Below are 136,752 nucleotides of genomic sequence, written 5' to 3'. Positions count from 1 at the left end.
CCGGTGCTGGCACGGATGTGGCGAGAAAGGGACCCTCCACTGCTGGTGGGAATGCCGACTGGTTCAGCCCTTTTGGAAAACAGTATGGACAATTCTCAAAAACTTAGAAATTGAGCTCCCATTTGACCCAGCAATACCACTCCTGGGAATATATCCCAGAGAGGCAAAAAAGTACAGTTGAAATGACATCTGCACTTCTATGTTCATTGCTGCACTGTTCACAATAGTCAAAATTTGAAAATAAAACCCTAGTGCCTGAGAACAGATGACTGGTTGAAGAAACTTTGATACATCTACACAATGGAATACTATGCAGCTGTTAGAAAAGATGAAGTCATGAAATGTACATACAAGTGGTTCTACATGGAAAGTATCATGCTAAGTGAAATGAGCCAGAAAGAAAGGGACAGACATAGAAAGATTGTACTCATCTGGGGAATATAAAGTAACAGAATGGGAGTCGAACACCCAAGAATAGTTGAGATAAGTACCAGGAGGTCTGCTACAGGGCTTGGAAGCCGGCAGCACTTGCTCGGGGGGAAAAGGCAGCTCAAGATAGAGAAGGAAACACCAAGTAAAGGATGTTTGGAGGACTCGCTCGGGATGCGAGATGTGTGCTGAAAGTAGACTATAGACTGAACACATGGCCACTCAATACGTCTATTGCAAACTACAAGACCCTGAAGGAAAGAGTGAGCAAAAGGAAATGCCCTGCCACAGAGGCAGGGTGAGGGTGGGGGACAGGGTGTGGGGGTGGGAGGGCTACAAGGATCATTGGTGGTAGAGAATGGGCACTGGTGGAGGGATGGGTACTTGATCATTGTATAACTGAAACCCAAGCACGAAAGTTTGTAAGTCTACAACTGTACCTCATGGTGTCTCATTAATTAAAAAAAAAGGGGGGGGGAATAATCCTTTCAGGGGCTGGAGTGATAGCACAGCTGGTAGGGCATTTGCCTTGCATGCGGCAAACCTGGGTTTGATTCCCAACATCCCACAGAGTCCCCCGGGCACCACCAAGAGTTATTGCTGAATGCAGAGCCAGGAGTAACCCCTGTGCACTGCCGGGTGTAACCCAAAAAGCAAAAAAAAAAAAAAGAAACTTTCATTACAAAAGCATTACAATTTCAATATAGAAAAAAAAAAGTAAAAATAAAAGCACCAGAGATACAGTATAGAAGTTAGGGGCTTGCCCTTGTATACAGCAGATCTTGGTTTAATCCTGGCACTGCACATTGGTCCCCTGAGCCAGAAGTGACCCCCGAGCACAGAGCAAGGAGTATGCCCTGAGTACACTGGGTATGGCCAAAAACCAAAAACCAAAATGAACAAAAGGAATTTAAAGGAAAAAGAAAAAGAGAAGAATTCCCAGTAAAGCGGCTATAGTCTGCAAGAGACTGCTACTGCTCCCTTTCATTTCACACTGTCACCAGAGTTATGACTGCCACTTCCTAACACACGTCCTGCTTCCTCTCTGTGCTTCTAAAAGTCTGTTCTAATGCAAGTCCTTTAAACTTCCATCAGCTCACATTATTCCCCTACTACAAACCATCCCAGCTTATTTCAGACTTTCAAATATTATCTGAAGGTGCTACGTACCCTGCCTCTGCCATTCTAGTCTCACTCACATAGACCCACACAAGCTGACTTTCTTGCTTGAGTAGATCCAGATGCCTGGTCCTCAGACCCCTCCATCTGCTGACCCCTCTGCCAGTGAGGTGACTATTCTTGCTTAAGGGCCATACCCAGCAGCGCTCAGGGGCCATGCCCTGGTGCCAGGAATGGAGCCCATGCCTCCAGCATGCCAGGAGCCAGAGCACTACAGCCCTATGAGTGACTGCACCAGTGTTCCACCGGAAGCCTTTGGTTCTTTTAAGACAGCCTGTGCAAATGTCTACTTAGAAAGGCCTCTGGACACTCTTTCTGAAATAGGAAGTATTGCTTCCTATCCCTTTAGTCCATTCTTTTAAGCACTTGCCCCTGTCCTGCAGCTTGTAGTGTGGTGTCTTGTCTGTTTTGTTCTGTCGGAGCTGTGATTTCAGGGCTGAGGAGAGGGCCTGATTCACAGCAGAAGTTAAACAAACATTTGCCAAAGGAATAAATGAAAGCACACAATTCTTATTTATCTAGTAACTAAACGGATCCAAAGAGCACACATATTTTAAAGCATTATTACTTAAGCTATACTCCTCAACCTAGAATGCCTGCCAGACCACAAATATTTTGTATCAACTAAAAAGCTTAGTCCAGATAACAGAATACAACCTGGCGTCTAGACAGCAAATAGTCATGACATAGAAAAATACCAGTCATTAAGAGTCATGGGGCTGTGGAGGGGGGCAGGTGAGTCCCCCCACCCACCCTAACAGAGCCCTGGCAGCCAAAAACCTCCAGAACTCAATCACCACCACACTCGGAGCCAACTTCCACAGGTTCTGATGAGCCTCATCCTTGAGTGAATCTGCTGAAACACCCAGGTATGTGGGACTTGTGAACAAAATCTCCAGGCTCGCATAGAGTCAGAAATGGGCAACCTCCCCGCTTCTCCCTGGGCTTCTGATAGCCTGACAGTCATGCCCACAAACTGCCTCTGGCGCCATATAAGCTCATTAACGGTCATGATCCAGACTCACAAATAAATCTCTCAGAAAAGAGCAACATGAGAGCAACGTGCTGTTGAGATGACTCTGGACCCCAAAATCCTACCATCCAGCTAAAACAATAATCAACCTCGGCTGTATCATATTTAAAATTTCAGAATTCCTAGAGCACACAGCCACATTTGCGGCAACACAACATCGCATACTCCACACCACTGATGTACCAAGACAAGGGCTTAGTGGCTCCAGTGTGAAATACAACAATCTTCACACACTTTCCTCTAAGGAAACTTTTTGGATCATTTTTAGCAGATTACTCATAACAAGCAATACAAAATAAATTATTTAGGTCCTGCTTTGGGGGCAGGCTTTGTGGATGGGGTGGAAACATTCTAAATATGGTGGTGGAAAGGTGTAATGGTGGTGAAATTGGCGTTGGAATATAAAATGGAATAAATTATTGTGAACAACTTTATAAAAATAAAATTTTTAAAAAATCCTGGGGCTGAATCAACAGATGGTAGGAACAGTGGGTAAGTTGTCTGCCTTGCACCAGTCAACCCAGGTTCAATCCCTGGCACCACATATGGTCTCCAAAGTCCCACCAGGAGTGATCTCTGACCACAGAGCCACAGGGTCAGAGTAGCCCCTGACCACTGCCAGGTGTGGCCCAAAATCAAACCAAAAAATTTTAATCATTACAATTATATGTGGGCTGGAGCAATAGCACATCAGCGATAGGGCATCTGCCTTGTGCGCAGCCAGCCCAGCCGAGCCGGGTTCAATTCCTCTGCCCCTCTCGGACAGCCTGGCAAGCTACTGAGAGTATCTTGCCTGCACGGCAAAGCCTGGCAAACTACCCGTGACGTATTCAATATGCCAAACACAGTAACAACAAGTCTCAAAATGGAGATGTTACTGGGCCCACTCGAGCAATTCGATGAACAACGGGAGGACAGAGTTTGTTGAGTTGGAGTGATAGCACAGTGGTAGGGCATTTGCCTTGCACAAGGTCAGCCAGGCCAAGCCGGGTTCAATTCCTCCGCCCCTCTCGGAGAGCCCGGCAAGCTACCAAGAGTATCTCGCCCGCACAGCAAAGCTTGGCAAGCTCCCCGTGACGTATTCGATATGCCAAACACAGTAACAACAAGTCTCACAATGTTACTGGGTCCGCTTGAGCAAATCGATGAACAACGGCAGGACAGTGCTACAGTGCAGTGCTACGATTATATGCGAAAATTGCTCTAAGAGTAGAAATTGAATGTTTGCACCATAAGAATAAGAAAATGAGGTCAGAACAACAGTACAATAGGAAGGTAGAGGCTGACCTGGGTTTGATCCCTGGCACCCCATATGGTCCCCCCAGCATCACCAGAAGTAAGTTTCTGAGCTCAGCCAGGCATACTGTCACTCCAACCTTATTTAAAGCCACTATATTTAAAAAAACAGATTTAACAATTTTTAATTATTTGATTTTAGAAATTCAAAAAGAACATTCTTAGGACGGGAGGATAGTACATCAGGTAGGGCGCGTGCCTTGCATGCAGCCAACCTCGGCTCTATCCCAGCACCACAGACATAAGGTCTCCTAAGCCCTGCCAGGAGTGATCCCTGAGTGCAGAGCCAGGAATAAGCTCAGAGCCCTGCCAGGTGTGACCGCAAAACCAAAAAAAAAAAATTAAAATGATGTCTACTTTACCAAGATGAGTCACTGAGTCACTATTAGGTCAGTAAGAAAAGCATTGTGTACTTCTGAAAAATGGTGACGCGTGCGCGCACACATTGAACAGCTAGTTAGCACTAGGACACTTCTCATATCTTCCTGTGAGACCTATAACGTCCTCCAGGGGGCTCTCTGCCCACATAATCTTAGAACAAAACCACAGTGCAAAGGGCTTTCATTATGAGGAGATAATTAATGAAAATAGGACTGCAAATAAATCTTTAAAATGCAAGGCACAGCCTCAAGCACCCCATGGGACAAGGCCAAAAACCAAATGATCAATAGTCTGTAAGGCTCATTAATGAGTTCTGTGGCCTGGGTACATAATGCATATTCTCTGAATCTCAGGTTTGTTTTCATTCATAAAATGTGGGTACAACATCTACATTTATTTTGTGCCTGGTACAAGAAATATATTGACTACTAGAAAAGAAAAAGGGGTAAAGCCCAGTGTTTATTCTCAAGGAATCTCACCTAGTGGAATGAGACAGATATGCAAGCCCATGACAAGCCCAGAAATGTTACTAGAATTATGCTTGAAGATTCTCTAAGATACAGCAGCAGCCCCAAAAAAGATTGGCTGAAGAGTTAGATGCCTGTACCACATCTGAAAAGACACGAATGGGGGCAGCATTAAAGAGGATGGTGGATGAGGGCAGGATTCCTGAGAGAGGCCACGCTAGAGGCCCTGATTTGACCAACCCCGGGCACCGCACAGTCTCCCCGAGTACTGACAGGGAGCAGTCCTTGGGCACTGCCAGGTGTGGGCCAACAGCAAGAACAAGTCCAGAGACAAAGTCAGTCAAGTAAATGCAAAGAGACAGAAGCATCAAGTATAGAGAATGACACATGTCTGGCTATAGTTAAGGTCACACATGCTTGCATGTTTAAGAACTACACTGGGGGGGGGGAGGGTGAATGGATTATGAGATAAGGCTACAGAGCAGAAAGGGATTAAGAAGCCAAAGTTAAGAGCCATGGACTTTGCTGAGCAGGTGACAGGAAGAGCTTTAAACTAACAGGACTAAATTTATATTTGAAAACATAAACTGGTCATTTGACAGGGCGGGGCATGCTGGGCAGAGTTTTCAGGGGGCTGGAATGCACGCTCTGCATACAGTCCTGGGCTGGATCCCCAGCATGGCGCTGCACGGTCCCCCAAGTAAGCCCAGAAGTGACCCCCCGCAAGCATGGAGCCAAGAGCAGTCCCTGAGCACCAACAAGTGTGCATGTCACTTCGCCCACCAGTGAGGATGAGGAAAGGCTGGGATCAGATGAAGGGACAAAGAAATTGTTGATAAGTAAGAATTATTGCAGAGGAAATGGAAAGAACAGGACAAATCAGCGGCATGTCAAGAGAAAGAAAAATACTTTAGAAGTTTCGACTAGAGCCAGAGAAGTCACACGACTGCTGAGCGACGCTCAGGTCCAGTCTGCTGGTTTCTGGCACTGCTGGCCAGAGCAGCACATCAACAGGGTCGAGCACAGCTGCCAGGACTTCAGGAGAGGCCCTGCTCCCCAGAGCACTGCTGGCGGGGTCTCCCCTTGACATCTATGTGTGTAGAAGGTGGGGTAGATGTTTCTGACTCTGATGATAAGGGTGGGGCAGATATCACAATTGAGAATCACATGAGAAAACATTAGTGGAAATTGCGCCTCTCCTGGTTCCAAGGAGTAGTTAACACCCTTAATATCATAATAGCCCTTTGAGATAGGGAGTTGCATCTCAGAAAGGGAGTCTCAGAGATACTCCATGCCCAAGGCACACAGGTGAGAAGACAATGTTAGAAGCAGTACACTGTGTCATTACCCAGATCTTCTGCAAGAGTGACTCAGAGATCCTTTCATTTAACTCTGACCCATCATTGAGAACCACTCCTTCCCTTTCAGTTACCACGCAACCACATGCTCTGGGTAGCCTTCCATCTCTAACCGTAATTTCTTTTAAAAATAATGTTAAAAGGGGCTGGAGCAGAGTACAACAGGTAGGGCACTTGCCAGATTCGATCATTGGCACCCCAGAAAGTCCACCACGCCATGCCAGAAGTAATCCCTGAACACCACCACCAGGTATGGCCCAAAAACAAAACCAAAATTACAAAAATAAATAAATACTGAAAATTCTCCTCCAATCCCATCTTTTAAACCCCTTCTGCTACTATCCCGCTGTCTTCTTTCTACTGATAGTTCTGCTACAATAGAACAGGGTGATCACTGTTTATCATCCGAGGCCCTTCTCCATTGTGCTGGCTTATCTGATAGGTACTCCGTCCTGCAGACAACATCACCACCTCCATACGCCTACATCACTAAAATCATGTCACTGCTCTGCTTAAGATGTCTTCAGTGGTTTCCTACTCCTTCCAAGAAAAGCTATTTTGGTTTATAGCATTTATGACCATCTAAAATTCAACCCTAAACTATCTTTTCAGACTATTTCCACAACTCACTTACACAGTTCCACACTATCCCAGCACAAACGTTTCTTCAACTACTGGTGATGACACTGTGCCCCTCCCCTTCTGCAAAGTCCATCTGACACCTGCACATGGCCGCAGTGTGCCCACTCTCACACTGCCCTGGACTAGTAGGTATTTCATCTGCACTTCATGCATACATCTCCCAGTCTCTCTCATCATTTAAAGGGAGTACTTGGAAATCACTATAATTTAGAGAAAAAAATTAAACTTTAATTTTAAAAAAATTAAAGTTTAAAATTTATGGTAAGTGAATTCTATCTTAACAAGAGTACATTTAAAATTTATTCCTCTGGGGGCTGAGGGGTTATACAGCAGGTGAAGCCTTGCCCTGCATGAGGCTGACCCAGCTTCAATCCCAGGTGCCCCAGATAAGCATCACCAGGAGTGACCTCTGAGTGAAGAGCCAGAATAAACCCTGGGTACCGTTGGGTGTGGCCCTAAACAAAAAACCACCAAATAAATTGTATTCTCTATTTCAATGCACATGCAAGCAGGTTTCACTCACCAAAATCAACATGCATACAAACATTTCAATTTCACTAATATAGTGATTTCCAAGTACACCCTTTAAAAAAAATTTCAGAGTATGGTAAAGTTCCTTAAAAAATAAAACCCACCAAGGGTCTGAAGGTGGTCACAGGCTGAAGATCCTGACTTGGAAGCAGGAGGCTTGAATTCAATCCCAAACACCGCTAGCATATGCCAAGATGGATCCTGGAAGTTCTCCTGTCTGGGACCACTGGGGCCCCTGGTGCTACTTTCCCCTGTCGGGAGTATGCACAACAGGTGATGTGACCATGGTCAGTACAAGTAAAAGCTATACAAGCACCAGGGCCAGGAATGGGGCCCCAGCGAGTACCTGTGTGAGTGTCCCAGTCATAGTGCAATCACCATACCCCACCCCACCCCTTGCAAGCACACCAGAATATTCTGGGCCCTGACTTCCATTCCTGGACTATGACTCTGTGATGCTGGTGGTCGTTGAGCACTTCTGGATGTGGTCCCTAGAACAATGCAAAAATCTCAGAATCCCAGCTCTGAACGCCTCTGTCAGCACTGTCGTGACTAACAGGCTCTGCCTGCAATCTCTCGCGCGCCTCCAACACAACACTCCAATCAGTGACCATCCAACAAGACTTTCAAGCCACTAATCCTACCATCCTCTCTACCCCGCCCCTCCGTCTTCCTTGCCTAGTATAATCACTACCAATCATTAGAATCACTTCCTCGAACATACTTGCAAAAAGTCACTCACTGAGCTAAGCCACAATCCCACTATTCTGCCTACTCTGCCTACACCCATAGCAGAGAAAGCAAACACACCCACCGTGCAGGGTCACGCCAGACTCAGACCACGGCCTGCACACTATCAACTCGCTCCGCCCACCTGTCCATCCTCCACTCCCAGACATCATCTTTCCTCCAATCCCCACCCCCATCCCACATCATTAGTTTCTTCTGCCTAGAAAATCTAAAGCAACCAGAAGATCTCTGCCACAGCTCATAGACAAGAGATGGATAGATGGTTGCAGAGACAGATAAACAGGTAGACCTACATTTGAGGCCTAGCTTTTATCGTTAAATTAACTGCCTTTCACCTGGCTAAAGCCAATCTTCACTTAATTACTAATTCCTCCCTCAATCTATCAATAACATCCATACTCCAATAGCTCCCCTTGGGATCATTCCCAGTATGCAAAAATGCTTATGCTTTCATCTTTAAACATATGTATTCATCTTCTGTTCCAATCTTTCTCCTTCCCTTTATAAGAAAACTCTTTGGAAGAAAAGTTCCTAAACCCACAGTGCCCACCCCAGCATTAAAGCAAACCTGCCAGTCTCAGGGCCCAGGAACGTGACTCGGCATTGAGCAGGCCGGAGGCCCCCTACACCGAGTGTGACTCCTGTCATCACAACGCAAAACTGCACTCACCCACGGGACTGGGTACATGCTTTGCCAGCGGGAGAACCAGTGTACATGCCAGCACCATAGTACCCAACTATGCGACCCCTAGGCATTGCAACCGTGAAAGGGTGGGGTGGGGAGCTGCAGGTCTTCCAGTCACCAGAACTAGCAGGGCGCATCCAATGCTGGACGCTCACTCCTCTTCATCCAGCCGCGGGTCGCCACTCCATTCCTTGAAGCAGCTCTGAGTTCTAGGACCCGTGTCCGCCCAGTCTGCCCCACTCAGGCTCAGGCTTCTTTGCAGTTTCCCCTCCTCTCCCTGCTTTCACACACTGGAGTACCCCACCCTTGATCAGTCTTGGATCTTTCTCCTTTCGCTCCCTGCTCAGTGCCGAGGCCATCTCACTCCATCTCACACCAAGAACCATCAGAGTGTAATGCCCAAACCAGCGCCTCCTGTCTGCCTCTCCCCAGAAAGCCGGAGTCCACAGGACCCCTGTCTGCTCACTGACTACTTAACATAGTCAAAGATTAATGCCTCCCTCTTCCCTGCCTGCACCCCACCTCCACCTCACAATAAAGCGGTTTATTCCCAGTCTAACCCATCCTATTTAGTGGCCATCAAGCTCTATAATAGCTCCGGCCAAACTGCTTCCCCTTCCAAATGTAAAGGCTGTGTTCAGTCTGCTGACTCTCTCTTGCCAGCCCTTGTATTTTTGGTATCGGGAGCTTTCTTTCCAGCGAGAAGCACAAGTCCCCTCCAAGGCTGAATGAATCTCTTAGGCCAGGGGCTGGAGCAATAGCACAGCGGGTAGAGCGTTTGCCTTGCATGCGGCCGACCCAGGTTCAATTCCCAGCGTCCCAGATGGTCCCCCTGAACACCGCCAGGAGTAATTCCTGAGTGCAGAGCCAGGAGTAACCCCTGACTATCGCCGGGTGTGACCATAAAGGAAAAAAAAAAAAGAATCTCTTAGGCCTCACACAGTCTAAAATATTACTATCTAGTCCTTAACAGAAAAAGGTTGCCACCTCCTGATAAGCAAGCAACCCGATAAGGTGAAATGTGCGAACTAGAAAAGACTTAGAAGTGCCAAGGAAGATGCACATATTACAACGTTAGCAACTGTTGCATGAATGAATGATAACTCACGAGGATTTGAAGGTAAGAAAACACTATTTCAACTATTTTACAGGAGAATTTTACATTTCAACCATTTGAAATATAACAGTACTTCAGCCCTTTTACAGACAGAGAATCACCAGTTCTTGCCTTGCTGTTCAAGTTTTCTATTTATAGGTGTCCCAAGTCAGACCAGGAAGTCCTCTCCCCAGCCCTAATTTTTCTGTCAATTTTAAACTGTCCTAAAAAAGAAAGGGGCCAGAGCGATAGAACAGCGGTTAGGGTGTTTGTCTTGCACGCAGCCGACCCAGGTTTGATCCCTGGTATCCCATATGGTCCCCCAAGCACTGCCAGGAGTAATTCCTGAGTGCAAAGCCAGGAGTAACCCCTGAGCATTGCTGGGTGTGACCCAAAAAGCAAAAAAAAAAAAAAATTTAAAAAATAAACTGTCCTAAAAAAAGAAAGAATAGGGGCTGGAGCAACAGCACAGCAGGTAGGGCATTTGCCTTGCACACGGCCAACCTGGGTTCGAGTCCCAGAATCCCATATGGTCCCCTAAGCACTGCCAGGGGTAATCCCTGAGTGCAGAGCCAGGAATAAGCCCTGTGCATTGCCAAGTGACACAAAAAGCGAAAAAAAAAAAAAAAGAATATTTAACATTTTCAATCACACACCCTAACTCCAACATCCAATCTAAAAACTTTTCCTCCTCTCCTCCCGCTGGTGACAGTCACTGTCCTGACGTATGGATCCCAACTTTGTGATGTGGAGTCCTGGCCTCATGTTTGCAAGGAGAGTACCATGCCCCCTGACCCTTAGCAATCTTTTGCAGTAAGTAAAAAACAGATACAAACTTGAAGAAAGCAAGTTTGTACACTGAAATGTATCACAAACCCTAAGGCTGCATCCAGGAAAAGGCCTGCCAGAGATTAGATAATGCTCAGGATCCCACAAGCATCTGGTAGAACACTGTTGAGTTTTAACCCATTAGAGGCGCAGGGAGATGGAGAGAACATCTGGAAGGCCGAGTTCAATCCCTAACACAAGCCAGTCCCCTGCACCCCCATCCATGGCCGAGTGGCTCCTGCGCCCCCAGCTGTCACTGAGTGGCCCCTGGCCCCCAGCCTAAGCGCCCCAGCACTGCCTCACAAGACCTGAGCACTGAAATGCTCAGCTTGTACAGCTGGGCCCAGGATCCAGCAACCCCATGTTCCCTTGCCCTGCTTGGGAGACTCCCACAAAACAGAAACAACAAAATTAACCATCACGGGGGCTGGAGCGATAGCACAGCGGGTTGGGCATTTGCCTTGCACACAGCTAACCTGGGTTCGATTCCCAGCATTCCATATGGTTCCCTGAGCACCGCCAGGAGTAATTCCTGAGTGCAGAGCCAGGAGGAACCCCTGTGCACTGCTGGGTGTGACCCAAAAAGCAAAAAAATAAAAATAAATAAATTAACCATCACACCACAAGAATTTTTTATTTTGGGGGGATGTGTTTTTTTTTTAAGTCACACCAAACAGTGTTCAGAGTTCAATCCTGGCTCTCTGCTCAGGGGTCACTCCTGGTGGGTTCAAGGGACCATATAAGGTACAGGGTATCAAAGCCAGGTTAACCATGGGCAACATCCTCCCCACTGTACTATCTTTCCAGCCCCTAAGAATATTTTTTTCCTTGGGGCAAGAGAGATAGTACAGTAAGATGTGTGTCTTACACATGGCCAACCTGGTTCAATCCCCGGCATCCCATATGGGTCCCCAAGCACCACCAGCAGTGATTTCTGAGTGCAGAGCCAGGAGTAATGGAGTAATCCTTCAGCATTACCAGGTGTGCCTCCATATATATATAATATACATATATATTACATTTACACATAAATACATAAAATATTTAAATATAATAAATGTATTCTATATAATATTTAAATATATTCTGTATAACATAAATGTGTGTATATAATTATTATATAGTATATAAAATATATTTATATATAAATGTGTATTTTTTACACACACACATCATGATCAGAGATCCAAATCCAGTTACCTCACAGGATCATAGCTCTGCTCTGCAGCACGCTGACCAACTAACCAGGGCAGGCAGATCCTCCCAGCAGGGAGGGGCAGCACAGCGGTGCCCGAGCCTGCCTCATGGGATATGGGCATGCATCCGAACACCCGCTGTCCCACCTGTCATGGGAATGATCCTGGCCACTATGCAGTCAGGAGCCGAAAGCTCTGCCATCTATGACTCCTGGCAGTGCAGGTGATTCCCAGCCGCACATGTGTGACACCAGAGCAACCCCGGGAGAGCACCACAGCTGTGATCTATGCACTCCGACTAAGGTCAGCCATGTAAGCACCACAATGAAGGGAGCTACTGGGGAGCCCCGAGAGGGGCGACACCGAGAGCCCTGCCAGCACCACCTCCAGCCTCCACGGGCACCCCCCCCCGGGGCTGAGGGGAGCAGCTCCCAGTCACACCCACTTCAGAAACGCCAGGCTCGGGAGGCCAATGCTGCTGCCCTACCAGCATCAAACCAAGAGTTCCTGGCACCACCCCACATGGCAAGTCCAGTCCTGATGGCATCGCAGCTGGGACCCAGTGCCACAACAGTGAGTGCGATCTCTGGCACGCTGCAGCCCAGTGTAAGTAAGCGCCCGCAACCCAATGTGAGTCTCAGCAAGCGCAACCAAGGCGTGTGCAGCAAGACACCAAGAATGGGAGATTCCTCTCCTCACAGGACGAAAGGAACGGGGAGGAGGAAATAAGCACGCAAATAAAGAGAAAAAGAAGGTCGGGGAAACAGAGCTCAAAGGGCAGGCGATCAAACTCTGCATGGGGGGCGGAGGGGGGCACCTCCAGCGCCACCTGGTCCCCCGGGCACTGCCGGGAGCAACTCCCAAGCACTGGAGACCCGAGCTGTAAGCCTGAGCACTGCCAGTGATGTGTCCCTGCCCTTCCCACCACCCAAAAGAAAGACAAGAAAAGATAGTTTTATGTAAATTTCCACCTACCAGCATAGGGGTCATGCTCATTAGAAAGAATGGTTGAGAGTGAGGGGAGAGCTCGGGGCATAACTCTAATCCCAATGCCACTCGCACATGCCAACTGTAATCCTGCGGCTCTGCTGCTGGGACCCCCTGTGGTCAAGGGTGTGAACCCTGAGCATGAAGGCTGTGCCCCTGCAAGCACCATGGCAAAGTGAGCTACACTGGCCTCCAGAACACTGCAGCATAATACGAGACTCCGGTGTGCCCAGCAGAGGAAAGGAAGAAGTTGGGGTTCTTTTAACGGTTGGATGGATTCGTGGGGCTGGAGAAATAGGACAATGGAGAAGGGGCACCTGCCTTGCATGCAGTTGAATGGGGATCAATCCCCAACATCCCATATGGCCCCCCCGAGCACTGCCAGGAGTAATTCCTGAGTGCAGAGGCAGGAGGAACCCCTGAGCACTGGCAGGTGTAGCCCCCAAACAAATAAACTGCTTATTTTCAAGAAACTCCAATCTGGTCTCTTTGGCCCTAGTCCCCTGTGAAGATCCCACCAACAAAGTGCATCCCTTCTTCCCTTATGACACTAATGACACTGAGTCAGTCATGGGAAAGGTGTTCTCTGATCTACATCATGGAGAAAATCTAAACAAGGTGCCAATTTGTCTTCAACACTTCCCTAACACTTGCAAATATCTTCTTTTATTAAAGGGCAGGAAACCTCAAATTCAGCACCTTCTGCAAACAGCAGCTAAGTTTTATAATTTTGTAAAACTATATATTTAAGTTGCCTTTAATTAAGAGATGTTAGCTTTCTAAGTTAGTACTATCTTAAGACTCTTTAAATACACACACACACACACACACACACACACACACACCTATATTTGGGGAATGCCAGGCAGTGTGTGGGGTCACTCCTGGTTCTGTGTTAGTCCATATGCATGCCTGCAGGTACTCAGGGGACCATATGTGGTGCCAAGATTTGAACCAGTGTCTAGCCAGCTAAGCCACCTTTGTACTATCTCTTTAAAACTCTGTGTGTGTGTGTGTGTGTGTGTGTGTGTGTGTGTGTGTGTGTGTGTTTGGGCCACACACAGCAGTGCTCAGGGCTTACTCCTGGTTCTGCTCTCAGGGATCACTTCCTGCAAGCTTTGGGGATCATATGGGGTGCCAGTGATCAAACCTGGGTTGACTATGTGCAAGGCAAGTACCTGACCCACTGCACCATCTCTCCAGTTCCTCTTTAGCCCTTTAAAAAAAATTTTTTTAAGTGCTGGAAAGTAAACCCAAAATATATATATCACTGTCACTCTCCTCCCATTGTTCATCGATTTGCTCAAGTGGGCCCAGTAACATTGTGAGACTTGTTACTGTGATTGGCATATCAAATATATCATGGGTAGCTTGCCAGGCTTTGCCATGAAGGCGAGATACTCTCGGTAGCTTACCGGGCTCTCCGAGAGGGGCGGAGGAATCAAACTCTGTTCAGCCATGTTGGCTGCATGCAAGGCAAACGCCCTACCCGCTGTGCTATTGCTCCAGCCCATTAATATAATACAGAAATATAATAAATATAACAATATATAGGATATATATATATGCATGGAGAGGGTCAGGGAGTTGCCCCAAAGGGTAGAGTATGTGTGCTGCATACAGAAGGTCTGGGTTCAACCCCCAGGATTGCACGGTCCCCAACATCACCAAGGAGTAGCCTCCAAGCACCTCCAGAAGTTCCTAAAATGGCAAAAAAATTAAAAAAAAAAAAAAAGATGTTCTCCGAGCAAACAACGCAAGATTGAAGCCCGGGCAGGCTTTCATCCCCTTTCTTCCCTTGCTGTAGCAGTGGTGCTGGGCTGAGCAGGGGCCCCACAGACCTGGCTGGGCTGCGTGCATCTGTGCTCACCAGGGACCTGCCCTGGCCGTGGTACTCACACATCTCTTAGCTGCAGTGCTCACCAGGGGTCACACTGTACTGCAGTGTTCAGGTGCTCGTGTGTCTTTCTGGTTTTGCACCACACCCAGTAATCCTCAGGGACCATTTCAGGCAGTGCTGGGGGCCCATGTGGTGCCAGGAATCAAGCTGGGCCATCTGTGTGCTGAGCCTGTGTTCCAGCCTTTCATGTCAACTCCCAGCCCTGCTCACACACTCTTGAGGTGCCCACACAAACTGAACTCACAGCCTCGGACCTGCAAGACAACTACAAATGGGTTTTTCAGTCACTGGGCTTCTCCTGGGCCTCAGAAACATGCTCGTTGCTTCCTGTCTGTTTTGGGGGGCCACTTCCAGAGTGTGGCTGGGGAGCTGGGTGTGGGCACCTACCCCAGTACTGCTGGACAGGGCCCCAAAACACAAAAACCTCCAGTGGTGTAAAAGTTTCACTCTGATTTTATTAAATTACAGCATCTGAAAAATCAAGTACTGAAAGCAACAAGCTCATCTCTTTCCAAACGCTGGAGATACAAGCACAGGAAGCTTCACTTAACTCACTGCTTTTACTCCATTCATTGCAGCATTTGGTAAACACCTCTCGGGTACACAGACTGACAAGGTCTGCTTTCAGAGGGGCTGTGTTCTCAGGGAAACACTGCATACTAATGACAAGTTCAAGTGGTTCTCATAGATCAGATTCTTACAGAGCCTTTCTTTAAAATCCTTTGCCCATTCCTCTCACTGGCCAGTTAAAATCTCACTTAGAGTGATAACACTGCGTGTACAGTGCTTGCCATGTACACAGCTGATGTAGGTTGATCCCTTGCATGACGTGTGATCCCCTGAGCCCTGCCAGGAGTGATTCCTAAGCGCAGAATTAGGAGTAAGCCCTGAGCACTGCCAGGTGCGGCCAAAAGACTTAAAAATCTCACTTGGGCGGGCCACAGAGATAACAGGCTAGAGTGCAGGCTTCGCATGAGGGGGCCCAGGTTCAATCCCCAGCACCACATGGTCCTCTGAGCACAGAGCCAGGAGTAGTCCCTGAGAACTGCCAGCTATGGCACCCTCCAAAAAAGTCCTCTTCGGTAGCAAACTCCAACTCAAATGTGGGTGTTCAACTAAGTATCTCATGAGTTATTCTCTATCTTTTCTTTGTCCTGGGGCCACACTAGGAGGAGCCTATTCCCGGCATAGTGCTCAGGAGTCACTTCTAGTGTTGCTCAGGAGATCGTACAGTTCTGGAGACCAAATCCAGGACTCAGACATGCAAAGCACATGATCCCGTCCTTTGAACCACCTCCCCCACCCTTTAGTTATTCTTCTGACAAACACTTCCTCATTTAAGCTCATCTCTCTAACAAGATTTACACTGGAAAAAACTAAAAATGTGAATTTCTCAAGAAAACTCTGAGTTCCTGAAGTAGGAACACAGTCATCCTGGTATAGACATTACTTAGCAGAGGTGCTAAATAGATGCTTACATTTATACATAACTAATAAACTACTCATGATGAAGAGTAACGCTGCAGTGTAAAAACAGCCAATCTGTTGCTAACTCGGTTCCAAAATGATCAAAGAGGGGGCTGTAGCGATAGAGAGACCTGCGTTCCTTCTCCAGCGTGCCATATGGGCCTCCGAGCACCGCCAGGAGTAATTTCTGAATACAGAGCCCGGAGGAACCACTCCTGATCATGGCTGTGTGGCCAAAACATAAACAAAAACAAAACAACTCTCCCTCCCCCCAAAGAATCACCAAAGAATAGTAATCAAATTTAAGCAGAAAATACCTATCTGTTTTCAAATTATCTGAAACTATTAATAGTCAAAAAGTATTTCCTCAAATTGATAAAAGTGTATCAATAAGGAAAAGGATACAAGTGTTTCTTTAAATCTTTCTCTGATCCAGTTCTGTTAAACTGTTACATGTATCTTGCTTAAGTTAAAAAATACTTTTAGTAGCACATTTGAAACAAAAGTAAAACATTGTAGAAAAGTAGAAAAATAACGGACTAGTAGAATTAAGCCTGAAATTCAAGAACTGAAAGGCACACTATTTTAAAAACACTAGTAATTTAAAGTCAGAGTATTGAGGATTCTAATCAATACTAAACTAGATTATAAAAATAAAAAATATGAAAAACCTAAATTGTAATGACACCAAATTTCTAGTCTCTACACAAAAACAAATACATAAAATCCAAACAAATGCTAATTTTATCCTCAGTATTACTAATTTTCCAGAGCTAACAAATATGTACTATTGGGGCTGGAGCGACAGAACAGTGGGTAGGGCTGCTGTTTTGCATGTGACCAGCATGGATTCAATCCCCAGCACCACATACAGTCCCCTGAGCACAGAGCCAAAGCTCACCTAAGAACAGCCACTTGTGCCCCTCCCCCAAAAATGACTATAGATTCTCCCCCTCCCCACAAATAATAAGACTAACCACAAAAAGAATGGAATCCAAGGCCTTAAGATATTGTACAATGGATTGGGGGCCAAAGCAATACTACCGCAGGTAAGACGTTTGCCTAACACTCAACACTCAGCCAACCTGGGTTCGATCCCTGGCATCCAATATGGACCCCAAGCACTGCCAGGAGTATTTCCTGAGTTCTGAGCCAGGAGTGACCCCTGAGCATTGTCAGGTGTGACCCAAAAAGTTGTGAGAGAGAGAGAGACAGAGACAGAGGGAGGGGGGGGGGCAGGGATGATGGGAGGGAGGGAGGGAAAAGGCATTTTTCTACCATGTGACTGACTGACACTGGTTCAATCCCCAACAATACAGAGTCCTCCAAGCACCAATAAGGGTTACTCCTAAGCAAAGAGTCAGGAATAGCTCTTGAGAAGCACCACCAAAACTCTCCAAAAAATAAAAACAATTTTCCCTGCTGGAAGATGTTAGATGAGAGACCTGTGTTCCTTCTCCAGCGTGCCTTCTCACCATACTGAGACCACTCTCCACACGCATGAAGGTACCGGCAGAGAAACAAAGGCATGCAGGTCCCGGGGCTGAGATCTCCAAGCCTGCTCGGATCAGGGCTGAGCATCCTCCACCCAGATCCTCCAAATTCCAGTAGGTGGGGGTCACACCCACCAACTGGCCCTCTGGCGCCGTGTAATCCCATCAACGGCCAAGACTCAGAGACTATAAAACCCAGCTCCCGGAAGAGAACAGTGCAGAGTCTCCTGCCCCCACGCCTGGCTGTCCCCGCCAGGGCCCCTTGGAGGGGAGCGGGTTGAGTTTCCCTCCCCACCCCAACCAGGGCTCCGGCAGCCGAAGACCTCCAGAACCAGCCACCACCATGCTGAGACCAATCTCCACAAGCATGAAGGTACTGGCAGAGGAACAAAGGCATGCGGGTCCCGGGGCTGAGATCTCCAAGCCTGCTCAGATCGGGGCTGAGCATCCTCCACCCAGACCCTCCAAATTCCCGTAGGCAGGGGTCACACCCACCAACTGGCCCCCTGGCACCATGTAATCCCATCAACGGCCAAGACCCAGAGACTATAAAACCCAGCTCCTGGAAGCAACATCTTATTATCTCATTCCTACTTTGGACAAACTGGCAGGCTACCAAATGTAACCTGCCCACCCGGCAGAGTCTGGCAAACTACCCATGGCGTACCCAATATGCCAAATACCAGTAACAATGATGGGTCTCATTCTCCTAACCCTGTAAGAGCCTTGATTATGGCACTTTTTAAAAAATCTCAGGGCTAGGACGGAGGAGACGTTACTGGGGCCTGCTCGAGGCAATCGACGAACAACAGGATGGTCGTGATCGTGAGTGTGATCGTGAAGATGTTAGTGCAGTTACTTAAACAATCAAGACTAGAAAATGTCTGTATGGCTGGAGAGATAGAAAGGTGATTAAGTTGCTTGCCTTGCACACAGCCAGCGGCCAGCCCAACTTGATCCCTGGCATCTCATATGACGCCGAGCAGTACCAGGAGTGATCCCTGAGTGCAGAGCAAGGACTAAACCCTGAGCACCACTGAATATGACGCACCCCACCCATGACCCCCCCCCCAAAAAAAAACTATGAACTAACAATGAGAAAATTTTCAACAGTAATTAAATGGACTTGGTACTTAATTTCTAGACACAGTTCAAGAATAACAAGAAAACCACAAAAAAGCAGAACCTCAATGACAGCAAAATTACATCCTGGGGTGTGGGGATGGCTCACTGGCTAAAAGCACCTACCCTGCAAGCACGTGGCCATGAGTTCAATCCTTGACGTCGCTCACATGAGCCAGGCACAGGCCCTGGAGCTCCACCCTGGGACCCCCTGCACCACAGCCAAATGTGTATGTGAGCCCCACAACTCAAGTGCACAGGTCATGGTGAGCACCGTGACTGAAAGATCTACAAGTTCATGGCTACAAGGGCAGCGCCAGCAGTGTGTGAGTCCCAGAAGGCACGAGACAGTAGCAAGATCCAAGAGTACAACGACCCCACCATCAGTGGGAGCACTGGAGCCCTGCATGCGCGACCACAGCCCGGCCTTCACAGCAAGAAAGAAGGGAAAGGGGGGAGAAAAAAAGGAGACCCCTGATTTCCCACAGACAATAAATGATAGAAAAACATAACCCTAGGGGCTACAGCAATAGCACAGCAGGTAGGTACCTGCCTCACACAAGGCCAACCTGGGTTTGATCCACAGCACCTCATGGGGTTGGTTCCCCAAACCCCGCCTGTGGCAGTGCCTGAGCACAGAGCCAGCAGTAAGCCCTGAGCACCAACGGGTATGGCCAAAAACAAATGAAACACACACACACACAGACAAACACATACATACACAATCAACAGTAAGTTAATCAGGAACTTTTATAATGGATGGAACCGGATCCAGGGAGATACCTCAAAGGAAGGAGCACATGCTTTTCATGCAAGAAGACAGGGTTTGAGCCCAGAAACCATATGGTCCCTTGAGCAAGGCTGATTTGTGAGTGATCCCTTAGCACCAAGCTGGGAGTAGCCCCTGGAAATTACCCGAATGCAGCCCCGAAACAAAAAATTAATGCCACTGATTTTCTCAAGTCTGAAATTAAATAACTCTGCCAAACCTAATCCCTCCATCAACAATCACTGATGACAATTCACTGAAACATGCATGTCTACTGAAAGATAAAATCAACTAAAGGAACCCAAAAGGAGAGAGAGAACAGAGGGGAATGTCCTGCCACAGAGGGAGGGTGGGATGGGGGGGATAGGGGTGGGAGGGATACTGGGATCCGTGGTGGTGGGAAATGGGCACTGGTGGAGGGATGGGTATTTGATCATTGTATAATTGAAACCCAAGCACAAAAATGTGCAAGTCTGCAACTGCACCTCATGATGTCTCACTATTAAAAAATTTTTTAAAAAAATCAACTAAAGGAGGTCCTCAAATCTCTTGACTCCTCTGCAGACTTTGAGGATGACTTCCCCACCCACATGCTTTGAGGAAGCTCAGTCCTCTGGATAAACTTAGCTTCAAGTACACGGACTACCACAACCACCAAACAGAAGGGCTGAAAGAGACTCTGGGTTTCAGCTGCAGTTCTGCTGAGCTGTAATACTGGTAAAGCCTGTTTCAGAATGCGAGAGTCCACCCTCAAAATTAAGGAAACTATCCCAACAGCAGGCTACAACGCCCGTTTCATCACATTTACCAGACTGTGGTGTTTCATCAAATTATAAGCATAATCAGACGTCAAACAGCACTGCTAGAACTGACTGTGCTCGATCTAAAAGGCACCTTCTGGGCCCAAAGGACAGACACAGCCCAGCTTGATCCCAGGCACTAATGACTAAGGCTGACCCCAAGGTAGAGCAGGGAATAGCTCCCAAACATCGCCGTGTGGCTCTTCCCATCCCCCAAGATTCAAAGGCACCAGGGCTGGAGCAATAGCACAGCGGGTAGGGCATTTGCCTTGCATGCAGCCGACCTAGGTTCGATTCCCAGCAACCCATATGGTCCCCTGAGCACCGCCAGGAGTAATTCCTGAGTGCATAAACCAGGAGTAACTCCTGTGCATCGCCAGGTGTGACCCAAAGAGCAAAAAAAAAAAAAAAAAGGCAAAGGCATCTCCTGAACCACACACACAAAATTAGCGGTTAACCTAGCTTTTAAAAAAGAAATCAATAACTTAGATGCCCCTATAGAATTAGGAATTTAATAAAATCAGTTTATGTAAGGCCTAGAAATTGTTCAATGTTCTTTTACTGTTGCATTAAGACAATGTTTTGTAATGAGAGGACAAAAAATTATACATGAGTAGGCTTAGTAAGTCATTTCCCATCAGAACCAAATACCCCAACATAAAGTAAATTTGTTATGTGCCCAAGGAGGCAGGTTGGGGGTGGGAGGGAAAATGGGGACGTTGGTGGAAGGACGGTAAAAACACTGATGTGTTGGAACACTAAATGCCTGAAATAATTTTACAATTAACAACTTTGTAAATCATAATGTTTTTAATCACTATCACTACCACCTGGTTATTCATCGATTTACTCAAGTGGGCGCCAATAATATCTCCACTCATCCCTCCCTGTCACATGCTAGCATAGCCTGATGACATATTGGGGGCTCTTTCACGGTCAGGGGAATGAGGACCATCATTGTTACTGTTTTTGGCATATTGAGTATGCCACGGGTAGCTTGCCAGGCTCTGCCATGGAGCAGGATACTCTTGGTAACTTGCTGGGCTCTCTGAGAGGGATGGAGGCTTTTAGGGCAGCCTCTAATTGCCTTTACAGTCAGGCATATATGCGGGCAGAATACTCTCAGTAGCCTGCCGGGTTCTCTGGGAGCAAGTTTCCGGGAGGTTGGTTTTATAGTTTTATGTTAAAATGTTTTTAATATGGCTGGAGCAATAGCACAGCGGGTAGGGCATTTGCATTGAACGCAGCCGGCCCCGCCAAGCCGGGTTCGATTCCTCCACCCCTCTCGGAGAGCCCGGCAAGCTTCTGAGAGTATCTCGCCCGCACGGCAAAGCCTGGCAAGCTCCCCGTGACGTATTCAATATGCCAAACACAGTAACAACAAGTCTCACCATGGAGACATTACTGGGCCTGCTCAAGCAAATCGATGAACAACGGAAGGTCAGTGCTACAGTTTTTAATAAAAATAATTTTTTTTTTGGCTTTTTTAGGTCACCCGGCAATGCACAGGGGTTAATCCTTGCTCAGGCACTCAGGAATTACTCCTGGCAGTGCTCGGGAGACCATATGAAACGCTGAGATCGAACCCGGGTTGGCTGCATGCAAGGCACACACCCTACCCACTGTGATATCACTCCAGCCCCCATTTTTTTTAATTTTTAAATAAAATTTTTTAAAAAGAAAGTATGAAAGATGAAATGCTACCTATCACAACCCTAATGCAATGAAGTGCTATGACTTTTAGACCTGATAAATTTTTGTCCAGTGCTCATGATTTATATATAATGGAAGTAAAATTAGGAGATGGGTCATAGTTCTGCATAGAAAGTGAAAGAGAGCTCAGAATGAGTCAAAAATAGAATGGCTTAGCCTAGGTCCCACAGATAAAGTCCAGTTACATATGGTCAAATCAGGTTCGATCCCCAGCACTGCATATGGTCCCCCACTCCCAGCACTGCCAAGAGTGACCACGACCACAGGACCAGAAACAGCCCTGAGCAATGAAGGGTGTAACCCTGCTCCTCCCCCCCCCAAAAAAAAGGAAAAAATGTATTTGGGTAAAATATTGAGCAGGTAATAAGATTCTGATCCTGCCCCCCCAAAAAGGGGGGGGGACAAAAAAAAACATAAAGGAGGGTGAGAAACGTGTTAATATTATTTAGCTAGTTTTCCTGCCTTTTACATTTCTCCACTAGTGAAACAGTTTAATCCTTTAACATTTACAGAAAGGCGAAGGACTGAACACGTTTGGCAACATGTTCACCACTGGTCTCAGCGTGGGCGTGCTGGCAAGCGACTGGGCAAGACCCAGCAAGCACCATGCAGACAGACAGACATCCTGAGCAAGGCGCAGACATGGAGCCTCTTGCCACCACTGCTGCAGGCACAAAGGACTGCCTGGCTGAGTGGCCTAAGAAAGGACACAGATGAGAGTACATTTACTGGACCAGGCGCCTGGCTCGTCTTCAAACTAGAGACAACGGACATCAAAGCAGGCTTTGGGTTTTTTTCTTCTGTTACTGAGGTCACATGAACCGAGCAGTGCCCAGGGCACGTGGGACCATGCAGTACCAGGGATCAAACCCAGGCTTCCCACACGCAAGGCACGCTCCAACCCTGGGGTGCTGTCTGGGAACACCTGAGTCAGGTGTTCCCCATAAGGACATCTGCAACAAGGGCCAGAGTTTTGTTTTAATTTTGTCACCATGAATTACAGCATTTTTCATGATTGGATTTCAGGCAACACTACTCAGGCACCAGTCGCTTCACTAGTGCCACCTCCCCCCATCAATGTCCTCGGTTTCCCTCCACCCCCAGTCTGCCTCTATGACAGGCACCTCTGGGGCTGTGGGGTGGCCCACACCAGCTCTGCTCAGGGCTTACTCCTGGCTCTGCACTTAGGGATTTACTGGTGGGCTTGGGGGAACATATGGGGGTGTCAGGAACTGAACCCAAGTCAGCTGCATGAAAGTGCCCAAACTGCTGTGCTATCGCTCTGGCCCCGACAGACATCTTTAAGGCGATTTTAGGCTTGACGGTTTCTAGTGCTGTTAGTGACAGGGTTTCATGCATAGCACTCTGGCACCTCTTGGTACCCACTGTGCCTCCCAAGCGACCACTTCCCTCCACCACTGTGACAGTGGTCTCTTCCCTGTCCTGTCCCTGCCCTATGTCTCCGCCGCTCAGTGGGAACTTTCCTACTAAAGTTCTCGTATTCTTCTGTTTCTACTGCCTTTGGGCAGTCATTATTCCCCTACTATGTTTCTTTATATCCCACGTACGAGAAAGATCATCTCTGTCGGTCTCTCCCTCTGACTAACTTCACTCATCATGATACTCTCCGGGTTCATCCATGTAGTTACAAACTGCATAACCTAATCTTTTCATACAGCCATGTAATATTCCACTGTAATATTCCATAGTGTCTTTACCCACTCATATGTTCTGGGACACTTGAACTATTTCCAGATTTTGGCTATTATGCTGGAGCGATAGCACAACAGGTAGGGAGTTTGCCTTGCACACGGCCATCACAGCCGACCCGAATTTGATTCCTCCACCCCTCTCAGAGAGCCCGGCAAGCAACCAAGAGTATCTCGCCCGCACGGCAAAGCCTGGCAAGTTACCCGTGATGTATTCAATATGCCAAACACAGTAACAAGTCTCACAATGTCACTGGGCCCGCTCGAGCAAATCAATGAACAATGGGAGGACAGTGACTCAGTGCAACAATGAACATAGGAGTACAGATGGCTTTTATGCATTTTGTTTTTGAAGGCCCAGATTTGATCTTTGCCATCACATGGACCCCAAAGCAAATCCAGGAGTGATCCACAGGGGCACATTCCCCAGCACAGAGTCAGGAGTAGTCCCAAGCACCACTAGGAGCTAGGCATGCTCCCAAAATAAACAAATCATTTGCTCATGCTCACCCACTTATTCATTCGGATTGCTATAAAAACTCAGAGTAACAACAGATGGTTACCACTTCTGACCCACTGCATCAAGTTCAAAAATGGACTTCAGGGGCTGGAGCGACAGTGTAACGACAGTACAACCCACGCAATCAGCCGACATGGGTTCAATCCCGACATTTCATATGGTCCCCTGAGTACCACCAGAAGTGATTCCAGAGTGTGAGTCAGGAGTAACCTCTCAATGTTAACCGGGGGTAACCCAAAAACCCAAAAAAAAAAAAAAAAAAGGAAAACCTGGACCTTGGTTTAGGATGAAGTTGTCCTTCTGAATATTTTTTTAAATTTGTTTTGTTTTTGTTTGTTTATTTGTTTGTATATTTGCTGAGGTCAGGGCTTACTCTGCACTCAGGAATCACTCCTGGCAGTGCCTGAGGGACCATATGGGATGCCAAGTATCTAACCTCATTCTGCTGCATGCAAGACAAGTGTCCTACCAGCTGTACTATCTCTCTGGCCCCAATTAAATTTTTTTCCACAAAATCATAGTAACACATCAAAACTTTTTTTTAAATCAGAAAATAGGGGTTGAGAGAGAGAACAGGGCTTAAGGCACCTGCCTTGCACCACAGCCAACCTGGTTCAATCCCTTGGAGTATATGTTCCCAGAACTTTATCAGAACTTATCAGAACTTTTCTTTATGACATCTTATTATCTCATTCCTACTTTGGACAAACTTGCAGGCTATCGTATGTAGCCTGCCCACAGGGCAGAGTCTGGCAAACTCCCCGTGGCACACCAAATATGCCAAATACCAGTAACAATGATGGGTCTCATTCTCCTAAAGAGCCGTGAATATAATCTCAGGGCTAGGATGAAAGAGACGTTACTGGGGCCTGCTCGAGGCAGTCGACGATTAACAGGATGATGAAATGAAATGAAATGAAATATGTTCCCAGAAGCATAGCCAAGAGTGATCCCTAAGCACAGAGCCAGGAGTAATCCCTGAGCTCAGAGCCAATAGTAAGCCCTAAGCACTTGCAGGTGTGACCCCATACCCCGTGCCCCAGAAAAAATATATAATAAATCAGAAAATACAGGTAAGCAAAAAGAAGGAAATTCTGTTTCCCTCTATTCCCCCCAGGGAGAGCACAGACAACAGTTCCTGCTACCACAAATTATGCAGCTGAGTTTCCCACATTTGGGGAAACAGCTGAGGCATCAGGACATCCAAAGTACAAGCCTCACCCTGGTAAAACCACAATCATAATCTTGGTCTCTCCCCTGTCACTGATTACCTATAACTTTAAACACCAGGAATCAAGGGGCTGGGACTGTGGCTGAAGTAGCAGCTCAAAAGCCCTGCACGGTATGTCCCCCACCCACAGCACTGCTGGGGTGTCCTGCTGTCCATGAACACCATAGGCGTTAAATTGTTAAATATATATATATATTTAATCAAATGCTCAACACTCAAAGTTTCATATAATATGTATATATTATAGAAGTCACTGACCCTAGTCTTATTACAAATGAAAATTTCTTAATGAGGACTATGAAGTTAGTGTTAAAACTGCAAATAATTCTATGCAGACACGAGTTTAGGCAAAACAATGTTAAAAAATACATAACGGGAGCCAGAGTGATAGTACAACTTGCATTGCACATTGGCCAACTCAGGTTCAATCCCCGGCACCCCACAGGGTTCCCTGAGCCCTACCGTGACCCCTTGAATAAAAATCAGGAGGAAGCCCTGAGCACTGGCTGGGTGTGATGCCAAAAAAAAAAAAATTAAAACAACAGGCTCTAGGAGATGGTTCAAAGAGCTGGAACATATGCCTCACATGGGGTCCAATCCCCAATATCAAACTTTCCCCTAAGAACAGTAGAGTGCAGCCCAAAAACAAAATAATATCAATAATAATCATGGTCACGGTCCTCCTGTTGTTCATCGACTTGCTCGAGCAGGCCCAATAATGTCTCCATCGTGAGACTTCTTGTTACTGTGTTTGGCATATCGAATATGTCACGGGGAGCTTGCCAGGCTTTGCCGTGCGGGCGGGATACTCTCAGTAGCTTGCTGGGATCTCCAAGAGGGGCGGAGGAATCAAACTCAGGTCAGCCATGTTGGCTGTGTGCAAGGAAAACGCCCTACCGCTATGGTATCGCTCTAGCCCAACAATAATAATAATAATAATAATTTAATGGGGAAAACCTTACTTCAAGAACTAGTTTTTCTTGGGCTGGAGTGATAGAACAGCGAGTAGGGCAATTTGCCTTGCACGCAGCCAACCCAGGTTCGATTCCCAGCATCCCATATGGTCCCCCGAGCACCACCAGGATTAATTCCTGAATGCATGAGCCAGGAGTAACACCTGTGCATCGCCAGGTGTGACCCAAAAAAGCAAAAAAAAAAAAAACCTGGTTTTTTTTGGCCAGAAAGACAGTATAAGGGAGAAAGCACTTGTCTTGGAGTCAGTCAACACAAATCCAATCCCTGGCCCTGCATTCAGGTCCCAGTACCGGGATCACTGCCAGGAGTGATCCCTGAGCCTAGTCAGGAGTAAGCCCTGAACACTGCTGGGTGTGACCTGAAAACAAAACAAACAAAAGAGAACTGGTTTTTCGAAGTAATTAAGAGAGTCTGTCCTAAGCCCAGGATGTGGCTCAGTGGTAAAGTGCCTGGCATTGTATATATGAGAACCTGGCTACAACACCCAGCACAACACATAACAAAACCACATATATTCCCCTTATATCTTTCACATACAAAAAATACATTGTATCTCATACTGCACCTTGGAGAATCCTACAGCAATGTGTAACCAACTCCTATACAGGGAGAGAGGGAGGGAGGAGGGGGTAGGGAGGGAAGGGAGGGAGGGAGGGAGGGAGGGAGGGAGGGAGGGAGGGAGGGAGGGAGGAAGGAAGGAAGAAAGGAAGGAAGGAAATTATCATTTTCATTTTACAACTGGGAATATATTCACTCTCTCATTTAAATTTTACACAAACATTAGGAGTAATTTTTCCATACTTGGAGCAATAGCATAGCAGGTAGGGCATTTGCCTTGCACGCAACCGACCGGGTTCAATTCCTCTGTCCCTCTCGGAGAGCCAGGCAAGCTACAGAGAGTATCCCGCCTGCAGGGCAGAGCCTGGCAAGCTCCCCATGGCATATTTTATATGCCAAAAACAGTAACAAGAAGTCTCACAATAGAGACATTACTGGTGCCCACTCGAGGAAATCAATGAACAATGGGAGGACAGTGCTACAGTGCATTCCTTCTTTGTTTGGGGGCCAAAAACAACAGTGCTCAGAGGTAAGAATATATGTGATACCCAGGACTGAGCCGGGCTATGCCACATGCAAAGCAAGAGCCTAAATCTCTATACTATCCTCTCCAGCCCCTGAAAAAAACTAACTTAAAGCATATCACTTTTTTTCTATCTTTTTGGGTCACACTCAGCAATGTTCAGGGGTTACTCCTGGCTCTGCACTCAGGAATCACTCCTGGTGGTGCTAAAGGGACCATATGGAATGCCAGGGATTGAACCCGGGTTGGCCACACGTAAGGCAAATACCCTACCCACTGTACTATCACTCTGACTCCGCATGTCACATTTTTAAATGGCAAGATTTGGGTTAGGACAGAGCACAAAGGTCTGAAGCACATGCTTGCCAGGGGGAGGGTCATGTTTGGTCCTTGGCACCACCAGAAGCAACCCCTGAGTACTGCCAAGTGTAACCCAAAAAACAAATATTTTTAAATGTCAAATTTTAAATATTATTCACGGATATCTCAAAAAAAAGTTAGAAAGCAGCTTCCAGAAAGCTTTGATCAGGTCATGTTACCTTGGAAGGAAGTAAGCGCTGGTCACTGGGAAAATGGCTCAAAAATCCCAGTCAAGGGGCTGGAGCAATAGCACAGCGGGTAGGGCGTTTGCTTTGTATGCGGCCAACCCGGGTTCGATTCCCAGCATCCCATATGGTCCACCGAGCACCACTAGGAGTGATTCCTGAGTGCAAAGCCAGAAGTAACCCCTGAGCATCACCGGGTGTGACCCAAAAAGCAAAAAAAAAAAAAAAAAAAACCCCAGTCAAGGGCTGGAGAGATAGCACAGCAGGTAGGTCATTTGCCTTGCACGCGGCTGACACGGGTTCGATTCCCAGCATCCCATATGGTCCCCTGAGCACCGCCAGGAGTAACTCCTGAGTGCAGAGCCAGGAGTAACCCCTGTGCATTGCCAGGTGTGACCCAAAAAGCAAAAAAAAAAAAAAAAATCCCAGTCAACTGGGGGAAAGACAATTAACAAAACTGTTACAGTGGCCGGTGGCCGAGAAAGTAACAGGAAAGTCGAGCCTGTTTTAAAGCCAGGGATATAATACCAAGGTGGGCAAGTGTGAAAGATATTTGAGCTCAGGAGCACCAAAAGCTAACTGGCAATTATTGAATGGAAGTCTCCATTTTACAAGAGAAAACAGGTTTAGCAAAGTCAAATAACTTACTGCCTCATCACTGAGCTAGCACACAGCCGAGGAGGAATTTACCTTTGGCTGGCTCCGCGTAACTTCCTTTCCCCACGCTGCCTCTCTGGTTCTTCTTTAGTAAATTGGCTCCGGGTTCCTGGGAGGAACTTAACAGGAATGAGCACCAGCCAGGAAGGACCCACCACCGGGAGGCAGATGATCACATACTATCACCACAGTGGTGCACATTTCTCAGTCTTCCTGCAATCCCAGCCACTTTTACAATCTTGTGCCCTCATTCTCCTGTTCACTGACCTAAAACCCACAGATGAAAGAGAAAGAAAAGGGCTGGTATACAGGGCACTTGCCTTGTATACAGCTCACCCAGATTTGATCCCCAGCATCTCAAGTGATCCCTTGAACCCCACCAGGAGTGAGCCCTGAACGAAGAGCCAGGAGTAAACCATGAGCAATGCCAGGAGTGGTGTGTCCTTCCTCCCTTCCTAAACAAAACAAACTTAACCTTACTCTGATCATGAAGAAATATTTAGAGAAACCCAAATTCAGGGTCTTTCCACAAAACACCTACAGTTATTAGACCCAAAAGGTCTGGAAAACAATTCTAGATTCAAGCAGGCAACTAAATGCAAAGCAGGATCCTTAACGAAAATAAACCCAAAACAGAGGTCCAGGGCTCTATGGCTTAGAGCCTCCAGTTCGACCCCTGGTAGAACCACACGTGCCAAGCAAGATCCTAGTAGGTCCACTCTGTGTGTCTGGATACAAAGCTACAAGTCCCAGCCGCCTGAGCTCCACAAAGGCAGAGTGCAACCCTCTGCAAGTGGGACTGAAAGATGCGCGAGCACTGTGGTCTGGCCACACAAGTGTGAGCACTACAGGCAGAAGCGCGTCAGCACCACCACCCAAGACTACAGCCCCCACCAGGGAAGTATGTGTACACAGACAACAAGCTGCACTGTTCCATCCTCAGGAGCACGCTGGCCAACCGTTTGGGTACCACACCTGATAAGCAATTCATGGCGGGAGCTGCAGCTAAGTGGACAAGCACGGCAGTCAGCTGAGAGCATGACCTCTGGTCCCCACAGCATCTCCACCATCAACAATGAAGAGACGGCCAGAGGAAAACCAAAATCTAAGAACAGCACTAGAACAACATAAGAAATTTAGATAGAGACTACACATCAACTATCATTAAATTCACAATTATTTGCCCAAAATACTCAATGTGAACTTCACTTGTGTTCTGGTCCATACTCAGGGCTGCTAGGTAAAGATGATCAAGTGACGCCGAGGACCACACCTGGAGCTCCTACATGCAGGGCGTGCTCTCCAGCCCACTGAGCCATCTAGTTTCCTGGACCCAGAAATCAACTTATTTTTTCTTCGCTCTTTTGCAGTGACAGATCTTGAGCTCAGGTCCTCACACATGCAAGGCCAGTACTCTACTGCTGAACTACATCCCCAGCCCCCATGTTAACATCCCTTCTCCGCTTGTCAAAACAGAACTGACAACTACCAGATGTGGGTAAACAGTATACAGATATTCACTGTACCATTCTTGCAACTCTCTGTAGCTTTTAATTTTTCAAAGACTTGGGAAACAGTATTTAAAAGTTACAGAGCAGGGGCTGGAGCGATAGCACAGCGGGTAGGGCGTTTGCCTTGCACGCAGCCAACATGGCCAACCCAGGTTCGATTCCCAGCATCCCATATGGTCACCCGAGCACCGCCAGGAGTAATTCCTGAGTGCATGAGCCAGGAGTAACCCCTGAGCATCGCCGGGTGTGACCCAAAAAGGAAAAAAAAAAAAAGAAAAAAAAAAGGTTACAGAGCAGCAGCCAGAGACATGATAAAGGGATTAAAAGTCACATGCCCTACATGCTGCCAAGGCAAATTTAATCCCCAGTACTAGATGATATCTCATGCATCATAGGGTGCAACCTGGAGGCCTCCCATAACTGCCAGTGTGGCCCTGGAGGCCCCCAGAAACCACCAGAGCCCACCTACACAGCACTGGAACAGCATCCTTGGGCTCAGCACTGAGTCAAGAATTGGCCAAGAATTCACTGGCCAAGAATCATTGGACTGGCCTCCGGGCACCCTGAGCAATACTTGGGAGGATCCCCCCAAAAAAATAAAAATTATGGATTTTAAAAAAATTGACAGGGCCAAGGATATGGGTCAAAGTCAAAGAGCCTTGCATGAGCAAAACCCTAGTTCTGATAACTGGCATCGCATGGCACCATCAGGTGTGGTTCCCACAACTAACAACAACAGGGCAACAACAACAAAAAATAGTAAAAGATGCAAATATGATCCAGCACTTGAATCATGCCTCCCAGAGCCAGCTTTGAGAGTTGCTTCTAATTTTACAAAGTCAGTAAGTATAGTTATCATCCCTTTGGAAACCATCTCCCATTCTTTTTAATTTTTTTTTATTAGTGAAACACCACCATCTCCCATTCTTGCTGCCTTCCAGAAGCTGTGAGATGATGGGGTAGCTTGTGCCCATTTCCAGCTTTACTCAGTACTAAAGAGTACAGAGTAAAGTCCAGTCTCTTAAAGTACCTATATAGGGTCAGAGCGACAATACAGAGGGCTTATAAGGCACTTGTGTAGAACGCGGCTAGCCCAGGTTCCATTCCCAGCATCCCATTTGGTCCCTGAACACTGCCAGGAATGATCCCTGAGCACAGAGCCAGAAGTAAGTTTTGAGCACTACAGGGTGTGCCCCCCAAAAAATATGTTTTTAAAATTTTTTAACAAAAATGGGCTGGAGTGATAGCACAGCGGGTAGGGCGTTTGCCTTGCATGCGGCCGACCCAGGTTTGATTCCCAGCATCCCATATGGTCCCCTGAGCACCGCCAGGAGTGATTCCTGAGTGCATGAGCCAGGAGGAACCCCTGTGCATCGCCAGGTGTGACCCAAAAAGCAAAAAAAAAAAAAAAAAAAGACTTAAATACTTATTACATTATACAATATGCAAATAATTTAACATATATTTATTAATGAATATATATCTAGGGGTCAGATGAATAGTCCAACAGGCTGAGCTATTTGCATGCAGGAGACTCAGGTTCAAATTCCAGCATCCCAGCATCTCATGATCCCCACAAACACTGCCAAGAGCAACCCCTGAGCACAGAATTGGGCACAGTCTGAGTACACACATACATATATGCATAACTACATATACACATACTTAACATGATGAAAAGGTTTAAATTCAATTTAGCATACATATATAGGGAATATTTGAAAGTGGATATGCTTATTCCTAAAAATAAAGTCCTAACCGCAGTAAACTGACCATTTACTAATTTAGCAAATATTTACTGAGTACCTGTTGCATGCCAGCCAGTGTTCCAGCAGAGCTCACAACCAAATCCCTATTCCATCAGAGCTGATGTTCTAATGAGACAAAAATTAAAGTACTCAGTAAGAGTTGGGCAGAGCTTAAAGGGCTGGAGCATCTGCTCTGCATGCAGGATGCCCAGCTCAATCGCAGGCCACAACGTGAGCACCTCCAGGAGAAACATCCTCCACCACCCAGCAACAGCTAGGACTAATCCCCAGCACCACTAGATGTGGCTCCAAAACAAAATCTAGACAATAAATAAAATGTGGAGCTTCTACACAGGGACCTGGAGAGCTAGCAGAGGAGGGAGGGCACTTGCCTTGAGCTCGGCTGACCCTACTTCAGTCAGAGCACTGGCAAGTGGGACCCCTACGCACAGAGCCCAAAGCAGTCACTGAGTACACTGGGTGTGTCCCCCAAACCCAAATAAATTAAAGAATGAAAATAAATATATACATAATTACTCTTGCAGATAGACACATAGATAGAAAAAAGGGAGGGGTCAAAGGGAGAGAGTAGCACTTTCTTCACACCCGGAAGCCCTGGTTAGATCCCCTCAGCACTGTCAGGAGTGATCCCTGAGCACAGGTGTGAGCACCCCCCCAAAAAGAAAAATAATGAAGAAAGAAAAAAAAGGGGGGACAAGTGAGGGGCCATGAAGAATGACAAAAGGTTGTGGCTCCATATCTCTAGGTTTAGAACTCTGATCTCCTAAGAATAACAAAAGGGTCTAGAAAGGACACAAAGTAACAGGCAAGGCCTCTCCAAGGTGAAAGTCTGTGAGATACACCTTCATCCCTCTTAAACCACTTCGGCACCAGTCACCCGGTCCATGAAACACCCCTCTCACCTTTCCCTTTACTTTTTCCAGAAAAAAAAGTGTGCTGCAGTGGTTTTTTGTTTTTTGCTAATAATGTAGAGAGGGCTAAAAAAAACTCACACAAGATGCTGACACATACTCACAGACAGGTGCAAATCTCAAGTCACACATCTCTGAAAAGATGTTCAGGGTGATATGTCAGTCTAAGTCTGACACCAGAAGGAAGCAAAACTAGAAGAACTGAAAATGGAAATTCCAGGAACATAACTTACCAATGACCCAACTCCACAATCCGCATGTTTACGTACATGAGAAGATTACAGCCACATCAAAAGCAGAGACTCAGGCTCCATTCTCAATACCACATGGTCCCCGGTAACTGCCAGCCTGGCCCCTGTGGCCCTGAGCACTGTCAAACCTGAGCAATATAGGCCAAGTGATGGTGGGAGTGGTCGTGTGCCCCCTGAGAACTGTCCCTCTGGAAGACATCCCCCTCCCCCAAAATAAGGACTTTAAAAAAAATTAAACAGCTCTCTCTCTCTCTCTCTCTCTCTCTCTCTCTCTCTCTCTCCCTTTACAAGCGAGACTAGGGCTGGGGAGAGAATGCAGGGGGCTGGAACAAATGCTCTGCATGGTCCCTGACCCCACAACCCACCTCAAATGAGAGAGGAGTAGCTCCTCTCCCAGTACCACCAAGTGTAGCCTAAAAGCAAAAGCAAAGTCAGACTAGCTACATGATTTAAAGAAAACCATCGAAGGGCCCAGGATAGGGCACAAAGGGCTAGAACACACACTCAGCATGCTCAGGGTCTGGGGTCAACGCCAGGAACCACCTGGTGAACCACCCCAAGCACCAGCGTAAAAAGCAAGCCAGCAAAGGGTTACCGGACATCAATGACTTGGAACTAGAAGGTTCCTAAACACAAAAATCCAAAGGCCAAAGTATGCACTTCCCTTTCTTCTTCAAACTATTTTGCTGATTGCGCAGTACCCTGAAGGGAATAGCTGTAGTTTTTCCATCTCTGAAAACCATTACTCTTGACCCAAACAAATCTATCATTTCCTTAATTACAAAATTCCGTCTTTTATCTACCCTGCCTTTTTTTGTTCTTGTTTTTGTTGCTTTGGTTTGATTTGGGGGCCAGATCTGGCAGTGGGTGGTAATAGCTCCCGGTAAGAGGTGCTCAGGAGGGGCTGGAGCAATAACACAGCGGGTAGGGCGTTTGCCTTGTACGCGGCCAACCCAGGTTCGATTCCCAGCATCCCATATGGTTCCCCAAGCAGGGCCAGGAGTAATTCCTGAGTGCATGAGCCAGGAGTAACCCCTGTGCATCGCCGGGTTTGACCCCAAAAAACCAAAAAAAAAAAAAGAGGTGCTCAGGAGACATGCAATGCCAGGGCTGGAACCCAGGGCTCCAGCATGCCAAGCCAGCACACTCCCCAGTCCCTGTCTATGTTTTTTGGTTTTGGGGCTTCTAGGGATTAAACCCGGGTCAGCTGCATGCAAGGCAAGTGCCTTCATCTCTATGCTATCTCTTTGCCCCAGTCTTCTTTCATATCTAATGATTCAAATATTCTTCAAGGCAGGTTTATCTCAAGAAATTGATTTTACTTCAAGAGAGTTTAACCTTTCTGTGCCATAGACCTCACTATTAGTCTGATGAAGCCTGTGGATCCCTACTCAGACCACTTTTAAACGCACAATTAAATACATTAGATTACAAAGAAAATCAATTAAACTGAACAAAAACAAAACCAAAATAAAGCCACCAGAGAGTTAGCTCAATGGGCCGAATGCGTACTTTGCATGCAGGAGGCCTGGGCTCAATCATGGGCACCACATGGTCCCCAGAGTCTCTGGGAATGGGAGTTGAGCCCCTGAGCCTGCCAGGTGAGGCTCCCCAAAACAAAACAAAACCCTGATACGGTAATTCGAGCGTAGATGTACTATCGCATTGAATAACAAGATTTAACAGAGCCAAATACCACCATCAATTAAAAAAAAAAACCCACATAAATAAAATGTTAAGCTATCCGCAACAACTGTAAACATGAATCAGAAATATCTAATTGCTACTAGGTGACAAAGTCACAGGGATCGCTAATTTTATTGTGGTTTTGCTGTCTACATTCATAATTAAAAGAATTGACAGATTACAGTTACCCAATAACAAAGGGGCTGTTATCCTCAGGGTAGTTCAAGAGCCCCTAAACTGCAAACACGGAACTGGTGAATCCCAGGTTTAAAAATCATAATAATAATGATAATTTTTTTTCTGTTGCCAGCCTTGCTCAAAGGGATTTCTACCACGATCTTAAATTAAAGCCACGGCCTCCCCACCGATGCCCAAAGCTCTAGTCTGAAGCAAGCACCACCAGGCCTGCCGGGTTTCTGTCAATTTCACACACTCACTCACACACACACACACACAATCTCATCAATGTCTGCCAATTTCACACACACACACACACAGAATCTTGTCAATGTCTCGGGCTCGCCCAGCGTCGCACGCGTGTGAATTCTGTCAGTAAGAGATCGAGTGGAGGGAAAGGAGAGGGAAGGAACCCACCGCCTCTCGCCTCCGGACCTCCGACAGCCGAGGGCAAGGGGCCAGGTACAGGCTGTGTGTGTGTGTCTGTGTGTGTGCGCGGCCGGTGGGCAGCCCCCAGACCCGAGACCCGCAGGGGCTTGAGCTTGTCAAAAGTCGCCGGGCGGCTCGCGCCACGCAGTTCCCCCCTCCCGCTGGCCTCCCGGACGCCGGTCCCCCCACCTGCCGGCGCGCGAGGCAGGCACCAGCCGCTGCCCCGTCCACGCCGCCCCGCGGACCCCGCGTCCACTCCCGCCCGGCCCCCTCCGCGCCCCTCCCCCACCCCCGCCGCGGGCGGCCGGGGCCCGTCGGCGTCCGCGCGCCCGGCGCTGGGCCGGTGGCGCCCCCCACCCCCACTTCCCCGACGCCGGAGGGAAGGGCCCAGGGGTCAAGCGGCCCCGGCGGCGCGGCCGTCAGGCGCGGCGGCGGCCCTAGGCCAGAGCAGCGCGGGGGCTCGGCGGGGCGCTGCGCGCTCGGGGCCGGACGGCCGTGGACGCGCACTCACCGACGGGATTCTGAAGCAGCGGCCACCGAGGTTTCCGCCGGACAGCCACTCGGCCTCGGAGCCGTCGCCCTCGCAGCGAACTGCCACTGCCACCGCCGCCGCCGCCGCCGCCGCCACTCGCTCGCTGACTTGCCTGCGTCCTGCGGCGGCGCTGCCGCCACTCCACTGCGCGTGCGCGGCGCCGCGGTGCCTTCTGGAACTTGTAGTTCGGAGCCCGCGGGGCAGCGCGCGGAGCCCACTCGGGGCTGGCCGAGGTCTCGCCTCCTGCGGAACCGAGCAGCGTCTTCCCGGAAACTGCTCTGCGCCACATACCTGCGCTTCCGCCTACGGTTACTCTCGGATGGGAAAAGTCCTCCTAAGCCAAGATAGGGAGAGGGAAAACGATTTGGAGAGTTTGTGTTTTTGAAAACAGGTGCCGCTTGACCAGCACACACCGTTCAAGTCTCACGCACTTTCTGTTCCAAGCGTTGCTAATTGTTTCAAGCGGCACCTGGATTTTCAGGGGGTTTAGGTGCTTGGGGTGGGGGATGTAATTCATTTGTGATTGTTTTGATATTTTGTTGTTGTTGTTCGTTTTGGGTTTGGGTAGTTATTTGGAGGGCTTCGGAGGACTACACCCTGCAGCTACTCATGGCTCTGTGCTGGGGGTATCATGAAGATGCTGTAGATTCAACCCGAGAAACTCGCATTCGAAGCATGTGATCAGCCCACTAAGCAATCTCTCCAGTTGGATCTTCCGTCTTAAACCTTATTTCCCACTCCTCTTATTTTAGGCTTTTTTTTGGGGGGGGGAGGGGTTGGTCACACCCGGTGATGCTCAGGGATCACTCCTGGCTCTGCACTCAGAAATCACTCCTGGCAGTGCTCAGGGGACCATATGGGATGCTGGGGATCGAACCTGGGTCAGCCACATGCAAGGCAAACGTCCTCCCCTCCAGCCCCTCCCATTCCTAGGTTCATCAAATTTTATTTATTGTAAACGTAATCATACAGCTTTTTGTTTGGTTGCTTTTGAGGTCATACCTGGGTGGGGGTGAAAGATAAGTTAGTTTACTCCTGGTATTGAGTTACATCTTGCTTGGTACTGGCATTGTGTGACCCCATGGGTGAAACCTGGGCCTTCCCCATGCTACACTCTTGCTACAGCCCTTTGAGCGTCCTCTTTGCCCCCATCCCCCTCTACAGCTTTTTACCACTAATTGACAATTTAAATTTTGGTTTTTCGCAACATTTCATTTTTGTTATTTATTTATTTTTGCTTTTTGGGTCACACCCAGCAATGCACAGAGGTTACTCCTGGCTCTGCACTTAGGAATTACTCCTGGTGGTGCTTGGAGGACTATATGGGATGCTGGGAATTAAACCCAGGTTGGCAGCGTGCAAGGCAAATGCCCTACCTGCTGTGCTATTGCTCAAGCCCCCATTTTTCATATTTCAGATATGTGGACTGAACCCAGCTGTGAGCATTCATAGAAACCTTAGAATTGGGAGGCTCCAAAGGGGTCACTAGTCCAACTGCTGCCCTGGAATGAAAGTTTTCTTGTATATTCCAAATAGATGCTCATCCAGCTAGTATTTCAAGAGTTCTCATTTTAAAGAGCTTCCTACCTGAAGACAGTCTGTTGCATTGATGCTCCAAATGCAAGGAACCAAACCTGCTGGATTCTCTTTTATGTCCTTGCACTGCTGAAAATGAAAAGATCCTGGAGCAATAACAAATGTTTTTCGTTTGACAGCCTTGCAAAAGCTTAAAAACAGTGATTATATCTACCCCAACACCAGGAGTCTCCAGGCAGAGAAGTAACAATAATCATTTCCCAACTATTTCAAGTATGTACGAGCTGCTTTCTAGTTAGTCATCCTCCCTGGTATACTACCTTTAATAATTATACAATTTGGGTGCTAGAGGGGCAGTACAGCAGGTAAAGTGCTTGCCTTGCATGCAGCTGGCATGGGTTTGGTCCCTGGCATCACATATGGTCTCCTGAGTCCCACCAGAGGAGTGATCCCTGAGCATAGTCAGGTGTGGCCCAACCTCTGACACACACGCAAATCATGAAATTTTTGAGCCAGAGAGATAGTACAATGGGTAAGGCACTTGCCTTGCATGTAGCTGACTCAGGTTTGATAAAACAACAACAAAAACAAAAAAAATTGTGAAATTTGTCTTCATATTTATGCCCTTACTTTCTGTTTTGTTTTGAGGCCATATCCAGGAATGCTCAGGGCTTACTTCAAGCTCTGCTCAGGGATTATTCCTGGCAGGGTTCAGGGGATCATATGGGATGCGAGATCAAACCTGGGTCTGCCGTGTACAGGGCAAGAGCCTTATCTGTTGTACTGTCTCTCCAGCCCCTTTTATATCTTTTATTACCACAAAAGCAATTCATGGTATGATTCAGGATTGTTCTCACATGGCCATTTAATTCATTCAAGAATTAGATTCCGTCAGTGACCCTCAAGGCCAAGGAAATAGTTCAAAGGACTGAAGTCCATGTTATGCATGCAGGCTAAACTCTATCCCTGGCACGGTCCCCCAAGCACCAGTGAGGGAAACACCCATCAGTGAGCTGGGAGTGACCCCTGAGCACCATTGGGTGTGGCTCCTAAACGGGAACAGATGATTTGTCAGTGCTAAGCAGAAAGGGAACGGGAAAAAATAAAAAGCAACAAGATACAGTTTTCAATCTACAACAAAAGGATGATTCTCACAAATAAAGGATCACCGGAATAACATAAGGTACAAATTTTTATGCGATGTGCGGGAAAGACTTCATCCTAAGTGGGACCAGGCCCTTTGTGATGAGGGGCTGGGGAAAGGACTCGAAGGGATTGTGTTTTGCATGCAGGAGCCTGGATTTTATTTCCTGGACTCACATGGTTCTCCTGGGCTCTGCTGGGTGTGATTCCGAAGTCCTGAGCAGAGGTAACCCCTGAGTACCTCTGTGTGTAGACCAACAACCAAGTCCATGCCCCCTTCAAAAATAGAGCAGGGCAGGGGGCAGCAAAAGCAGTAGTCCAGAAGGTAGGGTGTTTGCCTGGCATGCAGCCAACCAGGGTTCAATTCCTGCCTCTCATAGGGTCCCCAAAGCACTGCTAGAAGTAATTCCTGAGTGCAGAGCCAGGAGTAACCCCTGAGCATCGCCAGTGTGACCAAAAACAGAAAAACAAAACAAAATAAATTGGAGGAGGCTACAGAAGAATTTCCTGTCTGGCTGGATTTCAGAAAGGGAAATAGCGTGTGAGGATTACTGAGGGAGACATTCACACAGATTGCTCTCAGCACAGAGTGGTAAAACACTGAGTGTTGTGGGCTGGAGTACATAGGCCAGGGAGGAGAGGAGGAAAGTTGGCACCATCAAATGGCATACATCAAACATGGTCAAACATCAAAGTTTGCAAAAATTTCTTGAGGGCTCTGAAGAAACCGCACAGAGTGTGGTTAGTAAAATGAGAACTGAGGCTGGTGCTGGAGAGATGGTAGGCGGGGTAAGGCACTTCCTTGCATGTGGCCACCCTGAGTCGATCTTAGGAACTACCGAGGGTCCCCGAGCACTGCCAGGAGTTATTCCTGAGCAAAGAGCCAGGACTAGGGAGCAGAGCGATAGGATAGCAAGTAGGGCATTTGCCTTGCACGCACCCAACCCTGGTTCAATGCCTAGCAGCCCATATGGTTCCCCAAGCACCACCAGGAGTAATTCCTGAGTGCAGAGCCAGGAGTAACCCCTGAGGACCGCCGGATGTGACCCAAAGAGCCAAACACAGACAGACAGACAGACAGACACACACACACACACACACACACATTAACACAGAATTTTAAATTTGGGGGAGGGCATACCCACCAGTGCTTAAGGCTTATTTGGGCTTGCTCCTGGCTCTGTTCTTAGCCCTGAGTCAAAAATCGAAAAAGAAAAAAAAAAAAAAAGAGCCAGGAATAACCGTTGAGCACCAATGAGTGTGTCCTAAACCACTGGAAGCCCCTGGAGATGGTTTAAAGTACTAGACTCCTAGGATCACAGCACCACAGAGTCTTTCAAGCACTTTGGGGCTAGAGCGATAGCACAGCAAGTAGGGCATTTGCCTTGCATGCAGCCGACCTGATTCATTCGAATGCCTAACAACCCGAATCGGACGTTTACATTTGAATAGATGTGGCTCACTGCCTGCAGTTTCTATCTTCGTTGTCTACGCACCAACATCTCATTATGATGAAAGAGAAATCGAGAAGTTCTACATGGAGCTAGAAAAGTTCTATAAAGAAGACCACACCTTCTACAAGATCATTGTGGGTGATTTTAATGCCAAGATAGGACCGAGAAGATCAGCTGAAGAACTTCACATCGGGACCCATGGCCTAGAATGGAACGAACAGGGTGAGAGACTGTCTGAGTTCATCATGTCGACCAAGACCATTCATGGTAACTCACAGTTCCAGAAGGCAGAATCTAAACGATGGACATGGGAGTCTCCCGGTGGACGATTCCACAACGAAATAGACCACATCATATTCAATCGACGGTTTTGCCTGACTGATGTCGCTGTTGTCCCAAAATTTCGAACGGGATCGGACCACCGTCTCCTTCGTGCAAAATTCTACTTCACAGAGCGGGGAGAAAGGGCTGCAAAGTTCAAAAAGAGAACTCCCAGAACGACCACCAACTGGGAACTCTTTGGTACTATTGCGGCAACATGGGAAGATGCCATTGTTGACAACATTGACGAGGAATACGATCGACTGGTTCAGCACCTCCATGAATGTGCGAGGAACGCCAAGAGAGAGATAGCCACAAAAAGTCGCCTATCTTCGAAAACTCTTGAGCTAATTCGCCAGCGTGGTTTGGCGCATGCCTCAGGCAACCGCAAGCTAACGTCCGAGCTTGCAAAGCAGTGCAGAGATGCGATCAAGGAAGACCTCAAAGAGAGAAGAGCAGAAGTACTGGTAGATGCGGCAGAAGCTGGGAAAAGTATTCGTAAGGCCCGCCTGTCCTTCGCCAACTATAAGACCAAGATGACTGCCCTCCGACGTCCTGATGGATCCATCACATCCTCCAGAACGGCAATGGAGAAGATTATCCATGACTTCTACTCAAATCTCTTCGATAGCCATGTCCACTTGCCGACATACCAAATTCCACAGGATGGGTATGTCGTTCCTAACGTTCTCCCTTCCGAAATCCGACACGCCATTTCGTTGGTAAAGAAGCAAACAGCACCCGGCCCAGACAAGGTCAGACCTGAACACCTGAAGAACCTGCCGTCAGTACTCATCAATACACTGGCTCGGCTCTTCACTCGCTACCTGTCTGAATGCAAGGTTCCGTCCCAATGGAAAACCAGCAGGACCGTACTACTGTTCAAGAAGGGAGACATCCATGACATTGGCAACTATCGCCCGATCTGCCTATTGTCTGTCATCTACAAGCTGTTCACTCGAGTCATCCTGAATAGGATTGGCAGAACACTAGATGAAGGACAACCATGCGAGCAAGCAGGGTTCCGCAAAGGATTCAGCACCATCGACCATATCCACACGGTAACCAAGCTCATTGAGGTTTCTCGGGAGTTCAAGATGCCGCTCTGCTTAACGTTCATTGATTTAAAGAAGGCCTTTGATTCTGTTGAGACGGAAGCGGTCATTGAAGCCCTAGCCAATCAGGGCATTCAAGCCCAATACATCAGGATCCTCCGTGAGCTGTATTGCGGATTCACTACCAGGATCTCACCATTCTACAAAGAAGTGATCGTTGATGTCAAGAGAGGGGTGCGGCAGGGTGATACCATTTCACCGAAACTCTTCAGTGCCACCCTCGAGAACATCATGCGACGACTGGAATGGGAAGGAATGGGAGTGAAGATAGATGGTCGGCAACTACACCACCTCCGCTTTGCTGATGACATTGTTTTAATAACACCAAACATCAGCCAAGCGGCACAAATGCTAGCCGACTTTGACCGTCAGTGTGGAAAGGTAGGACTACAGCTGAATCTTACGAAGACAATGTTTATGAGAAACAGCCTTGTTCCTGACGCCCCATTCGCTCTCAATGGAACGACCATCTCCGAATGCAACAGCTATGTGTACCTAGGTCAAGAGGTCAACATGACAAATGACCTGGCACCCGAGCTGCGCAGGAGGAAGAGAGCGGCTTGGAACGCCTTCAAGAACGTCGAAGAAATAGCTAAGAGGACGAAGAACCTCCGGCTCCGGGCACATCTCTTTGATTCCACTGTTCTTCCTGCATTAACATATGCCTCAGAGACCTGGGCCCTACGCAAACAAGATGAGAACGCCATTCAGGTCTCCCAAAGAAGAATAGAAAGAGCTATGCTTGGAATATCACGTTTCACTCAAATGAGAGAACGAATCCGGAGTTCTGACATCCGTCGACGATCAAGGATCAGGGACGCTGTCTCATATGCCAAGGTGTCGAAAATCAGATGGGCTGGTCACGTAATGAGATTTAAAGACGACCGTTGGACTAGAGCTGTTACTGATTGGATTCTACGGGATGTCAAGAGACCGTGTGGCCGCCCACCTACCAGATGGTCAGACTTCTTTGTCAAGATCATGAACGATCGGTTTGAGGCCCTCCATGTTCCCGGAGCGAAGAGATGCCATTGGGCTACACTAGCACGCGACAGGGACAAATGGAGACGTTACTGGCGCCCGCTCGAGCAAATCGACGACTAACGGGAAGTTAAGTGATTAAGTGATTAAGTGCAGCCGACCTGGGTTTAATTCCCAGCATCCCATATGGTCTCCTTAGTATTGCCAGGTGTGACCCAAAAAAAAAAATCTTTCAAGCACCCAAAACTGAAGCTAAAAACATAAGAAATAAAGCCAGAAGGGATGGGGGTATCGAACCCAGATAAGTCGCATGCAAGGCTAGCACTGTACTATCTCTCTAGTCCCCAATAGTACTTCTTGTGGAATAGAGCTAGGGTACCAGTCTCATCATCTATTACCCGTGGGGCAGAGGCAAACTTGCTCCGTGTGAATAAGTTGTACAGAGAACCTGCCTCATTCACCACTGTCCCTCTGGAACCTGGCTTCCTGCCTAGGCTGTAATCCATACTTGTCCTGTTCTAATGAATGGAATGAATGAAAGTGAACCCTGGCAGAGCTTTTCATTCCACTCCACTCCACTCCGTCTTCCCTGACCCACAGGGCTGGGAAGTGACAGGGCCACAGGGACAGGACTCAGACTGGGTCCTGCCTGCAGGTCAATTCTTTAGACCCCAACTTCACACTCTCCATTCAATAGCAGAATCAAGTAGTCACCAGCTCTGGACTTCTATTTTTAAATTCTTTTCTTGCGTTTGTGTACAGTGGTCCCAGAGATAAGCCAAGAAAGTATGTGCTCTGCCAAGTGACTTAAGGGGCCGTTGACAAGTATTTCTGGGTGAAAATATTTAATCCTCAGATCTGTGAGCAGTTCCCAAAACGTCGTTGCTAGCAATAGGTGGAGTGCAGACACTAGAGTCAAGCTCATCCTCATTCTTCTTATCTGTTCACCAAGAGATCCCAGTTAGGGTTCAAGAGACAGAGCGATGCAGGGCCAAAAAAAGCACTGCAGGCAGGGCACTTGCCTTGCATCAGGCTGACCTGAGTTTGATCCCCGGCACCACATAGGATTCCCCGAGTCCTGCCAGGAGTGATCCTTGTGTACAGAGCCAGGAATAAATCCTGAGCACCACTGGGTATACTCCCCAAAACAAACAAGACAAAACAAAACGAGATCAAGATACTAACTCCAATGAGGAAGTAGAATGAGAAGTGCAAGCTTTGATGCAGGAGCCTGCATTTGATCCCCAACACCACATGGCCCCCAAGTACTGCCAGGACTAACCTCTGAGCACCACTGACTGTGACCCAAAGAGGAGAGAGTCCTAACGTGCATATGCTGGGCCAGTGCGGGTAGAGCGCTTGACTTGCACAATTCCTGGGTCCAATCCCTGGCGCCACATATGACCCCTACAAGGCTGGGAGTGATTTCTGAGTGAAGACTACTTGGACCAAATAGTAAAAAAAAAAAAAAAAAAATAGAAAAGAGAGAGAAAGAGAAAGAAAAGAAAAAAGAAAGGAACGAAAAGAAGAAAAAAGAAAAAGAAAGAAAGAGAAAGAAAGAAAGAAAGAAAGAAAGAAAGAAAGAGAGAGAGGGGGTGGGAGGGATACTGGGATCATTGGGGGTGGAGAATGGGCACTGGTGGAGGAATGGTTACTCGATCTTTGTATAACTGAAACCCAAGCACAGAAACTTGTAAGGTCAACAACTGTACCTCATGGTGTTTCACTAATAAAAATTTTTTAAAAAGAAAAGAAAGAGAGAAGGAAAGAAAGAGAGAGAGAAGGGAAAGAGGGGGAGGGAATGAGGGAGGAAAGGAGAAAGAAACAAAGAAAGAAAGGAAACAAAGTCTATATGCTACTTGGAAAGCAACATTTTATGTTATTATGTATCTTTACTTATGGAAAGAAATGACAGTAGAGTGAGGACACCCGCCACCAGAGGAAAGCAGTACGTATCTAGAAAAATTAGAAAGAGCAAAGAGAAAGGAAAGAAACAGGGCTTGCCCCTCGGACCTGCTTTATCTACTTGGCACACGGTTTGGAAACAGGTTACTTTGAACTGATAGTACACTTAGCTGTGGGAAGTAACAGCTTGTGGAGCGATTAGCAAGTCATCTGAGTCAATTAAGCTATAAACTATTTGATAAGTAAATACAGCATTATCATGAGAAAAAACCTATGTAGCAGAATATTCCACTATAAACTCTGAGACTTGTTTTAAAAGTAAAATAGGTCTGAGGCTGGAACAATAGTACAGCGGGTAGGGATTTGCCTGGCATGTGGCTGACCCAGGTTCGATTCCTGGCACCCATATAGTCCCCCCAGCACTGCCAGGAGTGATCCTGAGTGCAGAGCCTGGAGTTACTCCTGAGCATTGCCGGGTGTGCCTCCCCCCTCAAAAAAAAAAGTAAAATTGCTTTTGAGGGAGATTGAGGGAAGATACTAATTCCAATGCAAAAGTAGAATAAGAGAGAGGGAGACAGAGACAGAGAGTGAGGAAGAGAGAGAGAAAGTAAGAGAGTATGGGGGGAAGAGAGAGGGTCGTATAAAGGAAGAGAAATTACACACCCTGAGCTGAGAGGGGGCAACAATTGAAAAACATGTGCCTCAGAATGCATCATTTTTTTTTCTCTTTTTTATTATTGGGGGGTGGGGGGCATGGCACAAGTAGCGCCCAGCATCCTCCCAGAGCATTACTTGGTGCTGTTCCTGGTGTACAGGGCAGTGGGCGGGTGGGGGGGGAGTACAGGACGGGACCATGAGGTGCTAGGGATGGACCACTGGGGATTAAACTCCTGCATGTGAAGCCTGCATACTAGTGCCGTGTGCCCTCTCCTGGCCTGAGACTGTATTTCCAAGTGGAAAACAGAGATACACCAAGTCTTTTATCCCAGTCAACAATTGCCAGATCAAAAATCAAAGGATGTAGGCCAAAAATTACTTCCCAAAAGACCAGAGAATTAGCATCATGGGTAGGGATTTGCTTTGAAGCAGGTCAACTCAGGTTTGATCCCCGGCACTGCATGTTGTCCCCAAAACCCTACCAGGAGTGATCCCTGAACCCAGAGTCAAGGGTAAGCCCTGAGCACCATCGAGCGTATCCCATCCTTCAAAATATTGCTTCCCGTAAAGCAAAAACACAAATGTGCATCTATGTACTATTGACATGCATCAAACAGCAGGCAAGCATTGGAAACATGCAGTGCAGTTCTCAACACTAAAATCCTTTTTTTTTTCTCCCAGGCCACACCTGGTGGTGTTCAGGGCTTACTCAGGGCACTGTGCTCAAGAATTACTCTTAGCAGGGCTTGGAGGACCTTATAGGGTTCCAGGGATTGACCCTAATCAGCTCCATGCAAGGCAAGTGCCGTGCTTGCTGGACTATCCAGCTCCCTAAGATCTGTTTTCAGTTGACTACTTTTCTTTGGGGGTGGAACCCAGGAGCCACCCCCATACTTGACCAACTGGGGTGGGACTTTAGAGGTTGACAGTGAGGAAACACAAACACAGAACTTTTAGTGTTTTGGTGGCCTCAGATTGGTGCTGGGGGAGTGGCATGGTGCCAGCAAGTGAACCAGTCCCCTAGGCATAGCATGCACATGTTCCTGAGCTTGTTCCCCGGCCCCTCCCTACCTTTCATTTCATTGTTTATTTTTGGTTCTTAGACCCAGCAGTGCTGGGGTTACTCCCAGCTCTGTGTTCAAGAGTCACTCCTGGTAATGCTTTGAGCACCATTTGGTGCTAGGGATCAAACCAGGACCTCCAGCATACAAAGCATGTGCTCAGGGGCCAGAGAAATAGTCCAATGGGTAAGGTGCTTGCCTTGCATGTAGCTGACCTAAGTTTGATCCCTGGCACACATGTGATCCTTCAACTGCTCCAGGATGTCTTCTGAGGATAGAGCCAGGAGTAAACCCTGAGCACAAGGGGGCAAAAATCAAAATTTAAAAAAAATGTGCCTAGTCCTTTGAATTATCTCTTTCTCACTATATCTTTCATTCTCTCTCTCTTTTTGACCACACGAAGCAGCATCTAGATTTGGGGTGTGCGCATGTGCGCATGCGTGTGTATAAAATAGGATTGCAGTGTCCATCACGTTTTGTGTTCCATAACTTGAATTTAGTAATTTCTCTAGAGTGGGGTTAGGGATGTGGCTCCAGTGATAGACTACAAGCCTTGTGTATTAGAGGTCCTGAATTTGTGAGGGTTTTTTTTTTGCTTTGTTTTTTGTTCATTGTTGTTTTTATTTTGTTTTATTTTGTTTTTTGGTCACACCTGGCAATGCTCAGGGGTTACTCTACACTCAGGAATCACTGCTGTCACTGCTCGGGGAACCATATGGGATGCTAGGGATCTAACCCAGGTCAGCAGTGTGCAAGGCCAGCACCTTATCTGCTCCGGCCCAAAGAGGAAGTCCTAATTTGATCCCCCACGTTTTCCCTGGACCCATCTGGATATATCCCCTGAGCATTGCTGCGCTGGGTTTCTGGGAACAGCTGGAGTGACCATTGTCCCCAAATAATAATAATAAACCCCAGGCCTCTTTCTATACCAAACCATACAAAACTGACATCTTCCTTTTCCTCTTGCTTATGCTATAGTGACCAGGGTTACACTCACTCCTTTAGTTCTGGTGTTCGCACAAGTTTTGAAAGCAGGACGCGGGGGTACCACTGGGCAGTCCATAGCCCTCAGTAGGGGGTTGAACTCTCCACTGAAATCACTGTGACATTAGTACCTGAGAGAGCAGAACCAGGAGAGTACTATGGACAGCCCAGTGGCAACCCCGCGTCCTGCTTTCAAAACTTGTGCCTTGGCCTCTAAGACATCTCCCAAACACATTACATCATGGCTTGAAAGTTTGCATGCTATTTTCAGTGTAATTTTCCGCAGCCTAATTAGCATCCCCTATTAATAGACATTTAAGTTGACTCATTACAAAAAGTATGTGAAATAACTGCTACTTTATTTGTGTTTTTATGTGGCCTGGGGAATCAAACCCAGGGACATATTAAAGACAAATGCATTCCTGAATTCCTGGCTGTTCTGTTATTTTATAATTTTGTTTAGTTAGTTATTGGGTTTTTTTTTGGGGGGGAGGGGTTCGCACTAGGCAGTGAACAATGAACTGTGTGATGCCAGGATTCCTCTATACTACTTTTTTTTTTTTTTGCTTTTTGGGTCACACCTGGCGATGCTCAGGGGTTACTCCTGGCTCTGCACTCAGGAATCACTCCTGGTGGTGCTCAAGGGACCATATGGGATACTGGGAATGGAACCCGGGTCAGCCATGTGCAAAGCAAATGCCCTACCTGCTGTGCTATCACTCCAGCCTCTATACTACTTTTTTATTGGGGAAAGTTTTCTGTTTTGTTTTTTATTGTTGTTGTTGTTTGTTTTTTGGTTACATCTAGTGACATTCAGGGCTTACTCCTGGCTCTGCACTCAGGAATCACTCCTGGAGGTGGTCAGGGGACCATATGGGATGCCAGGGATCAAACCAGGCTTGGCCATGTGCAAGGCAAGTGACCTACGCACTGTACTATCACTCCAGCCCTATTGGGAAAATTTTTTTTTAGAAAATGAAACTAGAAAATAAAAAATCACAGAAGATATGCATGGGAGCCATCCTAAACCTGTGTCAGAAAATATCGTCCTAAAGATAACGAAACGTGCGGCTACCTGGAGGGGCCTAGAGTGTATCTTGCTGAGTTAAGTTAATCAGAGGCAGAAACTGACACAGAATGATCTCTCTCATATGCGGGATATAAAGAAGCATATGGTGGAATCGAACTCGGGTCGGCCATCTTGTTCGATTCCTCCGCCCCTCTCGGAGAGCCCGGCAAGCTACCGAGAGTATTCGATATGCCAGACACAGTAACAACAAAGTCTCCAATGGAGACGTTACTGGGTCCGCTCGAGCAAATCGACGATCAACGGGAGGGCCTTTACCTTTACCTTTACCTTATGGTGGAATAACGAATACCAAAGACAATGGAAACAAAGAACATAGAAGCTGGTATTCAGTAGGGAATTTGACATTGGAGGGATCTGAGGGATAGGATAGGGAGGGGGCAACATCTATGGTGAAGGAAAGTGTTCAACTAAATGGAGGAGACGGTGCTGAATGGTGGTAAAATGTTATGTATGAAACCCTGTCAGCAACATGTGCAAAAATAGTGCGAAAACTACATATATATATTTTATAAAGAGTTTCTCACAGAAGCAGACTGGTGGAGGGAGGCAAATGGAGTGTGTGTGGGGGGAACACTGTGAAGGGAAGTGGGCACTGGTGAAGGGACCAGTGCTGTAACATTGTATGCCTGAAACCTAATCATGAATTGCTTTGTGGTTTCACAGTAACTGGAAAAACATTTTATGAAAAATATTTAATGGAAAAAAGAGAAAGAAAGAAAGGGAAGGAAGGAAGGAAGGAAGGAAGGAAGGAAGGAAGAAAATATTCTCCTGTAAAATCCTTTGTTCCACTTTGAAAGAAACAATCCAATGGGAATTAAGGGACAGAACTCATTACTGAGTTCTGTGCCCTTGGTTGTCCTACACTGTCCCCCCCTGGTAGGCTCAGAAATAGGCTCAGAAGCTGATTTACTATAAAACAGATGGAGCTTAGGCTTCTGATTCCCTCACTTGCCTGGGCACCCTTCCATTACCCTGCCAACCTATTCTCTGAAATCATGCGATTCCCACTTCAGCCCAGTGAAATCTACTAACCCTCTTTTTCTACTAGTGCCAAAGCTGTTCAAGCTGATAGTTTCCGGGATGTGCATTACCTGTACTAGAACCTAAACCATGATCAGTTATAATAAACAACCAGTCCTTAATAAAATGATATGCCACGAAACTCCACTGACAACTTTATTTTGTCCTCTTCTATTTTTTTTCTCTTCTATTGTTAAAAAATACTGGGGGAGAGGCAGAGCGATAGTACAGTGGGTAGGGTGTTTTGCCTTGCATGTGGCCGATGTGGGTTTGATTCCCTGATACCCCATAAGGTCCCCCAAGACCCACCAGAGTGAGCCCTGAGTGCAGAGCCAGGAGTAAACCCTGAACACTGCTGGGTATAGGCCCCAACCCAAACTGGGTGAGTAGGGTTTAGGGATCAGTGTTGGCAGTACTTGAAGACCATATGTAGTGTTGGGATCAAACTGGTACTGGCTGCATGCAAGACAAGCACCTCACCTCCTGTACTATCTCTCTGGTCCATATACATATGTATAAATATGTCACTGTCCTCCCATTGTTCATCGATTTGCTCGAGTGGGCCCAGTAACGTCTCCATTGGAGACTTGTTGTTACTGTGTTTGGCATATGGTATACATCACAGGTAGCTTGCCAGGCTCTGCTGTGTGGGCTAGATACTCTTGGTAGCTTGCCGGACTCTCCGAGAGGGGCAGAGGAATCGAACTCAGGTTGGCCATGTTGGCTTCATGCAAGGCAAACGCCCTACCGCTGTGCTATCGCTCTAGCCCCATGTATAAATATATATACTATAAATATATACTGTATATCGTATATATATTTTATAATATATATTATATATGTGTGTATGTATTTTTCGAATCACCATGATACTCAGTTACAAAGTTGTTCAAGATGGGGTTTGTCAATGTTCAAACCCGTCCTTTCACTAGAGTACATTTCCCACCATCAAAGTCGCCAGTTTCCTTCTTGCACCACCCCTCAGACTCAAGAGCAGACACTTTTCTTTTTTCTTTCTTCTCTCTCTCTCTGTCTCTTCCATTTTAGGCATTATTGTTTGAAATACAGGTACTGAAAGGTTATCATGTATATCCCTTTACCTCCTTTCAGCACGCAGTTCTTGTCCAGAGTGACCATTTCCAACTCTCATTGCCATAATGGTTCCTTCTCTATCCTAATTTCCCTCCCCCTCCCTCTTTGTGGCAAGCTTCTCACCATGGACCAGTCCTTCTGGTCCTTGTTTCTACTGTCTTTGGGTACTATTCACATAGTAATTTTTTTTTTTGCTTTTTGGGTCACACCCGGTGATGCTCAGGGGTTACTCCTGGCTCTGCGCTTAGAAATTACTCCTGGCAGTGCTCGGGGACCATATGGGATGCTGGGAATCGAAACCCGGGTTGGCCACGTGCAAGGCAAACGCCCTACCCGCTATGCTATCGCTCTAGCCCCAACATAGTAATTTTTTTTTTATCCTGCAAATACATGCAATCATTCTAAGTCTGTCCCTCTATCTCTGGTTCATTTCACTCAGCATGACACTCTCCATTTTCATCCATGTATAAGCAAATTTCATAACTTCATTTTTCCTGGTGATTGTGTAGTAGTCCATTGTGCAGATGCCATAGTTTCTTTATCCAGTTGCTTAAAAATATTTTTTGAGGGTTGAATGCCTACTGATGTTTAGGAACTGCTCTGACAGGAATCTGGGGACCATGTGGTGATGGGGATTGACCCCCGGTCTCCAGCATAAGAAGCATAAGCTATGGTCCTTTGAGCTAACACCTGTTTCCTCCTAGATTTCCAAGTTCGGTAAATCCCTAATAGATTTATTTTATTGCTTTATTTATTTTTAGTCTTCCCCTTTCCCTTTCCACTTTCCCTTTATGCTTTTGTTGCTGTTGGGAAAGGATGTATCATTTGGGCCACATCCTGCTAACACTTATTTGAGTCCTAGGTACCACAAAGGACCCCCTACACACCACCAGGGGTCACTCCTGAGCACATAACCCTCCCTCCCCCCCCCCCCACCCCACACTTCCTCTGCAAAAAGGAGGAAGAAGCTGGAGCTAATGATTATCATAATATTTTTGTTTATTGGCTTCCTCTTCAAGCCTGTGTTCTCCCCTGGACATGTATTTTGTCCGCCTTATGTTTCATTGCTCTATTATTTTCACTTTGGAGAAACCTGTGCCCTCTCCAACATTACTTCTCCCTTTCTCTCCAGTCACATTTTTCTAAATCAGTTTCAATAAAAAACTTTCTTGCCAAAACATGGGACCGGAGTGATAGTATAGTGGGGAGAGCGTTTGTCTTGCATGCAGCTGACCCAGGTTCAATCCCCAGCATCCCATATGGTCCCCCAACAACTGCCAGGAGTAATTCCTGAGTGCAGAGCCAGAAGTAACCCCTGAGCATCGCTGGGTGTGACGTAAAAAGTAAAAAAAATAAAAATTAAAAAAATAAAAAAATAAAAACTTTCTTGCAAAAACAATTTTTTTTTAAATTAGGCCATATCTGGCATTGTTTACTTCTGGATCTGTTGTCAAGTATGACCCCTGGCAGTGCTCAGGGACTTCTCCTGGTGCTGGGACCCACTCAGGGATGTGTAAACACAAAAAGGGATAGCACCAGTCTATCTCTCCCGCAGCCCACGTTCGGTAGTCTCAGGCCCTTTCCCGACTCCAAGGAGGTCGATGGCGATGGGCAGGTGAAGGAAGGAAACGAGGGCCAGACTGGTTGGTCTTAGTAGCAGTTTATTGTAAGGAAGTTTATCCCATAAAAGAAATTTATGTTATGGAGGGCCCAGGTTCTCTCAGACTGTCACCTTCAGGTTCTCTCAAGCAGTGTTCCCCCAGAGAGCCCCAAAAATCTCCTTATATGGATCATGGTACCTCTAAAGGGTGCAATATAGTGATGTCATCAAAAGGAGTTACAGAAAGAACATTGAGGTGGCAAAACATATATTGTTTCTTTACTTCTACAAGCCAGTAATTTTGTCCTCTGAAAGAAGATACAAAACCAAGACTGAAACCTTTCACAAGCACTTTCTTTTTTTTTTTTCCTTTTTTTTTGGGGGGGGGGAGTCACACCTGGCAATGCAAGGGGTTACTCCTGGCTCTGCACTCAGGAGTTACTCCTGGCGGTGCTCAGGGGACCATATGGGACGCTGGGAATTGTGCTATCTCTCCAGCCCTTCACAAGCACTTTCACAAGCTATAAGCACTTGGATTTGCATCCCAAAGACCAGTCTGCTAGAGCATGGAATCTACATCCCAAAGATCAGGCCTGGCTAGCACCTGAGGTCTGCATATTTAAGACAAGCTAGGTTTCTGTGAAAAAAGGGAAACTGCCTCTTAAATATACTAAAATTATTTACTGAAGGCAGTTTGAAAGGGAAAAATGTTCAGCCTCTTCCAAACTAGTCAGGACACACGGGAAAGCTGCTTCTAGGCCAGATTCTCATTTAGCAGATCAATCCACCCTAGAGCGGAATCCCATGGGTGTGTTTCTCCTCTCCTTGTCCAACAAACATATAAGCATACATAATATAAATCATTTTGTATGGACACAGTAAGGAACACTTTAAGTTTATAGAATTGCTCTCCTAGGGCCATCTTGATCTCAGACTACAGTTCTCAGGCCAGATAGTCTTTGCTATCCCTAGCAGGGTCCTAGTCTTGTCGTTACTTTTGGATCATGACAGCATTTGTCTATGATCAAACTCCTAACTTATAGTTAAGAATCGTGGCACTTTGGCCTGGCCCATCTCGATGCCAGGGTAGCACATAGCTTACCTGCTTGCCCTGGTTCCATCCAGTCCCTCGTCAGGACACTGCTTTTGCGGGTGCTAGGAAGTGAGGGCAACTGAGACTTAAGTTGAGAAAGCAGATGCCCCGGGAGTGAATAATATTCAAAGTCAATTAAATCCTAAGTCACAAAGCATAATATTAACTGTCTTCCTGTATCTATACAAAAAGGTCATTGCATTAAAGTAAACTCCTCAAAGGACATGAGAGGAGAAAGGCAATATAAACTTACAAGCTCAGTGTCCTAGAAGGATCTGACCTTACAAATTAACAGATTTTGATTAGGGGAAAAGCTGATTAACTGGTTGGTGTAGAGAGCACAAAGAAGTGGTTAAAGAAAAACAAAGTAATGGGAATGACTCAGGAGCACTGTGATGGGTACAACCTGATAAACCCAAGCTCCTTGTAGCAAGGGAGAAAAGGACAAATCAAAAGGACAAATTGTTATCCTACACTGGACCTGCTGTCAAGTGTGACCCCTGGCAGTGCTCAGGGACCTCTCCTGGTGCTGGGAGTCAAACCAGGATTGACAGAATGCAAAGCAAGCACCTTAACCGCTATACTGTCTCTCCAGCCCAACAAGTCCTAGGTTCTTAAGCCCATACTCACAACCCCACATGGGGTTATGTAACTTTTATTTATTTATCGTGTTTCTGATTGGGGGAGCACAGACACTGGTGCTGGAAGTTCTTCCTGGCTCAGTGCTAAGGAAGCTGTGGTGCCAGGGATGAAACCCAGGGCCTCACATCTGTACGACCCCGCTCTATCACTGAATCACTTCTCTGGAAAAGCTCATATATTTTTGTTTGTTTCAAACTAAATTTATGATTTGATTCTTTTTTAATTTTAGAGGGTTTGTTTTGATTTCTTTGGGTGTCACACCTTGCAGTGATCAGGACTGACTCCTGCCTCAGTGTTTGGGGGTTGCTTCTGGTGCTGGGGATAGAAACAGAGTCTTCTACATGCAAAGCATGTGTTCTAGGGTGGGAGAGATAGTAACACTTGCCTGGCACATGGCCAGCCTGGTACTGGGTAGTACAGTACCTGAGCACAGCCGAGTGTAGCCCCCAAAACAAAACAAAAAGCATGTGCCAAGTGTTTTTCAACCGTTTGTACTACCACTCAGATCCTACCCTACTATATTGGTTTTGCAATCATTTTTGTGGCCCCCAGATTACTAACAGGTGTGGTCACCCCACAACTAAAAACAATATCAAAAATATATACATGGAAGGAAAACTAAAATGAATGCTTTATATACAAAATTAAAATAAACTACACAGATGTGTACTTTTTTTTTTTTTTTTGGTGCTGGGGTATTCCAGGGGCCACAGTTGCTGTACTTAGGAGGTTATTCCTGACACAGTGCTCAGAGAATCATGCAGTACCAAGGATTGAACATGAGGCTCCATCGAGCAAAGTGCGTGCTCCAGTCACTTTTCCTCTTGGTAGTGGGCAACAGTGCTCAGGGGCTTTTGCCAGAATAGTGCTTAGGAGATGCTCTTGGTGGTGACCGAGGAGACCACACAGTGTAAGTGATTAAATCATGTGCAAGGCAAGAACTTTAAACCTGTAGAATCTCATTGGTCCTACCTCTTTTTTGAAGTAATATAATTTTACTTAGAGAATATTGGGAGGGAGAGACAGAAATAGAGCATAAGAGAATGTGGTCTTCTTCAAAGAAGAGTGAGCTAAGATACCCCAAAAGGGAAGAACTACATGTCCCTTTTTGTTTGTTTTGGTGTTGGGAACACACGTGGTGATGCTCAGAGGTTACTCCTGGCTCTCACTCAGGAATTACTCCCTAACCCCTGTCTCAAGTTTCGATGCATACTTCATAAATGAGATGGCCTTCACGGTCATGGTCATCCCGTTGTTCATCGATTTGCTTGAGTGGGCCCAGTAACATCTCCATCGTGAGACTTGTTACTGTGTTTGGCATATTGAATACGTCAGGGAGAGCGTGCCAGGCTTTGCCGTGGGGAGAGATACTCTCAGTAGCTTGTCGGGCTCTCCGAGAGGGGTGGAGGAATTGAACTCGGGTGGGCCATGTTGGCTGCTTGCAAGGCAAATGCCCTATCACTGTGCTATCGCTCCAGCCCTTCAATAATTTTTTTATTGGTGTACATTAATATATAGTTTCAGGTTTTAGTTTCATGCCTTATATGTACATTAAGTACTTTTACATATATTATTTTAATGTAATAAATTCGGTCACGGTCCCGGTCCTCCCGTTGTTCATAGATTTGCTCGAGCGGGCCCAGTAACATCTCCTTCGTGAGACTTGTTGTTACTGTGTTTGGCATATCGAATACGTCACGGGGAGCTTGCCAGGCTCTGCCATGCGGGCGAGATACTCTCAGTAGCTTGCTGGGCTCTCCGAGAGGGGTGGAGGAATCGAACTAGGGTCGGCCATGTTGGCTTCGTGCAAGGCAAACGCCCTACCGCTGTGCTATTAATTTAATTATTTTAATTATAAGAACAACCTTATGAGACAGAATTATATCCACTTTACGGACTAGTAAAATAAAGCTTTAGGGACTGGAGTTATAGTATAGTGGGGAGGGCATTTGTCTTGCACACGGCTGACCGGGGTTCAATCACCAGCATCCCATATGGTCCTCTGAGCACCATCAGGAGTAATTCCTGAGTGCAGAGCCAGGAGTGACCCCTGTGTAACGCTGAGTGTGACACCCCCCAAAAAAAGCAAAAAAAAAAAAAAAGCTTCAGAAAAAATTTCCCCCTAAATAATAACAAATTTACATTTAAATTAAAACAAAAAGAGGAATTAATGTGGTTTTTAAAAAAATTGTTTGTTGGGGGCAGGATCAATAGTACAGCAGGCAGGGCATTTGCCTTGCACACCACTAACCCAGATTTGATCCCCGCCATTCCATAGGGTCCCCCAAACACTCCCAGGAGTAATTCCTGAGTGCAAGCCAGGAGTAATTCCTAAGCATTACTGGAGATGTGGCCCCAGACACTAAATCAAAAACTTGGGTTTTTGGCCACACCCCCTCAACGGGGTCACTCCAAAGGTATTTGGGAGACCATGCAGAGCCTGGGGTCCATCCCAGGTTGCAGCATGCTGAGTTAGCTCCCCAGTTTTCACCTTTTTTTTTTTTCTGCTTCTTAACCTCTTTCTCACACTAATAACATGTCTTCCAGGCCTGGACTATAGACCCCTGGGTTCACCAGGCCCCTGGGGAAAAGCGCAGACCCTATGGACTCAGAATCAATCAGTGGGTGCAGAAATTCCAGCACACCTTCAGGAGATGAAGATTTGCCATCTTGGATAGGTCCATGTGCTGTGCTCTGCACCCAAGGAAAACATTGTGAGAAATGTGCTTTCTGCTGGAACAGTTCTCCAGAGTGGCCCGGCCTGAGGAGAGGCAGGAAGGAGAGTGCAGAGTGAGATGAGGGATGACTCCAAGTGCCTTGGACTCCTCAGGCCTGCACAGAGACAAACCTGAGAATGGCTCCAAGCCTGACTTTGGGTAGTGTCCCTGACCCATCACTTGAGGAACTGAAACATGGACCCCATTGAGATCACGGAGACCATCTCCTTCTGGGCTGAGAGTGTTATGGCATGAGTTGTGGAGGGCCTGTGTCACTCAGAAGATCTTGCAGAGGAGCCCCAGCCCCACTGGCCAAATACCTGCAGTCTCTAGAGCTGCAGGGAACACCACCACATTCCCACCTTGCAATATAGACTCCTCACGGGGGCATATATTATTATAATATATGCCTCGTAATGACTGTGAACAGGCCATCAGGATGAGGAGACAGGTCCTCAGAGTGCCAGGACTTGGAATCTGGTTCCTCTGTGGTGAGGAAAGCTGGCCCAGGATAAGTCCTAAGGATCAGCGAGACGGGGGTGCTGAGAACAGTGTCCTGGATGCAGGAGCCATTCTGACATCTTGGTTTGTGGCAGGCCGTTCTTCCTGTGAGTCTCTGGCTCCCAAACTACCCTCCTTTTCCTTCTAAGATCACCAGCCACTGGACCGAGGGCCCATGCTCAAAGGGATGCCTCCCTCTGGGGGTGGAGGGGGGATGTGGTTTACCCCCGGATCCGTAACCATGGGACAGAGAGATGGCTCAATGCACTGGAGCACATCCCTCTCATGCAGGAGGCACAGGTCCTCTCCCTTGTACTGCAGGGTCCCCCTAGCACTGCCAGGAGTGACCCCTAACTACTGAGCCAGGAATAGCCTCACCACCTGCAGTTGCAGCCCAAAAGAAGAAAAAGACCTCTATGTGACCTGTATGAGAGTGATTTATTTTTTGGTTTTGAATCACACCTAGAAATACTCAGGGGTTACTCCTGACTGCATTCAGGAATTACTCCTGGTAGTGCTTGGGAGATCCTATGGGATGCTGGCGATCAAACCTGGGTTGGCTGCATGCAAAACAAGCACCTTACCCTCTGTACTATCTCTCCAGAGAGATAAAAATGAGAGTTTTTTAGCTGTAGCACTTTTTTCCCCTTTCAGTAATGGGATCAAACTCAAGGCCTCGAACATGCAAGGTAAATGCTCTACTTTGTCCCTTGATGGAGTACTTTTAAATAGCACAGCGGTTGGGCATTTGCCTTGCGTGTGGCTGGCTGGCTGAGCCAGGTTCAATTCCTCTGTGATTCCTTTGACCCTCTTGTAGAGCCCGGCAAGCTACCGAGAGTATCTTGCCCGCACAGCAAAGCCTGGCAAGCTACCCGTGAAGTATTTGATATGCCAAACACAGTAACAACGAGTGTCACAATGGAGACGTTACTGGGTCCACTCGAGCAAATCAATGAACAACGGGAGGACAGTGGTACAAAAATTGTCACCAAATTCAATATAGTCACCAAATATTACTTTCCATCCAAACAAAATGTTTGTATTTTGGGGCCATACAATGCCCAGGGGGGTCATTCCTGACAGTGATCAGAGACCAGTGATTAACTGGGGCCGACCATATGCAAGGCAAGTGCCTTACTCCTGCACTCCTTTCTCCTGCACTATCTCTGTTGTTTTGTTTTAGGGTCACACCCAACTGTAGTCAGGGCTTACTCCTGGCTCTGTGCTTGGTATCACTCCTAGAAATCCATATGTGAAGACAGAAATTAAATCCCTGTCAGCCATGCTGCACTACCTCTCTGGCACATGTTTCTTCCACAAGAAACCCACAAGAGCTGGTTTGAGGAGGTTCTAAAATTTCTTCTCATAGCGTATTTACATGCTAAATCATAACGTTTACACTGCTTTTCAAATTTCTTGCTTTCTTATTTTAGAGCCACACCTAGCATGCTCAGGGATCATTCATGGAGGGTTCCAAGGGGCATAAGAGGTACTGGGAATCAGATCAGATCAGCTGTTACCTGCTGTTATTATCTCTGCAGTCTTATTTTACAACTTTCAAAATACTTTCGCGTCAAGTATCTCAACTGATCCCTGAAACAAGACAAGTCCCTAAGAGCTGCAGAGATGGCTCATAGGCAGGAGCACATTTGACATGCCGGAGTCTGGGGTTCGATCTCTGGCACTGCATGTTGTTCCTTGAGCCAGCAGTAGGGCCCAATAACAAAGAGAAATCCTTGACAACCAATAGGTGAAGAAACTTAAGCTCTGGGAGGATTTTCCCTCTCTAACCAAGACTAGTATGTCCTTCTCTTTATTGACTGTTCTTCCAACAACACTTTAAATATTTTGAATTATCAGGATCTAAACGTCCAACTTATCCACCACATATGTGCTTTCCTCTCTCTCTCTCTCTCTCTCTCTCCTCCCCCTCCCACCTTCAGGCCACACCCAGAGATGCTCAGTGGCTCTTTTTTCTCTCATTTCAGAAAGGAAGATTTAAGTCAAAGGTACCCAGTAGTTGAAGTAATAGCACAGTGGTAGGATATTTGCCTTGAACGTGGCTGAACTGGGTTTAATCCTCAGCACCTCATATAGTCCCTCAAACTCCTCCACGCATGGTTCCTGAGCACATATGAAAACAAGAGGAAGCCCTGAGCATTACTGGTACCAAAACAAAGTTACCCAGGGACCAGAGTGATAGTATAGTGGGAAGGGTGCTTGGCCTGCACATGGCCCACCTAGATTCAACCCAAAAATCATGAAGAGTAGCCCACAAGCACCCACAGAGAAGCCAAAACAAAGTCCAAACAAAATAGCTTCCAATCCTTATAAGCCTTAGCTCTGCTTGGTTGGCTTTCCGAGATCAGATGGGAAAAGAAATCTAATTTTCTACCTTTAGGAACACAAGCCCGTGAGAGTAGCTCAACATATGGCTGTGCCCACAGCCCTGGAACCACATATGGTGCTGAGAGTGACCGTGAAGGGGCCAGAGAGATACTATAGTGGCTACCGTGCTTGCTTTGTATGTGGCTGACTGGGGTTTAATCCCCGGCATTTTATATGGTCCCCCAAACTCTGCAAGGAGGGTTTCCTGGGCACAGAGCCAGAAATAATCCCTGAGCATCGCCAGGTATAGCCTCCTAACAAACAAACAAAAAGAGTGACCCTGAACATGGTGGGTGTGGCCCAAAAAATAAACCCCAAAAAGCACAGAAATGAGCTGGTTTAAGTAAATGAACAGGGCCAGAGAAATGGCTCAAAGGGTTAAGGGTAACTTTTGCCTGAGGGAGTCCTGGATTCAATCCCCAACACATGGGAACGGAGCGATAGTATAGCAGGTTGAGTAGTTGCCTTGCATGCAGCTGACCTGGGTTCGATACCTGGCATCCCACATGGTCCCCAAGAGCAACGCCTGGAGTAATTCCTGAGTATAGAGTGAGGAGTAAGCCCTGAGCATTGTAAGGTGTGACCCTAAAAGCCAAAAAAAAAGTTAAAAAGATAAAAATCAATTTCCAGTACCACCAGGTTCCCCTGAGCACTGCCAAGTGACACCCCTAAGCATGGAGCCAGGAGAAATTCCCTAGCACCACTGAGTGTGGCCCCCAAAACAAAAATTAAAAAATTCGATAAAATTTACCTGTGTCTAAAACCCACTTTCAAAATATTTGAGGGCTGGAGCAATAGCACAGCTGGTAGGGCATTTGCCTTGCACGTGGCTGACCCGGGTTCGATTCCCAGAATTCCATATGGTCCCCTGAGCACCGCCAGGGGTAATTTCTGAGTGCAGAGCCAGGAGTAACCCCTGTGCATTGCCGGATGTGACCCAAAAGGCAGAAAAAAAAATTGAAAACTATATACTACTTTATATCCGAAAGCAAAATATAATTTTTTTGCTTTTTGGGTCACACCTGGCATTGTTTGTGGGCTGGGTGTAGGAATCACTTCTGACAGTGCTCAGAGGAACAAATGGGATTCCAGGGATTGAACTCAGGTAAGCCCTGAGCAAGGCAAGTGCCCTACTTGATGTACTATCTCTCTAGCCCCCAAATATGAATTTTATATATTCAAAGTCCAGAATAACACCCTAGACAACCAAAATTAAAATCAGACTGACATGGCTCCAATTCTGACTTCCTATCTTATCAGCTCTGTGATCTCGTAGGCAATTTTCTTTACCTCTTGGGGATTCAGATTCCGCAGCTCTAAAATATGGATTAAGAAAATGTTTCTACTTTGTTACATTTGGGATACATCTAAATCATCTCATTTAATATGCATTTTTAAAAATGCCATAACTATTAAATACCTTGTTTACAGACAAATGAAATTAATTTAATCCAAAAAAAGAAAAAATAAAACGAAAATGTTTCCAGATCTGGAGAAAAGTACAGTGGGTAAGGATCTTCCCTTGCACATGGCCAACCCATTTCATCCCTGACTGGGTCAAAAGTAATGCTTGAGCACAGAGCCAGGAATAAGCCCTGAGCATCACCAAATGTGGACACCCCCCCAAATGTTTTAAATTAAAAATGATTAAAAATGATAACAATGTACCTAAAATGGCTAGCAGTCTAGTACTTAAATATTAATAACTTGACACTGGTAGAACTATTATCATTTAACATTCAGCAAACTCATTTCATCTAAGCATTATCTCATTCAATTTCTAGGGGAAACTATAATATGTGTGTGGGTCTAAAAAATTAAATAAGCTAGTACACTTAATTTTCTTCATAATTGTCAGATATCATGTTTCTAAATCTTTGAAAAAGGAGAATTGCATAAGATTGCTCTATTCATCAGGAGGAGACTCAACCCAAGCCCTTTATTCTTAGTGGGAAATGGACTGTGAAATAGACAGAAATGATCAGGAAATGAAGTTGTGATGTGGCTTAATGGTGAGTGGTATCTTGAGAATGGACTGATGAAACCTCAAGACAACAAGGGTCAGTATTTCAGCCCTATTACAAGCTTGGGGGAAAGACATGGATGATGCAACATCTATAGGAAGAATGGAGTAGACTCTGAGTCACCAATGTAAGCTTTGCAGAGCACAGGAGAGAAGAACATTCCTGAGTGCTGACTACTACCTCCAGCATCTCAGTGAACTGTGTAAGATGCATCAGTGCTTTTTGAATATGGACTAGCCCTCACCAATGAACCTCAAAATACAAATAGCCAAGAAAACATTGGCATCATTCTTCACAATGGTATCAGACACATTTTTCTGTATCTCAATAATTTGCATCAGGCTTTCTGCCTGCCCAATAGAACTTCCAAAAAATGCTGTTGACTTATTTGATTTTTTTAAATTGTTAAGAGCATTAACTATGGGCCAGGGAGTTGGTTTAAGGAGGGCTAGAAGGCAAGTTTGGGAGTCTTGAGTTTGATCCTCAGCATCACCTGGTTCTCCACCCCTCCAATCCTTCCCAGCACCACCAGGTATAGCCTCCAAGCAAGAAAAACAAAGGAAATATTGGCTATGGAGTCAAGATAACTTGGTCATCAGGCTTAATCCTGTGAAGATAAATTATCTTTCCGTCTCATTTTTCTCATCTGGAAAATGGGAAATGCCTATCTAACACTCAACCATCAGTAGGATGAGATAAAACAGGAAACAGAGAACAATGCTTGGCACCTACAAAGCCCATATAGTAGCCCCTATTTTTTCCTCTTTTGGGGTTTTGGGACCACACCCAGGGTTCTGAGGAGACCATATCTGGATCCACAACATAGAAGGTGAAGTGCTTTACCTCCTGTGCTATCTCTCTCCGGCCCCTAAATTTCTTCCTTTATAAGAGTTTATGCAGGAGTAAGGCATACCCTAGGCATCGCTGGATCTATAAAAAGGCATTTAAGCACCATCAGACCGTTTCCAGGAAGGGTAAGATAGGAAATATCCACAATAAAGGGCAAAGAAAGCTCTTGTAAATGTCATTCTGAGCAGGAGGGTCAAGCTGAAATCCACCGTGGCAGGGTGGGTGTGAGGCATTCCTAAGCTCTCCAGAGGGGCTGTCTCCTGTGGGTGGACACTAGAGACTTGGAGGTCAGGACTTTGGATCGTCCGACTTATCATGGGGCAGGACAGTGTGCTGAGGCCCGACTGGCATAGCGGGCACAGACAAAAGAGAGATGGGCAGGAGTGCTGGGAGCCAAGATCCAGGTTGTACCCAGCACTCTGAGCAGCAAAAAGATCTGAGGGTCGTGTGGGGGAGGTGGGCTTACAGGTGTGAGGTCCTGGGTGGATATCACTAGAACCGCAAAAAAAAAAAAAAAAGAAAAAGAAAAAGAAAAAAAAGGAAGAAAGGAAAGAGAAGAATGCAAAGAAAAAAAAAGAATGGAAAAGAGAAAAGAGAAGAACAAAAACGTTGGGGTTTGAATACTCGTCCCAGTAGTGCCCATGAAGGGCAGAGAAATTTGTACCTAGGTGACCACAGCCCCCATGTTGAGATGCTTAGGATGGGATGGAGACAGAGAGAAAGGGAACTGGCTTCCCGCCTCGGGATGACGGGGAGAAAGGCCGGTGGGCAGAGCGGGAAGAGCCAAGGACGCGAGTCCCACCACCTTCGGGAATCCGTCACCGGGAAAGCTCCGGCCCCCTCGGGGCCCTCCGGAGAGGCGGGACTTCGGCGATGCCGACGGAAATGGCCTCGGGGGTTGAGAGGTTGCGTGAGGGACTGGCAGGCGCTTAACCAATGGGACCAGCGGCTTGGGGCGGATGTTGCTTCCTATTGGTGGCGGGTGGGCGCGCTCAGCAGCCAATGAATCCGTCCAGGGGGCGTAGCGGTGACGTCGATTGCGGAGGAGGCCGCTTCGAATCGGCTGCGGCCAGCTTGGTGGTCTGGCCCAATCAGCGGCGTCCAACGAGCAGTGCTTCCGCCAATCGGCGGCCTCCACGACGGGGCTGGGGGGAGAGTATATAAGCGGAGAGGCGACGGCGCGGTCGACGCTGAGCCAGACATCACAGACTCACGGACGCGCTCGAATCGGCGGGTGTGAGAGGTAAGCGCCGCGGCCTGCCTGCCTGCCGCACCGGCGGCCCTCCCGCCTGCCCCGGGCCCGGCGCCTCCTGACCCCGGGGCCCTGTCGCCCACAGGTCGGCGAGTCCGCGCTGCGCTCCCGTGCTGCGACCTGTGACCGGATTTCCTGCGACGTCCCGGGGATCTTGCTGCGACTGACGGGCCCACGGCGCCAGCAGGATGAAGCTCTCCGTGGTGGCCGCGGTGCTGCTGCTGCTCGGCTCAGCGCGGGCCGAGGAGGAGGACAAGAAGGAGGACGTGGGCACGGTGGTCGGCATCGACCTGGGGACCACCTACTCCTGGTCAGTGGGCTTGGTTGCGGAGGGGGGGACGGGGCGTGGCTTCCCGGGCGGCGGCGGCGGGCGCGGCGGGGTCCCGGGCCCGCGGCCCGAGGCGTGCGGATCGCCAATGTTGAGGGGGGGATTTTCTTTTCTTTCCGCCAGCGTCGGGGTCTTCAAGAACGGCCGCGTGGAGATCATCGCCAACGACCAGGGCAACCGCATCACGCCCTCCTATGTGGCCTTCACCCCCGAGGGGGAGCGGCTGATCGGCGACGCCGCCAAGAACCAGCTCACCTCCAACCCCGAGAACACGGTCTTCGACGCCAAGCGGCTCATCGGCCGCACGTGGAACGACCCGTCTGTGCAGCAGGACATTAAGTTCTTGCCGTTCAAGGTGAGCTCGGCGTTTCGCCACCCCCGTGGAGCGGCGGGGGCTGGGGGTGGGGGGAACCCGTGACTTGAGAAGTTGCTGCAGGGGCTGTGGCCGGCCCCGTGGCCCAGTGACCCGCCTTGGCCAGACCCCAACCCCGGCCTTGCATGTGTGACCCCACTCCCAAGGTTCCATTCCCAGCATCGCCCCCAAAAGGAAAAAAAAAGGTTACTGGAAAAAAAAAAGTTGTTGATGCAACAGAGAGAGTTGTGGAGACGGGATACACAATTTTTACTTAATCATTTTTAGCATATTAACAAACGTGTTGTTTGGCTGGTGTGGAAGACAGGCCGACCCACCAAGAAACTTCACACAAATGGGTGAAAAGACTGATTAAAACTGAAGAGACTTGTCTGTTACAAGACACAAGTCCTTTTAATTATTTCTGGCCCTTATTTGGAAGGGGAGGGAAAAAACCAGACTTTGGGGATTAGAAAGTGGGTCTAAGGTGATCCTATTTTTTTTCCCCCTAAAAGTTGTTGAGCTGTCTTTGCCGACCATATCTGAAAATGGTGATTTTTTTTTTTAATATAGGTGGTTGAAAAGAAAACTAAACCATATATCCAAGTTGATATTGGAGGTGGGCAGACAAAGACATTTGCTCCTGAAGAAATTTCTGCCATGGTTCTCACAAAAATGAAGGAAACAGCTGAAGCTTACTTGGGAAAGAAGGTAAATATATCTAGAATAATGTTTGGCAATTTAATAGCATTCTGGGTTGACTATATTGTATAGATGTCTATGTCATTCTAATCCTTAGAACATGAATGATATTCATGTTTATCCATTTTGAGTGCTTTACTATAAGCCAGACAAAATACTAGTAGCATTTTGGTGTGCTATATATCTTCATACTTGCAGACTCATGTGTACAAACATATTAAGTCCATCTTAAAAGCAAATAACGTTGAACTTATAGTTGATGTGTATTACAGTTAATGTGTTAAATTAACTTGGTCACTTCTCATTGTTCTCTTAGGTTACCCATGCGGTGGTTACTGTACCAGCCTATTTCAATGATGCTCAGCGCCAGGCAACCAAAGATGCTGGAACCATTGCTGGATTGAATGTTATGAGGATCATCAATGAACCGTGAGTGCTGGATTCAGGGGCTGGCCTATTTGCCAATTAGGAAGAATGTAAATTTGACTAAGGGTATTTCTTTTGTTTACTTCCAAACAGAACAGCAGCTGCTATTGCTTATGGCCTGGATAAGAGGGAAGGAGAGAAGAACATCCTGGTGTTTGACCTTGGTGGGGGAACCTTCGATGTGTCTCTTCTTACCATTGATAATGGTGTCTTTGAAGTTGTGGCCACTAATGGAGATACTCACTTGGGTGGAGAAGACTTTGACCAGCGTGTGATGGAACACTTTATCAAGCTCTACAAAAAGAAGACGGGCAAAGACGTTCGGAAAGACAACAGAGCTGTGCAGAAACTCCGGCGTGAGGTAGAAAAGGCTAAGCGTGCCCTGTCTTCTCAGCATCAAGCAAGAATTGAAATTGAGTCCTTCTTTGAAGGAGAAGACTTCTCTGAGACCCTGACTCGGGCCAAATTTGAAGAGCTAAACATGGTAAGTTCCTTGGTTTTTGCTTTGCTAATAAAAGCCAAATTCTGAATTTGGGACCATGCATTTAAGTAACTAGATAGCTTCTAGGTAGAATCTCCATCCTAACTATTCTTTATATTCTAGGACCTGTTCCGTTCTACCATGAAACCTGTCCAGAAAGTGCTGGAAGATTCGGATTTAAAGAAGTCTGATATTGATGAAATTGTTCTTGTTGGTGGCTCTACTCGAATCCCAAAGATTCAACAGCTGGTTAAAGAGTTCTTCAATGGCAAGGAACCATCCCGTGGCATAAACCCAGATGAGGCTGTTGCTTATGGTGCTGCTGTCCAGGCTGGTGTCCTCTCTGGTGATCAGGATACAGGTAGGTCAATGGGCCAGCATTTTCTGTAGTGTTTCAGTAGCTTGATGAGAACAGTAATAAACTGTTGCTTTAGAAAGCAATAAAATAGGAGCAACAAGGTCACACAGATAATAAGGTTACAATGAGGACAAGACCTGGTGCTGTCCTCAGAGCCTTGGCGTCTATTAAATATAAAATAGTTTTGCATAAAACAAAGCATATGGCAGGAAGATTAATATCCTATCCATGGGGACCCTGCTTGGTAGTGCTCCTGTGATTCCTGATTTCTAACTTGATTAATTTACCTTTGCCAGGGGATCTGGTTTTGCTTGATGTGTGTCCCCTTACCCTTGGTATTGAAACTGTGGGAGGTGTCATGACAAAGCTGATTCCAAGGAACACTGTGGTGCCCACCAAGAAGTCTCAGATCTTTTCTACAGCTTCTGATAATCAGCCAACTGTTACAATCAAGGTCTATGAAGGTAACTGGCTTATATTATATACTAACTATGCCATGGAATGTTTTTTAAAATGTGACAATTTGATCTGGTGTTTGTTTGGGGGTGTGGGGGGTGTCACTCCTGGTTCTGCACTCAAGAATTACTCCTGGCAGTGCTCAGGGGACCATATGGGATGCCTGGGATGGAACCTGGGTAGGCTGTGTGCAAGGCAAATGCCCTGTCTGTTGTACTGTCCCTGTTCTAGTGTTTGTCTGAAGTAGCTTAACTTTCTTGTTAGTTCCAGTTGCTGCCTCATACTGTGCTACTTGTAACTTTCAAAAGAGTATATTACCAGAGGCATCCAGGTGTGCTGCTTATAACAGCCAGTCATTTTGTTTGTGTGTAATTTCTAGGTGAACGACCTCTGACAAAAGACAATCACCTTCTGGGAACTTTTGATCTGACTGGAATTCCTCCTGCTCCCCGTGGGGTGCCACAGATTGAAGTCACCTTTGAGATAGATGTAAATGGCATTCTTCGAGTGACAGCTGAAGACAAAGGCACAGGGAACAAAAATAAGATCACAATCACTAATGACCAGAATAGGCTGACACCTGAAGAAATTGAAAGGATGGTTAATGATGCTGAGAAGTTTGCTGAGGAAGACAAAAGGCTCAAGGAGCGCATTGATACAAGAAATGAATTGGAAAGCTATGCCTACTCACTAAAGAATCAAATTGGAGATAAAGAAAAGCTGGGGGGTAAGCTTTCCTCTGAAGACAAGGAAACCATGGAAAAAGCCGTAGAGGAAAAGATTGAATGGCTGGAAAGTCACCAAGATGCTGACATTGAAGATTTCAAAGCTAAAAAGAAGGAACTGGAAGAAATTGTTCAGCCAATTATCAGCAAACTCTATGGAAGCGCAGGCCCTCCCCCAACCGGTGATGAGGAACCAACAGAAAAAGATGAGTTGTAGACACTGTTCTGCTAGTGGTGTAATATTGTAAATACTGGACTCAGGAACTTTCGTTAGGAGAAAATTGAGAGAACTTAAATCTCGAATGTAATTGGAATCTTCACCTTGGAGTGGAGTTGAAAATGCTATAGCCCAAGTGGCTGTTTACTGCTTTTCGTTAGCAGTTGCTCACATGTCTTGGGGAGGGGGGAAGAGGAGAAATTGGCTATCTTAAAGCGGGTCAAAAATAAAAAGCAATGTCGGGTTAGGGCATGTGTTTCTTGGAAATGTTCTATTTAACAACTGGGTCGTGTGCATCTGGTGTAGGAACTTTTTTTCTACCATAAAGTGACACCAATAAATGTTTGTTATTTAAACTGGTCTAATTTTTGTGATAACTTCTGATAAAGGCCTACTGTTTAAAAATCTGTTTGGGGAGGCAAGCACCCTAACCGCTGCACTACCGCTGAGCTATGTATGTGTTTTGGGAGTAAGAAGTTTGCGGGTGTTGAGATTAAAAACTATCCATTACTTCCAGGGAGTTTGCCTAATGTTTATCTAACTTCAGGAAAGACTTAAGAGATTGATCTACGGATCTTTCTTTAGATAAGGGCCATTTCACCACACCTGAGAGCAGTGTGATCTTGAACTTCTGTGAAATTTCATATTCTTTCTGGAGATGACCTTGGTGGTGTTTTATTACAAATGCTTTATACCAGCTTGAGTTTTCTTTTTTTGTTTCTGGGCCACACTCAGCTGTGTTCAGGACTTATGCTTAGTTTTGTGCTCAGGATTTGAGTGCTCCCTGGTTTTTGTTAGTGTTGTGGTTCTACAATTTTTTTTTGTTTTTGTTTTTTTGGGTCACATCCGGCGATGCACAGGGATTACTCTAGGCTTTGCACTCAGGAATTATCCCTGGTGATGGTCAGGGGACCATAGGGGATACTGGGAATCGAACCTGGGTTGGCTGTGTGCAAGGCAAACACCCTACCCACTGTGCTATCACTCTAGCCCCCCTACAACCTTATTGTTTAGAATTTTTTAGTTCGTGGAGCCATGCCCAGTGCCATGTATTGACTGTGGACCAAACAGGAATTGGCCAGATAAAAGGCTTTAAATCCCTGTATTGTCTCTGTATTTTTCTTTTATGGAAGGAGGCACAGACTTTGTGTTGGGGGTGTGGGGTGGCGAGCACCTAAGGCCACTTCAAAGATATTCAATCCAGCAGTGTGGGAGTCAGTTTGGTGATCCTCGGAGTTGCTAGGCATGTGCTTACTCTTACTATTTGAGCCTTCTTTTTGTTTTGGATTTTGGTCCAAGACAACCATTGCTGTGATTAGGGTGCCTTTTTATTTTTTTGGTGTCGGGGGGACATCTGGTGATATTTAGGAATCAAGCCTGAAGCTCCTGCCTGCAAAGCTCTTGGAGTCATCTTTTCCATTATTCCATAATTTTCCACTAGTGTGTGTGTGTGTGTGTGTGTGTGTGTGTGGTTGCAGGGTATTTCTGGGACTTGAACCCAGGTTGTCTGCATGCAAAGCATGCACTTTACCACTGAGCCACACTCCTACACGCAGAGGTGCTCAGGGGCTACTACTCTTGGCTTGGTGGTCTGTGATCACTCAGGGTGGTGCTTGGGACCATGTGGTGTCAGGTTCCAACCTAGGCTTTGGGCAAGCAAAGTATGCACTTTGTGTTTTATTTTTTTTCTTTTTCGGGTCACACCCAGCCATGTTCAGTGGTTACTCCTGGCTCTGCACTCAGGAATTACTCCTGGTCATACTTGGATCATATGGAATGCCGGGGATTGAACTCAGGTCAGCTGTGTGCAAGGCAAACGCCCTACCCTCTGTACTATTGCTCTGGCCCCAAAGTATGCACTTTACCTCCAATCCTCTACTGTTTAATTTTTTGTAGTCACACCCAGCAGTGCTCAGGGTTTCCTCCTGACTCAGCTTGGGGGTCAGTCCTGACGTCTTCAGGGGCCTTATGTGGTACCAAAGATGAACTATGGGTCAGCTGCCTGCAAGGCAAGCACCAACCACTTTACCCTTTTGCTGTACTATTTCTCTGGCTCCCACACTAGCCTTTTGAGCCAATTTACTGGCCTGTGATTAATATTCTTGTATTTGATTTGTGAACCACACTTAGCAGTGCTCTGAGGCTACTCCTGGCCCAGTGCTTTTGGTACCATATGGTGCCAGGAACTGTCTGGCCTGCATGCAAACCATGCACTTAGCCCTTTTAGCTATTTCAAGAGCCCCTGGGATTAGTATCCTTCAGCAACCATAATTACTTGGTTGTGCTGAAAAAACCCTTATTAGGTTTCTGTCCTGGGCTACCATAACATTTTCTGCATATATATGTTTATGTTTGCATATATAAAACAAAATATCTTGGAATTATAAAATAGCTAAGTTCATTTAATTTTTCTGAATGGAATGGATGTTTAAAGGTAATAAAGGGCCAGCGGGATAGTTAGTACAGTGGGTAAGGCTTTTGCCTTGCACAAGACTCAATTGCATAAGGCCTGGTTCAATTCCTGGCACTGTATATAATCTAAGCACCACCAGAAGTAGCCTCTGAGTACTGCTATCTGGGGCCCAAATTGCACCCCCACCCCCAAATAAAAAAGGATAAATTAATAAAAAGTTTTATTAGTCCACAATAGTCACAATACAATCATCGTAGATTTCCCCTTCTGTATTCATCCCACCAAATACAAAACAGAGCAGTGTGTCATTCTGGCTCTTCTGGCTCTCCTGGCTCTCCTGGGCGTCATCACCTTGGCTTGTTCCTTGGTCAGTGGGATTCCCCGTCTTAGCATCACCATTTAAAGAGACAGAATTTGTAGTTTTTTTCTCAGCAGCAGACATCACTGGCCAGGGAATGATACACATCGAATGGTCTAGGCGTCCAGCAGGTAGCAAAGTATCAAATCTAAGCAAGGTCCAGTGCTGCTTTTCTAGGTTGGGGTAGGGGGCGGGGAGGAAAGGCTTCATTAAGAAATGTCCAGAATGACTGTTGCAGCAGCACATACATGAAACTTGGAATAATAGCATGAGCCCTGTGTCAGGATGACATGCAAATTCACGAAGATTTGATGTTGAAAAAGAAAGATGGTGGGAGAGGGCAGACGTGAGCAGAGCAAGTAGGTGCTTGCCTTGCTTAAGCTGATCCAAATTGGATCTCAGACATCCTGTATGATCCCCTGAGCACTGCCAGGATTGATTCCTGAGTGCAAAGCTGGAAATAACCCTTGGGCATCGCTAGGTGTGATTCCCAAACCACAAACAACAATAAAAAGAAGGTGGGAGAGAGAGCTCAAAAAACTGAGTTGAGTGTGGTGAGTACATGCATTAATTACACACAGAGGCCCAGCTTTGATTCCTGGCAACTCATATGATCCTCCAACATTGCCAGGAGCAACTTCCAAGCACAGAGCCAGGAGTAGCCCTGAGCACAGCTTGATGTGACCCCAAAAAGAAAGAAGATCCCAAGGACCTAACAACTCTGTTCACTCCTATAGTCATTGCAGCACTATTCACAATAGCCAAAATCTGCAAACAGCCTGTGTCCAAGAACAGATGATAAAGAAGCTATGTTACTATTCAGCTATAAGAAAAGATAAAATGTAATTGCTGCTACAGAGACAGATTTGAAGAGTATCATGCTGAGTGAGGTTAGACAGAGGAGAACAGGAAGGCAGGGGACACTGGGACAATGGCAGAGGAAAGAGGATACTCTGGTGAGGGAGGTGGTGTGGGAGTGATTTATGCAAGAAATCCTACCATTAACAGTATTGTAAAACCAGAGTGCCTAAACTGAAATAGATTTGTTTTGTGGGGGCCAAATCCAGCAATGCTCAGGGGTTACTCCTGCCTCTACTCAGGAATCACTCCTGGCAGTGCTTAAGGAGCTATATAGGATGTTGGGGATCAAACCCTGGTGGACTGTGTCAAGGCAAATGCCCTACCTGCTGAACTATCACTCTAGCCCCCTTAAATGATATGAACTTTTTTTGGGTCTCACCTGGTGATGCACAGGGGTTACTCTTGGCTCTGCACTCAGGAGTTACTCCTGGAGGTGCTAAGGGAACCATATGGGGTGCTGGGAATCAAACCCGGGTCGGCCGCATACAAGGCAAACACCCTACCCGCTCTGCTATCTCTCCAGCCCCCGCCTTCTTTTTTAAAAGGAGGGGCCAGAGTGATAGCACAGAGGGTAATGTGCTTGCCTTGCACACAGGCAACCCAGATTTAATCCCCAGCATCCCAAAGGATCTCCGGAGCATCACCAGGATGTGATTCCTGAGTACAGAGCCAGGAGTAACCCCTGAGCACTGTCAAGTACGGTCAAAGAAAAATAAAAAAGGAAAAGCAGCGGGGGGAGGAAGGAAAAGAATGATTAGCTGTACCAGCTGAGTGCTAAGGAAAACAGGCGATAAAAGGAAAAAAATCTTAACAGCGAATAAAAGCCAAACATAATGGCAGTATGACTGCTTTGATGATGCTCCTCTCAAACTTGGTTTTCACTCCTGAGTGTGGGGTGGAAGGACCAAGTTTGGTGAAAGGACAGCAACAGTCTCCCGAGACCTATCGAAGTCAGCAGTGAAAGGTGCTCACCGATGTGATACTGGTACAGTGTGTCCAGTGCTCCAGTGGGAGTCATCCCTCCAAAGATGTACAGGTGAGTCCCCACAGTCACTGCCGAGTGGGCAGCACAGCCTGTGGGCACTGCCCCGGTGGGATTCAGCCTCTGCCACTTCATGTCCCCTGCCAAGAAAAAGCGTTTGGGCTCAATTGGGTCTAGGATGTGACTTCAAACTTCTCTCCCAGAAACCCAGTCCCTGAAAGTCGGTTATTAAGGGCCTGAGAGGAGCTACAGCAAGGCCGAGGGTGCAGATGAATTACTGGGGAGAGCTTGAAATTCTGTTTGGGTGGTCGAGGTGAAGGTTGGGGGCCAGTTTGCTTGGCTATTTTTATATATTTTTTCACTTTTTTTGGTCATATCCAGCTATGCTCAGGGGTTACTCCTGGCTCTGCACTCAGGAATTACTCCTAACAGTGCTCAGAGGAACTATATTCGATGCCAGGAATTGAACCTAGATCGGCTGTGTGCAAGGCAAACACCCTACCTGCTGTACTATTGCTCTGGCCCCTACTTTGCTTGGTTATTGATACCTGAACTAATATCCTGGAAATTTGGGGCATAATGGGGAATTGGACACTCCCTTTGGTTTCTTGAGGCCCACATGTCTGTGAGGTTCTAAGACTGTGTGCTTGTGTTAAATACTAAATTATTCTTTTTGTTTTGGGTGGGGGGAGTCTCCAAAAACCACCCAGTGGCTATTCTCAGCTATGTGCTCAGGGTCTGTTTGTTGCTTAGGGGGCCAAGCAGGTGCAGGAATTAAAGCTGGGCCTCCATTACACAGCATGTGCTCTAAGCCAATTTAGGTATCCCCCCTGGCCCTAAAATACAAAATTAGTAGCACTGTAGCACTGTCCTCCCATGGTTCATCGATTTGCTTGAGCGGGCCCAGTAACACTGTGAGACTTGTTACTGTGTTTGGCATATCTAATACTTCACGGGGAGCTTGCCAGGCTTTGCCATGCAGGCGAGATACTTTCGGTAGCTTGCCGGGCTCTCCGAGAGGGGCGGAGGAATCGAACCTGGGCCAACTGGGTCGGCCACATGCAAGGCGAACGCCTTACCCACTGTGCTATCGCTACAGCCCACAAAATTAGTAATTATTATTATCATTGCTTCTGGGTCTTACCCGGCAATGCTCAGGGGTTCCTCCTGGCTCTGCACTCAGGAATCACTCCTGGCGGTGCTTGGGGGACCCTATGGGATGCCGGGGATGGAACTCAGGTCAGCAGCATACAAGGCGAGTGCCCGACGTGCTGTACTATTACTCTGGTCCCACAAAATTCTTTAGAAAGAAACTTTGAGTTGGTTTTGTTTCCGCTCTTGGACTACACCTGACAGTAGCTCAGAAGCTCCTCTTGGTTACTCTTGGCTCTCTGCTCAGGAGACTATTCATGGTACCGGTGACTGAGCCATGCGCAAGCCAAGTGCCTTAACCACTGCATCGCTCTCCAGTTCCAGTTCCAACTTTAAGCTGATACTTGACAACTTAAATATCTTGTTGAATTGACACTTCAAAGATCTTGTTCACTTAAATCTCCTAACAATGCTATGAAATGGATCAGAGAGGGAAAGACAATTGCCAGTGATTACACAGCTAAGCTAATGGAAGAGTGTGTATGCATGTAAGTGTGTGTGTGTGTGTGTGTGTGTGTGTGTGTGTGTGTGTGTGGCAGGGGAGGGGGACAGGGGCTTCCGGGGCTGTTCCTGGCAGTGTTCAGAGACTGTGGTCATGGGCCCTAAACCTTCTGCATAGCTGTAGTCCACTGAGCTCTCAAACCGCAGAGCTGTACTCAGATCTCCGTTCTCTGGACTCTAATGTACTGCTCACGGTCTCCTTCCCACTTACTTATTCTTGGGGATTTCCTTTCTAACGAGCATGCAAATGCTAGATTCTAGGCTGGGAAAGCTCACCGGAGAAGACAAGAAAGAGAAGCTGCTAAAACGAGTACCTGGGGCTGGAGCGATAGTATAGTGGGTGGGACTTTTGCTGGCAGGCGGTGCGATTCCCGGCATCCTATATGGTACCGCAAGCACTGCCAGGAGTAATTCCTGGGCACAGAACTAGAAGTAACCCCTGAGCATTGCCCCGGATGTCACCCAAAACGCCAAAAAATTTCCCCCAAAAAACCCCAGAAAGCCCCCCAAAATCTAGTACCTCAGCACAAGAGAAAAGGACTTCCTCTTAAAAATAAATCGTACTGGGGCTAGAGCAATAGTATAGGAGTAAGGTACCTGCACTGCACATTGCTCACCCTGATTCAATCCCAGCACTGCGTATGGCTGTCCCCTCCCAGTCCTGCCAGGAGTGATCCCTGAGCACAAGCCAGGAGTAAGCCCTAAGGACTGGCAGGAGTGGCTCTCCCAAAGAAAAGCAAGCGGGGGTGGGATGGATGCTGGAGCAATAGCTCTACAGGCAGACACCCTCGTTTTCCTTTTCCTTTTAAAATTTATTTAGTACCACGAAGCTATGAAGTTATTCATGAATGGGTTTCAGGCATTCAATGTTTAAATATCGATCCCTTTATGGGGTCCACTTCCCTCCCCCAATGCGCCCCCCCCTCATTTGCCTCCCACTAATCTGTTTCTACAAGAGGTGGTCTCTCCCTCTCTCTCTCTCTATATATGTGTGTGTGTGTGTATATATATATATATATAGTGCTATATATAGCACTGTGGTTTATAGTACCGTTGCTGACAGGGTTTCATATATTAACACTTGACCATCTTTCAGCACCTCCTCCTCCCAGCTGAGTGCCTCCTTCCACTATCAGTATTGCCTCCACTGCTCCCCCACCCTATTCTCTCGTCTCCCCCCCAACCCCCACCTTGACTGGTTTTGGTTTCCTGATGAATACCAGTCCTTCTGTTCTTTGTAAGAAACCCAGTTTGGTCCCTGGAACTGCATGGGTCCCTGGACAGAGAGCTGAAGTAGCCCCTGAGCATTGCTGGATGTGGCCCCCAAACCACACACACAAAAGTAAATTTTTAAAAAGTTAGCATGACAGAGGCGAGGGAGTCAGCTCAATGGGTGGAGGGCATGTTCTGCGTCCAGGAGGACTATGTTTGATCTCCAGTACCATGAGGACTGAGCACCACCAGGAGTGCCCCCGAGCACCATAGGTGTGCCGCCGCCTGCCCCCCCAAATAACAAAAACAAGCATCCGACCTCATTTGAGCCACCTGCCAGGGATAGTTTTGTGAAGAGATTTTCCATCTGTCAATGTAAGGACCGAGAAGCTCCTCCCAGTCCAGCCCAAATTCTATCCCGTTTGGGACTCAGCCAGTATCTTCCGGCCTCAGCTGCCGCGTTGGACACCCACTCCTGGGCAGGGCACAGGGACACGGCCCAGCAGTTCTCGTCCCTTCTGCCCCACAGCCCGCTTCTTGGGGTCTGGAGCACAGCACATGCTCCATTTTCATCTGTTCATCAGCAGCAGAGATGTGCTTGTTGCCCTCTTGCTGCAGTGCTGCTGAGAGCATGAGCAGGGGGACAAAAAGGGAGTGTCCCCACTCTGTGAACAAGGCCAGACTGGCCAGGGCATATTTGTCCTTCAGATACTTTAAGGCTGTCTAGAGATATAGTACAGTACATGGTTGACCTGGGTTCAATCTTTAGTATCCCATATGATCTCCTGACGTCCGTCAGGAATGATTTCTGAGTGCAGGTGTAGCCCTCTCCCTCACTCCCAACCCCCCAAAAAAGAGACATTTCAAGGCGACCCTCATGTCTTCCCTAACTTTCCCATTCCGGGGTGGTTCATCGTTTACCATAAAAATTCTGGTCAACACCTCCCCCCACAACAGACACATTCTAGGAATTATCCCCCAGTCCCTCATGGACATGAATTCAATGGTTAATGTTCGTAAGAAATCCAATCAGGGAACATAAAAGCTGAATGAGCGCTAATGAGAGGAGGCTGGCTGTGTAAGACAAGGCTCAAAGGAGCGAGTGTGACACATGCAGGAACACCAGGTCTGGCCCTGGGTACCAGAGTTCACGGCACTGCCAGGGGTGCCCCTAAGCACTGTGCTGGCCCTATGCCCATCCAAAAAAAATATATTGCGTTGGTAAAAGGATGAAAGATAAATGGTTGGGTATATAGCACTTCGAAAGCAACTGCTTCTATTGTTTTTATTATTATTATTATTATTATTATTATTATTACTATCGTTCAAGCAGGATTTAACAGAATCTGGTGAATATTTTTCTGCTGGCTGTTATTTATACTTGCGAACAAAGCTATCCTCCATCAGAAGAATTCACTCCCTCACTCATTCTTTCATCTGTATATTTTCTGGTGTGGGGAGCCAGCCCAGGGCCACTTCCATGTAAAGCACGAGCTCAAGCACTGAGTTACGTTCCTGGTAAAGCACTCCTTTAAAAAATTATTGGGCACAGCTTCTGTGCCCAGGGTTTACTCCTGGCTCTGCACTCAGGCACCAGTCTTGACAGGGCTTGGGGGACCATCTGGGATGTCAGGAATTACACCTGGCATCCAGGTCAACTGTATGCAGGGCAAATGCCCTACCACTGTACTATCTCTCCAACCCCACAAAGCATATTTTATGTCTTTCCAGGCAGACAAGTTCCCATGCCCTGTACCCAACTTACTTATATCAATGCAGTGGAGATCATCATAGAATCTGTCCCCTGACAAGCCACCGTGGATGAAGAGCTTTGTCCCAGCTGCCACCATCACGTGGCCGTGCCTGTGGGCAGGAGGGTTTCCAAGTGTCTCTGGCTGTGACCAGGTCAGAGTACCTAGGAAAGCAAATTCAAGGACACCAGATGACAAAGCTAGGAAGCCAGAACATATAGAGTTCAGGCAAGTTTCACTTCCGGGAGAGCAGAACTGCTCCAAGCAAAAAGTGAACTCAGGGTCATTTGTTCCAATTCACCAACCTGCATAAAGCTTCTAGTACATCTAGACACTTCCAAGGCTGGAGGACTCACTAAGATACCTGCCCTTCCTACAGGGCATTGGAAAACCATGTCTAGCTTTGAATTTAAAAAGACCTTTTCTGGGGCTGGAGCAATAGCACAGTGGGTAGGGCGTTTGCCTTGCATGCGGCTGACCGGGGTTCAACTCTCAGCATCCCATATAGTCCCCCGAGCAACGCCAGGAGTAACTCCTGAGTGCAGAGCCAGGAGTAACCCCTGTGCATCGCCAGCTGTGACCCAAAAAGGAAAAAAAAACACCTTTCCTTAGAGAGCTTGATAGTATGAGGAAGGCTCATACCTTGTACACAGTCACAGTCAACCCGAGTTCTATTTCAGTGCCATGTATGGTCCCTGAGCACCCTGAGCACACAAACAACGGGGGGTGGGGGGGGTGGGGGGCGGGGGGGGGATGCAGGAGACTCTCAGTAGCACAGTATAGAACTAAGATTGCAAAATGGAATTTGTTTATTTATTTATTTTTGCTTTTTGTGTCACACCCGGCGATGCATAGGGGTTACTCCTGGCTCATGCACTCAAGAATTACTCCTGGCGGTGCTCAGGGATGCTGGGAATCGGACCCAGGTCAGCCCGTGCAAGGCAAATGCTCTACCCACTGTGCTATCGCTCCAGCCCCTGGAAAATGGAATTTGGATGCAAAATCAGGTTATTTCTCTAAATAACTGTGTGCCCTTGTAGCAACTATTTCTGTTTTTGTAGCAACTATTTTTGTTGCTATCACTGTAAAGTATAAAGATAATATTTGGGGTCCAGAGAGATAGCGTAGTGAGTAGGGTACTTGCTTTGTACAAGGCTGACCTAGCATCAATCCCCAGTACCCCATATGGTCTCCTGAGCCTTCCAGGAGTGATCCCTGAGGGCAAAGCCAGGAATAAACCCTGAGCACAGTCAGGTGTGGACAACCTTCTCCTTTACCCTCACCTCCACAAAAAATAGAATACCTTGTCATTCCTACCTCTCTAGGTTGAAAATACAGATTAAACGAGATAATGTACATAAAATTCATGAAGAATACTGGCCAGTACTAAGAATATGAGGACTGAATATGGTCATTATCCTAAAAGTAAAGATACATCCACCTAATTGGCAGTCTTGTACAGCTTCAAATTTATATATGTAGAGGGGGCTGGAGCAATACATGGGTAGGGCATTTGCCTTGCACACAAACGAACAGGGTTTGTTCCCCATAATCCCATATGGTCACCTGAGTACCATCAGGAGTAATTCTGAATGCAGAGCCAGAAGTAACCCCTGAGCATTGCTGGGTATGACACAAAAAGCCAAACAAAAAAAATTATATATGTAGAGAAAATTCTTGAAAATGAATCATTTCAACAAATCAGGCAGGTCTTGGGGTCTTGTAACAGCTGGAGAGATTACTCAGTGGGCTTTGTGCATGCTATAATGTGCATGCAGGAGACCCAGGCTTGATCCCCAGCACTGCATGGTCCCCCAAGTACTGTAGTGAATGAGTCCTGAGCACAGAGCCAGGAATAATGTTGATCAGTTCTAGGCATGGTCTCAAAGCAATCAAAAACCACAAAAATAGGGCTGGAGCAATAGCACAGTGGGTAGGGCGTTTGCCTTTCATGCGGCCAACCCGGATTCAATTCCCAGCATCCCATATGGTCCCTGGAGCACTGCCACGAGTAATTCCTGAGTGCATGAGCCAGGAGTAACCCCTGTGCATCGCTGGGTGTGACCCAAAAAGAAACAAACAAATAAACAAACAAAAAAACTCACAAAAATATAAGTATTACTTCTGAACTGGAGAGATTGTACTTGCGCATGGCTGACCTGGATTCTATCCCTGGCACCCCAATAGTCCCGTGGGCACTGAACCAGGAGTAAGCTCTGAGCATTGCCAGGTGTGGCCTAAAATCAAAAACAAAACGGGAAATATAACTTTTTTGGTATACTGTTTTGTGAAAGTGTTTGAGACATGCTCTGCATGCAGGAGTCACATGTTTGAACCCTGGCACTATATGGTTCCCTGAGCACTGCTGAGAGAGTGACCCTCGAGAACTGAGCTGGAAGTAGCCCTTCAGCACCACTAGGTATGTCTGCTCTGCCCGCTGCCCTCCCCAAAATAAAGAACAGAAAGCCTATTTGAAACAAGGTCTGCCAATTTCTATTTGAAGAACCGTTTGTGGTGTGCCTGAGTGTTGTTAATAGCACTCTCGATGCTCTAAGGAGTACGAGCTGCAGTAATCCGAGAAGGTTTATGCACAAACACTATCAGAGAACTGGGAATAATCTAAATCCAGCAGAAGTGAGCCGCGGCATTTGTGCAATAGTCACGCTAGTTCATTGTACATTTAGTTATTTATCTTGAATTTTTTTTTGGGGGGGAACCTCCTGGTGATGCTCGGAGGCTAGATGTGGGACACTGGGGAGATGAACTTGTGACCACACACTTGCAAGGCGGGTGCCTTGAGTTCTGCATGGTGTTTCCAGGCCCAGAATACTATGCATTTATTAAACATCAAAGACTTCCCGATTACAGGGGAAAAGTTTAGGTGAAAATTACAGGATACAGGGCCGGAGAGACAGCTCAAAGGGCAGAGTGAATCCTTTGCGTGAGGGAGGCCTCAATTTGATCCTGGCACCGCCTGGTCACCTGAGCACCATCAAGAGTCATGCCAAGAATTTCTCTTCTTTCAGTTCCTTTGTCTCCACAGAGCAAACAACACTAACAAAAATCTACCTTTGAAGGGCTAGAGCATTAGTTCAGCAGTGAGGGAGCTTGTCCTGCATGTAGCAGACCTGGGTTTGATTCCTGGCACCCAACATGGTCCCAGGAGTGATCCTTGAGCACAGAAACAAGAGTAAGCTCTAAACACTGCTACATGTGGGCCCCTCTGATGCCCCAAAACAGGCATGAAAAAGTCTGGAAGGAGATGTGGGAAACTGTTTACAGTGCTTTTTTTCTGACTGGGGAGAGGGAAGGAAAGGTTAAAATTGACCTTGTTTCTTTATAAAGCGTACTGCTGGGCTGGAGAAGTGGTGTGAGGGCTTAGGTGCTTGCGTCACACAAGTGACCCTGGTTTGACCTGGGCCACCAGGTGGCTCCTTGAGCACCGGGAGAGAGCTGCCATTTCTGGCCCAACCATGACACAGAGGTTGAGCCGAAATTATTCTGTTTAAATTTTATTCTTTTTGCTTTGGGGCCACATGAAGCTCAGTACTTGGATGTTGCTCCTGGCAGAGTTCAGGGCTCAAACTCAGGTTCCAATAGCAAAGCATGTGCTCAAGTCCTTTGGGCTAGCTCTCCAGCTTTGTTTAAGCTTCTTCTTTTTTTTCTTTGCTTTTTTTGGGGGGGGGGTCACACCCAGTTATGTTCAGGGGTTACTCCTGGCTCTGCACTTAGGAATTACTCCTGGCAGTGCTTGGGGGACCATAAGGGATGACAGGGATAACATCTGGGTCAGCTGCATGCAAGGCAAATGCCCTACCTGCTGTACATCGCTACGGCACTCTGTTTAAACTTCTAAAGTGATCATTTAGAGGCCAGAGTTATAGTACAGGGAGTAGGGCATTTGCCTTGCACGGGGCCAACCTGGGTTCAATCCCTGGTATCTGATATGGGTCCCTAAGCCCTGCCAGGAATAATTCCTGAGAGCAGAGCATTGCTGGGTGTGAACCCCCCCGCCCCCCCCCCCCCCCAAAAACCCCACAAGAACAACAAATAAAGTGATCATTTATAATTTTTTAAATGAAACTTTGCTGTGAGAAGCAAATTAGTCAGGACACTCAGCCAGGGCATCATTTTTCTAACCGTGACCAGGAAGCCCCCCCCCCCCCCCCTGCCCGCCAGCCTGCCCTCTCATACTTGCGTCAAACACATGCAGCTTCTCATCCTGCACGGGCTGGGCGCCTCTCTCTCCGCCCCCAAAGACAAACAGCTGGTTTCCAATAGCTGCTGAAGAGGTGTGGAATGTTCTCGGGGATGGTGGGGGGCTGGACACCTCTGGCACGGTCCAAGCCCTGGTTTCTGGTGGAGAGAAGAGAAGGCACCAAAAATATTCAGGTTGAGGGAGTTTCTCACCTTGACTCGGGCTGGGATGGGTCACCTTTCAATAGCACAGTACACAGGAATCTTTGGTGGCAAGAATCTCATGCCACCAACCTCAGGAGGGGGAGGGTTGCAATACTTAGAATGTGCCCACATAGATTTAAACTCCCACCACTGGAAAGTCACAAGTCCAATTAAGAATGAGGCCAGGGAGCTAGAGAGACAGTACAGCAGTAAGTTTTGCCCATGGCTGACCTGGTTTCAATCCCCAGCACCACATATGGTCCCCAAGCCCTGCCAGGAGCTGGCTGGGGCCTGAGCGCAGAGCCAGGAGTAAACCCTGAGTACAGCTGGTGTGGTCCAAATACCAAACAAGGGGCTGGAGCGATGTGGCCCAACCATGCCACAGAGGTTGAGCCCAAATTATTCTGTTTAAATTTTATTCTTTTTGTTCTGCTTTGGCTTACAGTGGGTACAGTGGGTAGGGCGTTTGCCTTGCATGTGGCCAACCCGGGTTCGATTCCCAGCATCCCATATGATCCCCTTGAGCACTACCAGGAGAAATTCCTGAGTATAAAGCCATGAGTAAATGCTGTGTATTGCTGGGTGTGACCCAAAAAGAAAAACAACAACAGTCATGGTAAACAACAAAAATCCTCCCAAAACAACCTAACGCCCCAAAGCAAAAAGAACAAAGAGTAATACAGGAGGTAAGCACTAGCCTTGCATGCGGCTGCAGTGGTCAGGAATCTGGTTCAAATTTCCAGCACCATATATGGTCCCCTAAGCAATGCCAGGGCTAGATCCTGAGCACTGACCCAGGAATAGCCCCTGAGCACTGCCAGGTGTGGATGTCCCTCCATCCGCCAAAAATAAACAAAAATAAATAAATTAATACACCAAAATTAAAAAAAAAAAAAAAACAGAAACAAAAAGAATGAGGCCAGGGAGGAGAGAGAGTTCAATGGGCTGAGCACATACTTGCATGCAGAAGGTCTGGTCTGGTTTCGTTTTTGGCCCTTCTGGGTGGTTTCTCAAGGCTTGTGGTTACTCTTGGCTCTGTGCTCAGTGATCATTCCTGGCAGACTCAGGAGACTCTATAGGGATCTAACCTTGGTCAGCTTGTGCCAGGCAAAAGCCCTGCCCGCTGAACTATTTCTCCGGCCCAGAAGGCCTGGGTTTGATCCCCAGAACGTGGGTTCCCTGAGCACAGAGCAACCTACAGACACAGAGATGGGAAAATCTCTGGGCACAGTTAGGAAAAACAACCAGGAAAAAAAAAAGAATGAGTCAATTTGTTGGGTAGGGTGTTTGAACATCTTCTCTGCCCTCTGCCTCTTTCACTGACTGACCCACTCTCCCACGTGGCCATTCAAAGAAGCCCTGAATCTGCCCAAATTCCTTCCCATTGTCACTGTAACTGTTCTCCCGTTGTTCATTGATTTGCTCGAGCGGGCGGGCCCAGTAACGTCTCCATTGTGAGACTTGTTACTGTGTTTGGCATATCGAATACATCACGGGTAGCTTGCCAAGCTTTGCCGTGTGGGCGAGATACTCTCGGTAGCTTGCTCGGCTGTCCGAGAGGGGCAGAGGAATCGAACTCCAGTCGGCCATGTAGGCCGTGTGCAAAGCAAACGCCCTACCACTGTGCTATCGCTCCAGCCCTCCTTCCCATTAGATACTGGAAATCAATGTGCCAAATTCCCCAGGACATGTGGCTATTAAAAGAAAAGACGACAATATTATTACTAGGTCAGTAGCACTAATAACAATCCCCACTAACAGTTAGCACTCAGTAATGACCAGTTCCCTGACCTTACAGATAAGGGAAATTATAGCAGAGACAGAGCAGGTCACCTGTGGAAGGTGACATAACTACGTTGGAATTCTAATTGTTTCGTAATAGCTTGGCATTCATGGTCCCCCGAGCACCATTGGGAATAACCCGTGAGCAAGAGCTCAGGAGTATCCCTGACCTCTGGTTGAGGCAGAAAACCAAACCAAACCAAACCAAACTAAACAAATCCAAGATACCAAACAACGCTTTTGTGATGCATCTGTGACTCAAACCTGAGCCTAGAGACCAACTAAGTTTTGGACCCTAGCCAAAGCAAAATGTCTCTACTGCTACAGGTCTTGGGGTGTGTCTTGGATTCAGGAAAGTCAGAAGATCCACATATAGGGGCAGAAGATGCTAGTGAGTGATACAAATAATCAGAAGGGAATCTAAGTCATTTGAGAGAATGGCGTTAATAACTGAAATAACTAACAATTCATTGAGCATGTTTCGTATTTCTAGGGCATGCTATCGAATGACAAACTAGGTGAGAAAAAGAATCTTGCGGAAAATCAATTACTTTGATGGGAGCTTTCCAAATTCTTACTAAATTTTATTTAAAATGTATTAAAAAAAGAAAAGAAAAAGAAAATAGGGGCAATACTGGGGACATTGGTGGTGGAAAATGTGCACAGGTAGAGGGATAGGTGTTCAATCATTGTATGACTGAAACTCAAACATGAAAGCTTTGTAACTGTATCTCTTGGTGATTCAATTTAAAAAAATTGTTTTTGGGAGGGTCACATTCAGCAGAGGGATCATATGTGGTGTTGGGACACCATCATTGACTGCCCACAGCCAGGGCACCAGAACTGATTTCTGTCTGTCTATCACTCAAATAAAGATATGATTTTTTCTGTTTGTTTGGTTTGTTTTGGTTTTTGGGTCATACCCTGCAGTGCCCAGGGATCACTCCTGGCAAACTCAGGGTACCATAAGGACTGGAGAGTTCAGAAGGTGAGGCACTTGCTCTGATCTGAACAGGCACTTTGTGACCCTCGTTCAGATTCCCAGCATCACATCTGAATGTGACCCCTCCCTAAAAAAAATTATAGGGTAGAGAGATAGTATAAAGATTAAGCTGCACAAAGTCTACCGAGAGTATCCCGCCCACACGGCAGAGCCTGGCAAGCTCCCCGTGGCGTATTCGATATGCCAAAAACAGTAACAATAACGGGTCTCATTCCCCTGACCCTGAAAGAGCCTCCAATGTAAGACAAGTAAGGAGAGGCTGCTAAAATCTCAGGGCTGGGATGAATGGAGAAGTTACTGCCGCCTGCTCGAGTAAACTGATGAACAACGGGATGACAGTGATACAGTGATAATGGTAAAAACCTGAACACAAATTTTTTTATCGTCTGGCATCAACTGGACTATAATGCGGAAAACGAAAAATTATGCAAGAATTCAAAATGGTGTTAAAAGAGGTAGGTTGTTTTTTCTTTTTTTTTGGGGGCAGGGTGTCTGCGCCATACCAGGCAGTGCTGCTGAGGGTTTACTTCTGCCTCTATGCTTAAGGATCACCCCTGGCAGGCTGAGGGGATGATATGAGGTCTAAGGGGCTGGGGATGGAACCTAGTTCCACCATGTGCAAGGCAAAGGTCCCACCCACTGTATTGTCGATGCAGTATTTTGTTTTGTTTTTGGCCTTTTTGGGTCACACCTGGCGATGCTCGGGGGTCACTCCTGGCTATGCACTCAGAAATTACTCCTGGCGGTGCTCGGGAGACCATAAGGGATGCTGGGAGCTGGGAATCGAACCCGGGTCGGCCACGTGCAAGGCAAACGCCCTACCCGCTGTACTATCGTTCCAGCCTGCTGCACCCTCTTAAAAGTTTTTTTTTCTTTCTTTTCTATTAAAGTTTTTCATTAAAAACAATTTATATTTATTTTGGTTTTGGGGTCACACCTGGTGTTGCTCAGGGATTATTCCTAGCGGTGCAAAGGGGACCGCATGGGATGCCATGGATTGAACCTGGGTCACGCTGCCAGGCAAACACCCTAACCACTGTACTATTACTCTGGCCCCAAAGTTTTAATTTTTCTCCACATCCCACAGTCCTCAGGAGCCATTACTGATTCCTTGGTCAGGAGACACACCTGGTGGTGCTCTGGGGGCCAGATGTGAATTTGTACCATTGTCTCTGTCACAGCCATGTGCAAGTCCAGTGCTTTAACCTAAGTATTATTTCTCTAAGTATAAATGTCCCAAGAAATCATTTAACAGAAGATCATTTCTGCAGTGACTAGGAAATTAAAAAGGAATGTTATGAGAGTGTGAAACTGGTAAAACAATATTTCCCACTTAGAAAAATGCAAAGGAAATAGGAACATTATTAATAGCCTTATCTTTGGAGCTGGAGCAGTAGTAGAGCAGGTAGGGCACTTGCCTTGCATATGGCTGACCTGGGTTTGATCCCTGGCACCCCTGATGGTCCCCCAAGCCCACCAGGAGTGATCCCTGAATGCAGAGGCAGAAGTAATCCCAAAGCACTGCTGGGTGAGGCTAAAAAAAAAAAAAAAAAACCTCATTGTCACAGGGTGATAGATAGCTCATGCCCACCCATTGGCACTTTTTAAATATCTTATATCATAACAAGGGCTGGAGCAACAGCACAACGCAGGGTGTTTGCCTTGGGCGCAGCCAGCCCAGCAGAGCTGGGTTCGATTCTTCCGCCCCTCTTGGAGAGCCTGGCAAGCTACCGACAGTATCTTGCCCGCACGGCAAAGCCTGGCAAGCTACCCGTGACGTATTCAATATGCCAAACACAGTAACAACAAGTCTCAAAATGGAGATGTTACTGGTCCTGCTCGAGCAAATCGATGAACAACGGGAAGACAACAGGAAGTGTCCCCTTTGAGACCCTGTATTCTGGGGCCCTGGGTTCCCAGTCTGGCCATCACTACCTTCTTTGCAACTTTAGGAAAGTCACTTCCTCTTGTTAGATCTAGGCTGCCCATTAGCCAAGACTGTCCTTGGAAATTCCACTGAGTTCTGACTTTTTGTGTGTGTGTGTGGTGGGGAGATGTCATACTTGATGATGCTCAGAGGTTACTCCTGGCTCTGCATTCAGGACTCACTCCTGGAAGTGCTCGGAGGACCCTATGGGATGCTGGGGTCGAACCCGGGTTGGCCACATGCAAGGAAAACTCCCTACCTGCTGTACTATATAGCTCTGACCCCAGAGCTCTGATTTTCAAAAGGTGGTAACAGGGGCCAGAGAGTAAGTCCCAGGGACCAATCACATCACCAGCATTCATGCAGAAAGTGTGGGTCTGATCCCCAGCATTGCATGGGCCCCTAAGCGCTGCCAGGAGCAACCCCGGAGCACAGAGCCAGGAGTCATCTCCAAGCACTGCTGGGAGTGGCCCCACCTCAGCCCAAAATACAAAAATGAAGTTGGTAACTGTAGGTATTACTAAAAGAGGACAAGGTAAGTTATTTTCAGAATCTGCTTCAAGTCAAAATAATTCTCTTCCATGATGTAAACAAAATTAAAGGGACACACTGGAGTAATTCCAAAGAACTTGAGTTCAGGAACGGGAATTGGATTAATTACAGGGTCCCTTGGCTACTCACCAGGATTGAGGACTTGCAGGCAGTTTCTATTTCCTGACTGGTCGGCACCTCCAAATACCCAGATATGGCCCGGCGTGCAGGAGGGAATGAAGCTGGCATGTTCATAGCGGGGTAGGAGTCCCTCTGCAGAGGCCAGATCCCACTGGTGTGTTCCTAAAAAACATTTCAGTTTGGGGTTTTGAGTGATTGTACTGATGGATCCATAGATTGGGGGGTGGGTAGAGAGAGGTTCAGAAGCGCAGGGTTCAGATCCCTCAGCGGGAATGAGGGGCAGGTATGTGACTTAGGGGATGAGCACAAGCTTTGCTGGGGAGGATCTGGGTTGGATCCTGGCACCAAATATAAATGAATAAGTAAATAAGGGGAATGCGGCTAACTCCAAAGAAATTCTGGAAACAACCTATCAGGGCAAACTACCTGATCCACAAACCCTCTTCTTGGAAAGGAAAACCTGGAAGATCTACACCTCCTTTTCTTGGGGTGCTACGTTCAGCAGTGCCCGGGGGCTATTTCTGGTGTTTGGATGTTAGTTTTGGTGGTGTCTGGGCAACCATGCAGTGTTGGAGATCAAGAAGCCAGGGCTTTCTGCACGCAACTTTTTTCATCAACTCAACCCCATTGAGTAATCTCACTACTCTCAAACACCTTGGCTTTCTAAGCTTTGCTTAAATGGATCCAAGTGGTCACTTGACCCCAAATCAGATCCTCCGAAGAATCTGAAATTTAGAGATTTATAGATAAAGACAGAAGATACTTTGGAGAGGAAAGAAAAAAATCCCAAAGTACAGAGAACAAAACATCTACAGAAAGCAGCAGATGTTTCAGAAGACAGTAAGGAGTGAAGTAGATTTGATTTTTACCTAGCACTGCTCGGAGACTACTTGGTTCTTTGGTTCCTTGATCAAACCTAGGACATCTGCATGCAAAGCATGTGTTCCAGCCCTTTGAACGGTCTCTCTGACCCTGGGACTCTGTTTTTCTTTTTTGCCGGGGCTGGAGCAATAGCACAACGGGTAGGGTGTTTGCCTTGCACGAGGCTGACCAGGGTTCAATTCCTCCGTCCCTCTTGAGAGCCCAGCAAGCTACCGAGAGTATCCTGCTCGCATGCCAGAGCCTGGCAAGCTTCCCGAGGCATATTCGATATGCCAAAAACAGTAGCAACAAGTCTCACAATGGAGACGTTACTGGTGCCCGCTCTAGCAAATTGATGAACTATGGGGAGGGCAGTGCTACAGTGCTACAGTGCTGATGGGGGGCTGGGGGAGTGGGGGGGATGGGGGGAAGGTTGGTGGGTACACTCTGCAGTATTTGGATCATTCCTGGCTCTGTGTTCAGTAATCTCTCTTGGTGGTGCTTGGGGAGCCCTATAGGGTCCCAGGGGTTGAACCCCTCATGTGCAAGGGAAGTGCCCTACCCCCTCTATTATCTCTCCAACCCCTGGACCCTGTTTGTTTAGAAGTAGATGCAGGGCTGTAAAGATGGCTCAGATGTAGAACACTGTCTTCCATGGTGAGGCCCCGAGTTCAATCCCCAGCCCCCAAAATATTCATTTTTGTCCCAGCCCATTTCTTTTTTTAATATTAAAGTAAGAGTTGAGAAGAAACACAGAAGAAGAAAAGGAAATAGAAGAGATTCATCTTTTCTTTGTAGTCCTGCCTAAGAATCCAGGAGTTTTCAGGGAAAGTTCCTAATGAAAATAAGGTTTAATATTTAATCTCAGAATCTGAAAGAGCAACAGAAGCCACACGTCAATGAAAGAATCACTTGTCACTTGTATCACTTGTCATCCTGGTGATCAAAGATTTGCTCAAGCAGGCGCCAGTAACGTCTCGTTACAATGAAAGAAAGAGGCTTTTAAGCACTGGGCAGACTAAGTACAAAGCCTGAGGTCAGAGTTCAGGATCTGTTCAAGAAAAGGAAGGAGGGTCAGAGAGAGTAGAGGGGGTAAGGCACTTGGCTTGCATGTGGCTGACCCATCTGCTGCATCACACAGCCCCCAGTAAGACTGTGTAAGGAGTGACCCCAGAAGAGCTAGAAGTAGCCCCTGAGCACTGGAACAACTAATGCTCCCTTCAAAAAAATTTATACTCAGTTGTGATAAATGTATGTTTATATGCAAACATACATCTATATGTTTATTTTGTTTTGGGGTCATGCCCAGCAATTCTTGGTGTTTATTCCTACCTGTGCACTCAAGAATCACTGCTGGTGGTGTTTGGGGGAACCACATGGGATTCCAGGGATCAAACCCAGTTGCATGCAAGGCAAGTGCCCTACCTACTGCACTATCTCTCTAGCCCCTTACTGGTTTTTTTCTTTTTAATGTAATTTTGTTTTTGGTTTCGTTTTTGGACCACTCCTGGGGTTACCCCTGGCAGAGCTCAGGACTATGTGGGATAAAGACTGAATCCAGGCCTCATGCATGTTAAGCACTCAGTCCATTAAGCTATGTCTTCAGTCCCATATTTATATATTTTTAAAAATTGCTTATTTAGGGGCTGGAGCTATAGTATAGCAGGTAGGACATTTACCTTGTACATGGGAGGCCAGGTTTTGATCCCTGGCTTCCCATATGGTCCCCCAAGGCCACCAGGCGTGATCCTGTGATCCTGAGAGTAGAACTAGGAGCAAGCCCTGAGCACTGCCAGGTGTGTCCTCAAAACCACACACACACACACACACACACACACACACACACACACACACACCCCACCTATTTTTGACAAGTCACCTGTTTTTCAACCTGGAGAGTTAGTATAGCAAGTAGAGCGATAACTTTGTGTGGTCAACCTGGGTTTGATCCCAGGTATCATCCCATAGGTTCCCTGAGTACCACTAGGAGTGAATCCTGAGTGCAGAGCCAGGAGTAACCCCTGAGTATTGCCAGGTAAGAGCCAAAAGCAAAATAAATAGATAAATGAAAAATTTGTTTATTTTTGATGAGTTACTTCTAATGGTGTTCCACATCACCAGAACCACACCTAGTGCTTGGGGGACCATGCAGTGCCAAGGATCAAACTCAGAGCCTCGCATATGCCGCTCATGAGCCATCTTTGATTTGTATTTTGGACAACACTTAATGGCTAGGTATGAAAAATATACTTAAGTATATTAAGTATAAGTAGGGTAGACTTAGAAGCAGGAAAACAAAAGGAGACTATTGACAGAGTCTAGTTGAGAGGAAAGAAAATGAAGAGACAGGGGCTGGCTGGAATACAGTACAGTAGGCAGGATGCTTGCCTAGCGCATGGCCCATATGAATTTGATCCCCGACATTCCACATGGCTCCCCAAAAGCTGCCAAGAGCGATCCCTGAGTGCAATGCCAGGAACAAGCCCTGAACACAGAGGAGTGTGGCCCCCTCCCCCCTCAACAAAAAAGAAAAAATAAAAAAACAACAAAAGGACAGATATGGATAAACAGATGTTTAGGATCTGGTGGTCAACTGGCCCTATTAATCTTTGAAAAAGGAAGTGGCAGTGAGTGACAGTCAGAGATAGCTCAAAGGCGGAGCCAGAGTGATAGCCCAGTGGGGGAGGGCGCTTGTCTGGCACATAGCTGACCCAAGTTCAATCCTTCGCACACCACTGAGCATGCCAGAAGTGATCCCTGAGTACAGAACTAGGAGCGATCCCTGAGCACAGCTGGCTGTGGCCCCAAAACGCCAACCAAAAAAATAAACCCTCAGGAAAAAAAACCCCAAAACCCCAAACTCCAAAGCAAAGGAAAAGTGGCTTTACATGCAGAACCTTGGATTCATTTGCTGTTGCTGTAAGGTCCCCAGGTGTATCATGGTGCTGCTTTTGAGCACTGCTAGGCACGATCCAAAAGCCAAAACAGAAACCGAAAGAAAAGAGGGGTTGGAGTCCTCCATATCTCTAGAGCAACAGCTGATGAATGAACAGGGGAGGTCAACGGTTCCCCTCTCGCTCTTTCCTGCAGACAAGGAGGTATTGGTCTGAGGGTAACGTGGCGGCAGTCTGCGGAGACTGTGGGGCGCACTCAATGATGTTCATTTATCTTGGAGGGAAACCCTGCCGTGTGTTCATACTCAGTTCAGGTCCAAACCTGGGCCTCCGGGCACACCAGGCGCTTGTGTTAGTTCTGAGGGCTGCCTCACGGGTCTGGCCCTGATTTTTCTTTTTTTTCTTCTTTTTGGGTCACACCCCGCGATGTTCGGGGGTTACTCCTGGCTCTGAACTCAGGAATCACTCCTGGCAGAGCTCGGGGGGCCATATGGGACGCTGGGAATCAAACCTGGGTCGGCCGTGTGCAAGGCAAACGCCCTCCCTGCTGTGGCCCCTGCCCCAGCACCCTGGTTTTAGGAACGGTCAGAGCAGCAGCACAGAGCTCTGCTCCCCAGTCGCCGGCCCCCAAGGGCTTACCCAGATCCAGGCTGTGCACCTCTGAGAAGCTCCTGAGCGGGTCTGCTCCCCCAACAATGAAGACCTTCCCTCTCTTGGCATCCCCAACTGCGGGTAAGTATGAGCAGCTGTGGCCAACCCGGGCAGAGGGGCTGTCTCCAGAGGGGCTCAAGGTGTACCTGCCAAAAGGAGGATGCGTTCAGGAGGCCTGAGCAGAGAGAAATCAGAGCGGCAGCATGTTTGTCTTAGTCCTTGTGAAATATTCACCCGGAGGCACGGACATTGAACCTGTAGTCAGCAAAGCAGCTTGAGTAATAATAGCCCCTAACCTTTGACTTTTCAAAGCTGTCACGATCGTAAACCAGTAGAGAGTCAGTCGCTGGGTGAGTAATTGATGCCGTTCTGTAGATGGGGAAGCTGACATCCACATCCAGATACATTCATGGGTGGGGTTTAGCACAGAAGGCAGCCATGGATTGGGGCTGGAGAGACAATACGATGGGCAGGGCACTCGCCTTGCAGACAGGTGACCTGGGTTTGAAAACAGCAATCCATATGGTCCCCTGAGCACTGTCAAGAGTAATTCCTGAATGTGCCTCCCATAGAGGGAGGCTGGGGGTGGGGGTGGGGGTTGTTGGGGGATGGTGGTAGGAAAACAGGGGACATTGGTGGTGGGAAATGTACACTGGTAGAGGGATGAATGCTGGATTATTGTATGACTGAAACCCAATTATGAACAGCTTTGTAATGGTCTATTTCACAGATATTCAATTAAAAAAGATTTTTTAAAAATTAAAAAAAGGAATGTGGAGTTCATGCCCAATTCAATCAGCTAACCAATGGCTGAATAAAAAGCAGTACTCCTACATTAAAAAATGAAAAAGAGTAACTCCTGAGCGCAAAGCCAGGAATAACCCCTGAGCATCGCCTGTCTGGCCCCCAAACAAAAACAAAAGGTAGCTTTGGGAAAGGTTTTGGGTTCAGAAGACTTCATTCAGTCCCAGACTTTACATATGAAAGTCAGTAACCCTTTCAGAACCTTAGTTTTCTATTTGTTAAGTGAAAATAGCAACAGTATCTGAAAAGATGAAGTCTTGTGACAATGCAGGGAAGGATTTCGTAAATGGTGCCTATAGCTTTATGGGCAGCGAATTGAAACCTGCAGCCAGGAATCCTTCCTTCTCCAGTGCTATTTCTCAGAATTTATTGATCTCTCTCTCTCTCTCTCCTCTCTTTGGGGATTGAACCCAGAGCCTCACACATGCAAGGCAGCACTCTGCCATTCACACGAGCCCTGGCTCAAATGTATTGATCTTAAGAGCTTTCCCAGGTCAAAGAGATAGTACAGTGGGTAGGGTGTTTATCCTGCGTGTGGCTAACCCAGGTTTGATCCTCGGCAGCATATATGGTTCCCTGAGCCCCACCAGGAGTGATCCTAAAGTATAGGTAAAGGTAAAAGGTAAAGGCCCTCCCGTTGATCGTCGATTTGCTCGAGCGGGCCCAGTAACGTCTCCATTGGAGACTTTGTTGTTACTGTGTTTGGCATATCGAATACTCTCGGTAGCTTGCCGGGCTCTCCGAGAGGGGCGGAGGAATCGAACTTGGGTCGGCCGTGTTGGCCACTTGTAAGGCGAATGCCCTACCCGCTGTGCTATCGCTCCAGCCCTAAAGTATAGAGCCACGAGTAAACCCTGAGCATAATGGTATAAAACCCAAACCCAACAAAGGGAAAAAATAAGGGGTGGACTGGAGAGTAAGATAGCTCAAAGAACTGGAGTGCATGATCTGCATGCAGGAGGCCTGACACACCATTGTCTCTCTCCCACCCCAGTGCCACCAAGAATCAGCCTGGAGTAAAGAGCTGAGCGTATCCCCCGAGCACTGCTGGATGAGGTCCAAACCCCCTCCCCACCCATTTGAAAAAGATGAAGAGGCTGGGGGTGTGACTCAGCAGTAGTGTGTGTCTTGCATGCCTGAGACCTATTTTGATGCTCAAACATAAAAAAAAAAGATGGAGGGGAAAGTGGTCCAGGAGGAGGGCCCAGAGAGTTCCTGAGAGGAAATGTAGGTTAAAGGAGGAAGAAGAGAGGCTAGAGAGATGGGACTTCAGGTAAGGTACTTGCCTTGCATGTGGCTGCCATTGAGGTTAAAAAAAAAGTCAAGAAGGAATAAGGGGATATGTGTTTGGGGGCCACGATACTGCTACTCTCAACTCTGTGCCGGGGGCGGGTGTGTTTGGGAAGTGGGGGAGTTATTTCTAGCAATGTTCAGGGGACCATCCACTGTTGGGAATTAAGGAACACTGGGCCTTCTGCATTTGAACTATATTTCCCACTTCAGGCTTATACTTTGTGTATTTGCTTCATTTAGAGATTTTTTTTGGGGGGGGCAGTGTGGAGATTACTTCTGACTCTCTTTGAGGGTCACAAAAGGCAGCAGTGCTGGGGATAGAACCTGGACTTCTGGCATGCAAAGCCTGTGACTGGTCCACTGGGCACTATCTCTAGCCCTAGGGCAGTGATTCTATTTATTTTTTGGCTTGGGGGACCATACTAGGCAGTGTTCAGGCTTACTCCTGGCTCAGTGATGGATCACTCCTGGCAGAGCCTGGTGGTCCATATTGGATGCTCAGGATTGAGGCCGGGTGAGCTAGAAGCACTTTACTGCTGTGCTCTCTTTAGTCTAGGACTATTAGTTTTAACCCTAAAATTAAAAGCAAGACACAAATTAGAAACAGGGAATGCCATGGTCAGACCCCTAGTTGATAGAGAAAAAGAGTAGAGGAGGGTGACTGCCTTGCACGTGGCTGACTGGGTTCAATCCCTGGCATCCCATTTTGTCTTCCGAGCACTAATCAGAAGTGATTCCCAAGTGCAGAGCCATGGGTAACCCCCGAGCATTGTCAGGCCCCAAAACAAACAAAAAAGAGTAGAGAAGGAGGGTGTCGGATGAGACGTCTGCTGGAAGCTCATGCCTGGCCTCCTTCAAGGCCCTTACACCGGTGATGCCGCACCATCACCAGCATGGGCTTCACCAGCAGTTCCCGCTATACCGTGGCTATTCACCTCGGAGCCTGCAGCACCGACACAGCAGCTCCCCCTTAGGCCAGCAGCCGCTGCCCAATGAAGCTGAGCAAGCAGCCAAGAAAACAGAAAGGTTTAATTCAAAGCCAATTCCCTGACAAATCTTAAAAACGAATCACAGTGTGGGGGAAGACAGATGGCCAATGCCTTCCTCTTCTCGAAAAATGGATTTTAATAAAACCAGCATCTGCTCTGTGATAATTACTGCCCCCCCCCCACCATCTTTTCTCTGAAGACCTTTTCAGAGAGTTGGAGTCTAATGACCACAACCACATACGGTCTCAGCGCTACCCTTCCTCATCATTGATCAAACATGTTAGTCAACTCCTTAGAACTGAAATGCAAACTCCTGTTTTCCTGCGTCTGAATCCTTCCTTACTAACCATGTTGCTTTCTGGGGCTTGTCTCCCGGCTCCAAGACTGGCAGCTGCTTCATGGTGTCCTATGCATAAGAAAGAGAGGCAAGTCTTTAATCTTTAGGGTTATTTTCAACCTAAAAGAGAACAAATTAGATCACCTACTGTAAACCTTTCTTGTTGAATACTATAAATACTACTTTCCTGTTGGAAACTATTCTAGGAAATGATTAATTTGATTAAGTATTGCCAATCTTTTTGGAATTGTGTATTTGGGGAGGTAAAGACAATATAATTTTCTGGGTATTTTTGGGGTGAGGGGGTTTCCAGCAGTACTCAGATTATCAGGGAGTATTAAAGACAGAAACCAGATCAGTTACATGCAAGGCAAGTACCTTGACCACTGGACTATCTAGGCTCTAAAACAATTTTCTTAGTATACAATTGCATAAGTATTTTTACCTAAAGTTTTCTGTCTGTGATTTTCTTCTTTCGTTTGTTTGTTTTGGGGGCTTGTACACAGCTGACCCAGATGCTCCTGGCTCTGCACACAGGAATTATTTCTTTTTTTTTTTTTTTTTTCTTTTTGGGTCACACCTGGCGGTGCACAGGGGTTCCTCCTGGCTCTGCACTCAGGAGTAACTCCTGGCGGTGCTCAGGGGACCATATGGGATGCTGGGAGTTGAACCTGGGTCGGCCGCGTGCAAGGCAAACACCCTACCCGCTGTGCTACCTCTCCAGCCCCTCAGGAATTATTTCTGGTCCTGCACTTAGGAATTAGTTTTGGCAATGCTTTGGGGACCATATGGAATATTGGGAATTGAACCAGGGTTGGCCTCGTCCAAGACAAGTGCCCTCTCCATTGTATTTTCTCTCGAATCCCACTGTCTATGATTTTCATGGAGAGGGGGCAGCTATAAAAATTTATTTTCAAGTGTTATACGATGATTATATTTATCAAAGGGTAACACAATCTGTTTTGGCATGTGAAGTGAAGTAGTTTTATTTAGGAAACATGAGAGAAGAGAGAGAGAATCCCATAAAGAACAGAAATTACACAGCCAAGCTGGGACACAGACAACTCCGGAATGAAACTGAAAAATAACACATTTTCAGGGCTGAGAAAATACTGAACTCGAAGATAAACCCTGGGCACTGAGCCAGCTCAAAGGCTGCATAGCCACAGGTTCTGGGAGCCACAACACTGGGTGTGACCATGGTGGCCCCCAGTACAGCCCTGCTCCCAAACCAACCACCACCACGAACCCTGGCCTCCACGTGGTTTTCAAAGCTTCCGGACACAACTTTCTTAGAATCTCCTGTCCACAAATTCTAGCTATTTGGGGGCATTCTTGCTGTACTATTTGTTGTTTCTCTGATAAGGCAAGTATTTACTAGTTTTAGCAGAAAACTCCTAGTCAACCTCCAAAGCCCAGTTCAAATATCCCCTCCTCAATAAAATCTTCTCAAATTATTTCCTATTTCTCTCTGACTTTCAGAGAGATTTATTAGGCCACCAACATTTCGGTGATCACCCTGAATGTAACAATCTATTAAAAAAAAACAAACTCTCAATTCCAAGAGATCTGGGCCTCTTTGTGAGAATTTACCAAAAAAGCAACTTTACAGAGAAGTAAATATAGAAGATAGAATAATAAGATATGAATGACTAGATCCGATGTTCAGTCTAAGTCACTTAGACTTAGTTACCCTGTTCCTACGTGCAAAGCTCATTCAGCCAGGTGACCTTCACCTGGAGGGGGGCTTCCACCCTGGCCAGTCCTATACTCCAACCCTCTGCAGCGTGGCTGCTACTGGGGGTCAGGAGACAAGGTCGGGCGAACACGGCTGTTTCCCTTCGATCAAAAGGCCGGCTCGGCGCTCTCCATCCAGCCGGGGCCCACTCCCCTGATGGATGCGGCCACCCCCGCCCGGGATGGCGCCAGACCCCGGGCCCAGGGCCGAGACCCCAGACCGCGCTGCATTACCTGCGGAGTCCCGGGCCGTGGCTCCGCCCAGCGGGGGCGGGGCCTGCACCTGCGCCTCCCGCAGACCCCGGAAGCGCGCAGTCAACCGCTCACCTCCAGGCTCCCGGGGCGGGGCTTGGCTAACGGGCTGGGCTGGGGGTTCCCCCGGCCCGTTTGGGGCCCGGGAGAGGGTCATTGGCTGAAGCATTTCTCGGGACCCAAACAAGTTCTGCCTCCCCAGAGACCACTTATCCCCCGGGAAGAGGGTGGGTAAACAAATCCGAGCGACTTCCTAAGGAAAGGTCGGCGGTGGGGGTGGGGGATGGATCATATTGTTGACCCGGTTCCTCCAGCAGCTGGGCTACCCTCAAGGGACAAGCTATTTTCAGTACAGAACTGGTTTCTGACAGTGACATCTCTCCCGCAGACTATAGGCCAGGTCAAGTCAAGTTTAAACAGCTGACTCATTCCATAGTTAGCACTGGTGCTATATTCAGCAGTCTACTCGGCCAGAGCCCTGGACTTCTGGATTTTCCACTCTAACCAGAGAAAGATCCAGCAGAAAACAATAATAATAAAGTGATCTTGAACTGAAAATTAAAAGAGTTACTGAACTACAACTAACTAGCAACAATTGTAGAAAGTGCCAGGAATAGGGGCCGGAAAGATAGTATAGGAGAGAAGGTTCCTGCGACTGCCACATGACTCTGGCTGAACTCCTGGGAACCACATCCGGTCCCCCTGAGCACCGCCAAGGGTCGCGCCTGAGCACCTCCAGGTGTAGCCCATACCAAGCCCCCCTGCCCCCTAAAAGTGCAAGAAGTAGAGCAAGAAGGGAGATAGCTTAAGGGGCTGGTGCCATGACTTGCATGCAGGAGGCCTAGGTTTGATCACGGCCACTACCCCCAGCATCACCCAGCATGGCCCCCACAGCAAAAAGAAAGAAGTGCAAACAATAAAATAATCACCCATTGAGGGATTGCTTTTCTCTGGGCCTTAGAGTCCTCTGGACTAAACTGGAGCTAATAAGCTTTCTGAGCATCAATGTTGGGGCAGGGGGAAGGATATAACAATTTACTTTTATTGTTTTGGGATCACACCTGGGAGTTCTCAGAGCTTAATCCTGGGATCTCCACTCAGGGATCACTCTGGTGGTACCAGAGAGAGAACTCAGGTTGGGCACAAGCAAGGCAAGCATCTATTCTGCTGGACGATCTCCCTGGCCCTAATACAATGAATTTAAAGTGGTGCGGAGTTCCAAGGCAGAGCAAGTTCTCAGCATCCTGCTATTCCTAGATTCCGTGAACTCTGGACACCAGTTCTGAACTGGGCATTATCTCTGGTTGTGGCCAGCTTCCTCCCTAATGATAGATCCCTATGGCTTGCCTTGAAAATGGAGGTGAGGAAGAGGATGGGGAGGAGAGAGAAAAGTGAGAAAAAGGGAGAGAGAGGGAGAGAGAGAGAGAGAGAGAGAGAGAGAGAGAGAGAGAGAGAGAGAAAGTTCAATGGGCAATGGGCTGAAGGAGGACATGTTTTGCATGCAGGAGGCCTGGGTTCAATCCCTGGCACTGCCCGGTCACCTAAGCACTGCAGGAGTGACTCCCAGCTTGAGCACCTGAGCACTGCTAAGTGTTCCAGATATCAAAAGGAAAAGGTGGGGTGGAAGAAAAGCAAAGGGAAGAAAAAGAAAGGAAAAAAGAAAACAGAGAGGCCACTCAACTGGATGGTTCAGAGAATACCACACTTAGGAGTGCCAGAGCAATCTTGTGTCCTGGGAAAGAGAAAACTGCTTAGGAAGGAAGCCATAGGAATACCTCGAGGACAGAGCTATGCTTGCAAAGCAGAAGCACTCAAATGTACAAACATACTCTGGTTCATGAGGCTGAAGAGACGGTACAGGGGTTAAGGCATTTTGCTGTGCATGCAGCTAACCCCAGTTTGATCCCTCAGCGCTCAGGGGTTGCTCCTTGAGATACCAAGAGGACCATGAGGTGCTGGGGATCAAAACAGGCCCAAGCATGCAAAGAATTTTTTTTTTTTTGCTACACCCAATTGGTGCTCCAGGGCTACTCATGGCAGTGCCCAGGGGGACCATCAGCATTCCAGCACTGAATTGAGATCTGCCACGTGCAAGACAAATGCCTTGATCTCTCCACCCTCTCTCCACTCTCAGTCTTCTGAGCGCTCTCGCTGATTCTCATACACGGCATTAAAAAAATTCCTTTCCATGTACTAGTTATATTAAGCTTCAGTCCAAGGCGATGAGGTAATTATTACTTTTTTTCATTTCCATTCAAGGTAGGCACTATTATAATCTCCATATGGGAGCAGAAAAAAAGTAGAGCTCAGAGAGGATAGATAATTTTGTCACTGAGATGGGAAGTAAGGGTGTGTCATTATTATTATTTTGTTTTAGGGGCCATATGTGGCTGTTCTCAGGGCTGACTCCTGCCTCTGTGCTCAGAGATCATTCTTGGGCAGTGCTCAGGGAAACATATGTAGTGCTGGAGATCGAACCCAGGCAAGGGAAGTTCCCTACCCTCTGCACTATCTCCCAGCCTACATGGAAAAGTCTGAACTTGAGCTTTATCCATGTGGTGCTGGAATCTATACACTCTACCTTCACTCTGCTATCAACCAAAAGTAGGTCTATTGTCCATTTTTCTTACTCAGAGTACCCCCTCTTTTCCTTTTCAGCACAGATTACTTTGTAATTAACCATTTGTTCATAAGCGTCAGGAGGACCAGAGCCATAGTTAACCCTATCATATGTACTATATAACTATTCATTAAATAAATGAAAAAACATATACTTGTGAGCATCATTCATTCAACAACCTTTCCCCTCCTTTGGTTTTTGGGCCAGACCCAGAGATGCTCAGGGCTTCCTCCTGGTTCTCCACTCCTGGTGGAGCTCAGGATATCTTATGTGGTCTGTCCAGCCCAATACACATATTAACAAAATTTTGTTTGGGGGTGGGGAACCTCCTCAGTGGGATTGGCAAAGGTCTCACAATGTTGGAGGTCAAACTCTCGCCCTGGGCATGCCAGGCATGTACTCTAGCCTCTTGAGCCATTTCTCCAGCCTCTGAATATACGAATGTTGAAGGTATAATATGTGCCAAGTGCTGTTCTTGGCGTTAGGGATAATAAACAAACAAACAGAAAAACCCACTACTGCCTGCAGGACTCACCTGTATATGACACCAGTGCAGCTCACCGCTATTCCCTGTGAGATTTGGGAGTAAGTGACTCATGAGGATCAAACGGAAAAACAGCACTTGCATAGCAGTCTGCATAAGAGATGCTTTAATAAGTTTCCCTTTCTCTTAGGCCGGATCGGTGGCCGGGTCTCTCTGTCCTAGATAGAGGTAAGGTTTTCACGAAGGTCTAGCAAAGCTGCCGAGAAACACATTACTAGAGCCGGGTTTACTCCAATCTTTAACTGATCTGCTTAGAAAATGCTTAAGAGGGACCAACTGTGGCCCGGGGAGACGGCTCAAAGGGCTGCTGGAGCACCTGCTTTGCTCGCAGGAGCCCCCATTTCGATCCACCCCAGGAGGGAGCCCCTCTGAACCCGGGAAAGGGGGAGCGAGCTCCCTCGATTCCTCAAAAACCCGAGTAGCCCGGGGGCACCACGGGGTGTGTTGCACCCCCCGCTTCTTCGCTACTGCCGAGAGAGAGAGAGAGAGAGAGAGAGAGAGAGAGAGAGAGAGAGAGAAACCCGAGAAAACAGAGTGGCTAGAACGCTTTACCTCGGGAAAGCCTGGCTGGGTCCCCAGAGGCGAAAGTCAGGAGCCAAGGATGCGGCGGGAAAGAGGAGTCGCGAGGGACGCGCAGCCAAGACTACAAGTCCCAGTGTGCCCCGCGGCGGGCGCGTACGGGTCCCCGCAGGCGCCGGTGCCTGGGCCGAGGAAGCCCCAGGGGACCGGCAGCTCGGGTTCAGCGGGCGCGGGCGCGGGCGCGGGCGCGCCGCGGGAGCGGGGAGAATCGGGTCAAGCTTCACGCCGCTGCGCAGACGCCTCTCCCGGGCCGGACGTGACGTCTCCGGAGTTCCGGCCTCGGCCTCCGCCGCCGCCGCCGCCGCCGCCGCTACTCCAGCCACCGCCGCCGCCGCCGCCGTCGGGGCTTGTTATTTCTAAAATGGCGCCCCTGGACTTGGACAAGTATGTGGAGATAGCGCGGCTGTGCAAGTACCTGCCAGAAAACGACCTGAAGGTGAGCCCCGCCGGGGTGGGGGCCCCGGCCCGCGGGCTCGCCCCTTCCGGCTGCGGGGCGCCCGCCGGTCCGCCCTTCCTCTCCCCGCGGGACCCCCGCCGGGGCATCCCGTCCCGTCGCGGGGACGGGCCTAGTAGCTCGGCGCCGGGCGACCGGCCCCGACTGGCCGTCCCGCGGGCGGCGGGGCGCGAGGAGCCCGCGGCCCCCGAGTGCCGTCCCGCGGCGCGGCGCGGGGATCTGGAGGCGGGTCGCGGCCTCTGCCCCCGGGGGGCCTCGCGGGGGCTCGGGCGCTGCCCCCGGCGTCGCGGAGGAGACGCGGGTGTCCGGCCCGAGCCCCGGCGGGCAGTGCCCCCGGCTGGTGACAGGCGCGCGGGGCGGCGGCCGGCCGCGTTGACAGGCGCTGCCGCGGGCTCCGGGGTGGGGGTGGGCCCCCGCGGAACGCGCCGTCGGGACGCCCCCTTTCCCCGTGCCGCCCCCCGCGAGCCGGCGCTCTCCTGCGGGTCGGGACCGAGAGCCGGGGATCGAGTGCGCGCTCGGGCTGGTGTCCCGAGTGGAGCGTGTCGCCCCCCTCGCCCCCCACGCCCTCTCTGGCTTGACGCTCGGCCTCCGTGCTCTCCCCCTTCCTCACTCCAGGTTTCGTCGTCTGGGTTTCCTCAGGTTGGTGGTGCTTCCCGCCGAGCCTGGACCGAGGGGGCGAACGCGCGGCCGTGCAGCGCAGCGCCGGACCGTGTCGTGTGTGTGTGTGTGTCTGTGTGTCTGTGTGTGTCTGTGTCTGTGTGTGTGAGGGGCTGGACCAAGCTGGACCAAGGGGGCGAACGCGCGACCGTGCAGCGCCAGACTGTGCCGTGTGTGTGTGTGTGTGTGTGTGTGTGTGTGTGTGTGTGTGTGTGTTTCAGTATGTCAGGGGAGAGCCGTGTTGGGCCCGTTGTGTTTGCTCAGTGACTTCTGATTTGCTCTGGGCCAAGCGGGTCGGCTGTTGATCGGTCCGAGTGGCTTTTATCATTGTGGCTTTAAAGCAGGTTATCACTGTCCGCAAAGTTCCTAAGGACCAGTCTACTGTTTTTGTTTGGAGTGTGTGTGTGTGTGTGTGTGTGTGTGTGTGTGTTATCACTGTCCGCAAAGTTCCTAAGGACCAGTCTACTGTTTTTGTTTGGAGTGTGTATGTGTGTGTGTGTGTGTGTGTGTGTGTGTTATCACTGTCCGCAAAGTTCCTAAGGACCAGTCTACTGTTTTTGTTTGGAGTGTGTGTGTGTGCGGGGCGGGTGAGGGGGGAGGCCCTTCCCGGCAACGGTGCTTGGGACTTAGTCCAGGCTCTGGGCTCACAGATCATTCCTGGTGGCATCGGGACCTTATGGGCTTCCAGGGATAGAACCCGACTGGGCTGCGCGCAGGGCAAGCGCCTTACCTGCTGCAATATCGCGTGTGTCTGTGTGTGTGTGGTGGTGGGGTGCGCTCTCCCCGCCCGCCTCCCCCTACTCACTCTTTTGGTATGGAAGGTTGATATTTAGCATTAACAGTATTAGGCTCACACATGTGAGACTTGTTTTTGCATGTTAATATATGTTGTAAGATAGGAAAGTCATTCTTGAACATTTGCCCATGTTCAGTAGGGTAAGCTATTTTTTTGGGGGAGTCTTGGCCCGCACCCAGTGGTGGTCAGGGCTTACTCCTAGCTCTGCCCTCAGATTATCACTCCTGGTAGTGCTCAAGGGACTATCTGGGATCGAATCCTGGTACTATCTCTCCTGTCTTCCTCAATAGGATTAGTTAAAAGCCAATAGTTGTAGAACTGGAGTATTCATGCTTATCTGGTTCTTGTCTGATTTGAGTTTTGGGGCTTTTCTCCCCACTGATTTTGGTGGGTGGAAGAGGGACCACACTCAGGGCTGTGTTTAGGGAATCACTCCTGGTGGGCCTTGGAGCCTTGCCTGTGCCTGAGATCAGGCTCCAGATTTCTTTGTGTAAGGTAAGAACCTTAACCCCTGTGCTGTCTCAACTGCTCTGCTTATCCTTTTAGAAAGGGAATGAGAATGTAACCAATATTAGTGTCCAATTCGCAGAAAATTAACCAGATCTCTTACTGTAGAGTTGTTAAAATATCTTGAAGTGAAATTTGTTTTTACATATCAGTGAATTGATGTGGACATTTTTGTCCCTTAACATCTGTAAAAGTGTTTTAAGCTTTGTGTTTATAATCAATAAAATAGTACTTATATTGGAAAAATAACATTAACTTGAAATTGGATGTTGAAATGATTTGGAAGTTAAGCAGTTGGATTGGCTCTCAGTTTAATAAACATCAGATTTCTTTTTCATCTTAACTATTTCATTTTCTTTTGATTATACTTGTGGATGATGCCTAGCTGTTTCTTAAACTTTTTTGTTTTGGGGCCACACCTGAAGGTACTCAGTGCTTACTCTTGACTCAGAGCTCAGGGGTCATTTCTGGTGGGGCATGGGGGACCGTATGCAGTGCTGGGAATCTGATCCAGGTTCGATGCATGCAAGACCTTATTGCTATACTGTATCTCTGATTCCCCAATTTTTTTTTAATCCTTTGGAATACTGAGTGAAGTTCTGAATTAAAATTTAAAAATTTTTTAAAATTTTAGGCCTAGTGGTTCACAATACTACTAATGATAGGGTTTTATGCATAGCAATCTATCACCACACCCTCCCCTAGAGTGTTCACTTCCCTCTAGCATTGTCTCAGTGTCCTCTGCCCCAACCCCCATCCCAGTCTTAATCCCCCACTCAGGTCCCTTCCCTGTGGTAAACTTCCTACTAAAGACTAGTTCTCAGTTTCTGCTGCCTTGGAGCATTTGCTGTGCCTCTACTTTGTTTCTTTAGAGTCCACTCGAGAGATTATTCTTGTCCCTCTTCTTCTGGCTAATTTCGCTTAGCATGATATTTTCCAGATCCATCCATGTAGCAGCAGATTGCATGATTTCATCTTTCCTTATAGCTGAGTAGTTCAGTGTGTGTATGTACCATAGTTTCTTTATTCAGTCATCTGTTCTTGAACACTTGATTTGTTTCCAGATTTTGGCTATTGTGAGTAGTGCTTGGAATGAACATAGGAGAGCAAATGTCTTATCCAAATAGAGTTTCGGGAGTTGTTGGAATTGGAGTTAATAGCTTGATACCTAGTTTCTGGAGACGTGTCTGTGTTGTTTTCCAAAAAGACTGGACCAGTCAATATTCCCACCAGTAGAGAATGAAGGTTTCTTTTTGCCCCATACCCTCAATAAACACTGGTTGTTTTCATTCTTTGTGTGTGTGCCAGTCTCGCTGGTGTGAGATGATAGCTCATTTTGATTTGCATTTACCTGGTTAGTGAGTAGAGCATTTTTTTCATATACCTTTTGGCTATCTGTTTATCTTTTTTTTTTTTTTTTTTTTTGGTTTTTGGGTCACACCCGGCGATGCTCAGGGGTTACTCCTGGCTCATGCACTCAGGAATCACTCCTGGCGGTGCTCGGGGGACCATATGGGATGCTGGGAATCGAACCTATATCGGCCATGTTGGCTGTGTGCAAGGCAAATGCCCTCCCCGCTGTGCTATCGCTCCAGCCCCATCTGTTTATCTTTTTTGAAGAAGTTTCTGCTCATTATCCCTTCCTCTCAGTTTTCTAATAAAGCTTTGTTGTTTTTCTTTCCTGTAATGTTCATTGATCTTTTTTGTTTCTTTGTGAAGCAAGATAATTGTCTTTTTTTTTTTCTTCTTGCTTTGGCAGTGTTCAGGGCTTACTCCTGGCTGTGTGCTCAGGGATCACTCCTGGATGGATTTGGGGGACCATTCAGGGTGCCAGGGATTGAACCAGGGTTGGTCCTTTGCAAGGTCCCGGCATCTTTGTTTACCTTGGCTTGGCTAATGGCATTAAATCATTAAAGATATCTCTAGCATCAGTGTCTGGAGTGTTACTTGTTTATTGTTATTTCTTTGTTTTTGGGCCATACCTGGCAGTGCTTAGGGATGACTCTTGGCAGGACTTAGGAAACCATATGGAGTGCTAGGGATGGAATTGAGGTTGACTGTGTGCAAAGCAAGTACCTTATCTCTCTGGCCAATCACGGAGTGTTCTACTTATGTTTTCCTCGTTATAATTTATGGTTTCAGGACTGTTATTGAGATCTTTATCCATTTTGATTTGAGTTTTCTGTGTGGTGTTAAATTGGGGGTGCTTTAATTCTTTTGCATGTGACTGGCCAATTATCCTAATACCATTTATTGAAGAGGATTTCCTTTTGCCACTTCACACTTTTTGCTCTTTTAGCAAAGGTTAATTGATTATATATCTGAGAATCTTTCTGTTCCTCATCCTCAGTTCTCTTCCATTGGCCTGAGAGAATGTCTTTATTCCAGTATCACAGTTTTGATTGCTACCACTTTAATGTACAGTTTGAAGTTGGAGAAAGAGAAAACTTCCATATTTTTGCAACTGGGGTTGCTCTAGCTATTAGGAGGGGGGTTTGTCTGAATTTATTAAGTATAGGCTTTTGTTTGTCTTGGTAATGTCTTTCCGATTAATCTGCTGGTGTTGCTCATCTATGGCTATTCTTGTGTTCTTTGAGTTTTCTGGGTCTTTCTCCCCCTTCTGTTTTTTAGGGCCACACCCGGCAGTTCTCAGAGACTTTTCCCAGCTCTATATTTGGGGCCAGAGATCCAATCTGGTCCTCCTACATGCAAAACTTGTGCTCAGTCTTTGGCTCCTCATCTCTGGCTATTTAAATAAATTTAATTTTGTTCTATTTCTTGGCATAAAGTGAAGATAATATTAGACAAACCAAGAAACTTCCTGGGTTTAGAGAGATTCCTGGGGCCTCCAGGGTTACCCCCGGAGATGATGGAGGCCAAGTGGTGCAGGGTCCAAATGGGTCTCCACATGCAAGACATGCACCTTATCCCTGTTACTCCTGCCCCTGCTATTGTCTCTTCCCACACCCCTTCCCTGTTATTTGTATTTTTGACAACATAACCACATTCTGTTATCTGAACATTTTCTGTAAAAGTTCTATTGAACAGAAACATTTGGGGGGCTGGAGCAATAGCACAGCGGGCAGGGCGTTTGCCTTGCACATGGCTGACCCGGGTTTGATTCCCAGCATCCCATTTGCACCTCTAGGAGTAATTTCTGAGCGCATGAACCAGGAATAATCACTGTGCATCACCAGGTGTGATCCAAAAAGAAAAAAAAATTCAGAAATATGAGCTTCAAATTTTTTTAGTAGCTGAATCAAAAAAAGTAAGAAGAAACAACTGGCAATGTGAAAATAACTGGCAATTTGTTTATAAATGGATGGACACGGAGAGTATCATGCTGAGTGAAACAAGAGGGACAGACAGAATGACTGCACTCGTTTATGGAATATAAAAAAAAAAACATAGTCTGAGACTAGTACTCAGGAACGGTAGAAATGAGGGCCAGGAAAATTGGTCCATGGTTAGAAATTTACCATTAGTTGGGGCTGGCGGGCGGGGGGGGAGTGGGGAGGGCAGTTAGGATAGTGAAGTGGCCACTATGACAATGATGGTTGGAAATATTCACTCTGGACAACAGAGTGTTGAAAGAAGGTAAAGGGATATACATGATAACTTTTCAGTACCTGTATTGCAAACCATAATGCCCAACAGGGCGGGGAGAGACTGAGAGAGAGAGAGAGACATAGACGATGTTGGAACATTGTATGACTGAAACCCAATCATGAACAACTTTGTTAACTGTGTATCTCACAGTGATTCGTTTCTAAAAAAAGAAAAGAACTTCAGTAATAGTTTATTCAGCTTAATTTCATCATGTATTCAGTATAAAATAATTCATGTAGTAAGGTGCACATTTTGTACCAAATTTACCAAATATGTGTACATTTTATATGTATAATACATCCAGTTGGGACCAGCCACCTTTTGGGTTCTCAGTCACTGCATGAGACTATTTTGTGGGACAGTACTTGCTTCTAGAAACTCATAGTTCCTAGAATTTCAGAGCTGATACAGCATCAGTTTGTTTAGTCTGTTCTTTTTTCTTTTTCTTTTTTTTTGGTTTTTGGGCTACATCCTTTAGTACTCAGGGCTCACTCCTGGCTCTGTGCTCAGGGATCATTTGTCAGGGCTTGGGGGATCATATGGGGTGCTGGGGATTGAACCTGGGTTGGCTGTGTGCAAGGCAAATATCCTATTCACTGTACTATTTCTCCAGCCCCTAGCCTGTATCTCTTTACAGAGAAAATACCTGAGACTTTCTTTTTTTTTTGTTTTTGGACTATACCCAGCTGTGCTTGGGGCTTTCTCCTGACTCTGCTCAGGGATTGCTCGGGGTGGTGATTGGGGATTATATGTGATATCTGAGATTGAATGCAAGGCAAGCACCCTACCTGCTGTATTATCTCTGGCCCAGAAACAGCTTTGTAGAGTTTATAATATGATTAAAGATAATAATTGCTGAGTTAGGTTGCAAAGTCTTGTTCTACAGAACTCTTTCTAACAGTTAATAGCTTCTTAGTATGGTGAATGGCATGCTTTTGAATAAGTATCTTCCTCCTTATTTCTGTTTCACTAATAAAAAAAGCATTCCTAAGGTTACAACCATCTAGCATTTTTCTCCAGAACTCTTCATCCACCTCACCCATCAACCAAGGACTCTGACCCTCCAGCAACCACATTTTACTTTCTGTCTCTGTGAATTTGACTATTCGAAGGACCTCAAGCAATTGAAATCACAGAATGTGTGTCCTTTGGTAACTGACTGACTGACTTCATATCCTGTCCTCAAAATTCATTCACTCTGTAGCTTGTGCCAAAATTCCATCTTTTAAAAAATTACTTATTTCATTAATTTATTTATTGTTTGATTTGGGGCCACACCCAGCAGTGCTCAGGGTTTACTCCTGGCTGGCTCAGAGGACCATATGCGATACTTGGGATCGAACCTGGGTCAGCTGCATGCAAGGCAAGTGCGTTACCTACTCCATCACTCCAGCCCTAGAACTTCAAGCTTTTGAAGATTAACAATACTCCACTATTTGTACAGAACATATTTTACTTCAGTGGCCACCAGTGTCACCTTTAGCTGTTGTGAGTAATATGGCTATGGACAGGGGCTGGAGTGATAGCACAACAGTAGGGCATTTGCCTTGCACATGGCTGGCCTGGCCGAGCCGGGTTCGATTCCTCCGCCCCTCTCAGAGAACCCGGCAAGCTACCGAGAGTATCTCGCCCACATGGCAAAGCCTGGCAAGCTACCTGTGACGTATTCAATATGCCAAACACAGTAAGAACAAGTCTCACAATGGAGACATTACTGGGCCCACTCGTGCAAATTGGGACAATAGTGATACAGAGATATCTTTTTAATCTCCCATTGTAAGCACATTTGAACTGCTGTCTTCTGACAATATATTTTGTATTTCTGTACTTCATTGCTTCTGTTCAGTCTGTTTTCTTATTTTTTTGCATAAAACTTACATAAAACAAATATTAAATAATTCAGTATGCATAATCACTTGATCACTTGATATCCCATCACTCATCGATTTACTCGTGGGCGCCAGTAACGTCTCCATTTGTATGCATAATAGCCCTATGAATTGTATACTCACATTTGTCCTAAATTACAGACAGATAAAGTTTTATAGGTACAAAGCTTTAGGAGCTAAGATTTAAATCTAGGTGGTCTGGCCCCAAGGTTTACATTCACAAATAACACTTTGGCTCCCTCATTACAATATCTTTGGCAGAGCCTGGCAAGCTACCCGTGACATATTCAATATGCCAAACACAGTAACAACAAGCCTCACGAAGGAGACGTTACTGGGCCCACTCGAGCAAACCAATGAACAATGGGAGGACCATGACCGTGACTACAATATCTTACATACTTCTTTTGCACTCTACCTTAGAGGCGTGTCTCTTTCTCCATGCAAATTTGGATTCCATGGTCTGAATTACTAGCAGTGATTGGAGTTTTCAGAACAGCCTCATATACATTCTTTTATTAACACAATCCTGTAGTAAATAGAAGGGGTGGCAGAGTTAGTACTTGATGAAGTTAAATGATGTTTCAGCAGAGTACCTGAATTTCTTTGCTATTGAAAATTCCTGTTCTTGAACTTGGGAGATTGTTCAAAGGGCTGGAACACATGCTTTGCATGCTAGGGCCCCAGCACTTAGTGATTTCAGTTCCCTGTCCCATCCAATTTGGGAGTGACCCCTCCCTCCCGCACTGAACCTGAAGTAGCCCCTACCATCCTGGCTGTGGCCCCGAAACCAAAACCAACCAAACCAAAAAATTGACATTTCTGAGACAGGAGATACACTATAGGAGGTAAGGCACTGCCTCGAATGCAGGTGTATCAGCCATGACCATATTTCAAATTCCTGGCACCATAAAGCCACAAGGAACCCCTGAGCACTGTCAGGGGTCAGGGGTCAGAAAATTCTGGAATGGCCCTTGAGCAGTGCCTTGTGTGACCTTCCTCCTTCTCCTAACAACAACAAACAACAACAACAACAACAGCAAAATATCCATTCTTTTTGGATTTTGGGCCACATCTGGTGATGCCCACAGATTACTCCTGGCTCTTCACTCAGAAATCACGACTGGTGGTGCTTGGGGGACCATAAGGGGTGCTGGGGATCAAATGCTGTTGACTGCATGCAAGACAAGTGTCCTACCACTGTACTATCTTTCCAGCCTCCAAAATTACCACTCAGGGATGGGGGAGATAGCTTACAAGGTCATCCGTGCTTGCTTTGTAGGTGCAAGGACCCAAGTTTAAGCCCTGGCACTGTATGGTCCACCAGCACCACTGGGTGGGGTCCTGGAGGCCCACCGAGCAATGCTATGCTAAGCATTGAACTATCAGACCCTGCTAGAATTTGTGTTTCACCCCCCTCTCCTCCACCATCTTTTTTTATTTTCCTTTTTGGGTCACACCTGGAGATGCACAGGGGTTACTCCTGGCTCTGCACTCAGGAGTTACTCCTGGCGGTGCTCATGGGCCATATGGGATGCTGGGAATCGAACCCGGGTCGGCTGCGTGCAAGGCAAACGCCCTACCCGCTGTCCTATCTCTCCAGCCCCTCTCCTCCACCATCTTGAGAACAGCTTGGGAAGAATTCCCTGCTTTCCCCCAACCTCCTATCCCCCCCCCTCCCAAAAAAAAAGATAGGACTGGAAAAATATTACAGGAGCTAAGGCTCTTCCCTTGCAAGTAACTGACTTGGGTTTGATCCCAGGCACTATGTATTGTCCTCCAAGTACTACCAGGAGTGTTCTTGAGGGCATAGAGATAGGAGTTGCAGTGTATGATGACCACTCTCAGCCCCATGAGCAAAGCAAAACACAAAAAAAGTATAAGTATTTATAAAAAAAAAAGTACAGATATTCAAAGGTATTTAGAAAAAGTGAAAGGGAGGGTATTTGAATGGGCTGCTCAGGGCTGGGAACCAGATTCTCCCTCCCTCCGTTTTTAGTTCTTTTTTTAAGATTTAAAAAATTTTAGGCTTTGTGACTTACAGTACTGTTCTTGATAGGGTTTCATGCATGTGCTGTCAAACATCACACCTTCTACAAGAGCATTTGTCTCTCCTTATCCTCCCTCCCCTTCCACACCTGGAAGTGCTCAGAGCTCACTCCTGGAACTCAGGGATCCTGGCAGAGCTTGGCGAACATACGGTGCTGGGGATCAAACCTAGGTTGGCCACGTTTTATCTTTATTTTTTATTTTTGGGCCACATCTGGCAATGCTCAGAGCTTACTCCTGGCTCTGTGCTCAGGGATCACCGACAGACTCAGGACAGTGGGTAGTGCTGGGGATCAAACCCAGAAAGGCTGAGTGCAAGGCAAGTACTCTGCCCTTTCTATTATTGCTCAGGCCTGAGGCAACTGTTTAGAGACTTAGCTCTCTAAATCCTTAACTGGGATCTGCAGAAGTGACAGTCACAGGTGGCAGCTATTACTTCACTCAGGTTAGTGACCCTGGCCTCTGGTTGAGTGAGGCTGCCTCAGGCGGTAGTTTACTCTTGACACTCTCTGGTGTTTGAGATTGTCAGGGTTGCACACTGGTACTCTACAAGTTATGTTCACTGTTACTTTTTTTTCAAATTTTATTTTATTTTCCCCTTGCACTTTATATAAGCACTGTGAGTTACAAAGTTGTTCATGATGATTCGTTACAGACATTCAGTATACCAACACCAGTCCCACCGCCATTGCACCTTTTCATCCTCATTATTTCCACTTATTTAAAAAAAAATTTTTTTAAAAAAATTTTTGGCACTTTCTGGGATCACACCAGAGATGCTCAGGGGTTACTCCTGGCTCTGCGACTCAGGAATTACTCCTGGCGGTGCTTGGGGGAAATCATACAGGATGCCGGGGATTGAACCCAGGTTGGCCGTATGCAAGGCAAACGCCCTCCCTGCTGTACTACCACTCCAGCCCCTGTTTTTTGTTTGTCTTGGCCCATCCCTGGTGGTGTTCAAGGCTTACTCCTGGCTCTACACTCAGGTATCACTGCTGGCGGGTCTCCAGGGATCATATAGAGTCCTGGGGATCAAACCTGGATCAGCCAGATGCTATACACGCACCCTACCTTCACTGTACTTTCTTAATTATTTGTTTTTAGGTTTTGGGCCATACCCGGCAATATTTAGGGATTACTCCTGGCTCTGCACTCAGGAATCACTCCTGGCAGTTTTGGAGTACCATATGAGATGCAGGAATGAAATCCAGATTGACCAGTTGGCCGTATGCAATGCAAGCTGTACTATCTTTCTGGCCCCAAGTTTGAGGTTTTTTTTTAAATTTTTGCTTTTTGGGTCACACCCAGCGATGCCTCAGGGGTTACTCCTGGCTCTGCACTCAGGAATTATCCCTGGTGGTGCTCAGGGGACCATATGGGATGCTGGGAATTGAACCTGGGTCGGCTGCATGCAAGGCAAACGCCCTATCCGCTGTGCTATTGCTCCAGCCCCTTGAATTTTTTTTTGATGACATCTTCGGTCAGTGATTCTTGGCTGTAACTAATATTCCTTACTCACCACACAGTTACAGCCAGCCACCTTATGGGGCTCCCCTCTTGACCCTCTACACGGAGACCTAACTAATTTCTTAATTTCTGATTATCACCGACTTTAATTATTTGGTTCAGTGTTAAGCACATGGTCCTGCACCAACTTGACATAGGCTTATTGCTCTTGGATTTTGTTTGTTTTTGAGCCATACCCAGCAGTGCTCAGGGATCATTCCTGGAAGGCTCAGGAATCGTGTGGCATGCTGGGAATCGAACCCAGATAAGCCGTGTTAAAGGCAAGTGCCCTACGTTCTGTACTGTCGCTCTGACCCCAGAGGTTCATCACTCTTGAATGCTGAAGATTGAACTTAAGAGTTTTTTCATGCAAAACTTTCATGCGTTCAGCTTGTTGAACTATCTTTTCTCCCTTCCCTCCAAAAGATCTTAATCAGGCTGCTATAGTGATCACTTCATAAAAAGTAAATACATAAGAGATAATTAAAATATTTTAGGTATGGGCAATAAATTCACATGGTTCCAAGTTATAGCCCTGTATAGCACTGTTTTTCCATTGTTCATCAATTTGCTCGAGCGGGCACAAGTAACGTCTCCAAGATAAAAATGTCTAAATTGGGTGCTGAAGAGGTGGTGTAGTGTAATCCTTGTACATAGCCAAGCCAGGTTAGATCTCTCGCACCTGGTTCCTTGAGCTCTACCAGGAGCCAAGACTAAGCCCTGAGCACTGCTGGGAACTGCCCCTTTCAAAACAAGTGTAAATGGGGGACCTGGGGAGATAGGTCAAAGGGCTGGAGCTCATGCCTGGCATGTGCACTCCCCTACTTTAATTCCTGCTACCATCTGATTTAATCAAACCATTTACTTCACTCCTGGCACTGCTCCAGGAGCACCCCTGGTGAGGCTCAGGAGATTGTATGCGATAGCAGGGGGTTGGCTACGTGCAAGGCAAGTACCTTAACCCTTGTTCTATCTTTCTGGGCCTAAATCTTTTGGTTTAGGGTTCATACCTCATGGTTCTCAGGTGTGATCCCTGGTGGTGCTTGGGGGACCATATAGGGTGCCATGGATTTGAGAGCCAACCTGAGAAGGTTTTTGTATGTATTATTCCACCTCAAGATTCTCAAAAATATAAAACTGGAGGGCTGGAGCGATAGTACAGTGGGTTGGCCATTTGCCTTGCACTTGGCTGACCCGGGTTTGATCGCTGGCATCCCATATAGTTCCCTGAGTACAGCCAGGAATAATTCCTTCCTGAGTGCAGAACCAAGAGTAACCTCTGAGCACCACTGGGTGTGGCGCCCCCCACACCCCAAAATAAAAAAGGGGGGAATGTAAAACTGGAGGCAGTATAAAGATTAGTAGTTTGTAGGGTTTGGGAGTAAGGAGGAATGAATAGATGAAACACAGAGGACTTTTAGGGCAAATACTACTTGCCCTAAACAACTCTATGATATTATAGTTCTGGATACATATGTTTTTATGTATTTGTCAAAACCATATATAGCAGCAAGAGGGAATCCTAATATAAACTATGACTCTGCCAAATAATGGTGTCAGTGTAGGTTCATTAGTTGTAACAAATATACCACTTTTGTAGAAACTGATAGTGGAGGCAGCTGTGTGTGTGAGTGAGGCATAGATGAGATCGATATTTTCTGCTCAGTTTACTCTGAGCCTAAAATGGCTCTAAAAATATTTTCTGACTGGAGAGATACCTCAGTTGGTCTCTCTACTTCTACATTGGCCTCTTCCCTTCCCTAACTTCCCCATAGTTCATTTTCAACATAGCTGACTTAATGATTGTATCATTCTTGTTCAGTATGATCTAGTGGCTTCCTATTAAAATCCCAGATCCTGGGGGCTGGAGCGTAGCACAATGGGTAGGGCGTTTGCCTTGCACGCAGCCCTCCTAGGTTTGAGTCCAGCATCCCATATGGTCCCCTGAGCACCGCCAGGAGTGATTCCTGAGTGCAGAGCCAGGAGTAACCCCTGAGCATCGCCAGATGTGATCTAAAAAGCAAAAAATAAAATAAAATAAAATCCCAGATCCTTACATTCATCCCTAATGACCTAAAATCAGTGATTTGCCTACTATTCTTTTTATGTAGTCCATCTAGCCATATCAGCCTCCATGTTTTCTCTTAAACAACAAGTGTGCTTTTAGGATATTTTGTCTTTTTAATTTTGCTCTGATTATTGTTTTGGAACAACACTTAATTGTGCTCTGGGGCTACTTCCTGGTCTGTGTTGGAGGCGGGCTAGGTTGCTCCTGGTGATCTGCTATGCTGGGTCCCATGCAGAAAGTGCCCCAGCAGCCCTTTGAGATATTTATCTCCCTGACCCTTCTAGGGAATTTTGTAGTTAGTGTCCCCCCCCCCCCCCCCTTCTTAACCGTTTCTCCCTCAGGTTTTTCACTCAAAAGTCACTTTATAAATAAAACTTTATGTTCATTCTATGTAAAATAAAACCTTAGGGCTGGTGAGATGGTTCACAGAACTATTTGCAAGAACCCCAGGTATGACCTCCAACACCTCATGGTGCCCTGTGAACCATTGAGAGTTGACCCTGAGCGTCACTGGGTGAGCCATCCCTACCCTCCCCAAATTAATACTCCCCACCTTTACCATTCCTTATCTCTTCTGTTAACTCATTTTCTTTTATATCTCTTATGTATTAGGATTATTTTAATAGTATAATTTAGTATTATTAACTGACTCCTGTCAGGTTAGTATTATTTATATGTGGTTTACATCTCTTCACATTACACTGTCAGCCCCTTGGCAGAAGGGGTTTTGATCTGTTTGGTCAGTACTATTTACTCTGTCTAGAACAGTACCCAGAACCAGGATCATTTGGCACTCAATAAATATTTGTTGCAATGAACAGCTTTGTTTCTATATTCAAGAGTGTATAGTGGGAAGAAGTAGGAGACCTGGTCTGGATCTGTTGATAGGGGTGAGTGGCTTTGTGATCTGAATGTTTATGAGGCTATCTTACTGTTTGGATTAGCAAAGAGATATGGCAGTTAGATGGTTTTCAATGCAAACCTGTGGTTTAGTTTACATTTTTGTGGTGACAGGGATCGAACCCATGTCCACTGCAACCAAAGTGAACACCTTCCCTGCTGTTCATTCTCTCGGACCCAGTATTTAGATTCCGTAATGTTTAAAATAATTTCAAGCACTCCAGAGAATGTTTGTGTAGTTTAATTTCTTCTTTCCTGGCAGACCTATCTAAAATCCAGAATGTTCTTTGTCTGTAGTATTAGCTGGTCTCAGGCAGAACAAAGGTCCTCGAGTTCCCTCTGCCCAGCTGTGCTTCTTCTAGAGCACTGTTGAGGGAATAATTTTGTTTCCGCAAGTTATAGGGGTACTTCAACTCTGTGTTTGGAGAATCATGTGAATCCAGCAATGGAATCTGGGGCTCATGAATGCAAATCATGTGCGTAGCTTGTTGAGCTCTCTCAGAACCCTCTACAGAATTTTTTTCTTTTTTTCTGTGGGAGTAGGTGGGTCACACACATTGATGCAGTATAACAGTGTCTTGAGTTTGGGTGTTGCTGCTGGCAGTGTTGTGGGACCATGTGATGCTGGGTATTGAACCAGTTCTGACTCCATGTAAAGCAAGTACTTGTACTACATGGAAACCCTGTACTTTCTCTCCTGCCCTACAAAATCTTTTGATTTGATGTTTTCAGAGGGAATATAATTTTGTTTTCTTTTGTGGGGCGGACATAGTCACTGGTGTTTGGTACTATTCCTGACTTAATGTAGTCCCGCTGGAAGTGCTCAGGGAACCATGTGTTACCAGCAGTCCAACGTTAGGTCCTACACATTCAAGGCAAGCACTTTGCCACTGAGCTGTATCCCAATTTTTGACAAATAGTTTAGTTTGTTTGTTTTGGTGCCATCACCATATTCAGAGATGTTCAGGTCTTTTTCCTCGTTCTCAGGTCTTTTTCCTCGTAATCAGGGATCATTCCTGGCAGTGCTTAGGGGACCATATGCTGTGCCAAGGATCGATTGTGGGTCCACTGTGTGAGGCAAGCACCTTTCCCATTGTACTTTCTCTAGCCCCCAGATAAATAGTTTTAAAAATGCAAACATTTAGAATCTGTTTTTGGTTTTTGTGCCACACCTTCTTGTGCTCGTGGCTCATTCTGGCTCTGGCTTGAGGACCTAATTGGGTGCTGGGCATCAATTCAGATTCTGTGTGCAAGGCAGGCAAGCATCTTACTTGCTTTACTATCTTTCCAGCCCGTAGAGTTCTTTTTAAAAAGTAGAGTGATTCCTCAGTTTCAGATAAAAAATTTTTTTTGTATTTGGCTGTGCTCAGGTCTTCTCGCCCTGCTCAGGAGTCACTCCTGGTGGAACTCAGGGGGCCATCTATGCATTGAAGGGTCAATTGCATGCAAGCCATTAGACTTATATTTGTAATTAAATGTAGTTAAGACAATCATAGATTTTATGCAGTTTAAGAAATAATGCCAAGGAACCTGAGCGATAGTACCGGACTTAAAGCACTTGCCTTGCACATGGCCAACCCAGCACTGCATGTTGTCCCTTCAGCACTGCCAGAAATGATCCCTGGGCACAGAGCTAGGTGGGCCCCTTGAATACTGCTAGGCGTGCCCTCACCTACCAAAACGTCCTGTGTGCCCATTACTTAATTTACCCAGTAGTAATATTTTGTCAAACTGTACAGAGGGGCCAGGAGATAGTATAGCAATTAGAATGTTTGGTTTGATCTCTGGTACTATATGGCCTCTGGAGATCCCCAGGTGTAGCCCTGGAGGTCCCCAGGCCGTAAGGCCTCCAAGCACAACTGGGGTGACCTTGGTGTTCTCTGGCATTAATGGGCCCAAGCTGCACCACATTCTCAGGACTGGCTTGGTTGTCTGAGTAGACCCAGGGCTCTCTGAGTGCCACGTAGAATACCCTCCCCACTCATCAAAATCCTGTAAAACTGGGGCTGAAACAGCGGGTAGGACGTTTGCCTTGCACACTGCCTACCCAGGTTCAATTCCCAGCATCCCATATGATAATTACAACTGCCAGGGGGAATTCCTGAGTACAGAGTCAGGAGAAACCCCTGTGCATCGCCGGGTGTGACACCCCCCCCCCAAAAAAAAAAAGCAAAATCCTGAAAAACTATAGTTCAGATGCCACAGATAGAATAATGAATTATACCCATAGGGAATTGCATTCCCATTAAACAATGACTATTCCCTACTCCCTTCAGACCATGGCAACTTATCTTTTTTCTTTCTCTATGAATTTAGCTTTTCTGGATGTTTCAGGTAAATAGAAGCATACAACAAACAACCTTTTGTGTCTGTAACCTTTTATTGGGCAAGGTTTTCTTCTTTGGCCTCCAAAGCATTATTCAGGGTGCCTGGCCCACACCTGGAGATGCTTGGGGGCAAATCAAGGTCAGTGTGTGCAAGGCCTGTTGCTTAACCTCTGTGCTATCTCTAGTAGCTCAGCAATAGTTTTTTGAGGTTCATCTATATTGAAACATACTATCTGCACTTTGGGCTGGAGTGATAGTACAGCGGGTAAGGCGTTTGCCTTGCACGCAGCTGACCCGGGTTTGATTCCTCCTCTCCTCTCAGAGAGCCCGGCAAGCTTCCGAGAGTATCTCGCCCACATGGTAAAGCCTGGCAAGCTACCATGGTGTATTCGATATGCCAAAAACAGTAACAATAAGTCTCACAATTTGTTGTGAGGACAGTGCTACAGTGCAGTGCTACTATCTGCACTTCATTTCTTTTATGACAGAATAGCATTCTAAATCCTTAGTTTTAATATTTTAGTAAAAGGTTGCTGTTTTCTTTTCTTACAGCGGCTATGTGACTATGTTTGCGACCTCCTTTTGGAAGAGTCAAATGTCCAGCCAGTATCAACACCGGTAACAGTGTGTGGAGACATTCATGGACAGGTAAGAATGAGTGGATAAATGAGTGGGATTTTTTGGCTTGCTTGTTTGTTTTTGGGAAACACCCAGTAATAATCAGGGGTTGCCGCTGGCTTTGAACTCAGGAACTGCTCCTGACGATGCTCAGGGAACCATAAGGGATGCTGGGGACGGAATCAGGACAGCTGTGTGCAAGGCAAGCACCCTACTAGCTGTGTTATCTCTCCAGTCCTAAATGGATATATATATATATATATATATATATACATACATACATACACACACACACACACACACACACACACACACACATATATCTCCACCCACATGGAGTGCCAGGGATCAAATCTGGGTCTGCCACATGCAAGGCAAACACTTTACTCACTGTACTAAAAACTCTAATACAAAAATATAAATGAGTGGAATTTTAAAAATATATTTTTTTGGCCACATGCAGCTGTGCTCACGCTTAATCCTTGCTCTTTGTTAACTCCTGGCAGGGCTTGGAGTACCATAAGCAGTGCTGGGCCTCCAACCTGGTTCAGCTGCATGAAAGAAAAGCACCTTACCTGCTGTACTGTCTCTCTGGACTCATGAGTGGGTTTTAAGCATCATGCAGCATGTTTCTACCTGTACTACAAAAAAGAAACAAAGAAACAGCTGGTGGTTACTTGTATACCTTAGTTAATTTTATATTCATTATTCTTGATTACTGTGACTAAATAAAAGCAGTGGTCAAGTTATTCATGAAATTTAATGAAATTGTACTTGGCATGTGATTAGAGAATGGCATTTTTGTTCTATAGAAAAAGAGATAAAACACAAACAGACTTTAAAGTTATTATGATTGATAGGATATGCTTTGATTTTAGGCAGTACATTTGTATTCATTCTATTCAGACGTGCCTTTGTTTGGTAAACATTTGTCATTTCCATAGTGGGATTAGGAATTACTAGATTCAGAAAGACAAAATTGTTGGTGCATGACTTCACATTATGTCACTGGTAAAATGTGATAAGAAGGATTTAATTTTTTTGTTATTTTGGAGCTACCTGATGGTGCTCTGGGGACTATGCAATACTAGGGATTGAACTTGGGCTTTTTGTATGCAAAGCATTTAGCTAGCTGTTTTTCCTGGGCCCTTGGTTCATATTTTCCATCTGCTGAGCTTTCGTCTTTTTTAAGTATTTGAAAGGAGTGACAGGAGTACTACACCTTTAGACTCTTTCAGTCTTTCTAATTCTAGGCTTTTTCAGTCTTTCTAACCCTAACCCTAGTGCCTTGTAGAATTTTCTTTTTTTTGCTTTTTGGGTCACACCTGGCAATGCATAGTGGTTATTCCTGGCTCTGCACTCAGGAATTACTCCTGGCGGTGCTCAGGGACCCACATAGGATGCTGGGAATTGAACCCAGGTTGGCCGTGTGCAAGGCAAACGCCCTACCCGCTGTGCTATTGCTCCAGCCCCCACCTTGTAGGATTTTTTTGTTTTTGATTTACATACCACACTGGATGATGCTCAGGGTTTACTCTTGAGTCTGCATTTAGGAGTCACTCCTGGTGGGCTCAGGTAACCATATGGGATACCAGGGATCAAACCTGGGTCAACTGCATGCAAGGCAAGCACCCTTCCCACTGTACTATTGCTCTGGCCTGAGATTTTTTTTTTTAAACTGAGAATAACACTCATAGCTTACTCTGTGCATGCAGTGCACTTAGGGTTCTAAATCATATAAGGATGTTGTGAACATTACAGTGTTTACGAATGTCAGCAGGCATTTCTGTCATTTGTCTGATTTCCCTATCTTAAGATAATTGCCGAAAGGGGTATAAATATGCATAAACTGATTGTAATTGGGGACTTATTTATATGAAAAATACCATTTTGACTACTTCAGAGCGCTTCCCCTCTCTATTTTGTCTCTATCTGATGACGATTCTAATAAACCATGCATTAATTATCAGTTTCTAAATAGAAGCCCTGTTATGTCATACGTTAAAATTCTGGTTCACTTAAAGGGTTGGAGACTGAGTGGTAGAGCTCTGGCCTTTATTTATTTATTTATTTACTTATTGTTTGGGGGTTATACCTGGCTATACTCAGGGCTTACTACTGGCTTTTCACTCTGGGATCACTTCTGGTGGGCCCAGGTGACTGTGTTATCTGGCCCCTTATTTTTTTAAGTCATATTTTCCTATTTTCCTTTCTAAATTTTGTTTGTGGCACCATGATTTGCAGTAGGGTTTTATGCATACAACAGTCTGACACCACAGCTTCCATCAGAGTGTCTGCTGCTTCCTGGTATCATTGACTCAGTGCTCTCGACAACCCCCTTCCCTCCCCCCACATTCTTGGTAAGCTCAGCTCTGTCAGAATGGATTTATTAAAGCTTTCATGTAGCATTACTTCTTTTTAGAAGTAGCATTTTATTTTGCTTACGTAAAGCTTGCTAATATAAGCAGTGCCTTAGCACATTTCCTAAAAACTGGAGTAAACCAAATATTTTCTTTTTCTTTTCTTCTGGTGGTGATGGAGACTCCAAGGTAGTTCTCAGGATATCCAGGAACTATTCCTAATGGTACTGGCTAACCAGGCTTAGGAAGTTGTTGCTAGGCCTGAGGATAGAGAACTACTTCGTCCCTCTGCTGACAGGGACCACCTGGCCATTCTGGTGGTACTCAGGGGCCTTAGAACTAACATTCAATGATGGTAGGGGGTGTTTTGAACTTGGATTCCAGTATATGCAATAGCCTTTAAACTTTAATTAAAATCATAGATTTGTACTTTATATTATATATAAGTATATCCAATCAGATGTACAATTCTTGCCCCCTCCTCACTCAGCTTACCTTGTTTTGTAAATTTGAAATTAAAATATGTATGTAACTTTTTCTTTTAAAAAATGATTAACAATACCTATTTTATTTTATTTTATTTTGCTTTTTGGGTCACACCTGGCAATGCACAGGGGTTACTCCTGGCTCTGCACTCAGGAGTTACTCCTGGCAGTGCTCAGGGGACCATATGGGATGCTGGGAATCGAACCCGGGTCAGCTGCGTGCAAGGCAAACGCCCTACCCGCTATGCTATCTCTCCAGCCCCCTGTGTGTGACTTTTTAAATGAGTTTATACTGATTTTAATAATGTCATGGTAGCCCAAATTTGAAAACAGCCCTAATGTACAAGAACAGATCACTTGATCACTTGACTTCCCATTAATCGTTGATTTGCTTGAGTGGGTGCCAGTAATGTCTCCAGGGGAATGAGACCCTTTGTAATTACTGGTTTTGGCATATTGAATATATAATGTATAGCTTGCGAGGCTCTGCCGTGCGGGCAGAATACTCGCGGTAGCTGCCAGGCTCTCCAAGAGGGATAGAGGCTTTTGGGGCAGCCTCTAATCGCCCTGTACAATGTACGAGAACAGATGACTAGAAAAAGAAACCACGTTGTGTATGCACAATATAGTTCAGCTATAAGGAAAGATGAAATCATGCAATTTGTTACAACATGGATTGAGCTGGAGGGCATCATGCTGAGCAAGTCAGCCAGGAGAGTGACTGATACAGAATGATTTGCCTCATATTGTAGGATATAAGAAACCCCAGCCGAAAGCAATAGAGTGTAAGAACTGGTCTACAAAAGGGAGCTTACCAGGGCAGTGAGACATGGAGAAAATGAGCACTCTGGTGGTGGGTGAGGTGTTTGTTCTATGCATGATACCATTGACAGTAATGTAAAATTGTAATCATGGGGGCTTAATAAGGAAAAAGAATTTAAACATTGAAAGTGATCTTTTTTTTTTTTTTTTGGGTCACACCCGGCAATGTGCAGAAGTTACTCCTGGCTCACGCACTCAGGATTTACTCCCGTTGGTGCTCAGGGGACCATATGGGATGCCGGGAATTGAACCCGGGTCAGCCGCATGCAAGGCAAACGCCCTACCTGCTATGCTATTGCTCCAGCCCAAAAGTGATCAGTTTTAATTTCTAATATGGTAACTAAATTCTGAAACAAAAAATGTTGAAAAAGTTCTGAAATCTACACACTTTATTGAAATATTTTCATGTTGGGGCTGGAGAGATAGTACAGTGGTTAGGGCACTTCCTTTGCACATAGCCTTCGTGGGTTTAATCCCTGGCACCCTATATGGTTCCTAGAGCACAACCTGGAGTGACCTCTGAGCACAGAGCAAGGATTAAGCCTTGAGCACTGCTGAGTGTGATCAGAACAAAAACCAAAACAGCAAAAAATTCCATGTTAGTCATAAATTTACTTTTAACACATTTTTAAGAATTTTATAGCATTTGATTTTTCCCTCTTCTAAGAGGGTCATAGAAGGGCTGGAGAGATAGTATGGGAGTGAAGATGGTTTGCCTTACATGTGGCTGACTCCAGTTTGATACCTAGCGCTGATGATGGTCCCCAAGCACTATCAGGAGTCATTCCTGGATAAGCCCTGAGCACCACTGAGTGTGGCCCCCTATTCCCCAACAAAAAGTGAGTCACAGAAATAGAATTATTAGAGCAGAGAAACCCCTATGCTTATATGCATGTGTATATAGACATTTATATATACTTTCTACAAGAATTATACTGAACGCATTTTCCCCTCGTTCATGCACAGCTGTTCTGATACCTCTATGCAAGTAATGACATATGGATTTGAACTCAACCTTTTTTCTGGGCAAGTCCCTTAAGCCACTGAACGATCTTTTGGGTCCCACTTCAAATTTCAGTGTGTGTGTGTGTGTGTGTGAGGTAGTGGGTAGGGTCACATCCTGCAGTATGCAGGGCTTACTTCTGGCTCTGCACTCAGGGGTCACTTCTGCCTGGAATTAGGGGACCATATGGAGTGCTGGGAACGAACATAGGTTGACTGTGCAAAGCAAGTGCCCTACCCACTGTATTATCTCTCTAGCCCTGTAAGTTATTTCTCCTAAGGAAGAAATGACTATTTATTTCTGTTTTTTGGTCACACTTGTCCTTTCTCAGGGGTTTACTCCTGACTCCACACTCAGGAATTAATCCTGGTGGTGCTGGGGGACCATATGGAATGTGGGGGATCGAAGCTGGGTTGGCCACTATCTACTGCTCCGGCCAGCAAGTAATGACCTTAGATTCATGGAACTTTGTTATAAGTGGTAGTGGTTATGTCAGTAACTAAAATTTCTTTATTTCAGAGGTGACTATTTGAATGTGAGAAATTTAACTAGTTCAAGTATAAAAGTTAAATGTAAAATGGTAGGTGAGGTGGGATGGGGTTTTTTTGGGCCATACCTGGCAGTTCTTAGCAGAGGTGATTGGAATGTAGCTCAAAGATAGTATGTTTGCTCTATATATTTGAGGCCCAGCAGTTCTCCTCTCCCCTTCCACACAAGCACAAATTTTCATGGGCAATGTGGGAGAAAGCAGGCCTTTAATAACAATGCTTTAGAAATGACTTTAATGGGAACTGAACTTTACTCATGCCTTTTTATTAAAGGCTTGGGAGCTGTGTACTCTCAAGTTTTGTTTATACTTTCTTTATTAAAGTAAATATTTGAAATCTTTTTCTTTTTAAAGTTCCCCTTCCTCTTCATTTTACAGTTTTTAAATTTTTTTTTTTTTTTTTTTTTTTTTACAAAAGCCTTTATTTTGGTTTCCTGGGATCACACACCCGGTTGTGTGCCCTCCCTCCTGGCTGTGGTGCTTGGGGTTGCGTTCTTCAGTGGTGGTGCTCTCCTATAGTTTTTGGTTGGTTTGCTTGCTGGGGGTTGCATTCTTGGCTGGGGCGCTTGCTGAAGGTCGTGTTCTTTAGTTGTGACACTCAGACACACCTGTCTCTTGTGTGCCAGAGATCACAGACTCTGTGGTGCCGGGGATCGCAACGCAGTGACCCCTGGAGTGTACTCAGTGCACATGGGTCAGTGATGGGGAACTCAGCAGCCTCCTGTCGCAAGGCTGGCACTGTGCCACAGGACCATCCCCAGGCTCCTGAAATCCTCTTCACCGCTGCTTTACACATTTTGCTCTCAGTTTTGCTCTTCTTCTCTTGACAGCAATTGTAATCAGCGTATATTGCCTTTCTTTTTTAGTTTTATGACCTTTGTGAACTATTCAGAACTGGAGGTCAGGTTCCTGACACAAACTACATATTTATGGTATGTAAATACTTGTTTAAAATGGAAAGGATCTGACTTAGCACATGTGAATTACATATTGTCTTTATCTCACAATCACTGTTTCAACATGTGAAAAGGTGGTTTTATGCTTTTCTGTATTTTTCATTTTCTCTTAAGTAGCTTTAGCAAATAGTTGAAAATAATTGCTTCAGTAAATTTTTCTCTGCATAGTACAAGATTGTAGCCCTTTTTAATTATAGTCAATGGACAGAGAAAACTAGCAAAAAACCACTGGTCTAAATACTTAAATCTTTCACGATCACGATCACGACCATCCTGTTATTCGTCGATTGCCTCGAGCAGGCCCCAGTAACATCTCCTTTGTCCTAGCCCTGAGATTTTTTAAAAAGTGCCATATTCAAGGCTCTTTCAGAGTTAGGAGAATGAGACCCATCATTGTTACTGGTATTTGGCATATTAAATCTTTAATGTGCACTTAAATCTTTAATGTGCTATTATTATAATTTTGGTTTTGGGACCATACCCAGTGGGGCTCAGGACTTACTCTTGGCTCTTTGCTCAGGGATCACTCCTGGTGGTGCTGGTACAACCATATACAGTTCTGGGGAGACTGAGCCAGTACTAGCTATATGCAAGGCAAGCACTTAATCCCTGTACTATCTCTTTGGCCCTTCAACTCATTTTTCTTTTCTCATAGACTAGCAAAACATTTAACAGACTAGTTTATTCATGTCCACTTGAGTTTTTTGGTTAAATGTTAATTTCCAAATTTAATATGTAACTCTTCATTTTGATTATTTTGGGTTTTATTGCTATTTTGGCACATGATATATTTAAAAAATACTAAATGCTATTGTATTGATGTAATTGTAAACTTTTACCTTACAGGGTGATTTTGTAGACAGAGGTTACTATAGTTTGGAGACCTTCACTTACCTTCTTGCTCTAAAGGCTAAATGGCCTGATCGTATTACACTTCTTCGAGGAAATCATGAGAGTAGACAGATAACACAGGTGTATGGATTTTATGGTAAGATCTGTTTCTCTGAATCTGAATATTGTTTGACTTTCCTCAGTGGGGGAAAAAAAAAACCACACACACAAGTCATACATTTGCTATGTAGTAAAGTTAGAAAACACAGATAATCTTTTTCTATTTTCTTTTTTTTCTTTTTCTATTTTCTTTTTTGTTTGCTTTGCTGGGGATTCAACCCAGGGTCCAAAGAAGCAAAATCTGCTCTGTTGCTGAACTACACCTCCAATTGCTGATTCCTCATTTTGGTTTTTCCAGTCAATTGAAAACTTTACCATAGAAGAAAGTCATCTCAGTTTTCTGTTAAGCATTTTTCTGGATCAGTGCTTTGAGGTGTAGTACTCAGTTGATCTCATTGGAACACCTGGATATGTGTTAAACTATAGCTTGCCTTTGTACCCTGACCCTGCTGGGAGTAGCCTGATAGCCTCCACACTGCTGTGCCTGAGCATCATCATATTGCTGGGCCTAAGCATCGAACTGTCAGGCCTGCACTTCCTGACTAAGTGTTTCCCCGAGCAGCCCCAGTCCCCTCCCTCATTGTAAATTACTGAACCCACTATAGACTGTTGCTGTGGGGGGTGTGGTATGGGGCCATATCTGGCAGTGCTCAGGGCTTACTCCTGGCTGTGTGCTCAGGGATCACTCCTGGCAGGGTTTGGAACCAAATAGGGTGCCAGTATTGAACATTGGTCAGTCAAGTGCAAGGCACACGCCCTATCAGCTCTACTCTCTCTTTGGCCCACTAGAGTGACCTTTTGAGGAAAAGATCCAAAATGTGCTGAAGTTGAATGTTCTGCAAACTCAAGTTTGAGAACTTCATCTTCCTTCCTTCTTTCCCCCCTCCCCCTCATCTCCCATCCCCTACCTGCCCCCCCTCCCTTTCTTTCCCCCTCCCATCTCCTCCCCTCCCCTCCCTCCTTCCTGGGTTGTGGCTTCAGCTATTTCTATAAAAGCACCTTTGCCTTTGCACCATTTCTATGGAGTGTGTATGTGTGTGTTTATATGCATATCATCTTGGGGCCAGAGAGATAGTAATACAGGGATTAAGCACATGACTTGCATGATATAGGTTCAGTCCCTGGCACCAGATTGTCTCCTCAGCCATGCTGTGTGCAGCCCTGGAGGCTCCTGGGCATTGCTGGGTGTGATCCTGGTTACCCCCGAGCACTGTAGGGGTAGTCAGGATAAACCCTGGTACCACCAGGGCAATAGCAGCACCACATCCTTGGGCCTTCCACTGAACTGCCAGAATGCTTGGTCAAGTTTCACAGGGAAGAGTCTCTAAGTCCCCAGAGCACTGTTTGGGAAGGATCCCCCAAAATGAATGTGTGTGAACATGTATACCCCAACCTAAAAAGGGGTTATGTCTCTTTTTTCACTTAATTTTGTGACCAGCATTTTCCCTTTGAAATTCTTTTGTGTGTGTGTGTGTTTGGGCCCCACCCAGCAATATTCAGGGGCTACTCCTGACCTGGTACTTAGGGGTTGCTCCTGGTGGTCCTCTGGGGACCGTGTAGTGCTGGAATCAGTCCTCTGAATGCAAAGCATATGCTCAGTGGCATGCACCCTACTCATTGTACTGTCTCTTCTGCCCCATACCTTATTTTATTTATTCACTTATTTTGGCTATACCCATTGGTACTTGGGGGTTGATTAAGTGCTTGGGTGACTATGTGATGCCAAGAATTGAAGTAGGGTCTCCTGCCTGCAAAACATGCCCCCAGCTTATTGAGTCACCTAACTAGCCCTTTGACATTATTTCTATAGTTGAATTTATATTTACTATATGGATGTATCATAATTGATGTAGCCAGATTTTTCAACTTAGGTCTGAGGAGTTTGGAGCCAGAGAGATTATACAACTGGCAGGGTGCTTGCCTGGCACACAGCCTGTGTTTGATCCCAGACTCCACCAGCAGTGATTTCCTGAGCACAGGACCAGGAGTAAACTCTGAGCACCACTGGGTATGGCCCAACCCCCCCCCCCCCCCCGCAAAAAAAAAAAAAAGGAAGGTGCTGTTTATAAACTACTATTGTAAGCATAGTTGATATATCTTTGTGCGTAAATACCAAATATCTTTTGATTTTTTTCTTAGAGGCAAAGATTTAGGTGCTTGCCTTGCTTGTGCCCTGGCAGCACATATAGATCACTGAGCTCTGGCAGGAGTGGCCTCTAAGCACAGTGCCAGAATTAGGCCCTTCGCATAGCTGATATGACCCAAAACAAAACAAAGCTTTGCTTTTTAAATAAAAAGCAGATAATTCAGATAATTTATACTCTTAGCTCAGTGAAAGCAGCCAGCTTCAGTGTTTCAGGTTTAGGTTCATGCTACACATATAGTTACAGCCCAGAATTTGACCAACATTAACTAATGTACAGCAAATAAAGATAAAATGAGGAAAGAAATGAGGACATTTTATTTTTATTTCATTGTTTTATAATTAATTTTTTTATCATATTGAAAAAACACTTTTCCATCTATTTTTCATTATACAGGTGTTTCTTCTATATTTGTGGGTGCTCAGGGTACCATGAGGAGTTGGGCATTGAACTCAGGCCTTCCACATACAAACTCAGCTCATTGATCTCTCTCTGGCCCAGGAGGAAATTTTATTATATGTGTTTTGTTTTTGTGTTTTTTTGTTTTGTTTTATTGGGGGCCACACCTAGCCTTGCTCAGGGCTTACTCCTGGCTTTGAGTCCAGGAATTATTCCTAGAAGGACTCGGGGGATCATATGAGTTGCCAGGGATTGACCTGGATTGGTCGCATGCAAGACTGCTATATGCAAGCCCCTAAGAGGACACTCTCATTAAGATGCTCTGACAAAAAATAACAATAGCCCAACATCTAGTATTGAATTTTCTTTTTCAATACTAGAGGAAGCTATTGTCTCAGAGTGGGTTTTATGGTTTTATTTAATAAGAGGAAATTCAAATCCTTGGGAATGTGATATATATATATATATGTACATATATATATTTATTTTGGGTCATACCCGGCAATGCACAGGGGTTACTCCTGGCTCTGCTCTCAGGAATTACTCCTGGCGGTGCTCAGGGGACCACATGGGATGCTGGGAATCGAACCTGGGTCGGCTGCGTGCAAAGCAAACACCCTACCCGCTGTGCTATCGCTCCAGCTCTGGGAATGTGATAATTGTAATCATCATTGTATTTTAATCACAGTGATGACAAAATAATATAAAAAGTTCCTTGAAAATGAACTAATTTACTAATTTGACCTTTCATTGCACACTGATAAACCTATATGAGCAATTTAATGAACGAGCGGCTCTGTGTATGTGTAAAGATGCGAAAGATACAAAATTATTGACTGTAAACTGAGCTCAGTTGGTAGAGCTCCCATGGTAAATTTTTAAGGATTCTGCTTCACATACATAATTTAGAAAATCTTGGGAATTGACCATTTTCTCTCATATTTTATGGTCTTCTAACATTTTCATAAGACAATGGTGATGTGCCAGGGGCTGGAGCGATAGTAGAGCGGGCAGGGCATTTGCCTTGTAAGCGGCCAACCGGTTCAATCCCTTGCATCCCATACGGTCCCCCAAGCACTACCAGGAGTAATTCTTGAGTGCAGAGCCAGTAGTAACCCCTGAGCATTGCTGGTTATGACCCAAAAAAAGCAAAAAAAAAAAAAAAAAAAGCAAAAAAAATAAGGGATGTGCCTTTTTTTTTTCAAATATTTAAGGAAAAATTTAAAGATGAGAACTCCCATGGTATTCTTTGGAAAGAGAGGAGTGTAACTTAATTATGCATCAGAGAATGTTAAGCTGGGAGTATGTAAGAACATCTTTTGATAGTCCCCAGTAACTACCAGTCAGATACTGATATTGAATCTCAAATATTTAGTTGCATAACTACAGAAAATCTCAGAAGAGACAACAAAGACCTGAGAAATGTTGAAGTATGAATTAATTACCCATAATATTATAATTAAGGATCTTCTAGATCCTTCTTATCTTGCTAGAATAAAGTAAATTAAATAAACTGTTTAACAGAATTACCCAGTGTTAGTAACAATAGAGAAAAGTATTTTCTTTGGTTGGTGTGAAATTAATATCTACCCCTGTTTTGTTGGCGGGTACAGCGTGGTGGTGTGCAGGGCTTCTTCCTGGTTCTGGGGTCAGTGGGCTATATGCAGTGCTGGGGATTGAACCAGGGTCGGATGCTTGCACGAAAAACACCTTATCTATTCTCTTTCTCCAGTCTTATTTAGCTTTTCTTTTATTTTTTTAAATTGAATGACCATGAGATAGTTACAAAATCACACATCTTGTCACTAGTGTCTATTCTCGCCACCAATGTCCCTAGTCCATTTTCCCCTCTTCACCAGGTTCTTCTATGGCAGACACTTTTCTTCTTTCTGTCTCTGTCTCTCTCTGTCTCTCCCCTTTGTCAGATACTTGGTTTGCAGTGCTGTTACTGAAAGGTTATCACGTAAATCACTTTACCTGCTTTTGGCACCCAGTTTTTGTCCAGAGTGATCATTTCCAATTATCCTTGTCATAGTGGTCCCTTCTCTGACCTAACTCCATTCCCTCCCTCGCCTCCCACCCTCTTGTGGCAAGCTTCCTACCCTGGACCAGTCCTTCTGTTTGTCTTTGGGTATTATTCTCAGATCTCACATTATTTAGCTTTTTTTGATCATAACATTTAACTGATATTAGGTGCTTTTTAGGGTTATTTCTGGAATGAAAGCAGAACCACCTCTTAGGATTGACACATATATACAGATACACTTTCTGTTTATGTGTACTTAAATAGTGGTCTTGGTCATATGAGGGGGATCTTCTAGAATTGAACACTAATTATATGTCATAAATTACGGGCCTAGATTGAGCTGAATTTCTGCGGTTTCAGTGACTAGTATTGGATGCATTGTTTGTTTTGGTGAGTTGACCAAGCAGTGCTCAGGGGGCCTGAGGGCCTCAACAATACTCTGCCTACCTGGACGTTTATTCAGTACTGGAACCTGAAGATTTGGTGCTGTTTAGTCCTTGCATTGCCAGGGGTGACCAGAATCACTCCAGCAGTGCTTGGGGACCTTGAGGGCCACACCCCTGGTATTTGGGGGTCTCCAGAGCTACATCCAGCAATATTATGGAGGCCCTTTGGTACTGAGGATCAAATCCAGGTCAGGCCAAGTGCATTAACCCCTGCTCTTTCTGCCTGGCCCCAGTGTTGTTTAGACAGATGTAGGACTCTTTCGGTTTTAGTATTATACTAATTATAATTGTATGCCAGTATCTAATATTAATGTGAACTCTTCCATTTCTTTCATAGATGAGTGCCAAACCAAATACGGAAATGCTAATGCCTGGAGATACTGTACCAAAGTCTTTGACATGCTCACAGTAGCAGCTGTAAGTTTATATAGATATTTGCAAAGTATTTTCTTACCAACAACACTGCATATTTTGCATAATTACCATCTTAGTTGTATTGATAATAACATGAATTTAGATATGACTGAGTTTATTTTATGTTCAACTCTCTTACCCTATTTTGACAGTTAATAGATGAGCAGATTTTATGTGTTCATGGTGGCTTATCTCCTGATATCAAAACACTGGATCAAATTCGAACCATTGAAAGGAACCAGGAAATACCCCATAAAGGAGCATTTTGTGATCTGGTGTGGTCAGATCCTGAAGATGTGGATACTTGGGCCATCAGTCCCCGAGGAGCAGGTTGGCTGTTTGGTGCAAAAGTCACAAATGAGGTAAAGTCATATTTCCAGAAAAAAGTTTTGTTGTTTGCTAGTGGATTATAGCGAGATCTGTGGGTAACCATAGATAACAAGCTTTTAGTTAGCTTATTTCAATTATGATTACTGAGGATAACGGCTAAGTGTGGTGATCACCTTTCACCTCCTCCAGCATCCACTTGTTAATGTGTACGAAGTAAATAATGCTTTACTTTCATATAATCCGAGTAGGGGTCCAAGAGAGTAGAGGGGCTAAGGTGCTAGCCTAGCATACGCTGACTGTGGCTCATTTTCCAGCACTCTTATGGGCTCCTGACCCCCGGGAATGATCCCTAAAAAGAGAGCCAGGTGTGGCCAAAAATGCAAAACTAAAAAAGATCAAAATTTAAAATATATCTGGTGATTAGTGGGATAGCAAAGAAAGAGATTTAAAAATCGACAGATATAGGCACTTCCCTTGCGTGTGGCGACTTAGGTTTGATCCCCAGCACCATATATGGTTCCCCAAAGCCTCTTCCAGGAGAGAACCTGAGCATAGAGCCAGAAGTAAGTCCTGAGCACTGCTGGGTGAGAGGCCCCTGTCCCCCCATAAGAGGAAAAAAAACTTACAATTTATTAGTTTTGGATGTTCAGTGTGATGATGTAGCGCACGCGTGCGCGCGTATGTGTGTGTGTGTGTGTGTGTGTGTGTGTGTGTTTATTGTCGATGGGCAGCTTTTTGAAGTTCCAGCTGTTTTCAATTAAGAAGGCACGGGAGGTCTGGCAGGATGAGTGGGGGGCTGGAGACTATGCTTTGCATGCTGGAGTCCCAGGTTCTGTCTCCAGCATTGCATGGTCCCCTGAGAACCATAGGTGCAGTCCTTGAGCTGTAGGTCAGGAATAGGCTCCAAAACCACGAGAATAAGTAACAGGAAGGCTGGGTGGATAGCTTTAAGGACTGCTTGCCTGCACTGGATATTGAGTTTGTTCTCTGACACTATCTCCATTTCTGCTTCCCCCCTCCCCACACCCAGGTATTGCCAGGATGGTCTTGATGGCCCAGTACTGTTGGGTCTATATAGCACTGTATTGTTGGGCTTAAGTACTGAACCACTAGGTCTGAACAGCTGGTATGAGAATCACTGAAAATGCCTGGGAGTGCCCACCCCAGTTAAATAAAGATACACACATAGTGTAGGGGGCTGTTGCTCAAGTTGTAGAGCAAATGCCTTGCACTTGTGAGACCCTGGGTTTATCCGCAGCACTGCACAAGCCCCCTAAGTACTACTGGGGGGTTGCCCTTGTGGCTCCCAAGCACTGTTGCACTGTTAGGAGTGCACTCCCCACAATCTACGACCCTCCCTCCCCCCGCCAAAAAAAAATCACCCAAAACAAGAGATGAGCTTATATTGGAAAGAAATCCAGTGTAATAGAACCAGAGAACCAGGTTCTGATCGGTTGTTAAACTGTAACTTTGGTAAATTATCTATCCCTCTGTTAGCTTAGGTTGCAAAAGAAGAATAAATATCAGGGTTTGTCAGGAACTAAACTAAGCTTTCAGTAAATGATACATATTTATAGCAATTCTCTCTTCTCTCTCTCTCTTGCTCTCTCGCTCTTGCTCACTCTCTCCTTCCTCTCCTGTCTCCTGGCCACACAAGGCTGTGCTCAGGGGTACTCCTGACTGTGCACTCAGAATCATTCCTGGTGGACTTGGAGACCCATCTCTGATGCTAGGAATTGAACCTCGTTGGCCATGTGCAAGTCAAGTGCCTTGCGCTTTGTACTATTTCTCTGGCCCCTTAACAGCAATACATTCTTGGTGATTAAAACAAAACCCCAAAACCAAAAAAAAAAAAAAACCCAATTTTGGGCCAGGTAGATTACCTCAATAGGCTGCGTATACTGAGTGTGTCCCCATAATTAAAAAGAGAAATTGTAAGTAGAAAGTAAAAGACAACTTTCCTTTCTATCTGGTAGTACTTAGAGAATGCTTTTCATCCCAAAGCTGTGAATAATATAACTGCAATTTCTACAACTCTGTAATAGATTCAGGTGAAATTGACTATATGTTGCTAGCTTACTGAATTATATCATGAGAATGTTTAGCAGGATTTATGCTGTTTTTTTCTTGTATAGGTTCATTTTATTTCTATGCTGAATACTTAATAGAACTTTTTCTAAATTTCAGTTTGTTCATATCAACAACTTAAAACTCATCTGCAGAGCACATCAACTAGTTCATGAAGGCTATAAATTCATGTTTGATGAGAAGCTGGTGACAGTCTGGTCAGCTCCTAATTACTGCTATCGTTGTGGAAATATTGCTTCGATCATGGTCTTCAAAGATGTAAATACAAGAGAACCAAAGTTATTCCGGGCAGTTCCAGATTCAGAACGTGTTATTCCTCCCAGAACGACGACGCCGTATTTCCTTTGAGGCCTTCGCCCATCCTGCTGACCCATTCTCTGCCCTCTTACCCAAACTTTCGTGTATTACCCTCTACAATATACTTTTTATTGAGCACTTTGCTGCTGAAATGCTGCCTCTTGCCTTTTTTTTTTAATTTAAAATTATCTAAATTTATTGTTTGTTATGGTGTCTATAGCAATGTTTTTCTATCAATATTCTCCCCCATCCCATCCCCATCTTGGACTCATTTGAGAAGACTTGAGAAATGTCTTAATACTCACACTGCTGCATGTAGCTCTTGCTTATTAACTGATCTGGGGGGAAACAGGATGTGTTTCCTTTTTTTAAAAAAGTCAGTCGACAAAACAAAACAAACTACACCGAAATATTGCTCCTTTTGTATCATTCAGTCTTTCATTTTAGTTGGGTAAGTTTTAAGAAATTTCAGCAGCAAAGTTGTTACTCAGTAGGCACGATGGACTGCCAATGCCTCCAGTTATGTATACCTGTCCCAGCTGTGCGCTGCATTGTCCTTTGTTGGATGATATTTTAAATGGATATCAAATAAATTGCTCTAAAGGGCTGCCCTCCTTGTTGTGTTTTTAAATTTTAGTTAAAAACTGCTACAGCTCTGACTTTGTACATTAAGATAATTGTATTGATCTTTTTCAGATTCCTTGTATTTTCAATAAAGTAATCTTAAATAAAACCCAGATAGGTTAAAGTGTTAGAAATTTTAAACAGCTTACATTGTTAGCTTAAAGTTTCTTTCTTTTTTTCTTTCTTTCTTTTCCCTTATCAGAGTTCTTGGCCCTTTGGTTGTTCACTTTAAAACATCAACTGAAATTCAATTTTTTATTTGAAAAAAAATCACTAAACTGTGCCTAAAGAACATAACTGCCATATTAATGTTTTGGTTTATATCCTCTATAGTAATAGAAAAACATTTAATACTTGTAATGCTAATGTGTTCATTTGATACCAAGTTAGTAGAATGTGATCAATCCAGTTTACAATCTATCATGATTATCATTCAGTAAAATCTGTGGTCTTTTCATAGGAACCATTCTTCTCTTGCTGTAACATGTGACCTTAACTTTTAGAAAGTGTTCATTTTTTAACTGCAACTGGAAAGGTTGAAAAGTCAGGACTCTTGTATTTGTGAACTGTAATCTGAAGCAGATATTTTTAAGGAGTAGAAAGAAACAAATTGTCCTTTTTTTGTAAAGGTCTGTGATGCCATGTTTCAGCTTTGTGTAAGTAATTTTAGTATCCAAAGGGTTGGGATGATCAGTTATTGATATGCATCTGTCCACTTAATAAGGACAAGTGTTCCAGTACTTCTTATGACTGTGTTCATAAGATATTGGAATCTGCCATTTTGTGAAATAGTTGGTATCCCTTTACTACTATAATTAATTTTTGTCATTCCAGGAAATTTTTGTGAAGCCAGCCAATTAATAAGCACTTTAGCATCTGTTCAGGTAGTTTTGAAAACTAAGTTTCCCATTCAGGATAAGAACCTCCAGGTTACCTAAAAATGCAATAAAAACCTTTGTAGTCTAAGCTTCTTGGCACATAATTTTTCTTTTATTAAATGAGCACAATCCTCTCTCAGTTCCCTCTGCCCCCACCACCCATACAGTACTCCTTGTATCGTTTTTTAATTGTATCACTTTATGAAAGAAGTTGACCGGACATTTGCTGCACACACTTGAACTGTTGGGTCAGTAGCTCTGTGTCATTGCCCTGAGCCCAGTGTAATTCAGGAGGAAAGGTTTTTGTTTTTTTTTTTATGATACGGATATGTAACTATGTATTTTACTAATTGTGGTGAAACACTGGAAATTACAAAGCAGTCAACTTAGTGTGGTCTTTCAACAGCTCTCTGCAGTCTTTTTTTCTGTTACCATAATGTATTTGAGCACTTCCTCTCCATTGCCTTTGAGTTGTACCAATAAAACCATAACCCCGTTCTCTTTTTTTCCATTTGACACTCCTTAGCTCAGACTGATGTAGTTGATTTAGTTATCCCTGTAATGTGATTTTTGTTTTGACGTCATGGTGTATGCATTTGTTTTGTCACTAGTTGGGCATGTGCCAATAATATTCTGTCCATTTCTTAACTGCCATTGTGTTTGCCTGGATTTTTCCTCTTCAACTGAATAATGGCTTTTTGCATGAAAAGAATAGTTTTACTATTTAGACCTGTAAAGGGAAGAGAGAGTGAATGTATTGAACTTTGTAAACCTAAAAGGAATATTTGGATCCCTCAAAAAAAGGGCTATGTACGAGAGAGTGAATCGTGTGGTGGGAGCGACTTGAAGTCATAGGTCTGTAGGCAGGAGCCTCTGTTACTCCCTCTATCTAGGCTGAATGTAAAATCCCTTATGTTGTATAATGAGGATAATAACTATTTTTATTTGCCTATGGTAAATTTTGTTTCTAATAAAATGTCTTAGGCTCTAGTGAGAAATGTCTACTTGTAATTGCCAATTACTCCTTATTTGCCTGATCTGCTCTTGGCTAGCTTTTTGTAGGTTAATGCTTTTTCCTGAAAAATCTCACCATTCTAAATGTGTTTATTTGGGTGTGATCCTAAAAAGCCTGGATCAAGAGCACATCTAATATGCAACCTGAATCATCAGCTCCTATTCCGTCTGGATGTCTACAAGTGTTGGAAGATTCTGACCTCTTAAATCCTGTATTTTGCTTTTGAAATAAGGTGTGAAATGTTGTTTAGAACATTTAAGACTTTTGTGGTTTTGCTTGTAAGTTCAGCATCAGGTTTGGGAAAACACGTGTATTGTGAAAGCAAATCTGAATTTTCTGAGCTTGCATTGTCAGAAATAGAATTGCTCTCCATCAGGTCCCAGGAAATTGTGTATCTGGAATCGAAGAGATTTAACAGTAAGAATCCAGACTTTTAAATGTAATTGTTTTTTAAATGCTAATGTTTGTAAAGCACCTTCAATTCTTTGAATGATAGGTGCTATATCCTATCAGTGTAAATTAATAAAAAGATTATAGGAAGTTTCTCAGACCAATGCATAATCTATAGTATGTCTCAACAAGAAATTACTAGCTTTTTCTATTACTCAGTTTAAATGAAAAATGCTTATTCCTTCAGTTGGTTGCTTGACTAGTAAAGAGAAGTGAAACTTTTTCTTGTTTTGCCTTTGACTTTGAGCAAAATATTGTAGTTCTTTAAAGGCAATATTTATTGTTGTACCATGTACCCTGTACCCAGAAACATGCTCCATGAGACTGGTAGAACTTTCAATTGTGTTTTGACAGTGTGTAGCCACACTGATGAAATGTAGTAGTTACCACCAAAAAGATGTGGGATTTCTCTTAGCATGATGACAAACACAGTAGATGCTTGGGCAAGGTTGACTCCATATCCCCTTCTTAGTAGTTTTCTATTTCCTTGTCAGTCAGTTAATATATATATGGTATCTTTTCTTTTGGGCCAGATGCTCATAAGTGTAAGCTTAAGCTGACTTGGATCATATCAGGTATTTTAAATTTCATGAAATTATAGGAAGTTTCTCAGACCAATGCATAATCTATAGTATGTCAGCTTAATTATATTTCACTTAGTCCTTGGGTTCATACTATTCTCAGCATCTGCTTTTGTGTACAAATAGAAATAATATATAAGAGATAGCATGGAAGCACTATGAAGTACTGGAGAGAACATAGACTTTGGGACCAGATCTAGATAAAATCCCCATCTCTGCCAAGTAGTGGTGGTGGTGGTAGCTATCCTGTATTGAGTATTGCACATGCCTTATTTTCCATCCCTTACTGTGGCTTTTTGATTTCATTACCTCTTTCTTTTTCTTTCTTTTTTTTCAGATGAGGAAGCATGTAGAATAAGCAACTTGTACAGAACTGAAACTAATCAAAAGGAATATGAAGAAGT

General features: G+C 46.0%; 3 protein-coding genes across 4 annotated transcripts; 2 read left to right on the top strand and 1 right to left on the bottom strand.

Annotated features, from left to right (window-relative positions):
- Window positions 1-36,183: 36,183 nt before the first annotated feature.
- On the top strand, window positions 36,184-135,867 carry LOC130042734 (serine/threonine-protein phosphatase 6 catalytic subunit). Of its 2 annotated transcripts, XM_056134925.1 has the most exons (8): window positions 36,184-36,200; window positions 100,492-100,588; window positions 117,467-117,562; window positions 123,616-123,681; window positions 124,552-124,693; window positions 130,009-130,088; window positions 130,238-130,447; window positions 132,603-135,867. In XM_056134925.1, the coding sequence occupies exons 2-8, from the start codon at window positions 100,514-100,516 to the stop codon at window positions 132,849-132,851; spliced, it is 918 nt and encodes a 305-aa protein (XP_055990900.1). In that variant the 5' UTR covers window positions 36,184-36,200; window positions 100,492-100,513; the 3' UTR covers window positions 132,852-135,867. The 2 variants fall into 2 exon arrangements, with proteins under 2 accessions (XP_055990900.1, XP_055990898.1); XM_056134923.1 differs by lacking the exon at window positions 36,184-36,200 and having other exon boundaries at window positions 100,290-100,588.
- Window positions 63,436-67,936, top strand: LOC130042732 (endoplasmic reticulum chaperone BiP). The gene is made up of 9 exons (XM_056134921.1): window positions 63,436-63,522; window positions 63,617-63,841; window positions 63,983-64,214; window positions 64,785-64,922; window positions 65,230-65,342; window positions 65,433-65,823; window positions 65,944-66,181; window positions 66,475-66,642; window positions 67,014-67,936. Exons 2-9 carry the CDS (start codon window positions 63,720-63,722, stop codon window positions 67,574-67,576), a joined length of 1,965 nt encoding a protein of 654 aa, XP_055990896.1. The 5' UTR covers window positions 63,436-63,522; window positions 63,617-63,719; the 3' UTR covers window positions 67,577-67,936.
- Window positions 70,213-100,249, bottom strand: LOC130042733 (rab9 effector protein with kelch motifs-like). The gene is made up of 8 exons (XM_056134922.1): window positions 100,126-100,249; window positions 94,431-94,489; window positions 90,986-91,143; window positions 86,601-86,753; window positions 81,001-81,162; window positions 76,821-76,970; window positions 72,181-72,330; window positions 70,213-70,520 (listed from the first exon to the last, which is right to left on the bottom strand). Exons 2-8 carry the CDS (start codon window positions 94,481-94,483, stop codon window positions 70,213-70,215), a joined length of 1,134 nt encoding a protein of 377 aa, XP_055990897.1. The 5' UTR covers window positions 94,484-94,489; window positions 100,126-100,249.
- Window positions 135,868-136,752: the final 885 nt, after the last annotated feature.

The sequence above is a fragment of the Sorex fumeus genome, unplaced genomic scaffold, assembly GCF_029834395.1.
Source record: "Sorex fumeus unplaced genomic scaffold, SorFum_2.1 ptg000109l, whole genome shotgun sequence".
NCBI lineage: Eukaryota > Metazoa > Chordata > Mammalia > Eulipotyphla > Soricidae > Sorex > Sorex fumeus.
Note: the sequence above shows the minus strand (reverse complement) of the source record. Positions and strands in the feature narration are given on the sequence as shown.

Excerpts from the sequence above, each read along its gene's own strand:
- LOC130042734 (XM_056134925.1), top strand. The coding sequence starts at position 100,514 with ATGGCGCCCCTGGACTTGGACAAGTATGTGGAGATAGCGCGGCTGTGC. Across the intron at positions 100,589-117,466 it reads TGCCAGAAAACGACCTGAAG|CGGCTATGTGACTATGTTTG; the intron begins GTGAGCCCCGCC and ends CTTTTCTTACAG. Across the intron at positions 130,089-130,237 it reads ACATGCTCACAGTAGCAGCT|TTAATAGATGAGCAGATTTT; the intron begins GTAAGTTTATAT and ends CTATTTTGACAG.
- LOC130042733 (XM_056134922.1), bottom strand. The coding sequence starts at position 94,483 with ATGAAGCAGCTGCCAGTCTTGGAGCCGGGAGACAAGCCCCAGAAAGCA. Across the intron at positions 86,754-90,985 it reads GGTGCACAGCCTGGATCTGG|GAACACACCAGTGGGATCTG; the intron begins GTAAGCCCTTGG and ends AATGTTTTTTAG. Across the intron at positions 81,163-86,600 it reads CCTGCAAGTCCTCAATCCTG|AAACCAGGGCTTGGACCGTG; the intron begins GTGAGTAGCCAA and ends TCTCTCCACCAG.
- LOC130042732 (XM_056134921.1), top strand. The coding sequence starts at position 63,720 with ATGAAGCTCTCCGTGGTGGCCGCGGTGCTGCTGCTGCTCGGCTCAGCG. Across the intron at positions 63,842-63,982 it reads CTGGGGACCACCTACTCCTG|CGTCGGGGTCTTCAAGAACG; the intron begins GTCAGTGGGCTT and ends TCTTTCCGCCAG. Across the intron at positions 64,923-65,229 it reads AAGCTTACTTGGGAAAGAAG|GTTACCCATGCGGTGGTTAC; the intron begins GTAAATATATCT and ends TTGTTCTCTTAG.